We start from the raw sequence: 144179 nt of genomic DNA, 5'->3' as shown, positions 1-144179 counted from the left end.
TTTTTTTGTTTCAGATCTCTGGAATGTCATTTAAGTCAACTGACCTGCACAAACCTAATCCTACCCAGCAATGGAACACTTTAGAGCACCTCTTGCATTGCCATTGACTTTGGGTCTAGTTTGCATTAAATTCTTGTCTTTGCACAGTGTTTTTTCTTTTCTCTGTCTTCACTGCTGTTTAATTTATATTCTATGTAGTATTTGTACACATGAGTCTCCGATGCTGCTGCAAACAAGATTTTCACTGAAAAATGATCTAGTGCTTTTCCGGCATATATGACTAATAAACTCTTCTTGGGCGTCCAACTGAATACAGGTATCAATTTTAATTGATGTTTCAAAGACAAAGTCTATGATCTTCATCAGTGTTGATGCCTGGGCATGTCTAGTTCTGTGGTATTTATACCCCTGCCGTCTGTCCCTCCTGACTGGTTAGTCCACATCCAGTCAGGTTTCTGCTGTCGCACCTTGTTTATAATTATACTCCCATACTTACTTAGAGCCAGACCTTCGTCTTTGTTAAAATACTTTTCTTCTAGTTTTGTTTCAATGGCTTCCCTCACCAGGCAGTCCCAAAAGCTGCTGGTGTGGCACAGTAGTTTTTCGTTGTATCTGTATCTCACCATACGTTTGCACATGACAATAAACTCAACTTGACTTGACTCTCCAGCTGAGCAACATGGATATTAAGTTAAAAAAAAAAATGACTGGCACGTGGCTTTAGCAAAACATCACATATAGGTACATGGACAAATACAAATACTTGTTTCATTGAAGGTCTTGCAGTTATTGGGAACATGTCACTAAGGCAACAACAGATGCAGTCAGCCACTGTTTCACCTTTCCTTGCCTCTCAAATAGTGCTTTAGTTCTGAATTGTCAACTAGTTTATGTTCCTTTACAGATACTGCCTGAATTTCCAGATATTTTCAGTATTAGCATTTCCAGTGTCTGGAACTAGAGATATTCAGAGCCTGTGGAAGCAAATGAACAGTTGATGTTTTGGGTTGAGACCCTTCATCAAGACTGGAAAGGAAGAAGGAATATGGCCAGTATAAATATCTTGGGGGAAGCTGGCAGGCGATTGGAGGATCCATACAAAGGGAGTGAGAGACAGATGAAGGAAAGGGAGAGTGAGAATAATGTGTGAAGCTGGGAGGTGAGAGGAGGAAGTGACGAAGGGCTGAGAAGATGGAAAAAAGGGAATGAGGTGTGAAGGAGAACCGTTGGGAGGAATAAGAACATAAGAAGGTAAGAAATAGGAGCAGGAGTTGGCCATCCGGTCCATCGAGCCTGCCCCGCCATTCAATAAGATCATGGCTGATCTGTCCGTAAACTCAGCTCCATCTACCTGCCTTTTCCCCATAACCCTTAATTCCCTTACTATGTAAAAATCTATCTAACTGTATCTTAAATATATTTAGTGAAGAAGCCTAAACTACTTCCCTGGGCAGAGGATTCTACAGATTCACCACTCTTTGGGGAAAAACAGTTTCTCCTCATCTCCATCCTAAATCTTCTCCCCTGAACCTTGAGGCAATGTCCCCTAGTTCTAGTCTCACCTACCAATGGAAACAACTTTTCTACCTCTACCTTATCTATCTCTTTCAAAATTTTGTATGTTTCTATAAGATCCTCTCTCATTCTTCTGAATTCCAGAAAGTATAGTCCCAGGTGACTCAATCTCTCCTCATAGGTTAACCCCTTCATCCCTGGAATCAGCCTGGTGAACCTCCTCTGCACTGCCTTCAAAGCCAATATATCCTTCCTCAAGTATGGAGACCAGAACTGCACACAGTACTCCAGGTGCAGTCTCACCAGTACCCTGTACAGTTGCAGCATAACTTCCCTGCTCTTAAATTCAATCCCTCTAGCAATGAAGGCCAACATTCCGTTTTCTTTCTTAGTAACCTGTTGTACCTGCAAGGCAACATTTTGCAATTCATGCACAAGCACTCCCAAGTCCCTTTGCACAACAGCATGCTGCAATCTTTCACCTTTTAAATAATAATCTACTCTTCTATTATTCCTTCCAAAGTGGATGATCTCGCATTTACCAACATTGTATTCCATCCGCCAGACCTTGGCCCACTCACTTAACCTATCTATATCCCTCTGCAGACTCTCCACATCCTCTGTACAATTTGCTTATCCACTCAGTTTTGTGTCATCAGCAAATTTTCCTACTCTACACTCAGTCCCCTCTTCCAAATCATCAATGTAAATGGTAAACAGCTGCGGGCCCAGCACCGACCCCTGTAGCACCTCACTCACCACCGACTGTCAACTGGAGAAACACCCATTTTTATACCAAATTTCTGCCTTCTATTGGTTAACCAATCCACTGTTCTTGCCAATACACTTCCTCCGACTCCATGCATCCATTTCTTATTTATAAGTCTCTTGTACGACACCTTATTGAACACCTTCTGGAAATCCATATATACGACATCCACCTGTTCCCCTCTATCCACTGCACTCATTATGTTCTCAAAGAACTCCAGTAAGTTTGTCAAACAGGATCTGCACTTTCTGAATCCATGCTGCGTCTGTCTAATGGAACCATTCCTTTCTAAATGTTTCGCTATTTCTTCCTTAATGACAGCTTCAAGCATTTTCCTGACTACAGATGTTAAGCTAATTGGCCTATAGTTGCCCGTCTTTTGCCTACACCATTTTAAAAAAGTGGCGTGACATTTGCTGTCTTCCAATCCACTGGGACCTGCCCAGAGTCTAGAGAGTTTTGGTAAAAAGACTAAGGAGCTGGTGGTAGACCTGAGGAGAGCTAAGGTGCCGGTGACCCCTGTTTCCATCTGGGGGGTCAGTGCGGACATGGTGGAGGATTACAAATACATGGGGTTATGAATTGACAATAAACTGGACTGGTCAAAGAACACTGAGGCTGTCTACAAGAAGGGTCAGAGCCATCTCTATTTCCTGAGGAGATTGAGGTCCTTTAACATCTGCCGGACGATGCTGAGGATGTTCTATGAGTCTGTGGTGGCCAGTGCTATTATGTTTGCTGTTGTGTGCTGGGGCAGCAGGCTGAGGGTGGCAGACACCAACAGAATCAACAAACTCATTCATAAGGCCAGTGATGTTGTGGGGATGGAACTGGACTCTCTGACGGTGGTGTCTGAAAAGAGGATGCTGTCTAAGTTGCATGCCATCTTGGTCAATGTCTCCCATCCACTACATAATGTACTGGTTGGGCACAGGAGTACATTCAGCCAGAGACTCATTCCACCGAGATGCAACACTCAGCGTCATAGGAAGTCATTCCTGCCTGTGGCCATCAAACTTTACAACTCCCCCCTTGGAGGGTCAGACACCCTGAGCCAATAGGCTGGTCCTGGACTTATTTCATAATTTACTGGCATAATTTACATATTACTATTTAACTATTTATGGTTCTATTACTATTTATTATTTATGGAGCAACTGTAACGAAAACCAATTTCCCCCGGGATTAATAAAGTATGACTATGACTATGACTATGACTAAATGATTAACAACACGTCTACTGTAACCTCTACCAATTCTCTCAACGCCCTGGGATGCCTCCCATCAGGACCAGGGGACTTATCTACCTTCAGGCCCTCTAATTTTCTCATCACTATCTCTTTAGCGACAGCGATTTTATCGAGGTCCTCACTTCCCATTTTGTCCATAACATCCTTCTTTGGCATATTAGATGTGTCCTCCACTGTGAAGACTGACACAAAATATTCGTTCAATGCCTCAGCCATTTCCTTATCACCCAATATCACTTTCCCCTTCTCGTCTTCTAGGAGACCTACGTTGACTTTAGCCACCCTCTTCCGCTTTATATATTTATAAAAACTTTTGCTATCTGTTTTTATATTTTCTGCTAATTTACTTCCATTATCTTCCCTTTCCTTATTTCTTGTTTAGCTGTTCTTTGTTGCTTTTTAAAGTTTTTCCAATCCTCCAGTCTCCCACTACTCTTTATGACCTTGTACACATGAGCTTTTAATTTGATACTATCTTTTATTTCCTTAATGGATGATGAGCATATCGAGAGGGCAGTAAGGGTAAAGATTGGGCTATGGGGGCTGTTGTGAGGACAGAAGGGCATGTTTACCAGAAGTTAGAGAAATTGAGATTTTTGTCACGAGAGTGGAGACTTCCCAAGTGGAAGATGAGGTGTTACTCCTCTTATCTGAATAATCTGCATATAGTAATCTTCTAGATCTGGACGTGGATGGAGGAAGTATTGGGAGAATCTACTTTTGCAACACTTCCTCAATGAATTGAGTGAATGAATTTAGTCTTGACCCAAATTGTTGACTGTCTATTTCCCTCCACAGAAGCCTGACACCCTGAATTTCTACAGCAGTCTGTTTGTTGCTCCTGATTCAAGCATCTGCAGTCTCTAAGGTATGCAAATATCCATCTTATAAGCACATCACTTAGATGTGCTCAGTGTTTCAGACAGTTTTGTAACTTGACAAGATGGGCTGTACAATGAAACTCTAGCACAACAGAATGTTGTAACAGTACATCTTCACACATAAAAAAATGTTGATCAGAAATTGCCCCAAACCGAACTCGACATATGTCTGATGTTGAAACTTAGTTGGCTGCCCAGCTGCAACCACACCCCTCCACCCGGGTAATAGATCAGAGACTCTGTATACACAAGTTACACAGAGAAAAGTCAGCCCATTTCATTGACATTTTCTTACATCATCTGGACCAGTGGCCTACCTTTGTTAGGACTGGTGAAAGGAAGCAGTTTGATGGACTAAGTGACATTTAACCTTCCTTTCTGTCACTGAAAAATCTAATTAAAATACATCAGGCTCTACTGGATGTTATTTTCAATTCTGTACTGAAAGTGAAGGCTCAATCATTGGGAGAAGTATTTTTTTATCAATACATAGTAAAGCTCTTTAATTTGGAGGCTGAATTTTGCCAACACAACCACTCTACATAAGGGAATTCTATTTTCAACCAATTCTTGCAAGCTACACATTATAGCAAATCCTTTTATTAGATTAATGAAAAAGATATTGAATTGGAGAAGGATTTTTAAGGATGCTTACTAGTTACAGATTTTGCCTGATAACAAATTTTCACAAATTAAACATTTTTACAATTATTTAGTGAAATAACTGTCACTTTGGCAAGTTGCACAATGGTTATTAATGCTAAAAAAGAGTCAGCAGAGATGATCCAGAAATTGGAACCTAACATCAGGAGTCTGCAGTCAGTTTTAGAATTCCTACTGCATGTCATCTGGAGGCCAGCTAATTTAGCATGTTTCATCTTTTCTCCCGTATTTTCTTCGGATTTAGAAACAAGGCATTCATCTGACTGAGTACATGCTGCCTCTCAGAGCAATCTCATCAATTCCATTCCCCCATTTATTTCCATGTAACCCAATTCTCCCTACCACCTGCCTACTCCAGGGACAATTTACAGCAACCAATTAACCTAACAACCAACATGTCTTGTAGGAGGAAATCAAAGCATCCAGGGGAATCATATGGGGACACAGGGAGAAGGTGGAAATTCTATACATGCAAAAACTCCACAGGATTAAACTTGGGGCACTGGAGCTGTGAGACAACATCAATAGCTGTTCCACCACTCTGCTAGTTTGAGTAACTAATGTGCCCATTGAAACTGTGAAAAGTTTGTCCAAGTTTTACTCAGTGTAATGGGTCCTTTTTGACTGTGTGCCGAATCATTTGTGAGTTATTCGTCGCTCAGAATGCTGGATGGAAGAAAGCTTCGCTGAACATGATTGTAGAATATCGCACTTGGCTTGCCTGAGAGTAGAGTGTGAAGCAATAGGTTGTGTGGGATGTTGATGTGCTACAACAGAGCTCAGGTGTACCTGAAATGAGAAGTCCCCATCTTGCTGACAGATTTATGCAGTGAAACTAGCAAACCAACAGGGAGACCCACCGTGGAGCTCTCCAAAGTGGAATTCTCCCGGTGGAAGCCTACAAAACTGAACCTGTTGAATCGGTCTGCACACTCTGAGGCATCTCATACCTGGTGTATCATCATTCATTTAAATAGAGTTTTAATGGCGATAAGGAAGGAAGAAAACGGTAGGTGCAGGTATAATTACAATGTTTAAAAAATATTTAGACAAGCACATAGGGGGAAAAGGTTTCAAAGGTCAAAAGAAAAAAAGTGGGAGTAGTTTAGGTTGGTATTGCAGTCAACACGTACAAGTCGGCCCTAAAGGCCTGTTTCTGTTCTGTAGAACTCTATGACTCCAAGGTAAGAATTAGGTAAGTTATTTACTTTTTAAGTCAGTTGTGTCTTAAAATTCCTAAAATACATTGATGCCTGTTAATCTCTTGTTTAATGTCTTTTAAACATTTCTGAATTTTTTGGGATATCTAGACCTACAAAATACACGTGACAACTCTGAGAGGCAGGAATGCTTGGGATGTTAAGGTTACCTCAGCTGTTTTGTGGTGGATTTTGCTGAATGGAATATGGATACTCTCCACAAAGTGAATTCATCCTTAAGGATGCACCATCTCATCTCATTTTGCTCTCCGTCAGAAAACTCTGGAATTGCCTACCTAAATCTTGATCTACCACAAGTGTGGCACTGTATCATTGTGGTTAGTGCAATGCTTTACTGCAGCAACTGTACGATCAGGTTTCAATTTCCGCTGCTGTCTGTAAGCACTTTGTACATTCTTCCCATGATCAGGTAGGTTTCCTCTGAAATGCCAAACACGATCCACGACACAAATGGCGGATTTCACTGTATGTTTCAATATACATGTGACAAATAAAGCTAATCTCTTTTTGAGACCTAGTATTTAATTTAAGTTGATAGCTCCTCATATGGTTCGATTTCAGATTTTATTTTTTGGTAAAGTTTAAAATGCTTTATAATAGCAATGCCCTAATTGATTTGTTCCACCTTCCCAGCATAGAGTTCATTCAGCAGCAATTTTGATTTAACCATTGCACTGGCTGCCACTTTAGAGTAGGTTTGTTTAAAAATGGGGATCCAGCTGCTCTGTTTTGCTCAGTACCAGCACTCTGTTCTGCATTGATCATTCAGGGAGACCTTGGTTTTGCCTTTAATACAGGCTATAAATCAATGCATTCCTGCTGTGCAAACCAGTAGGGCTGTGAACTGCACAAAAGAACCATGTGCCCTTTCATTCAGGAGTCAAGAAGTTTGGACTAATTCTGCCGTCTGGACAGAGCCCTGATTGGTACTTTGTGGCAGGGAATAAACCTTTAATGCATGAATTTGTCCTGTGGGAGTCGCAGCAATAACAAAACCATACTGAGGTACTGTATTTAAAGAGGAGATAGATAAGCTTTTGAAAGGTCAGGGAATTGAAATGGAGTTCAGTCCTGGGACAGATCAGCCATGATTATATTCAATGGAAGGATTAGCTTGAGAGGCCCAGGTGGTCTCCTCTTGCTGCTGTTTTCTTCTGTTCTAATATATTCTCCCTTTCTGCCTTAATTCAAAATAATTTTTAAAAAAGGATTTATTTTGTGTTTTCCTTGAGGTTCATGACAAGCATAGTTAAGGTTTGAAAAGCTTCTGCTGCACGACAATCCTGGATCGCTGCTACATTGTGACCCAACATGACAGAGGAACAAACACAAAATTCTGGAGAAACTCACTGGCTGCGTCTTTGGAGATGCTGGGTGGGGGAGGGCGATGAAGTGAGAAGCTGGAAGGTGATAGGCGGAAAAGGTAAAGAGCTGAAGAAGAAGGAACCTGATAGGAGAGGAGAGTGACCATGGGAGAATGGGACAGTGGAGGGGAACCAGACGGAGGTGATGGGAAGGTGAAGGGTAGAGAAGGGGTAAGAAAGGGGTAAGAGGGGAGTCAGAACTGGGGGGGGGGGGTTGAAGGGTTGAAATTACCAGAAGCTAGATAAATTCATGTCCATGCCATCAGGTTGGAGGCTACTCAGACAGAATATGAGGTGTTGCTCCTCCAACCTGAGAACAACCTTATTATGGCAGTAGAGAAGGCAATGGGCTGACATGTCAGAATGGGAATGGAGTTAGAATTAAAGTGGTTGGCCACCAGGAAATCCTGATTTTTGTGGATGGAGTGAAGGTGGTCAACAAAGCAGTCCCCCAATCTGTTAAGGTAGTGGGAAGATTGGGTGAAGACAGATGTTTGGGAGATGGAGGGGATGCGAGTGAGAACAGCATCAATGGTGGAGGAAGGGAACTCCCATTTTTTGAAGAAGGAGGTTATCCCTGGAAAGGAAAACCTTATTCTGGGATCAACTGCAGTGGAGATGAAGGCACTGAAAAAAAGGGAATGGTGTTTTTTCGTATAGGAGGCAGAGTGGGAAGAGGTATAGTCAAATTAACTGTGGAAATTGGTAGTTTTAAAAAAGGTCAGTAGACAATTTGTCTCCAACGATGGAGACAGAAGATCGAGAATGGGCAGAAAAGTGAAAGAAATGGACCAAGTGAATGTAAGGGCACAGTGGAAGTTGGAGGGAAAGCTGATGAAATTGATGAGCTCAGCATGGGCGCATGAAGCAGCACCAATGCAGTTGTCAAAGTGGCACAGAAAGAGTTGTAGATCAGCCTCCGGCAGCTTCAGTTCAATCGGTGTCAAGTAATAATCTGAGAATGCTGGGAAATTTCAGCAGGTCAGACAGCGTCTATGGAAGGAGAAGCAGCCAATATTTCAGATCTGGGATCATAGAATGTAGAATATAGAACAGTACAGCTCTGTATGGGGCCTTCAATAGATGTTGTGCCGACTCTCTAATCCAGCTGCATAATCAACCTAACCTTTCCCTCCTACACAGCCTATAACCCTCTTATGTCCAAATGCCTATCTAAGAGTCTTTTAAATACCCCTATTATATCAGCTTCTATCACCACATCCTTCATCTGATTCTGACATGTTTGCTTTCTGGCATTTTTGATTTTATTTCCAGTGTCTGCAGTTTTTTATGCTTTTCAAGTATTAAATGAGCCTTTGGTATCGCCATCCACTTTCAGAAAATAAAAGAAACCAGTCGTGGTGCAGTTAGGTACACAATGTGCTATCTTTAGACAAAACCTTACTCTACATCAGTCTTACAGCTTATAGTTTGCTTGTCTTCTGTATTATTGGAATCTGCCATATTTGCCTGACCTGTCATACAAGCCAAAATCCTCTGTGGATTTGGGCTCTGATGGTTTTCAGAACTATGTCTGGGCAGTCGAGCATCAAACACTTGACACCAATCAATACTGATTGGATCCCGTCAATGCCGGGGTTTATTTGGCCATCAATCACAGCTTTGCTGGTGGCAGCCTGCTTTCTGCCAGTCAGCTTATTCTCTTGTCTCTTCCCTTTCAACTCCTCCCACCAACACCAGCAACCCCCCCTCCCACCCAGTCTCCTCCAACCAACCATCACCATCACTGCCACCTGTAACGGGATTCATGCTGGATCAATAGGAGTGGTCAGTGCGCAAAGCCAGACAATCTGCACACAGCCACTGACCACAAACAAACAAGTAACGCAGCCAAAGTGGAACCAAATCCTTTGACCGCATCAGGCAGTATGATTAACTGATTTAGCCTACTTTTGCCATTGGGAGCTACATGTATTTTGCGTTGAAAACTTGTTCTCTACAAAAGACATGATTTTTTTAGTACAATGATCAAAAGAATTATAGGATTATGCAGATAATTTATTCTGATTTGTTCAATATTCTTGCAAAATTAATTAAATCACATCTCAGCAGTGACTGAAATTGATGGCTTTTTGATCATCTTGTGATGACTGAATATGCAAGCATTTAATCTGCAACTAAAAACTGAGAGGAAAAACATTGATTTCTGCACTTATTACTTTACATACATTTCCAATCTTCACAACTTTGTTAGGTTCAGGCAATCAAATATTGCTAGGTTGAGATATGGAGGAATTTAAGGTGGGAGCTTATATGGGAGGCAGGGTTTGAGGGTCGGCACAACATTGTGGGCTGAAGGGCCTGTACTGTGCTGTACTATTCTATGTTCTATGTTCTATGAGATTTGTACTTATTTACAACAATAATAGGAAACTTATAGGTAGGAAACTTTGTCACATGGTGTGAGAAGAATTATCTACAGCTTAATGTGAAAAAGACTAAGGAGCTGGTGGTAGACCTGAGGAGAGCTAAGGTACCGGTGACTCCTGTTTCCATCCAGGGGGTCAGTGTGGACATGGTGGAGGATTACAAATACCTGGGGATACGAATTGACAATAATCTGGACTGGTCAAAGAACACTGAGGCTGTCTACAAGAAGGGTCAGAGCCATCTCTATTTCCTGAGGAGACTGAGGTCCTTTAACATCTGCCGGATGATGCTGAGGATATTCTACGAGTCTGTGGTGGCCAGTGCTATCATGTTTGCTGTTGTGTGCTGGGGCAGCAGTCTGAGGGTAGCAGACACCAACAGAATCAACAAACTCATTCGTAAGGCCAGTGATGTTGTGGGGATGGAACTGGACTCTCTGACGGTGGTGTCTGAAAAGAGGATGCTGTCTAAGTTGCATGCCATCTTGGTCAATGTCTCCCATCCACTACATAATGTACTGGTTGGGCACAGGAATACATTCAGCCAGAGACTCATTCCTCTGCGATGCAGCACAGAGCGTCATAGGAAGTCATTCCTGCCTGTGGCCAACGAACTTTACAACTCCTCCCTTGGAGGGTCAGACACCCTGAGCCAATAGGCTGGTCCTGGACTTATTTCATAATTTACTGGCATAATTTACATATTGCTATTTAACTATTTATGGTTCTATTACTATTTATTATTTATGGTGCAACTGTAACGAAAAACAATTTCCCCTGGGATCAATAAAGTATGACTACTACTACTACTACTAAAAAGCACCTGTGAGCCAGAATAACAATCTGAGGTGAGGTTGTTATCTCACCTCATGACTGTGTGGCCAGATGCAGCTCAAATGACATCTATAAATTTGCAGATGATACAACCATTGTTGGCAGAATCTCAGATGGAGGTGAGAGGGTGTACAGGAGTGAGATATACCAGCTAGTTGAGTGGTGTCACAGCAGCAACCTTGCACTCAATGTCAGTAAAACCAAAGAGCTGATTGTGGACTTCATATACGGTAGGACAAGGGAAAAAACACTAGTCCTCATAGAGCGATCAGAAGTGGAGAGTGTGAGCAATTTCAAGTTCCTGGGTGTTAATATCTCTGAGGACCTAACCTAGTCCTCACATATTGACGCAGCTATAAAGAAGGCAAGACAGCAGCTGTATTTCATTAGGAGTCTGAGGAGATTTGGTATGTCACCTAAAACACTGCAAATTTCTACTGATGTACTGTGGAAAGCATTCTGTCTGACTGCATGACCATTTGGTATGGCACGGGGTGGGGAATGGTGGCTACTGCACAGGATCGAAGTCAGCTACAGAGAACTGTAAAATTAGTCAGCTCCATCGTGGACATTAGCCTCCATAGCATCCAAGCCGTCTTCAAGGATCTGTGTCTCAGAAAGGCGGCATCCATCATTAGGGACCTCCACCACCCAGAACATGCCCTCTTCTCATTGTTCCCATCAGGAAGGAGGTACAGAAGCCTGAAGGCAGACAGTCAGTGATTCAGGAACAACTTCTTCCCCCCACCCCCATCCGAGTTCTGAATGGACATTGAAGTAATGGACATTACTTCTTTTTTAAAAATCTGTGTTTTTTCACTACTTATTTAACAATTTTACTTACTGTTATTCAGTTTTCTATATTATCATATATTGCATTGTACTTCTGCCGCGGTGTTAATACATTTCACGAAATACGCTGGTGATATTAAACCTGATTCTGATTCTGAGGTTGCCCAGAGAATGGACAAGGATTTTGGGAGGCTAATCATGTAAGATCGTATTAAACGAGTAGCCTGATTCTAATTGAAAATGGGCGTGGTGAGATAAGGAAGATAATTCCAGAGCCGAAAGCTGAAGGGATAGCTATCTGTGAAGAAGGAAAGTTTCAGGTTGTATATTGTACACATTCTCTGATATTAAATGGAACTATTGAACTATTATACTACTGAATCCACCTACTCCAGCAGTCAGCTGTTCACTGAATTACTGTCAGGGAGATGCTACAAGTCCATCACCACCAGGACTACACGTCATCTCAGAAGCTTCTTTCTTTTAGCTATCCAGCTTCTCAACAAAACTCACTCTGCTGTAATAACTTAACACTCCTTAAACAACATCCATTAAATGGTCTTTCCTGCTCTCCTTCTTCTGTTGATAATCATTGAGTCTGTTCATATGTTCACATTTATTTAAGTTTGATTACACAAGGCAACAGAGATTTTACTTTCTGATTACTTTTGGGTGTACCGTATTGATTTTGGGCTGCTGATCATGAAAATCACCATGGGATTTCTCTATCATGCACCATTTTTTTAAAAAATTGCCTGTATTTGCTATTTCAATTCATAATTGACGTTTGTGCATGCGACCGTTCTAATTGTTGATTGCTCATGGCTGTTTGCACTATTGTCTTGTAAATTGTTGGTTGCTGTTGTGTTGTCTGTTGTGGTATTGACTTGTGTTTTATGCTTGGCACTGAACCACAATCAATTCTGGTCTGTTTCACGTACTGGCAGTAAAGTGATTCTGATTCTGATTCTGATTAATGGGTGATAAGATTCAGACAATCTTTGATTCAGAAGGTTGGATTCATCTGGAGGAAAGATTGTAGCATTGAAGAGGGGTAGAGAGAAAGAGATGGGTAAGATCACATGAATTGACATTGTACGTCTGATGAGGGGGTATCTCACTGAAACCTATAGAATATTGTAAGGCTAAGATAGAGTGAACATTGAGAGGATGTTTCCAACAGTGGGGGAATATAGGACCAGAGGGAACCACCTCACAATACAAAGGATGTTGAGGAGGAATACGAGGAGGAATTTCTTTAGCTAGAAGGTGGTGAATCGGTGGAATTCATTGCCGTAGGCAGCTGTGGAGGCCAAGTCATTGGATATATTTGAAATGGAGTTTGATAAGTTCTTGATTAGTAAGGGCATCAAAGTTTACAGAGAGAAAGCAGGAGAATAAGGCTGAGAGGAATAATAAATCAGTCATGATAGAATGGCAGAGGAGACTTGATAGGCCAAATGGTCTAATTCTGCTCCTGAGTCTTATGGTCTTAGCAAAGAGAGGTAGAAAGAGAAGAGTAATGCCACATGAATTGGAATTGTAGATCTAGGACACAACTTAGCTACTACTAGGACACAGTGATAGAGATCGGATATAGTTAAGGATGACTTGAAGCTTCCACAACTGGAAGGCATTTAGAGATGAAAACTAAGTGATGTTGTTTGCAGAAAAACCACACAAAAACAGGTTAAAGGTGTACTGGAATAAAGTTAGGCCGTAAGACCATAAGACATAGGAGCAGAATTAGGCCATTCAGCCCATTGAGTCTGCTCCACCATTTCATCATGGGTGTTCCCGGATCCCATTTAACCCCTTAGACCTACCCTCTCACCATATCCCTTGATGCCCCAACCAATTAGGAATCTATCAACTTCTGCTTTGAATATATCCATGGACTTGGCCTCCACTGCAGTCTGTGGGAGAGAATTCCACAGATTTACCAATCTTTGGCTAAAAAATTCCTCCTTACTTCTGTTCTAAAAGGTTGCCCCCTCAATATTGAGGCTGTGCCCTTTAGTTCAGGATATCCCCACCAGTAGAAATATCTTCTGCACACCCACCCTATCTAGTCCTTTCAACTTTCAGTAGGTTTCAATGAGATCCCCACACATTCTTCTAAATTCCAGTTCAGGCCCAAAGCTGCCAAACAATCCTTATATATTAACCCCTTCATTCCCAGAATCATCTCCGTGAACCATCTCTGGACTCTCTCCAATGACAATTGACAAGTTTTTAACTGATATTTTGGAAAGTCAGCATCCTGGAGTAATATGAACTCACTATAGATTGGTTGCATTTTTGAACAGAGTGACTTGCAGATACATTTTGTAACTATATTCTGTGTATTATTGTTGCATTGAGGCAAAAAATGAAACCCTGTGAAAATATTGTGAGAAATACGGTAAGTTGATGGAAAGTCTGCACCGAAACACACAGAGTACACTTTTAGATGGACTGTGAGCCAAAAGAAAAATCCCTGAACTGCTTTAAAAGAAAGGTTTGCACCTTTCAGGTTATCTCAAAGCACTTGACAGCCAATGAAGTACATTTGAAGCATAGAAACGATTGCGATGTAGGACCCAGTTATGCAGGGTAACCTTTCTGGACGGATGGGTTGAACATCCTATCCATAAGTATCCACTTTGTGAAAAACTGCACTGCTTTGCAGTCCTAGATCACAAAATTTATATCTTTGTCTTTTGAGAGCACCAGCTATAATAGAGGACATCAGCAAGGTTGCAAAGAGCAGGAGAGAAAATGAGTAAAATCAAATTGTGGTTAGCTGATGTCAAGCTTGGGTTTTCAAAGGCTATAGATTGAGGGATTATGTCAAGTGCCACTACCTTTATTAATACAGCCAGGAGATTAAAAGGACAGGACATCGTCAAAAGTCATTTTTCCCTCTAAAATCAAAAAATATTAATCTCCATAGACTTCTAAATGGTGCTGGATGGTTGTCGGTGAAGAACAAGACAGTAATCAAATCTCATGGATCATCTTACAAATATAAACAAGGGTTTTGTTCTGGAGGTTTCCCTTGTTGTTTGAGCACTCCTCCTCCACTGCTCCCCGTTGGATTACTGCCATATATAGCACTGTCAGCCATCTACTACTCTCCATCCTGCGGAACTCCAAACATGTCATGGAAAAATCAGGCAGTTAATAGGGGAAATTTTCACTGACGAGTCAGCAGCTTTGCTCTGATCTCTTCGTAATTTACTGAGTTCCCTGTAGACAATAGATGATAAATACTGCTTGGACGTGCACCATTCCACGACTGTGGTGGCATGGTGTTTGACAGATGCATCAGAGCAATTAAGGGGAATCATTTCTAGTGTGACACTCACCATTACCGTCTTCCCTAGGAATCCTGCATTTTCCTTCTATCAGTCACCGCTTAAATAACATCTCTTATTGCAGTTTAAAACTAACTATAAGTAATGATACACTTTCATAAATCTCAATATAACAGTAAGGCTGCAACTGTTTCCCATGGGTGAAATTGCGCAGAGCGAGCTCGCTGGGCTGGAAGGGTCGATTACAGTACCGTATTTTCCAATAAATAAAATAATAAAAAAATTGTAAGAGTGAATGTTCTCAAGAAATCATAGCTCATGTTATGAACTTTATATACACACAGTGGCTACTTTATTAGGCATCTAATAAAGTAGCCGCTGAGTATATGTTTGTGGTCTTCCGCTGCCGTAGAGCATCCATTACCAGGTTCGACATGTTGTGCGTTCAGAAATGCTTCTCTGTACTGTTGTAACGTGCGGTTATTTGAGTTACTGTCATATTCCTGTCAGTTTGAGCCAGTCTGGCTATTCTCCTCTGATCTCTCTCATCAACAAGGCTTTTTCACCCACAGAACTGCTGCTCACTGGATTTTATTTTTGTTTTTCACTCCATTCTTTGTAAACTCTAGAGACTGTCGTGTGTGAAAATCCCAGTTTCTACGGTACTCAAACCACCACATCTGGAACCAATGATCATCTCACATGCAAAGTCACTTAGATTACATTTCTTGTGCATTCTGATGTTTGGTCTGAACAACAACTGAACCTCTTGACCATGTGCTGCCGCTTGATTGGCTGATTAAATACTTGCATTAATGAACAAGTGACCACTGAACGTATGTTTGCTAAATTAGGGTTACTTCAGTTGTAGAAACTGCTTTCTTTCAATTAAAGGGTTCAATGTAGCAAATAAATCCAGGATTGTTATGAAGCAAGATTTGGCCTTGTGTCAATCCTGATACAACCTGAAGTGTTGACAATTCCTCCCACCCCACCGCTCCCCCACAGTTGCGTGCTTGACTGCTGAGTCCCTCCAGCAGGTTGTTGCTCCAGGCTCCAGTATCCACAGTCTCTCGTGGCTCTGCCTGTTTTAGTAGTGCCAGTTGAAGCATCATTTTTGACCTGGAAGAATTCTCTTACTCCTCTTTGAAATTCTGTTCTCAAGCCTTTAGAGCAGCACTTGATTTAGAGGGAAGAGTGCCACAGCTAACTCTTAGCTCAGGCAGAGCAAAAACACACCCGCACATTGTTCTGACCCAGCTGCAAGTTATTTTACCAGTTTTAACAGGCCGGGTCTATTAGCTCTCTGTGAACTGAGAAGATCCCAACTTATTAACTGAATTTCTGTGATGACTTCTTGTCTATGTACAAACTCTGTAACTTGCCCTAGAATTAGGCTGGAGAATCTATTCACTAAAGCTATGCCAAAGTAACCATGTTGCAGGAACAGTCAGTCTGGCTATTAGAGTAGATGGGAACAGCTGCAAGGCAGAACAATAAGAGTAAGGAAACCTATATTTGTTTTAATTAAAAGATGTTGTAATGCTTTTAATCATGTTAAATATCAATCATTTCTGAGAGTTTTAGCCATTTAATAGATTCTTAGTAGTTTGTGAATGTCTGGGACATTTGCTGTGTGTTGTATAAGCTTTTTGGCCCACATACTGCGTGGACCATTTAAACTACTCTCAGATCAAGCTAAGGGACCCCTCTACTTAGCCCTCCATTTTTCTATAATCCATATGCCTCTTTAAGAGTTTCTTAAATGCTAGGACTGATGGTGGATCTACTGCCACCTCCAGCAGGGGTTTCCATGCCCCGCCACTCTCTGTGTAAAAAAAAAATACCCCTGACATCGTCCCCTATATTTTCCTCCAATCACCTTAAATTTATGCCACCTCAAATTTTCCTTCCTGGGAAAACTCTCTGGCTATCCAGTAGATCTATGCCTCTACCATCTTTTATACTCCTATTAAGTCACCCCTTATCTTCCTTCGCTCCAAAGAGAAAAGCCCTAACTCATAAAACGTGCTCTCTAGTCCAGGCAGCATGCTGATAAATCTCCTCAGCAATATTTCTGAAGCTTCTTGTAAGTAAAGCACCCTATTCCTGGCAACATCCTGTTAATTCTTTTCTACAGTCTTTCTAATGCAATTATGTCCCTCCTGTAATACAGTGACCAGAATTATTCATAATACTTTAAGCTTGATTAATAATTTTACAGCTGTATTATGCTGTCTTAACTTGATGATGCTTTATTTTATGAAGGGAAGAGGCCAAGTGCCTTTTGTACTACATAATCAAGCTGTGTCACCAATTTCAGGGAACAATGAACTAGGTCCTTAAGTACGTCAATACAGCAAAGGTCCCTGTTATTTATTATGTATATCCTTTAAGTATTTGTCATCATAAAATGCATTACCTCCAGATTTCAACATTTGCACTCTCATGTGTTTTTATTTTACCTCACTTTCCAGCTGATCAGTGTCTCTCTGTATCCTTTTCCAACCTTCTTTGCTGTTCTCTGCTCCACCAATTTCTAAGTTGTCAACAGTAGACCACCTAAATTCAATCCAAGCCATTTATATATAGTTTATCTGACAAACAACAATCGTCCCACCATTAAATACAGGCTGCCAGTCAGATAAACAATCCTTAGTCATTACCCTCTACTTTGTATCATCAAGTCACTTTTGGATCCATCTTGCCAAGACATCTTGAATCCCATGTACCTTAACCTTCTGGACCTGCCTACTTTGTCAAATGCCTTGCAACCATATCCACTGCCCTGACTTCAGCAATTTTCTTAGTTACCTCCTCAAGAAACTAACTCAGATTTTTGACACCAAAAAACATGTTGACTCCTCCCAGTCAGTCCCTGACTTTACAAGAGAACATAAGAATGTTGATGGCACACATAATCCCAAGGGGCACACCATTTCACAAACTATTCTGCAAATCATGAACTGAAGAGATTCTGCAGATGTTGGCAATCTTGAGAAACGCATACAAAATGCTGGAGGAACTCAGTCAGTCAGGCAGCATCTACGGAGGGGAATTAACGGTCAACATTTCAGTCCGAGATCCCGATGAAGGGTCTCAACCTGAAATGTTGATTGTTCCTTCAGCATTTTGTGTGTGTTGCTCAACTATTCAGCTAATGTGACTCTCGGCTTCTCTTCTCCCATCTGGATGACAGGTTGTCCTTCTGCATAATGACCTCATCATTGCCTCAGAAACAACAAGGCAGGAGTGGCAGTAAGACAAACTCAGTCTCAATGTTCTTCATAAGAAGAAACAATACAGGCTTGTATTCAATTGTCCTAAAACTTCCCTTTTTCCAGTTTCTCCTTTAGTGTATGCTCTGCAAATGTTCAACTGATTATCACTCTGCACTAATATTTTCTGGATTCTATTGATATTCATTAAATGTATGACATGTTGAGAGGATGTTTAAAACAGATTTTTCATGTCTTCACAAATCAATAAAGTGCTAGAACTATGCCCTCATGCTTGATATTTATGAATATATTAAACAGTGATTCCTTTGAACCCTCACAGGATTTGATCCACCTTCTGGGAGCAGAGAGTGGCACTTGAAAATCACCACGACCAGTATAAATGTAGCGGGTTATATTGAACTGGTACAAAACACTAATCAGGCCTCAGCTGGATCATTGCACCCAGTTCCGCCCGCCACAGCTTAAGCAGGCTAGGAATACCCAATTCAGAGGGCTAAACAGGTTTACTAGAATGGTGTCTATGAAGAGGATTTCAGTCCCATTAGACTGAAGAATTCAGTGGGGTGACAGCTAACTGCAACTGTCACAGTATAGCAACTGTGGCATTGAAGCACAGCAGCTAGCGAAATGCTCTACCACAACAGTGACCGAGGTTCAATTCTGTTTGTAAGGAGCGTATACATTCTCCATATGACCTCCGGGTGCTCCGGTTTCCCCTCACATCCCAAAGACATGTAGATTATTAAGGGTGAGTAAGCTGCAGGCATGCAATGTTGGCACTGGAAGCATGCAATGTTGGCACTGCGGGCATGCAATGTTGGCACTGGAAGCATGGCGACACTTGCAGGTTCCCTCCAGCGTTTCCTAACAATGGTCCCACTATTAGTTACAGGCTTCCAGTCAGATAAACATTCCTCAACTGTTACCCTCTGCCAAGTCACTTGATACAAATGACGCACTTCACTGTATGTTTCAATGCTTTAGTGTATTTGTGACAAATAAAACTAATCTTTAAATGGTAGGCAGTTAATTCCACAAATTAAAACCCAGGCTGTGAGCATGAAAACAGAAAATTCAGGAGGAATGATGAAAACTCATCACCCTGAAGTCTTTCCTGTTTAGATGTTGCTTGATCTGGTGAGGATCTCAAGTATTTCCTGTTTTTATTTCAGAATTCTGTCTGCAGTTTTTTCTTGTGGAAAGGCTGATTCTGTGCTGTCTGATTCCTTCTTGTCTACATCTACCCTCATACTACAGATTTCAGCCATGCAGGTGATTAGGAGACCCCAAATCATTTCAGCCTGTATCTCGATTAAAGGAAACTTTAAAGAACATCCACAATTTTAAATGAGTTCTGATGTCATTTAGACATCAAGTCTAAACACACTGTTGAACACTCAGACTTCTCACACTGACATTTGTCAGTACCTTTGGCTTAATAATATGCCAAATAACAAAATAGAATTAACTATTATTCTAATATTTTCAATATTCATCACTGCTTTCAAGATTCAAGATTGTTTAATGTCATTTCAAGTACACAAGTGTAAAGGGGAACAAAATAATTGTCACTCTGGCTCTGATACAGCACAAAAAAGCACAATAATAAAAAACAGAATAAATATAAATACATAAAATAAAGTATCATATTTACATATACATATTGATTTAATAAACATAAGTGACATTAAGCACAGGAGTTTCTGTACATAAGGTGACTGACAGGAAATTATTAAGTCGTGGTGTTGGGGGTTGTGGAGGGGTTGGTTAGTGGGGAAGGAGTTGATCGGCCTTACTGCTTGGAGAAAATAACTGTTTTTGAGTCTGGTGGCCCTGGTGTGGATGCTATGTAGCCTCCTTCCAGATGGGTGTAGAACAAACTGTCCATGAGCAGGGTGGTTGGGATCTTTCATGATGTTACTGGCACTTTTCTGTATATCTGACCTTGACGGTGGAGGTGAATTGCTGGGCCGTTTTGACAACCCGTTGTAGAGCATTCCTGTTCGCCACAGTGTAGTTTCCATACCATGCAGTGTTGCAGCACATTACGATGCTCTCTTCTGTGCATCTGTAGAAGGAAGTGAGTATTGATGTGCATAGACCAGCTCTCTTCAGCCTTCTCAGAAAGTATAGGCATTGTGAGCTTTCCTGGCTGTGTAGAATATGTTCTGGGAATGTGAGAGGTAGTGCGAGGTGTGCAATCACAGGTGTTTGCATCTGCTCGCAGTTTCCACTGCTGTGCCACTGATATAAAGAGAGATGTGACTACTGTGAGTTCTCATGAAGTCAACCATCTCCTTTGGCTTGTTGATACTGAAGGGGAGGTTATTTACCTGGCACCAGACCTCGAGCTCTTCCACCTCCTCCCTGAACGCCACCTAATCATTGTTTGTGATGAGCCCCACCGCCGTTGTGCCATCAGCGAACTTGACAATGTGATGACTCGGATGTTTGGACATGCAGTCGTGTGTGAGCAGAGAGCACAGCAATGGGAGCAGCACACAACCCTGGGGGCTCCTGTGTTGAGGATGATGAGGACGGAGGAGGAGTTGTGCATCCTGACTGTCTGTGATGAGTTTGTTAGGAAATCCAACACCCAGTTGCACAGTGGCGTATTTAGACCGAGGAGTAGGAGTTTGTTCACCAAGGTCTGGGGAAGCAATAGTGTTGATGCCAACTGAAATCCAGAAACACCATTCTGATTTTTGTGTCCTTGTTTTCAGGGCCAAGTGCATGACAGATGCTATTGCATCTGTCGTAGAGTAATCCTTGAAACTTTTGAATGTTTCCATTTATCTGACCTTGGCAACATTGAATGGACCCAAATACTACTCTCCACAGATTAAAATGGGATTATGGATCTGTATTCCCAGGTCCCTCTATTCTACCACACTTTGCAATGCCTACTGCTTACCATGCAAGTCCTACCCTGGTTTGTCCCCACAAAGTGCAGCACCCTTTACATTACATTTCATTAACTGTATTAAGTGATCTGTGATTAGAGAGCAGAGTCTTTTGCATGATTTTCTTATAAGAAGTTAATTGGATTCATTGTCAATTTGAGACAAATTAACTGCAAAGTAAATAGATCCTGATATTCAAAGATCAGGGGTTTGTTTCCTTTCTGTTTGTTGTGCTGTTCTGCTTAAACAATTGTGAGAAGCTGCAGATATGGCCCCAGTATCTGTGCGTGTGAGCGTGAAAAGCATCATCACAGGAAAACATGCACCTGAAAGACACTCAGTACCACAGCTGCCACAGCAAGACAAGGGAAACATCAAGCTGATAACAGATGTTATCAGAGTAAAGTTGCTGAACTTGGCTCCGAGAAAGCTTCCTCAGGAAAATGAACAATTCGACACCTACTTCTGAATGATTTCTCCCTTCATTTTCAAAGGGACTCCAGGGCTGCACTGGGTTAGACGTGGAGCAAGTCTTGTTTGATAAACCTCAGGCCACAATGAAATCCTATCTCTCGCTATATTGAATGCTGGAATCAACTAAAATGCATTGCAATAGATTAAAATAACTGCATCCCAATTCTGAAATATAAATCAATACCACTGTCTTAGGCTGAAGAACATACATCCTGACAACATTCTGGCCATGCAGATGATTTTCAGTTCTTATGATCAGCTATTTAGTCAACTACAGGTACCATGAAAGCAAGGAAGTGTGGTTCATGTGGATTGGGTTTATCTGCTGGAATTGGAATGAATGGAGCTTTCCAAAGGAGGTGGGACATTGAATTGTTTGGCAGAAGGTTGTGACAGCGAGGGAAGTTTTGAGAAGTTGGAGAATTTATTTTCCATTGCTTTATTCATGGCATTTGAGAATCACTGGCAAAATCATCATTTCATACCCATCTCAAACTGCCATTAAAATGAGAGCTCATATTGTTGTATTTATTGCTGTCTTTATTACAACCAAGTATACAGTTAACTCTGTTACCTTCAGACCCAGTTTCAGCTTCAGTTTCATTTATTTATCACATTACACAGTGAAACGCCACGCTTGCACAAACAACCAACACAACCTAAGCCCACAAGTGTCACCACGCATTCCATCGCCAGTGTAGCATGCCCATGACGTTCAGCGGAATGACACAGAACACAACAGCAAAACAAGCTCGTTTCCTCCCTCCCTCCCACTCACACACAGATATACCTAATTATGAGGGGTATAGACAGGGTAATTGCAGGCAGGCTTTTTCCACTGAGGTTGGGTAATTCTATATTTAGAGGTCATAGATTAATGGTGAAAGGTGAAATATTTAAGGGGAACCTGAGTGGGGAGCTTCTTCACTCAGAGACTGGTGAGAGTAGAATGAGCTGCCAGCAGAAGTAGTGGATAGTCATAGTCATACTTTATTGATCCCAGGGGAAATTGGTTTTCATTACAGTTGCACCATAAATAATTAAATAGTAATATGTAAATTATGCCAGGAAATAAGTCCAGGTCCAGCCTATTGGCTCAGGGTGTCTGACCCTCCAAGGGAGGAGTTGTAAAGTTTGATGGCCATAGGCAGGAATGACTTCCTATGACGCTCTGTGTTGCATCGCAGAGGAATGAGTCTCTAGCTGAATGTACTCCTGAGCCCAACCAGTACATTATGTAGTGGATGGGAGACATTGTCCAAGATGGCATGCAACTTGGACAGCATTCTCTTTTCAGACACCACCGTCAGAGAGTCCAGTTCCATCCCCACAACATCACTGGCCTTACGAATGAGTTTGTTGATTCTGTTGGTGTCTGCTACCCTCAGCCTGCTGTCCCAGCACACAACAGCAAACATAATCGCACTGGCCACCACAGACTCGTAGAACATCCTCAGCATCGTCCAGCAGATGTTAAAGGACCTCAGTCTCCTCAGGAAATAGAGATGGCTCAGACCCTTCTTGTAGACAGCCTCAGTGTTCTTTGACCAGTCCAGTTTATTGTCAATTCGTATCCCCAGGTATTTGTAATCCTCCACCATGTCCACACTGACCCCCTGGATGGAAACTGGGGTCACTGGTACCTTAGCTCTCCTCAGGTCTACCACTAGCCCCTCAGTCTTTTTCACATTAAGCTGCAGATCATTCTGCTCACACCATGTGACAAAGTTTCCTACCGTAGCCCTGTACTCAGCCTCATCTCCCTTAGATAAGGGTCTCATTGTGACATTTAAGAGAAATTTGGGTCGGTACATGGATGAGATGGGTGGTGAGAGGAGATAAATCTCTGCCAAAGGAGGTGTTAGGTGCTCCTTCCCTCTGTAGCCTGTAGCTCACCCTTGGGCAAGGTGTAGCACCTGCTTGGCCCCCTGATCAAGGTCATGTGAAGCCATGGGAGCAGGTGGTGGATGGTCGTATGAGTAGCTGGTGCATATCACAAGTCCTGGTTATGCAACCACTGACGCTAGGCAGACAATCTCTGAAGGATCTACCTGGTATCACCTATTTGTAGAAGTAATGCCCAGGAGAAGCAATGGCAAACCACTTTTGTAGAAAAAAATTGCCAAGAACAATCATGGTTATGAAAAGACCATGATCACCCACATCATACGACACGGAACATAACGAACGGACAGATATGGATGGGAGGGATATGGGTCAGGTGCAAGTCAATGGGACTAGGCAGATTAATAGTTCAGCATGAAATGTTATTACACCTCTGCTGTACATGACAAGAAAATAAGTTAACCTATTCATATCAGAGCAAACTGCTTTACTGGAGTCACACAAGAAGCAGAGCAGGTGAAGGGACAAGGAAGATTGGTTAACTTTATCAATACTAGCTTTTCATTCAAGATTATATAATTAACTGAATTTAATTTTCCTCACCTGCTTTGACCAGGTAATCTTTCCATTATTCTACCAAACTGAATGAATGATAGAAGTTGGTACTGTATGATGCCTTACAGCTTGTCAATACCACTACATCTAAATTGTAGCTAATGAAATTTGCTAATGGCACCAACCATAGGCTGTAGAATCAAGAAATCTGGTGCGAAGTTATGTAAGAACTTGGAATTCTGGCTCTGGAATGTGTGCTGATACTTGTGGGCTTCCCCATCACATCAGCACACACAACATGCTGGAGGAACTCAGCAGATCAGGCAGCATCTATGGAAATGGATTGACGTTTTTGGCTGAGATCAGGACTGAGAAGGAGGGAGGAAGATGCCAGAATCAAAAAGATGGGGGAGAGGGGGAGGAGGATAGCTGGAAAGTGCTAGGTGAAGCCAGGTGAGTAGGAAAGATAAAGGGCTAGAGAAGAAGGATTTGGATAGGCAAGGAGAGTGCACCATTGGAGAAAAGGAAGGAGGAGAGGACACAGGGGGGAGTGATAGGTAGGTAAGAAGCGGTAAGAGGCCAGAATGGGGAATAGAAGAGGGGAGGTGGAAGGATGTTTTTACAGGAAGGAGAAATTGATGTTCATGCCATGAGGTTGGAGGCTACCCAGATGGAATATAAGGTAACACACATAAAAGTTGCTGGTGAACACAGCAGGCCAGGCAGCATCTATAGGAAGAGGTACAGTTGACGTTTCAGGCCGAGACCCTTCGTCAGGTCTAACTGAAAGAAAAGATAGTAAGAGATTTGAAAGTGGGGGGGAGGGGGAGATCCAAAATGATAGGAGAAGACAGGAGGGGGAAGGATGGAGCCAAGAGCTGGACAGTTGATTGGCAAAAGGGATATGAGAGGATCATGGGACAGGAGGCCTAGGGAGAAAGAAAGGGGGAGGGGGGAGGCCCAGAGGATGGGCAATACGGATGGGGTACGAGGGGGAGGTGGGGCACTAACGGAAGTTAGAGAAGTCAATGATCATGCCATCAGGTTGGAGGCTACCCAGACGGAATATAAGGTGTTGTTCCTCCAACCTGAGTGTGGCTTCATCTTGACAGTAGAGGAGGCCGTGGCTAGACATATCAGAATGGGAATGGGACGTGGAATTAAAATGTGTGGCCACTGAGAGATCCTGCTTTCTCTGGCGGACAGAGCGCAGGTGTTCAGCGAAAAAATTCCCAGTCTGCGTCCGGTCTCGCCAATATATAGAAGGCCGCATCGGGAGCACCGGACGCAGTATATCACCCTAGCCGACTCACAGGTGAAGTGTCGCCTCACCTGGAAGGACTGTCTGGGGCCCTGAATGGTAGTGAGGGAGGAAGTGTAAGGGCATTTGTAGCACTTGTTCCGCTTAGAAGGATAAGTGCCAGGAGGGAGATTGGTGGCGAGGGTTGGGGGGGTCGAATTGACAAGGGAGTCGTGTAGGGAGCGATCCCTGCGGAGAGCAGAGAGCGGGGGAGAGGGTGTTGTTCCTCCACCCTGAGGATGGCCTCATCATGGCACAAGAATAGGCCATAGACTAACATGTCAGAACAGGACTGGGAATCAGAATTAAAATGTTTGACCGCTGGGATGTTCGCTTTTGGCAGATGGAGCGGAGGTGCTCGATGAAGCGGTCTCCCAATCGTTAGGTCGTGTTGGCTTTTGAAGCAAATGACGCATTTGAATGTATGTTTCAATGTGTGTATGTGAGATAAATAAATGAATCTGAATCAGAAAAACAAACATCCGCAGGCAAAGCAAGTGTTAACGTCGGCAGATGTAGAGTGTTGTGTGTAGGAAGAAAACAATGAAGGGCACACGTACAGAGTTGACTGTACTAAAACAGCTAAGGCTGAAGTCAGATTCAACGGCAAGCTTGTGTAACCAGTGCAGGCAGTGTTCAATAACATTATTGGGATAATGAGCTCCATAGCCAGTGCTGTAGAATGTCAATGGGGAGGCATTGATTTAACTATGTTGTGCTCTGTGATAATGCACCTGGAATCTCATGTCATTTCCAAGTAACAAGAGAGGTACTGGAAGCCGTGCAACAGCCAACTGTGAGATTGATCTCCATGCTGGAGACTAATTAACGAGGCAAGTCAGGAGGAATGTGAACTCTTCAATTTTGAAAGAGGAGGCCTATAAAACAACCTCCCAAAACAGCTAAAGATATGGGAACGATGAAGACAAAACATTCTGCAGATGCTGGAAATACAGATTAACACACACAAAATACGGAAGGAACTAGGCAGGTTACGCAGCATATATGGAGATGAATAAGAAGTTGATGTTTTGGGCCGAGACCCTCATGAAGGGTCTCGATGGAAACAATGAGCCTAGACTATTCCATGATAGTTTAACAGTGGGAGCAGAAGCAACCATTGGTTCAGACTCATAAATTGTTAACCGGTATCATAAAATAAAAATCTTTTGTCACATATGTGATTAGTTAATGGAATACAATCTGTGGAAAAAATGTCTCTGCAGTAATTTAAGGAGTGATTGGTGATGGTCATTGAAGAAAGAGCAGGCATCACTTGAGGTTTCAGATACCATACAAATTGAAGCATTACAAGATCAATTAGTATTCAGTACCAGGCCTTCCATACTGTAGATGTGAGTTTCAGAATACAATGTTAAGTCAATATTGAGTAACAGATAATTATTGTCAGATTTATTATTAATTAAAATCCCTGTCTATATATGGTGAACCAATTCACTTGATGGCCTGAATGAGTAGAAGCAGATGCCAAAGTAATCTCAACAGTGCAGCCCAGAACATAGATCACCACACCAGCTCATTCTGAATTAGTTGGTCACAGCAGAACTCTGCAGGTTTAAATTTTGCTTAAATTTCCTCACCTTAGTGTTGCTCTTGTTGCAGGACTCTGCGGAAAAAGCTGAGAAATTAATTAATTGAAGAGAGTCACTTCAAGAGGACTAGAATATCAAAGCAAGGATGTATTGTTAAGGCTTTATAAGGCACTGGTGAGGCCTCACTTTGAAGTAATGTGGGCAGTTTTGGCCCCCTATCTAAGAAAGGATGAAAAGCTTATTATAGGAGGAACGTGTGATAGCTCTGGGCCTGTACTCACTGGAATTCAGAAGATCGAGGTGTAACCTCACTAAAACCTATCAGATGTTGAAAGGCCTCGATAGAGCTGATGTGGAGAGGATATTTCCAATGTGGGGGGGGGGTTTCAGAGGATACAGTTTCAGAATAGAGGCATGTCAATTTAGAAGGGTCTTGATGGAAACAATGAGCCTAGACTATTCCATGACTATTCCAAGAGAGGTATTGGAAGCCTTGCAATAGCCAGCTGTGAGGTTGATCTCCATGCTGGAGACCAATGAATGAGGAAAGTCAGGAAGAATGTGAACTCTTCAATTTTGAAAGAGGAGGCCTATAAAACAACCTCCCAAAACAGCTAAAGATATGGGAACGATGAAGACAAAACATTCTGCAGATGGTGGAAAAACTCTCTTTATTTAGAATTTATTTAGCCAGAGAGTGGTGAACTGTGGAATTCATTGCCACAGGTAGCTGTGGAAGTCATGTCATTAGGTATATTTAAGGCAGAGGCTGATAGATTCCTGATTAGTCATGGTGTGAAGGGATACTGGGAGAAGGCAGTAGAGGGAAATGGATCAGTCATTGTGAAATGACAGAGCAGAATTGATGGGCCAAATGGCCTACTTCTGCTCCTATATCCTTCTGCTCTTATCACCATTGCCGTCACCTTAGTCTCTATGGTCAACTCTGTGTTGGATATTCCATTGTTACAAACTAAACTGTGTTTGCCTGTGATTTTGTTCACTGTCCACAGCTCAGGAACTGATAGTGCAGAATCCAAATGGATTCATATCTTCTTGTACATTTGGTGCAGGTCATCTTTTTTATCAGTAGGTTATTCCAGGTTTTAAGTTTTGTTGCCATTTTATTCCTGATGTTTCCTTGTAAGGATATTTAACCACCCAGCAACCTCCAATTTAACTACAGCCTCCTCCAATTTAACCCTAGCCTAATCATGGGACAACTGACAATGACCAATTAAACTACCAACCAGTGCACACAAAATGCTGGAGGAACTCAGCAGGCCAGGCAGCATCTATGGAAAAGAATAAACAATTGTGACCCTTCGGCAGGACTGGCTCCCCCCACCTTCTTTCTCTGACTTCTTATCTTTTCTTCCAGTCCTGATGAAGGGTCTCAGTCTGAAACATCGACTGTTCACTCTTTTCCATAGATGCTGCCTGGCCTGCTGAGTCCCTTCAGCATTTTGTGTGTGTTGCTTAGATTTCCAGCATCTGCAGATTTTCTTATGTTTGTGAACCACCACTGTGGGAGAAAACTGGAGCACCCGGAGGAAACACACACGGCAATGGGGAGAATGTACAAACTCCTTACAGGCAGCATAGGGAACTGAACCCAGTCACTGGTACTTAAAGCGTTGTGCTGACCACTGTTGTACTAGTGAGTTTGAAAAATATATATTGTTTAATTACCCATAAGGATACAAGTCATATCAAAAGTACGGATAGGTGAGCAGAGGGCGTGGGGAGGCTTTGGTGGTTAAAAGTGAAATCAAATTCTTAGAAAGAAGAAAATTTTTAAAATTGTGAGGGGATAGATAGAGTTGACATGGATAGGCTTTTTCCATTGAGAGTAGGGTAAATTCAAACAAGAGGACATGAGTTGAGAGTTAAAGGGCAAAAGTTTAGGGGTAACATGAGGGGGAACTTCTTTACTCAGAGAGTGGTAGCTGTGTGGAATGAGCTTCCAGCAGAAGTGGTTGAGGCAGGTTCGATGTTGTCGTTTAAAGTTAAATTGGGCAACTATATGGACAGGAAAGGAATGGAGGGTTATGGGCTGAGTGCAGGTCGGTGGGACTAGATGAGAGTAAGAGTTCGGCACGGACTAGAAGGGCCGAGATGGCCTGTTTCTGTGCTGTAATTGTTATATGGTTATAAGTACATAGGATCATAGAAACATAGAAAATAGGTGCAGGAGTAGGCCATTCGGCCCTTCGAGCCTGCACCGCCATTTATTATGATCATGGCTGATCATCCAACTCAGAACCTCGCCCCAGCCTTCCCTCCATACCCCCTGACCCCCGTAGCCACAAGGGCCATATCTAACTCCCGCTTAAATATAGCCAATGAACTGGCCTCAACAGTTTCCTGTGGCAGAGAATTCCACAGATTCACCACTCTCTGTGTGAAGAAGTTTTTCCTAATCTCGGTCCTAAAAGGCTTCCCCTCTATCCTCAGACTGTGGCCCCTCGTTCTGGACTTCCCCAACATCGGGAACAATCTTCCTGCATCTAGCCTGTCCAATCCCTTTAGGATCTTATACGTTTCAATCAGATCCCCCCTCAATCATCTAAATTCCAATGAGTACAAGCCCAGTTCATCCAGTCTTTCTTCATACGAAAGTCCTGCCATCCCAGGAATCAATCTGGTGAACCTTCTTTGTACTCCCTCTATGGCAAGGATGTCTTTCCTCAGATTAGGGGACCAAAACTGCACACAATACTCCAGGTGTTGTCTCACCAAGGCCTTGTACAACTGCAGTAGTACCTCCCTGCTCCTGTACTCGAATCCTCTCGCTATAAATGCCAGCATACCATTCACCTTTTTCACCGCCTGCTGTACCTGCATGCCCACTTTCAATGACTGGTGTATAATGACACCCAGGTCTCATTGCACCTCCCCTTTTCCTAATCGGCCACCATTCAGATAATAATCTGTTTTCCTATTTTTGCCACCAAAGTGGATAACTTCACATTTATCCACATTAAATTGCATCTGCCATGAATTTGCCCACTCACCCAACCTATCCAAGTCACCCTGCATCCTCTTAGCATCCTCCTCACAGCTAACACTGCCACCCAGCTTCGTGTCATCCGCAAACTTGGAGATGCTGCATTTAATTCCCTCATCCAAGTCATTAATATATATCAGAAGATGTATAATCCTGGTGGGTAGAGTTAAAATATTGCAAGGGTAAAAAGACATCCAAAACTTACAGTTTTTACAGTGTCGAAGGATGGTGCCATGAATATACAACTAACCAGAAAGTTAAGTGACAAAATAGACCTGTTTTGAACTGTTCAGGGACACTTCTTCTAATGGCAGGAACATTCATCTATTGTTTTACCCTATGTAGGTTCAATAGGACAAAGTCCCACACCCAGTGATTGGTTTCACTGGCCATGGAAGTATCAGTTGCATGTCAACTGTGTACAGGTTTTACTTCCTGAAAACTGGTTCTCATTTTAGTTAATCCATAATTATTCTGTCCATAACGTCATTACTCCAGAATGATCCCTAACACAGTCAAAGTGCATTCTTCCTATAAAAGTATATACAGTAATCTGATATCTTTCTGCATTATATTCCATCTGTCACTTTCTTGCCCAACAATTTAAGCTGTCCATAGCCCTTTACAAGCTTCTTGCATCCCTCTCACAACTCTTTTATCTGTGCTACACTCTGTCATTTCACCTAACTCATTGAAATCAATTATGAACCACTCAGAGTCCATTACTGATCCTGGTCTCCACATCCTGATATTCAACAAGTGTCTTGTATTTGCTCTTATCCAGCTACACCTCAGCTCTTCTACACCCCACGTTTAATCTCCTTATAAAAACCAACCCCCCCCCCAACATGTTTAAGGGATGTTTAAGAAACTCGGTTGAATACTTATTCATGAACACATCTTCGACATTCAGCTCAATCTGTTCTCCCTCCCCTCTCTGTTTTAGCACAGTAACTTGTGTGATGTTGGTAGAACCCAAACATTGGCTAAGTCAGCAATGGTAAAGCATCCCACTTCGGTGTTGAATTACTCTTATGGAGACATTAGGAAGATGATATATAATGTATCTGGCACTATATTATTCCTGTGGGGACATTAAGATATAGAGGAAATACTTGCTGCCAGGAATACAGCAAAATGTACCCAAGGGTGAATCCTTTTGACCAAAGTGGTTGTGACTGCAGAAATGACTTTGGATATTGCTGATTGACTCATGGAAATGGTTAGGTTAGCTGAGCCTCATACGGTGCTGGGAACATGGAAGTGAGTGCTACAGTCACTTTCAATGATGCTAGATGAAAGCTTGAATTTCCAAGCTTTCTTTCAGCTTATCATATTGCTTTCATTTCTGTTAACTCCAAAAGCCATCGTGGTTCAGGCACATCAATAAAGCTAAAGCAAAACTTAAAACTCCTGAAGCATTCATCACTTTCAGAACAATAATATTGTACTTATAAACATGGCATTTACATATAAAGCACTTTTCATAGCCCCAGGATGTCCCAGACCACTTGATGTTATATGAACAGTAGAAATAGGAATGGGATAGATAAGATAGACAATCATCCCAGTGTCATCATTCAATATGATCACGCCTGTATGACCTTAATTCTACTTTCCTGCCTGTTTACTTAATCCCCGGGCCTGTGCTAGTGCAAGTATCTAGCAACCTTAGTTAGGAATGCATGCTATAATTCAGCTTCCACTTCCCTTTTAAAAAAATGAATTCCAAAGATTCATGACCCCACTGAGAGTAGAAATTCCTCTTCACCTTAACTGGATAATTCCTTATTTTGAAATCATTTTCCTTGCTTCTAGATTCCCCACAGGGAAAACATTCTCTCCATATCTACTTTGTTAAACCCCATTGAAATCTTATCTGTCACAGCCAATAAAATACTTTGAAAGTAGTCATCACTTTAGGAAATGGAAAATCAGTGGCTTTTTATATTCTGCACTTAAACACTCAATGGTAGCTGTGTTGTACAGGTTGTACAGATGAATGAGAACATTGAGCCCTCCAAATGCATCTTTTCACAGAAACATAGACAGTAATAAAATACATTTAAATTGACAATGGGCCAGGTGTCCTGTGGATGCTGCTCTCCAGTACTTGCTCCATGGAAGACAGGTTGATTGCCTCCGTCTGCGACTGACCCAGCATAAGATGAGGAACTGTTGTATGCTTGTTCTTGCAGAAACATGGTTCCAGGACAACATCCCTCAATTTTCAGGCCAAACCACTCAGAGATGTGCTAGTATTAGTTTGTGACTGTATGTGTTATCGTAACTATATCTGTTGTGCACTGTGTGTGACTGTATGTACAGTGTTTTTCACCTTGGCCCCAGAGGAACGATGTTTCATTTAGCTGTATACATGTGTACGGTTGAATAGCAATTAAACTTGAACTTGAAATGCCACCAACTGGAGGTGTAAGCAGAAACAAATAGCAATATGTTTCACAAGGACGTGGACAATAATAAAATGCCTTTAAATTGCACAAATAGATGTGTAATCAGAAGGAAGTAGTGGAATGATGTCAAGGAAGGGTTGGACTAGAAGGTAACTGAAAGATTGAGCCTGTTGGAGAAAGAGAAGGGTTGAAAGGAGAAAATCTATGGAGACATTTAACTACAAAAATAAGTTTTAAATTTGTGGCATTAAATGACTGGAAAAATATATATCATCATGGAAAGGTGGTTTGTGTGGAATTAGGTGCAAAGACAGAAGAGTTTGAAAGAGCTGTTGACTGGCGGGAGACAACTGGTGTTTTCATTGAGTCTGGAAGTAAAATAATATCTAAGGTGGGAGCATATGCAGGTCATGTTATTGAATTTACTTTATTTCTTACATCCTTCACATACATGAGGAGTAAAAATCTTTATGTTACGTCTCCATCTAATTGTGCAATATGCAATTTATAGTAATTTATAATAAATAGTATGTACAACGGGACAGTCAGTATAGCATAGAAATACAATTGTTTCAGCATGAATTAATCAGTCTGATGGCCTGGTGGAAGAGGCTGTCCCAGAGCCTGTTGGTCCTGGCTCTAATACTGTGGTACCTTTTCTCATATGGTAACAGCTGGAACAGTTTGTGGTCAGGCTGATTCCCCAATGATCCTTCAGATCCTTTTTACACACCTGTCTCTTAAATGTCCTGAATAGTGGTAAGTTCTACAGATCTACATCAACAGATGTGCTGGGCTGTCCGTACCACTCTCTGCAGAGTCCTGCAGTTGAGGGAAGTACATTTTCCATACCAAGCAGTGATGCAGCCAGTCAGGATGCTCTCAGTTGTGCCCCTGTAGAAAGTCCTCAGGGTTTAGGGACTTATGCCAAATTTCTTCAACCGTCTGAGGTGAAAGAGGCGCTGTTGTGCTTTTTTCATCACACAGCCGGTATGTACAGACCACATGAGATCCTTGGTGTGCCGAGGAACTTAAAGCTGTTCACCCTCTCAACCCCAGATCCATTGATGTCAATAGGGCTCAGCTTGTCTCCATTCCTCCTGTCGTCCACAACCAGCTCCTTTGTTTTTGCGACATTGAGGGAGAGGTTGTTCTCTTGACACCACTGTGTTACGGTAGTGACTTCCTCTTTGCGGGCTGCCTAGATATTATTTGAGATTAGGCCAATCAATGTAGTATCATCAGCAAATTTAATTAGCAGATTAGAGCTGTGGGTAGCAACACAGTCATGGGTATACAGGGAGTAAAGGAAGGGGCCTAGGATGCCGCCCTGATGGGCTCCTGTGTTAAGGATCAGAGGGACAGAGGTGAGGAAGCCCACTTTGCCACCCTTACCTTCTTGCTACATTGGGTAGGAAATCAAAAACTGTGCTAAGGATGGAACAGACTGCTTTTGTGAATATCCTGCTTCAGCCTGAGGCTGTGCTTGGAATGGAGTTGACTTATTTTAAGAGGCATTTCATTTCACCTTCCAACACTTTGAACTATATCTAATGCCTGCTTAACTATTCTGGAAGCTTACCATTATTTTCATTTGATAGTTCACAATTCTTATTTATTTGTCAATCTTTAGTGTCTCAGCAAATACCAAATGATGTCCCCAGTTAAGTGTACACACTACATCCACCATGATGAAGTGCTTTGCGAGGCTGGTTATGAAACATATCAACTCCTTCCTGAGAAGTTATTTAAATCCACTCCAGTTTGCCTACTGTCACAACAGGTTAGCAGTAGATATGAGTTCTTTAGCTCTTCAATCAACCTGGAACATCTGGAAAGTGAAGATCCATACATTAGGATGCTCTTCATGGACTGCAGCTCATTGAATTGATGGAATGCTTACCTGAAAATGAACTTGAGGGTTGTATATGTACTTTGATAATAAATTTACTTTGATTTATGATTGAAGCAGCCCAATAACGACCTAGTCCACAAAACCTGCTTCATAGTATCAGCTGGGGCTTGGTTGGTGACATTCTCACCTCTCGTAGCAGACAGTTGTGGACTCAGGTGGATACAGCACGGTTAGATTCAAAATTAAAGATTTGCTTTATTTGTAACATGTATCAAAATATACAGTGAAATGCAGAGTTTGTGTCAATGACCCAACACAGTCTGTGATGTGCTGGGGACAGCTCCCAAGTGTCAACATGCTTCCAGCACCAATATGGCATGCCGGCAACTTACTAACTCTAAACTATTTTTTTGGAGTGTGGGAGGAAATCTAGCACCCAGAGGAAGCCCACGGGGTCACTGGGAGAATGTACTAACTCCTTCTGCATAGTGGTGGGAATTGAACCGTGATCTTACAGCAGGCACTTGTAAAGTGTTATGCTGACCGCTATGCTGCTGTGCTGCCCATTCAGATAACATGTTAAAATGAAATCTAATTTGCTCCCTCAAGTAGAGGAGAAATATTCCTGGGATTATTTTGAAGAGTATGTAAGTCAACTATGGCGTCCTGACCAATATTTACCTCACAAAAGTATTGTTTTTTAATCACTTTATTGTCTCTGCACAAATTGGGTGCTGTTTCTTATCTCACAATGGTAGCTACACTTCAAAAGTCATTGTAAGATACTCTTGGACTAGGGATGTGTACAGCATGATATAAATGCAGGCCTTTTTAAAATTAATGCTTATCCTTCGCTTTTTGCACTCTAACCATATCACTACACACATGGCCCCAATGCCTTTAAATCTGTATGTCTATATCATTGCCCCAAGTCTCTTTGAATGCTTTTTGAAAATCAATATAAACCATATTCAATGCAATTTTTAAAATCTATTCTCTTTGTTACTTCTCCAAAACCTTTACAAGATTAGCCAAGTATGAGCTGCTTTTTCAGAAATCTGCACTGACTTGCCCTATTAAACAATTTTTACTCCAAATACCAAGTAATTTAATTCCATGTCCCAGACTCCAGAGGGTTGAAATTCCTAAGGAGGTTATTTTTGCCTGCCCCTGAATCCATCACTGCTGCCAACACAAAACTCAGGATCTTGTTCATTTTCATGCTATGTGAGTCCCCTTGTTATTCCCGCGACCGCCTCAGGTGGAAATGGAGGTTTCTGTTGTGATGCTGAAACCCACTGTAAATGGACCATATGAGGATGATTTAAAAAATGAAATATATTGAAGATTTCAATTTCACAGATAAAGGCAAAGGCAGACATATTTATACAACACTCTTCATGGGCTCAGACATCCCAAAGGACTTTACACCCAAGGAAGTTTTTTTTTATTTGAAGTGCATTCTCTGCTGGAACATGGAAATTACAGCAGTTGGTTTGTGCACAACAAAGTCCTGATCATCACAAGGTAAAATATTTGGTACTGGTGTCTGGCATATGGAAAGGATACTGAAAAAATGTTGCTGGTTCTATCTAGATCAGGTGTTCCCAACCTGAGGTCCACAGATCACTTAGTTAATGGTAGGGGTCCATGACATAAAAAAGGATGGGAACCCCTGAAGATAAGACCTCCAATATAATAGCCTCAGTAAATTACTCTTTTTTTTGATGGTTACAGTGCTCCCTCGTTACTGGACCATAAAAAATAGACTAGATTTTATGTTATATTCTCCAGAATGGGAGTTGAACCCTAGACTGTTTGACTCAGCATAGGGCATGACCGCACAAGGTCATGGAAGCCAGAGGACACCAGGATTATATTAATGTATGTTGCTTATGAAGTTTCACCCATTGTTTTCTTGGAAACCCAACTGTTAATTGTGGCGCTTTTCTTTTTCACAGTTTCTTCTGTTCTGTTGAAAACCAGCTATGATAAATAGGTGAAGCTGATAAAGTAATTAGAAATCTGAGGAAGGTATCTGTAAACAGGAGATTCTCCTATCTAACCAAATGGCATGCAGATCCAACAGTTACCAACTTTGCATTGCATCATTAAGTGTTGTTTCATTGTCTCAAAGGCTGCATGTGTTGGAGATCTTACATGCATCATGGTATCCACTGTGACTTAGCTGTAGTGCCTTTCTGTCTGTGTCACAACATCATTGGCATGGGCTTCTGCAATCTGAGAGTACTTAGGCTCACTCCCCAGTGTACCATCAGAACTGCCATCCTTTAGACCTATTATTAAACTCCAAGGGTGCAAAGGTGTGTTTGATATCACTTTGAAAATGTGCTGAGTTCTGGTCAATATTTCTTTCTTAACCAATATCATTAAAGCAGATTATCTGGTCCCTGCCACATTGCTGTTTTGTCCTTAAGACAGCTTTGTGGATCAGTCATGGTAGTTTTGGCTGAGAAGACTTCAGAAAGCTGAAGAACATCATTTGCATGGACGAGCATTGCTGGTTTTCCAGGTTTAAAAGTTGCATTTGGCATTTTCTGTTGACAAGTTGCAAGTTCTGACAGTTGTTAGCACATAGAACTGAATACGCAATGTACATAGCCAGCTCCTAAAGGAGTGAAAACCGTAGCCTACCAGCCAGAGGAGGCTGTTATTACTGAACAAATGGATACAGCGTTGAAGCAATAAGTGAGCTGGTACAGTGGCCACAGTTGGACAGCGGTGAAGAGCAGTTCTTCCAGAATGTATGTTTTGTTTACTCTGGACACAGGAACCCTATGGTCAAAGTCAAAGTAAAATTTATTATCAAAATACCTATATGTTACCAGATCCTACCTTGAGGTTCATTTTCTTGCAAACATTTACAGAAAAATAGAGAAATACAATAGAATTCACAAAAACCTATGCCTAAATAAAAAGTGGAAAACACAAATATGCAAAAGAAGACAAATTGTGCAAATAAAGAAAGTAATACTGAGAACACGAGTTGTAGAGTCCCACATAAGTCTTCCTGGAAAGAAATCAGTTTACAAACACATACACTTTGGGAAATCATGCATACCAAAAAGAAAAATTGTGGATGCCCACTCACTTTGTTCACTCTTGTGGGCTGAAGGAAAAGTAAACAAAATTTTCTTACATTGACTATGAAGATTTGGTGATCTATCAAAGAACTAGTAACCAACAACAAAGTTGTTGCAGAGGTCAACAGCGGCAGCTTGGAAAGATTTTAAGGTAAAAGAGATGAGAGTGACTGTGAGCATGACCTTCACAGCAAAGGAGTTAAGTTCCAGTTGATACCATAGCACGTTTTCATTAGATTTCAACTTCAAGAAATTGTACATAAAATTATTTTAATCCTTTGGGAATTGGCTTGGTCATTCCAGGTTTCATTTACTTTAACACTACTGAAGATGAGCAAGAGAACATCTGCAGTCTTAACTGAAGAGCAAATTATGTTACTGATCGTACAACATACATTTACACCAGTAAATTAGAGCTTTTTGGTGTGACTGAGGACCTTTGTTGATGAGTCACTACACCATAATACCAGAAGTCACGTTCTGACAGGTGCACCTATGTTCTTTAAAAAAAATTATTTATTACAAACAAACAAAAAAAAACAAAAAAATATACAGCACATCCACAAAAACCACAACCATAACAAAATCAAATTAAACATTGAGCAGCAAAAGGGAGAAAAATATAAAGGCAGAAGTAAACATACACAGCAGAGGTGCACCACACCAAGAAACCTCAGTCCTCACCCCATGAGAAAGGCCAATACAGGGCCCCATAACCTTTCAAAGATATCCCCTCTGTCCTCATTACATAGTCTCAGTCTCTCCAAACGTAAAGTACTTGCCAGTTCTCTCAGCCACAGATCATACGTAGGCACAGAGTCCATTTTCCACATCTGCAGGATTAACTTCTTAGCAATCACCATTCCAAACAATACAGCCATTTTTTCATATATATTGGCTGAAGCTAGGGATGGCTATCACCTATGTTAATTATCAGTGAGGAGAGATTTTATTTCTGATCTGCGATGATGCTGGTCTCCCAATGAGAAAATCAATAATCCAGTTGCAGATGAAGTTACAGAGGAACACGTTTTAAAGCTTGTTGGTTAGTACTGAGGGTATAATGGTGTTCAACGCTGAGCTGTAAACAGCAGCTTGCTTTTATCCAGCTGTTCCAAGGCTGAGTGGAGAGCTAGAGAGATTGTATCTGCTTTAGACCTGTTGCGGCGGTAGGCAAATTGTAGCAGGTCCAGCTTCTTCCTTAGGCAGGAGTTAATTCTAGCTATAACCAACCTTTCAAAGCACTTCATCACAGTGGATGTGAGTGCTACTGTATTGTGCTAATACATAGCACAAATACACCCAGAAGTTGTACTGTTTTGCTCTCTGCTGAATTTCATCTGCAGGGGGATTTGCTGTCAGAATAACATGTGTATCTCAAGCCTATCCTTGGTTAACTTTTCTCATCTCCCTTCTTGTAACTTTTTCACATTCTTTGTATGTAATCTCATTTTTCTTTAATTATCTGCCCTGTAAGTTCCAAATCCTGATATTTATTTTCAGATTTGATCTAATCTCCCATTCCACTCATGAAATGCCAGCCAAGATTTAACACAAGATGACTTGGTGATTTTCCAGTGAAACTTTTTCTACCCTAACAAACTACTTTCACACGGAAATAGCTGGTTTTGACTTTCAAGTGCAGAACCAACACTTTTCCTTTCTTCTTCAGATTTTCATACATCTGCTCTCTGATAACAGGAGTTAAGGGCATTTTTCAATTTATAACCCATAATGTTATGTCTTTTGAAGGTCTGATTATTGAAACATATTTTCAAGTTCATTGAACCTATTAGTAATTTCCACCACTTTGCAAGAATGGTTGTGGAATCACCTTTGAATGACAATAGGCTCAATGGCAAAATCATATTGCAATGCTTCAAAATTAAAACCAGGCTTTAAGTGCTTTGCACTCCACGTGGCAGCCATCTGTTTTGTTCCGAACGCTGCACATTCAAAGTAAAAGGGCATCTTTAAGTCAGTGGGAGTGGAGATCATTCAATAAGTCAAGCACATCATGCCCCACTCCACTTAGAGGTCAGCTGAAGAATCGGTGGATACCGGTTAGATGATATGCCAGAGATCTGGAAATAGATCAGTGTTGGTAACTTCACTCAACCCAATGCTGAACTGATTATACAAGCTATGGGCTCACTTTCAAGCACTCTACATCTCGCGTTGTCAATATTTATTACTTATTTATTATTAATATTTTTGTTTCTTTCTATTTGCACAATTTGTTGTCTTTTTCACGTTGGTTGTTTATTCATCGTTGTCTGTTTTTTCATTGATTTTGTTGTGTTTCTTTGTATTTACTGTGAATGCCCACAAGGATATGAATCTTAAGCTCATATATTGTGATGTATATGTACTTTGATGGTAAGTTTACCTTGAACTTTGAACTTTGCAATTTCAGTAAAACATGTTTATCAGCTAGAAAGGAACATTGTTGTTTTATAGGTTCTTCAAGGTTGGCAAATCTCCATGGACCAGGGTTGAACTGAGTTGAATGAACATCTGTTTTGGCTGCACACCACTTTCAAAAAAAATCTACAAACACACTGACAAGAGTTTGAAACAGGAAAGCATTTTTGCAGATTATTATATATTCTCCAAACAGAACAAGAATGTCATTAATATCTGCCAGGAAAACTTTGTTTTCATCAATGATAAAATATCCTAATTTTTTTTTTGTATTAAGTTCTTCATTACGAGAATTCATTCAAGGACACCTTCACTTACTGGATCTCCTGGCTGTGATGTGAGCACATGTTGTGTGGTGGATGAAAAATTCATATGGTCTTATGGTCTTGGGTGGTCGGTAGGTTTTGATTCAGTGCTTCAACCCTGTTGGATTAAGGATAACTGGAATGTGTGGCTGGTCATATCTATGATCCAAATAAGTTGACACACTCATATCTTCTATGTTTGGTTCAAGCATTTGAGTGATACTCCTGCTCTCAACAAATCACCCCCAAGCATCACTTCTAGGTCATGTCATGAATAGCCCTAATATATACATCTTTCTGACACAGAACGGGAGATGAGAAAGCCAGACAGTGAAGACAAATATCAGAAGTATGTTCCGTGGATGTGGCAGGATAAATGCCCAGAGATTAGAGTTCCCTTTTTTTAGAGCACTGAATGTGTGCTCCAAAAAATTGTAAAAATGAACTTGGAAATTCTAGCTGTCTCATCCAAATTGCAAACACAAAATAATGAAGGGGAAACATAACGCTCACTATTCACCATGGTAACATGGCGGTTAACATGACGCTGTTACAGCTTGGGGCGTCGGAGTTCAGAGTTCAATTCCGGTGTCATCTGTAAGGAGTCTGTACATCCTCCCTGTGGAACACATAGGTTTTCCACACGTGCTCCAGTTTCCTCCCACAGTCCAAAGATATTCCGGTGAGTAGGTTAATCGGTCATTGTAAATATCCCATGATTAGGCTAGTGCTAAATCGGGGATTGCCGGGTGGCGACGCTCAAAGGGCCAGAAGGACTTGTTCTGTGTTGTATCTCAATAATTAAAAACAAAATAAAATTCTTGAAAGCACATTGATGACGTGAGTATCGATGTATATGTTCAAAGTATACATGTACATCGAAACATAAAATGAAATGGAACCAACATAATCCAATGATGTGCCGGGGGAAGCCCACAAGTGTCGCCACACATTGTAGCACCAAAATAGCATGCCCACAATGTTCAGCAGAACAGCACAAGCAACAACAACAGCAACAAAACAAGATGTAGGACTGAACCACTGGCCTCTTGAGCATTCTGTGCTCACCAAGAGGATCATGGTTCAATTAGTAATCCTTGTCCACTTTCTTGGTCTTTCCCCATATCTCTAGATACCCTCACTGATTAAAAATCTTTCTACCTTAGCCAAGGACTTCAGCCCACAGCTCTGTGGCAAAGAATTGCAACTGTCAGGGCACATTTTGTCCTGACCACAGTATTAACATGCAACTTGCATTGTTCTTGGTGGCATCTAGCTGTACAGTTTGCATCTCCTGTGTTTCCAGGGTGTTTGAGCAGCCATGGAGTTGTCCCACTGCACAGCAGCTAAAAGTGCAGCTGGGGAGATGGGGGAAACTTGAAAGAGGAATGAGTGCCTTCAGTATTTGTGGACACTGTAATCCAGCTCTCTGTCCCACCACCATGATTATCCTCACAGCTAGAGTCCAATGTTCATTTTTCCAGCATGATATCTGTATGGTTTATGACATAGAAAGTCTGCAGTAGGCATGGTACAACCCAGCAATGATCTAACAATTCAAAGTACATTTATTATCAAGGTATATATGCAGCATACAACACTGGGATTAATTTTCCTCAAAGACAGCCACAAAACAAAGAAGAATGATGAATCACATACAAAGAAAAAAAAAATCAACCTCCTCCTCCCCAGACAAAAAAAAACCAAATTGCACAAAAGGCAACAAACAATAAAGAAGTGAGAAACACAGAATATAAAATGCAAATTCAACAGGCATATTTCAGTTCAGCTCAGTGTTCCTTGTCTACTGGCCACCACAAATCAGAATCGCCTAAACTAGCAACAGAAAAAGGAGTGACCAGAAAAACTAGAAACGCATCATGTGTGAATTAGAGCCCCAAATTGCGTCAATGAAACCTTGCTCTGGCATCATCCCCTGACAGCATTGGGGGGGGTGCGGGGGGGGGGCGGGGGGGAGAGAGAGAGAGAGAGAGAGAGAGATAGAGAGATCATTTGAATGAAAGGACCTTCCCTTGGGACCAGTGAGCGATGGGAGCGAGAGACCAGTGTGAAATGGAGTCAATCAAACCCTGTCTCCAAGCTTCCTGGCATCCATGCCACACGCTTTGCATGCTACCTCATGGAACTCTCTTGGGGACAGCAAGGGATTCTACAAACGCTGGAAGTCACGAGCAAGACATCCAAAAATGCTAGAGCGACTCAGCAAGTCAAGCAGCGTCTATCGAGGAGAATAGACAGTCAACCTTTGGCTGAGACCCTCCATCAAGAATACTTAAACATAACAGATTCTGCAGATACTGGAAAACTTGAGCAACACACATGAAATAATGAAGGGACTCCACCAGTCAAGCAGCATCTATTGAAGGGAAAAAAAACAGACTACATTTCATGCTGAAAACCCTCATCAGGACTGAACTAACAACTTCAAGGCTTAGTGCACTAAGGTAACAGACTCAGCCCCCCTTCTTCAGAGGGAGTCTTTAATTCTTATCACTTTTGTGACTTTCCATGATGTTTGTCCTCTATTTTGATTTGTTGCAGATTGCAAATTATTGCTCCAAGTTCTGCTGGTGAGGCCGAGATTTACATTCCACATGTCGATGACGCTGTCGCACATGTAAATAATGCCTGGAAAATTGTTAGCTGTATTAAGCTGAAATGAGTCCAAACATGGTGGATCTAAGTTCCCGGTCTGTTTCATGTTAAAACAAGTGCAAAATAGCTTTTATGTGATGCCTGTGTATTATGAACAGGTGCCACATGTCGGGATTTGTAGGCATAGAATATTCCTAAGTGAGTACAGAAAGAAAACAACCAAATGATTATTTAGATTAAAAAACACATGAAAACCTGTGAAATCAAAAGAATTGATGAAAGCAGAACTTCATATAGAAACTGCAAGGCAAGGCCTATTGCACTACAGTAAGCTATAGATCTAAGAATCTTAGCCATAACAAGTTTACAAGAAGCTCCAGTAAAGGGTTTTGAAACTGTCAGGCTTTTAAAACAGATCTTATGTAGGAAAAACTGGATGGGGGCCTCTGGGGAATTAATGATAAAGGCACAGAGAAACGCTGAACAGTTTATACTTCATTATGTGTATTCCCTTAGCTTTCATCTGTACATCATTAACATACATTGCAGCCTTGCTAAATTCTTTCATAAAACATTGTTCTGGAAGTGAAGCATTAAGCATTAAATAATGAACAACAAAGTTTCATATGTTTTCTAATTCAATGTTGCTTTAGGACTTTTCTCTTTGGAGCAAAGGAGAATGAGAGGTGACCTGATAGAGGTGTACAAGATGATAGGAGTGGATAGCCAGAGACTTTTTCCTAGGGTGGAAATGGCCAGTACAAAGAGGGCATAATTAGGTGATTGGAGGAAAGTATAGATGGATGTCAGAGGTAAGTTTTTACGCAGAGTGTGGTGTGTGTGTGTGGAACACCCTGCCAAGGATGGTGGTAGAGGCAGATACATTAGGGCTATTTAAGAAATACTTAGATAGACACATGAATGATAGAAAAATGCAAGAATATGTGGCAGGGAAGGGTATTAAAGTGGATCATAAGGTTGGCACTAGATTTTGGACCAAAGGGACTGTACTGTGATGTAATGATCTATGTTTTATGTAACACTTGTGCACGTTAACTTCAAGAGCTTGAGTGTTTTAATTCTTGTGAAAGTAAAATTCTGTAAGTGCTGAAAAACTGAATGAAAATTGGAGATACTAATGCTGGAAATACTCAGCACATTAGACAGTGTCTGTGGTTGGAGAAATAGAATTAAAATATCTGATTGGTAAGTTTATGTTCTGATGAGAGATCCTAAACCCAAATCCTTAATCCTATTTTATTCTCACCACAGATGCTATTTCCATCATTTTCTTTGAATGCATTCTTGCATTCTCCCTATTCTAGATATAGAAGTTTCCATATGTTAAATTATTCCCAGAAGGCTGAATTCCAATCCACCTTAACCCTCATACTTCGGTGAGCTTTCAGTAATGCGTCTAGAACAATGCACAAAAATACTTGTGGCTAACCACAGGTGAGCTGGAAGTGTCGAGCGCCTCCGCAAGATCCTTTTTCCAACGACCAAAGAGCCTCGCAGTAAACTGTGATCTTAGCACCTCAGCTGGAAGGTGCCATCTCCTGCCACCTGAACTGCAATCCTGGATCAGAATAGGTCCATATTCAGCAATGGAAATGACGGAACATAAATCAGTATGAGCTCAATAAAGGGCAACTGATCTAGTTTGTCAGAGTTCAGGTGGCAAGGTTAACAACCCGCCCTCTGCTGTCTATTTTAACAAGATTACTTTTGAAACGCAGTCACTACTGTTCCATAGGCTAATGCAGTGGTCAATTCTCTAACACTTCTCTGCAAAAGACTGAATGATCTCTTTAGGAGGTTTTGATTAAAGGATTTGTTTTAGCCAGCAGCACATGTCTCATACTCTGCTTCAGATTGTGTTGTGGGATCTTATTCATCCTGGCTTCTAAAAGGCAGCATCTATCGACTCTCTGACAAAAACTACAATCAGAATCAGGTTTAATATCACTGTCATATGACATGATTTTTTTTTGCAGCAGTACACTGCAATACATAATAATTACAATAGGAAATATATATATATAATAAATAAGTCGTACGAGAAGAGAAGAAAAATATACTGAGGTGGTGTTCACGGATTTATTGTCAATGCAGAAGTCTGATAGTGGAGGGGAAGAAGCTGTTCCTGAAATGTTGAGTGTGTGTCTTCAGGCTCTTTCCTGTACGTCCTCCTTAAGTTTGGCAATGAGAAGAGGCCACGTCCTGGGTGATGAGGGTCCTTAATGATGGATGCTGCCCTTCTGAATCACTCCTTTTGAAGATGTCCTGGATGCTGGGGAGGTTATTGCTGGCTGAGCTCACAACTCTCTGCAGCTTTTTCCAATCCTTTGCAGTGGCCCCTCCATACCAGATGGTGATGCAGCCAGTCAGAATTCTCTCCGTGGTACCTCTGTAGAAACTTGCAAGTGTCCTTGGTGACATACTAATTCCCAAGCTCCCAAGGAAATATAGCTGATGCTGTGACTTCTTTGTAATTGTAGCAATATGTTGAACCCAGGGTAGATCTTCAGAGATGTTGACACCCGGGAACTTGAAACTGCTCACCCTTTCCACTTCTGATCCTTCGATGGTGACTGGTGTCTGTTCCGTCGACTTCCATTTCCTGAAGTACACAATCAATTCTTTGGTCTTACTGATGTTGAGTACAAGTTTGAGTGCAAGGTGCAAGGGAATGAATTTCCTTCACAGGAATAAATCTGTAATTGCCTACACGGTGGTGAGGTTGTCACTTCTGAGTCACTATAACACAGAATTAACCAGGACAGATTAAGATTGATGTTGTCATTTTGTTAGCCTATCCAAACTGGACTGGCTTCCATCACATTGCTGTTTGCAGAATTTTTCTGTGTGCAAACTGGCTGTAGTGCATGTTTGTATTACAATCATTGCTACATTAGTTGCCAGCTGAACACTTTTAGACACTTGGATGACATGAAGCCATCACTTGGCATTCCAGCGGTGCTCGATGGCTGCGTGTAGTGGTGGGACAGCAGTTAATTTAATGCACGTTTAATTCAAAGATCTTTGACGAAGAATTCAGAGGTTCAAGTAAGTGGGGCAGCTAAAGAAGTGAAATTGTTAGTAAGTAAACTACTGGATGGCTGTGCATAGATCGAGTGGGAAGCCAGAGACATTCCCAGCGCAGAAATCGGGCTTAATTTTGCGGTGATTGGAGGAAAGTATAAGGGGATGCCAGAGATAGGTTTTTTAAAGAGAGATTTTTAGGTGTTGAATGTGCTGCCAGGGGTGGTGGTAGAGGCAGATAAATTAGAGACATTTAAAAGGCTCTCAGACAGACACTGGATGGTAGAAAGAGGGAAGGATAAGTGGGATGGAAGATTTAATGCCCAGTCCTTTTATTTTCCTTCTGTTTAGAATAGTGGGGTTTTTTAAAATAAAAATTTCTAATAGTCCTTCCTTTCTCCTTAAATTGATAAGAGGAGAATGAATTACGTTCTTTTTTTCTGTATTATACATTCTATATCAAATTTATACTTTGTGGATCAACACTATTTGTGATTCTGATATTGTTTATTTTACCTTCTGTATGTACCGTTATTGGCATATATACCAGAGATATCCTTCTCCTATTTGTATACACACTTCCTTTAAAAAATCAATAAGATTGGCAAAAGAAAGAAAGAAGATTTAGATTGTTCTTAGAGTCGGTTAAAAGATTAGCACAATATAATGAGCTGAAGGGTCTTTGCTGTGCTGGAATCCTCTATTGGGTGGACTAATGTCCATCTTTGAGAGTATCTGCCACGACTATTCTGAGGAAAGGTCTGTGCCCGAAAACCCTCAGATTATCTCTCCTGCCGAGTGTACGGGTTATACAGGTTCTGTGCTTTCCCTGATTACTAACAGAATGCAGCATTGGATCCTTCTCTGTTCAAAGTTTGAATGAACAATTCTCGACTAATTTGAGTAGTTTGAGAATGCCTCAAATGTTAATAACTTTCAGAGTTTCCACATAATCATATTTTTCAAAGGGCCCACGGTTTCCAAATCTTTCTGTACAGGTCTCTGTTTTGTGTCATGTCTGGCTGTGTTGTGGCTTTGATGGACTTTGATTGTTATGATATAGGCAATAGATCTGCTATTTCATCATGCAGGATAGGTGGGAAGGCAGAATATTTTGGATGGTTCACCACACAAGCTCAAGAATATGTCTCCAGGAGAATAAAATGGATGAAACAGGTTTCAGGGTGTGGAAGGAATGAAAAAGTATGTTCAAATTAACATTGCTTATGTTCCATTCACACCTCTATCCATTTTTGGCTAATTGCCGTACATTAAGCCATAATGTATAGTTTGTAATTCAAATTTCAAACCAAAATATATGTTAATGGTGTCTGAAATGAAGAAAAAATTCTGTAAGTACTAAGTATGTCAGGCAGTATCTGCAAGGATGAATGAATTACACCTCTTCTGAGATGACTTCTGCATCTCTTCTGAATCACATCTCTTCTTTCATTCCTTCAACAGCCTGTCACCTGTTTCATCCATTTTATTCTCCTGGAGACTCATACTTGAGCTTGTATTGGTAAAGAACGGTCCTGATGAATGGTCTCAGCCTAAAATGTCGACTGTTTACTTTTTTCCATAGATGCTGAGTTCCTCCAGCATTTTGTGTGTGTTGCTTTGGATTTCCAGCATCTGCAGATTTTCTTTTGTTTGTGATTGTGGTGCAAGTGCTTTTGGATAAATCAATGAACAAAACCACCCAGATCATAATCAGTGTGAACTGCCATGGGAGAAGGATTTGGAATAGCGTTCCACTTTCTTACATCACAAGGCCCAATCCCAAAGGCATAATCTATGGAGAGCAGCAACTGGTCATGGTTAGATGAGATGAGGGAGAATTAGGGGCTTAGTGTTTGTCAGTAATAGCCTTAATTTAATTTTAGTATTTTAATGATAAAAAGATCCAGAAGAAAATCAGTAAGATAAAATGCAATAAAAATTTGGGGAAAGATGATTTTTTTTCTCTACTATCTGGGCAGTAAGAGAATAAACAAGCTCTCAGACATATACAGATGGGAAGAAATAAAATAATTTGTAGAAGTGTTAAGGTGGAAAAGTAGTGTCTGATGTGAGAACAGGGGGCAGATTGGGATAAAGATATTTATGAAACAGCAAACATGTGAGGTTCATAGACCATGGGGAATAGGCAAGACAAAAATAGAAGCAAGGAAAACTGGTAAAACCACAAAGCAAAAAGCCATGAGAGAAGAAAAAAACAACCTATTTACTGTCAAAATATCACCTTTATCATGTAACCATTCCCTGTTTCCAATTAAAAAAAGTTAGTAGCTATTATTTTATTTCCTGGGTATGTTTTTGTGTGCTTGTGCCAGTGTGTATGAATGAGTAGGTATGAGTGTGTTATGTATGTGCCTTGTGTGCTGTGCATATGAGAGTGTGCATGCCAACTTGTGTGATTGCATGGATGTGAATCTGTGTGTGTGAATGTGTACCTATGTGTGAAAGTGTGTATGTGTGTTTGTGAATGTGTTAGGGTACGTGTGCGCATTCATGTATGCATTATCATACCATTCACTCTTGTTTCCTTGAGTTCTGGTGCATGATTAACACTTCACATATGTAGCTTACCCCATCACCCCAGCTGGGGCATAGGCCACCGAGAGTAGTTTGCCAGAGTCCTCTGTCCTGGACCAGGTCAGTCTTTCAAGATGTCCCCAGGTGAGGTCCATCTTTGAAGATCCCTCCTCTCCCAGGAACAAGGTCCTTGGAGCCTCTGTTGGTGTTTCTGAAGGTTTGGATTTTGACATGATGGGGTTGCTAGTCCCATGCCCAATCCTCCAACCAGGCTTGGGAGCATCCATGGCATGGTTCTAAATGTGCTCTTTTCAAATTTATTTTTTGATTTCTGGCAGTTGCTTTATTTTTATTAGTCAGGAATCAAATCAAATGAAGTTAAACCATGTTTAATTATCTTTCAGACCACACATGGATACAGTCGAATAACAGAATGTTCCTCTGGGACCCAGATGCATAACATACATTCAAAATAGCAAGAGAGGGAGAGAAACAAACACACACACACACACACACACACACACACACACACACACACACACACACACACACACCGCACACACCGTTACACAAGAAAACACAAGTATAGTCCGAGTCCTGAGTGACATGCAAATTCGTGGTACAACTCCCAGCAATCAATCCTGTCCTTCCGCCTGTCAAACACTGGAGGGCAGCACTGATGGGAGAGACCAGCTCCCAACCAAGCACAGACTCCATGCTACACCGCCTCCAATATCACCTCACCTGGACTGCAACAGCAGGCAAGCCCAAATGAGGCTTTGTCCTTGCTACACGCTGCTGCCTCATTGCCTGTCTCGCCACCAAACGGAAACAGGTATTTCACATTATCAATGTCCAACAGGGCCTTGTGTCACGAACCCCGTGACGGGTTGAAAAGGACCAGCAGAAATGGAACGCACTTGGAGTCTGGTTTACTATAAATTAAGACTATATTTATTACCACTACGAATTAATATCATTAAACCGAATAATACAATACAGGTTATAAACTATTTTATATATATCCGTAAATGTGTGTGTGTGGATACAAAAATAGTAGTCCAGGAGGTAGATATCAGTCTTACAGTGTCAGGTAAGTTTAAACAGTTCAGTTCACTTTGTGTTGCGTTGAGTTGAATTGATGGAGAGAGAGAGAGTTAATTGAGTTGATGTTCAAGTTGGCAGCTTTAGTTGTTCTTGCTTCCGAAGTCTTCAGAGTCACTTCGTGTGACCCCCACACAGACACAGATGGACAGAGCCCCTTCTAGGGAACGGTCTACTAACCCACGGCACGGGTTCACCACCAGCAGACCCCCACAGGCAAGCTCTTACCCGCACTGGTAATCGCAGGTCGAAATTAATCAGTCCGTGGCCTCCACCCTCATGGTGGTCTTAAACTCCACCAGTGGTTTCTCCGGTAGCTTCAGCAGTTCTCTCGTGTCATGTCTCCTCTGCTGTTCTCAGACTGAAGGATCAATTTTTATAATCCATCCAAAATTCCAGCGTCCATTAGCTCAACCGCTCTGAGCTGTTAACATGGTGACTCCCAGCTCGTGTCTCAGCTCACGCCGTATTCTCTTTCTCTTTTAATTGCCTCTTTGTTCATTAGACTGCTGAACCTTCTAGCAGTTCCTCACCTGCATAACACTTGTCATTTTAGATTTGGCCTACAATGATGATGTCATCTACAAATTTGGAAATGAAGTTAGGGCAGAATCTACTTACAGTTTAAAGAATAAGCTGTCTGGGGGATAAATTATTTATTTTTCATTTAGAGATACAGGATGGATTTGTTCCTTCCGGCCCAGCGAACCACACTGCCCCAGCAGACACTGATTTAACATGAATTGCAGGGCAATTTACAATGACCAATTAACTTTCTAACCAATATATCTTTGGACTGTAGGAGGAAACCCGAGCACCCGTAGAAAACCCACTTGGTTACTGGGAACTTATAGACATTGAACTATGAACTCTGGAAGCCTCCACACTATAATAAAGTTGTGCTATCTGCTATGATACCATAGCACCGAATTCTTGAGTGTAGGAAAATGACAGGTGAACTCATTATAAAGCCAAATTCCTGTAGAGCCTGACTGGTAGATTTAAGGATGACGTTTCATGTGGCATCAGAAGCCAGTCTCAAAGTAAATGGGTTGTCCATTCAAGACTAAAGATGAGGAGACATTTCTATATCCATAAGGTAGTGACTCTCGAGCACTTTCCATATAAATGAGTTGTGGAGGCTCAGTTATTGGGTACATTCAGCACCTAGATTAATACATTTTTAGATATTGGAATCAAAGTTCAAAGTAAATTTATTATCAATGTGCATGTATGTTACCATATACAATCCTAAGATTTATATTCTTGAGGGCTTACTCAATAAATCCATAGACTAATAATCGTAATAGAAATCAATGAAAGACCGCACCAACCTGGGAGTTCAACCAGTGAGAAAAAGACAACAAGCTGTGCAAATATAAAAAGAGGGAAATAATAATACTAAATAAGTAAGCGTTAAATATCAAGACAATGAGATGAAGAGTCCTTGAAAGTGAGTCCAGTGGTTGAGGTAACATTTCAAAATAGTGGTGGGAGGCTTTTTGCCCACCAGTGGTGATGGAGCCACACATGACAAACCCACTAACAATATTCTCTTCTGTTGTAAGAATGATCAAGCATTCATAAACAGTATAAACATGAAGCTGCTGACGTTAAAATTGTCGACCTTTCTGCAAATTTAGGAATAGAGTTTATACAACACATTGCGGACAAGTCTGACAGAAAACCTCCTTTATTGAAAGTCTTAGTGCCAAGCCATAGCTGCTAGCCACAATTATCTAGAACATATAAACAGTCTTCAGTGGTTTTCTGTCTGTACGCTGTACTTCAAAATAAATAGAAATGGGATCGTTTCAAATCCATCAGTAACCTTTAGAGACAGTTGCTAGATATCATATCTACCATGCTTTTGATCAGAGGTAAACCCCTATCATCTCCAACTCCCAGCCTTTTGTTCTGAGGCTTTCTTATGTGCAGTCTCCAAAGTGATAGCAGATTATCTCTGGAAAAAGAGACTCACCCTGTTAAACCCCTTTGTCCTGTGTTTGCACCCAACAGCTATGAAAAGATCCCGAACTGAAAATCACTCTGATTTTGCACAGACAAACAGCTTAGCCTCATGTGGTCAGGTCTGTTGAAAAGTCTCAGATTCAGATTCATATTCATTAATTTTACTTGTATATTGAGGTGTACAGTGAAATAAGTCATTTGCATGAACAACCAACACACTTAAGGATGTGTCAGGCAGGGCCAGCCCAAAAGTGTCACCACACATTCCGGTGACAATAATGCTTGCCCGCAGTGTTCCTCAGAGCAACAAGACAACAGCAAAGCAAACCCTTTTCCTGACACCCAGCCACCCTTCCACCCACTCACACACACTTCTATGTTTTCAGTAATGTTAAAACTGGGAAAAATATGGTTCTAAAATTAATCAGCGTATCAGAGTAATTTTGCATTGCTAAAAACAGAAAGGCTTGGAAATTCCATGACACTATGGCATAATGGTAGGCAAACAAAGGACAATCTGATAGATTGTGTTCTTAAAACACAGAGATTCTGTGGATATCATCAGGTTTGTGATACTGATGAAGTCAAATTTCAAAAACTGAGCACAATACACAGAGACAAATGATCAAGCATTAACTTCAAGACACAAGTTGTGAACACTCAAGGTCAAGAATGCCCAGGCTTCGGCCCTTGTGGATCACTGGCACCTCAGAAGCCAATATAAGATTGGCAGAACATTTGTGTTAATTTGAATGCATGCCAGATTGTTGATGTGAGAAGTTATTTGCATTTAGATTTACGATTTGTTCATGGGAGACTTATTAAAAATAAAGCCAATTCCATATCTCTAGGGCTGTATAATAAAAAAAAAGTCAGGTTTACACCTGTCCAAGTGTGAATGGGACCAAGTGGCTATTGCAGAGAGGCAAATGATTGTCTAGATGCAACATTGTCCAATCCAGACATAGTCAATTTTAAACTCAAATAATCCATCGCCAAGACCCGGTAAAACAGCTACTGCAAGATGGAATTGTACTGTGCACACACCTTATCCATTGTTATTAATTTGAGAACTATGTTTCATCTTGCTTTCAATTAAGTCCATTATTGCATGGTTGGATAAATATGCAGTCAGTCAACAATTTAATGCAATTAAATTCTTCCAGTACTGAATATCCTTGACATATATTTTCAGAAGTCCATAATTTCTATTGTATAACATCCTCAGAAGTTTTGTCTTCCATGCATTCCTAATCCTGGGTAGCTTTGGAGATGCTTGCATATGAAATAACATTTCTAGTGTTTGTAAAATAAAACCAAATAATTGTTATAATTATCTGTCACTCTGAAAAAATTGTTCTAATACGAAGAATAAATTAGAGCAGCCATTCTCAACGGGGGCCCTGGCACATTTGAAGGGGGCCACTGACTGAAAACTGTGAGAAGGGGAGCCCAAGTGTTTATGGGGGCCCTGGTAACTGAACCAATGAAATACCCAAGCAGCAACCTTCATTGGAGTCAATAGTTTCCCTCCTATTTATAATATCTTTCCAACTCACCGTTTGAATTTGGCGCACCTGGTAAATTCATCGCTTAAGCTCCTCCCACACAGCCTCACTTCAGAGTCGGTCGCGAATCAGACTGCAACAGGTCAACGTATTCAATCAAGGGTTCTTGCATCCATTATCACCATACTTCATTCTCCAAAGATCAGCGTGTCTTGCTAGGCCCTTTTTTTAGCCCAGTAACTTTAAAGTATATGTGTTTGAATATATTATATGTTAAGGTAGGTTGTGAAAAGTGTTTATTACTGCATATGAAGTCACCAGAAAAACAGATCCCTGGCTCCGGGTGACAAGGTAGTTTCCTTGACAAAATCCAGGAACAGAATTGATATCGCAACAAGAGGTGACCTCCGACTGTCATTGTCTAATTTGGAGCCGGATATCATGAAACTTGCAGAGAAGCACCAAGCTCAAGGATCGCATTAGGCCTGATAGATGCTTAATTTCATACAGTCTTTTTTTAGATTTTGTCCAGTATGTCGGAATGTTCAAGTTTTCTTGTTGTTCAATAATAGATGATTTTCTGTCTATCTGTTCGTGGTTGTATCCCTGTCTGAAAGAGGGGCCCTGGAACCTGAGAAGGGCTCCTAAGGGGGCCGTGGCCAAAAAACGGTTGAGAACCACTGAATTAGAGGATACTTTATACTTTGTCGCCAAACAATTGGTACTAGAACGTACAATCATCACAGCCATATTTGATTCTGCGCTTCACACTCCCTGGATTACAAATAATAAATATTTAAAAATATTTAAAATAGTTTAAATTAGTAAATACTAAAAATTTAAATTATAAATCATAAATAGAAAATAGAAAAATGGGAAGTAAGGTAGTGCAAAAAAATCGAGAGGCAGGTCCGGATATTTGGAGGGTACGGCCCAGATCCGGTTCAGGATCAGTTCAGTAGTCTTATCACAGTTGGAAAGAAGCTGTTCCCAAATCTGGCCGTATGAGTCTTCAAGCTCCTGAACCTTCTCCCAGAGGGAAGAGGGACGAAAAGTGTGTTGGCTGGGTGGGTCGTGTCCTTGATTATCCTGGCAGCACTGCTCCAACAGCGTGCGGTGTAAATTGAGTCCACGGACGGGAGATTGGTTTGTGTGATGTGCTGCGGATCTTTGTCTATGTATAAACTCTCGTCACATAACTTCAATGAATAAACACAAGAGGTTCTGCAGATGCTTCCAGCATAATCCACACAAAGCACTGGAGGAATTCAGCAGGTCAGGCAACATCTACGGAGAGGAATAAAAAGTCAATGTTTTGGACTGAAACACTGAGCACAGGTCGCAAGACCCTGCAGTGGATAGTGAGGTCAGCTGAGAAGATCACCTGGGTCTCTCTTCCTGCTATCACAGACATTTACACCATACTCTGCATCTGCAAAGCAAACAGCATTATGAAGAACCCCACGCACCCCTCATATAAACCCTTCTCCCTCCTGCCATCTGGAAAAAGGCACCGAAGCATTCGGGCTCTCACGACCAGACTATGTAAAAATTTCTTCCCCCAAGCCATCAGACACCTCAATACCCAGAGCCTCGCTTGACACCAACCTACTGCCCTCTACTGTGCCTATTGTCTTGTTTATTATTTATTATTATTTATTGTCGTGCCTGCACTGTTTTGTGCACTTTATGCAGTCCTGGATAGGTCTGTAGTCTAGTGTAGTTTTTGTGTTTTTTCTTACGTAGTTCAGTGTAGTTTTTGTATTGTTTCATGTAGCACCATGGTCCTGGAAAACATTGTCTCATTTTTATTATGTTCTGTACCAGCAGTTATGGTTGAAATGACAATAAAAAGTGACTTGACTTGACTTTATGACTTATAATCATAAAGTCATCACTTATAAAATGTAATCTGTTATAAAATGTCAAGTAAGTTTTTTTATGAAAACCTGAAGGCTGTCATTTACAGTGTGTACTGTGTATATCAAAGGGAAAAGTAGTTTTTTTTTCAGAATGATTGCAGATAGAACTATAATGTTCACCAGAGGCCATTTGATCTGCAAATTGTCAAATTTTGCAACATATTCCAGAATAGGTTCCTACAGTTTTTAGGTTCTGGAGGTGGAGGAGAAGTGGAGTGACATAGTAGTCCAGAAATTATATGATGATCTATTAATGCATTAAAGCTGTGCTGTGCATCTCCCAACTACTGGTTGCAAAAGCCCCAAAAAGAGCATTAACTTCACTTTCAAGCTTCAAAAATCAATGTCATCAGGACTTCCTATGTTACAGCATTGCCAATGATGTGTTTCAGGTTCTCACAGTTGTAAGCATTTAGCCCAGCAGGTGTGATCTCTGCAGTCAGCTCTGAAAGTGACATGTCACAGTAGGAACAGCACTCTTCCAGCTACAAGGGAGTGTTGCTGCTGAATAACCCAATAATATAAGGGAAGTGTCAGGGTGCTCTAAAGAGATCAGAGGGATCTGAACATGCTGGTGAAGGATTCTACCAGCATGAAGAAATTTCTTTGTATGAGGCAGTTATGGAAATCTTCCAAGGCTGATGCAGGTACTGTTGCAGAAGGGTTTTATAAGCGCGTAACTGCTGTCTGCAAGAGCTTACTTTCTGTAGGCAAACACATTTGTTGGCTCTGTCTGCTGTTCTGGCTGAAAGGAAATTAGGTGAAGTTTCTCCCCTTAAGTATGGAATTTGGATGGTTTTATTCATGTGAAAGGAGGTAGTGGGGTATGTGGCAGAGAGCAACAGCACAAACCTGGAATGTTCCCAAGGCTATGGAGCCGAGAATGCATGTGACCCTGACGTGCCAAGTCAGTCCAGGAATACACATGAGCCTACTTTTGCTGTTGTAAGAGGCCACAGTTCTCAAAGAGGACAATGAATGCAATTTGAGTGTTTGACCTTTAAATAGCATGGGCTTCAGAATAAATGGGATGGCCCAAAAATCATTAAAACACAGGCGTTCATTGAGCAAAAAAGAACAATATATCTTTTTAAATCAGTGAATTTGAATATCCCTCTGCATACACACATTATATGTTGCATTATTGTGCCTACATTTGGCTAGCTTTATGACAGCAGTAAAGCGTCAGAAAGTCATGGGTTGGATTTTTCAGTGGGTACATACAGACTCAAGAATGGGAACAAAATTGCATTACTCCAGGTAAGCTGATCTCCCATCGCCCAGCACTTTTAATTTGGAAGCTGTGTGAATGAATTTCTGAGACTTTTCCCTTACAAATAGTTGCATCTTTTGCTGGATCTGGATAAGTAATGGCTGAAGCATGAATTAAGGCTGGTGTTCTAGATTGGCACTTGGGCATTTGGATTGGGCTGTATTGAAATGGGTAGGACTTCTATCTCAGTTCTTGGGCAGGCTGCTAGATGGAGCTTTTGAGCTTATTCCAAAGCAGAAAGGAAAATTTGGTACTGGTTCTCCAACATGGAACATAGAGCAGTACACCACAGGAAGAGGCCCTTTGGCCTACAATATCTGTGCCAACCTTGATGCCTAATTTAGCGGAACCTATCTGCCCGTACATGATCCATATCCCTCCATTCCCTGTATGCCATGTGCTTATCAACATGCCTCTTAAATGCCACTCTCATGTCTAGTCCCACCATCTCACCCTAGCTGCATGCTCTAGTCACCTCTGCGCAAAAACTTACCTCTGCATGTCTTCTTCAAACTTTCCACTCTCACTGAAAGGCTGCTTCCTCTAGTATATGAGATTACTACCTTGAGAAAAAGACTTTTGTGTTTCTATACTGCCTCTAGTCATTTTATAAACTGTCATGAGAAGTCTGTCATGAAATTTGTTTTGTTCCAGTCATACAGTGCAAAACATAAAATCAGATTAAAATGAAACACACTAAACATATGTATTTCCTCATTAAAATACATAATTTCACACAGAATCAGGAGAATCCTCCAATGATTGTAAACAAGTCAATGATGCCTCAGAGGCATAGAGCACAGATAGAGGCCCTTTGACCACCAAGTCCCCACTAACTATCGAGCACCCACTTTTACACTAATCCTACACCAGTACCAGTTTTTTAATAAGAAGCATCCATCATTAAGGAATCTCACCAGCCAGGACATGTCCTCTCCTCATTAGTACCATCAGGGAGGAGGTACCGTAGCCTGAGGACTCCCACTGAGCATTGCAGGAACAGCTTCTTCCCCTCCGCCATCAGATTTCTGGACAGACCATGAACCCATGGACACCACCTCACTACTTTCTCTCCTTTTGTACTATTTATTTATTTTTTATATATTTCTTATTGTAACCTGTTGCCATTTTTAATGTATTGCACTGTACTGCTGCCACAAAACCAATTTCACGACGTATGATAATCAATGACAGTGATAATCAATCCCATTCCGATTCAGATTTTTATTTTTGTACTCTTCACGTTCTCATTAACCAACCCCATCTTTCCCAAATTCTGCTGCTCACTTGCACATTAGGTACAGTTTGACAAAGGCATCTGTTAGTCTTGTGAGACCATGGATCTGCATCTGGAAAGTCTTCACTCTCCAGGGCGCAGGCCTGGGCAAGGTTGTATGGAAGACCAGCAGCTGCCCATGCTGCAAGTCTCCCCTCTCCACGACACCAATGTTGTCCAAGGGAAGGGCGTTAGGACCCATACAGCTTGGCACCAGTGTCGTCGCAGAGCAATGTGTGATTAAGTGCCTTGCTCAAGGACACAACACGTTCCCTCGGCTGGGCCTCGAACTCACGACCTTCAGGTCACTAGTCCAATGCCTTAACCACTTGGCCACGTGCCCACACTAGGTGCAATTTACCAACTCATACAGTCTTTGAATATCGGAGAGAATGGAAACACCCAGAAGAAACTGATGCAGACCTGGGGAGAATGTGCAAATTCTAACCAGGTAGAGCCAGAGGTCAGGTTGCTGTAGCTGTGAAGCAGCAGGTGCATCACTCTTCCATCCCACGAAAGCTGCTAAGATGCCTCCAAAATGGCCAAGATAAGCTGAAGCATAGTTGAGGACATGTTTACCATAGAGGACATATTTACTGTCGATAATGTGTTTACTGGCAAGTGCCATCATTGTAAATGCATTGAAGCTCTGACTTGAAACAGCTCCTCATGGATTACAAAATTCTACAAAAGACTACCAGTGGGCTTTTGGGGACGAATGGGTGGGAATCTTTGTTAAAACCCCATGAACAGTATGAACTCTTGAAACGAAGGGGATAACTTCACTCAACTTCACTTGCCCCATCATTGAAATACTCCCACAACCTATGGACTCACTTTCAAAAACTCTTCTTCTCATTTCTCAATATTTATTGCTTACTTATTTATTATTATTTCTTTTTCTTATATTTGCACTACTTGTTGTCTTTTGCACACTGGTAGAATGCTCAAGTTAGCATGGTCTTTCTTGATTTTATTATGGTTATTATCCTATCATGGATTCACTGAGTATGCCCACAAGAAAATGAATATCATGGTTCTATATGGTGACATATATGTATTTTGATAATACGTTTACTTTGAACATTGAGCTTTGAAATTAATGTTGTGTTAACATTTAATTTTTCCCAGTTGCATTGTGGTTGGCATAACTTTATTACAGCACCTGTGACACAGGTTCAATTCTGCTGCTGTCTTTTGGGAGTTTGTACATCCTGCGGGTGCTCCGGTTTCTTTCCACACTCCAAAGACATAAGAGTTAGTAGGCTAATCAGTCACATGGGTGTAATTGGGCAAAGCAGACTCATTTGGGCCAGAAGGACCTGTTAATATGTTGTATCTAGAACTTAGGACTTCAAACAATACAGCACAGGAACAGGTCCTTAGGCCCACAATGTTGTGCTGAACCAGTTCAACTAGCAACCAGATCATTAACTAAACTAATCTCCTCTGCCTACACAAAGTTCATATCCTTCCATTTCCTCACATTATGTGCCTACCTAAACTGCTCCTAGAAGTCTCTAATGTTTCTGCCTCTATCATCATACCAGAGAATGCATTCCAGCCACCCACAACTCTCTGTGTAAAAAACTTGCCCCTCACATCTCCTTTAAAATTGAACCCTCTCACCTTAAATGCATGCCCTCTGGTATTAGGCATTTCAACCCTGGATAAAAGACGACTAAGCCCCTCATAATCTTATAAACCGCTATCAGATCTCTCCTCAGCATCCATCACTCCAGAGAAAACAACCCACATTTATTCAACCTCTCATTATAGCACATACCCTCTAATCCAGGCAACACCCTGGTAAATCTCTTCTGTACCCTCTCCAAAGTCTTGACATAATTCCTATAATAACCTATCCAGAACTGTATGGAATAATCCAGATGTGGCCTAACTAGTTTTATAAAGCTGCAATGTAACTTCCTGACTTTTGAATTCAATGCCTTGACTAATAAAGACAAGTATGTGATATGCCTTCTTAACCACCTGATCAACCTGTGTAGCCACTTTCAAGGAGCTACGAACATGGACCCCAAGAATCCCCTCATCAACACTGTTAATAGTCTTGCTGGGTTAAACTCCATCTGCCATTTCTCTGGCCATATCTGCAATTGATGTATATCCCATATTCTTTGCCAGTCTTCTTTGCTATCCAGAACACCACCAATCTTTATAACATCTGCTAACTTACTAATCCACCCATCTACAGTTTCATTCAGATCATTTATATACATCACAAACAGCAGAGGTCTCAGTACAGATCTTTGCGGATCACCAATAATCACAGACCTCTAGCTCGAATAAATGCCTTTGACCATAACATTCTGTCTGCCTAAGGAAGATTGTTCTACAGATGACACAAAGGTTCGGCGTGTTGTGGATAGTTTTTTATGCAGAGAGTGGCAAGTGTGTGGAATGGTCTGCCGGTGATGGTGGTGGAGGTGGATATGATAGGGTCTTTTAAGGGATTCCTGGATAGGTACATGGAGCTCAGAAAATTAGAGGGCTTTGAATAACCCTAGGTAATTTCTAAAGTAAGTACATGTCCGACACAGCATTGTGGGCCGAAGGGCCTGTATTGTGCCATAGGTTTTCTATGTTTCTATGTTTCTAAGACAGTTCTAAATCCAAACAGCAAATTCACCATGGATCCCATGCATCTTAATCTTCTGGATAAGCCTCCCTCGAGGGACTGTCTCAAATGCCTTGCTAAATTTCATGTAGACGATAACCACAGCTCTACCTTCCTCAATCATCCTTTCATCCTTGTCCCCTCGTCAAAAAAGCTCATTCAAGTTAGTAAGACATGGCTTGCCCCACACAAAGCCATGCTGGCTCTCCCTAAATAGGCCATGGCTTTCCAAATGCTCATAAATCCTATTCCTAAGAATTCTCTCTAGTGACTTTGTTACCACTGATGTGAGATTCACTGGTCTATAGTTTCCACGATTATCCCTGGTTCCCTTTTTGAATAATGGAACAACGTTAGCTGTTCACCAGTTCCCCAGGACCTCACCTATGGCTGGGGAGGACACAAAAATATTGGACAAGGCCCCAGCAATATCTTCACTTCTTCTGTCAATAACATGTGGCATATCCCATCAGGCCCTGGGGACCTATCCACTTTAAAGCTCTTTAAGAAACACAACACTATCCGCTCCTTTACTTTAAAATGTCCTAGAGCATATTAATACTCTCAGCACTGATCTCTCTGTCCTCCACATTCTTCTTGTTAGTTAATACCGATGTAAAGTTATCATTAAGGATCTCACCCACATCCTTCACGTCCAAACAAATGTTCTCCTCTGTATCCTTGAGTAGTCCTACCCTCATTATCCTCTTGCTCCCGATGTATGTATTGAATCCCTTGGGATTCTCTTAAATCCCTCTCACCAGGGACTTTTCATGGCCCTCCTGGCTTTCTTAATTCCCTTCTTGAGTTCTTTTTTGGTTTCTTTGTGATCCTCCAAGGCTCTTTTTGATTCTAACTTCCTAAGCTTTACACACTTCACTTTTTCTTCTCGACTAAATTCATCACTTCTCTCAACATCCAGGATTCTCTTACCTTGCCATCCTTGTCCTTCCTTCTTACTGGAACATGCCTCCCGTCTACTCTGTGTAGTTGTTCTTGAAATACCCTCCACATGTGAGATGTGGACTTGCCTAAAAATAACTGTTCCCAATAAATTCACCCTAGATCCTGCCTGATGCACTTGTAATTTGCCTTGGTCCAATTTCTTACTCTCTGGCAAGATCTATACTAATCCTTATCTATTGCTATCCTGGAACTTAAGGAGTTGTGGTTGCTGTTCCCTAACTGCTCATCGCATTACTATGCAAACAAAAAATGAAAAAGAGGTCAGTGAAACAGCATGATTTGGGATTAAAGTGTTGACATAAATATTCTGCATTAAGTACATTTTATTTTTTATCAATAAAATGCATTTTTGACATAAAAAAGTGGTTTTTAAGGAGGCTCACAAAATTATGATGGGTAGCCCTTGACCTGATATCCTCTCCTAAGAGCAACCAGCTGACTGGAATTAAATATGTCACTGAAGAGAATTTCAAGTGTTACTTAAACATATCATTTTTATGTTCATATGTTACTGGAGCTTTGAAGAGCAGTTTTAAAGCACTGCAGAGAGACTTTCTGGGGATTTTGTCAAAGTTTTGTAACAGTAGGTATCCCCTGAGGATTGAAACTGAAAGATGTGTACTACATTTTCTTGATGGATATTTGACAGAACTTTCAAAGAGAAAGAGGGTGCTTGGTCATGACCATCTTGCAGAGGATCATGCCACATCAACAGGAGGAAATGGGGCACATAATGAGACTGTAGAGAGCAGCTACAGCTGCTGCAGGAGACACTGTGGACAACTCCACACTCTATGTACAGGATAGGTCAATGGACCATGCCAGTACATTATCACCAGCACTTTGCTTTTTATTCCTTTGGTTTGTAGTCATCTTACATAATACTCCAAAAATAAAATGAACTATTGCACCCAGCCACGTTTTTATCACTAGAAGCCACCAACCAGACCACATGTTCTGGGGACAATGTCTTCCTGTATCACCTCTAGCCAGAATCAGACTTCACTTTAATCCGATAGCTTAATCCAGTTTTATATGGTATGACCCATACCAATAGAGGTTCAGATAATTAGGACTCGTTCTTGGCTCAGCATTTCTCTCAAAAACACAGGTGGACAGCAAATAATTTAAACCAACAAGAAAATACTACCTTATGTTGATTAATGGAATATTTCTTACAGTGGCTTTGTTTGCAAGGATCAACAGCTTCTTGAAGCTTTTATAGAAGCAGGTAGGCTTTCTATCAGAAATGTATCATAAAGATAAGGAATAGATGATTGCTTCAGATTTTAAAGAATGCTAGCCGATATTACACTACCTACATTTCTAATAATTGGGAGATAAAGTATTATTCTTTCTCAGCTTACAAATATTTGATATACTAATTTTTGCTGCAATGCCACTGGGTCATTGCTTTGCAAACCTACTTTTTATTTTAATGAATAGTGTGCTACTCTCAGTGCTCAGGAAAACAACGTGTCAAAATTCCTGGAATGCAGTTCATCCAGTATTTTTATGAATCTGATAAGGTATTGCTTTTGTAAAATGGTTGGGAATATCGAGTTTAGGAGCTAAAATACAGAATCGCAGAAACACGGACAGGCATGTAACACATACGAAATGCTGGAAGAACTCAGCAGGTCAGCCAGCATCTATGGAGAGTAATAAACAGTCGCCGTTTATGTTAAGTGGTTATTCGTTTCCATAGATGCAGCCTGACCTGCTGAGTTCCTCCAGAATTTTGTACATATTATTCTGGATTTCCAGCATCTGCAGGATCTCTTGTATGTGCAGGTATGTGCATGGTTAAACTAACATTTCTTCAATATGGATAAGAATACTGGGCAACGCTTGTACATTTATTTATAGATGTAGGTGCGTGGTTGAGCAGAAAGCTTAACAAAATGAATACTGTTAAGATCATTGCTCTTGGTAGTCAAAAGATACAGTCAGGAACCATTACTCATTGATATAAAGATAAAAACTAACATCTTTAACCCAGTAGAATCCATATTTTGGGAACAACAAATGTTCTTAAAGGACAAAAAGTTTATCTGCGATAGGCAGACATTGACAGCTTGTGGAGTTGCATAGTTACGTGCCAGTAAGCTGACCAGCACTCCTTTTGTAACCCTTGCTGTGTATGCATCAAGCATCAAGAAAGGCTCCCAACCACTATCACTTCTTGCTACTGACTTGTTTGTTGATGTCCTGCTCTTGAAACTGAATTCCTGCAGAGCTTTGTGATAGCTGGAATCAGTATGAGTTGCTGAAGTATGCAGGGAGTGGTGTGGAAGCTGTTGACTTCCATGCTGACTTTGGAGTTCTGCTGGAACCAGGTGGTTCCAAGCCAAGTGTGCATTAGTCCTTGGAATATTCAGTGACTGGGAGAATGAGCAGAAGATATGCAGACCGACTGCGAAAAGTGGGAATAAGAAAAGTGAGAGTTGATGTAATGATCTCACAAAAGGAGGCCAATATCCTACAGTATATCCAGGGAGAGATCCTTCTCCAAGATCCAATTAGACTTAAGAAAATGAAAGGACCACAAGAGATTCTGCTTATGCTGGAAATCCTGATGAAGGGTCTCAGCCAAAAACACTGAATGTTTATTCCTCTCCTTTGATGCAGCCTGACCTGCTGAATTCCTCCAGCATTTTGTGGATGTTACTCAGGAAGTGAAAAGATATAGAGATAGGGTAGGAAAGTGATGATGAGGCCAAAACATCAACCATAATCTTGTTCATTGGCCAGGTCAGCATGAGGGACTGGATAGCCTAGTTCTACTTCCATTTTTGTTCGTATATTCTTAATTCATAGCATCATTACTACTGACTGGATTTCTACAAATGAATAGATGACCCAAAATTGGCATGTTGCACACATTCCATTGTATAAGGGGTGGGTTAATATTACATCATAATCTCATGGTCTGTTTACAGAGGTTATTGAATTTGGTCACTTTTACCTAATAATACTGTGATGCTCAGAAGTTCTATTAGCAGATGCCATGGTGTCTGTTCTCGCAGGGGTAATAACATGCACATAAAGACTAGATCTAGATGGCAGTAACAGATTGTTTAATGATCTCTGAACTTGTAGATCACTTAAAAGTATGTTGTGGTTTCAAGAGAAATTTATTTAGTCTAGAAAAGTTTGGCACTATGCCAGATTGCTCTATCTTGCCTTTGCTGATAAAAGTATTTTTATATCAAATTGTTCTATTTACCCCTTTGTGTACACAAATCAGGATAAATATGGGGCATATTAACTTCCTCCTGTTTGCTTCACTGCTGTGGAACACACAACATCAGAAGTATTATAGAATTGATTTAGTTGATTTGATTTGATTTGATTTGATCTGAGTTGATTTAGGCTGCAGCATTTCCACCACCTTTCCTAAAAGGGACGGAACTTGCTCCAGGCTTATGTAGCACACGTTGTCTATTGGACAGCTCCGCTAGCCGAACAGTACCAGAGTAAAGCAAGTAGAAACTTTGTCGATGTTACCTTGCATACTAAACTTGCTTATTATTTAGAATTAGGTTTATTATCAATAACATATGTCATGAAATTTGTTGTTTTGCAGCAGCAGTACAATGAAATATATTATACGTTACCATAAATTATAATTAACAAAACAAGTTGCCAGAGGAAGTGGTCGAGGTGGGTACAAATGCAACATTTAAGAGGCATTTGGATATGTCATTACAGGGTTATGAGCTGAACACAGGCAACAGAGACTAGCAGGGAGGACGCTGTGTTGAGAATCTGAATCATGAGCCATTAGGACGGAAGGGCCTGTCTCTGTACTATATTAATCTATGATTTGGCTCCTTCTCATAATCTCCTGTTATTAAATCACATAATATATCTGCATTAAATACTTTGCATACTATACATGAGGGTTAATTGGAGTCACTTTTAGTCTGCACTTGCAAATACCTTTCATTATGCACAGATATTAAATGCAGGCGTCTACTGACATTGGGAAATGGAAGTGTGGTTGTTGTATTTCTTAACTAATAATCTGGTGCCATGGATTAATGATGCAATGACACAGATTCAAAGCCTGTTGTAGCACTTGGGGGATCAAATGCAGTTAATTAAATAATCTGGCATTAAAATTGAATTACTCTTTGGTTGTAAAAAAATCGCCTCTGACCTCAGAAAATCTTCTGTCTTTACTTTCTGTGTGTCTTCTGTCCTGTTGTGATGGGATTAACTCTTCCAGCTCTTGGAAATAGTTCAATCTGAACTAAAGTAGTTGAAGGAGGAAACTCACAACCGGGTTGTCAGGGGCCATTAAATATTGGCCTTGTCATTGATGCTCTCATTGAAAAAGAGAATTAAAACAAAATTGCAGTACAGAACAAAAATGGTAGACATTCATTTAGGCCATAAAGCCATAAGATATAGGAGCAGAATTAGGCCATCTGACCCATCGATTCTGCTCCGCCATTTCATCATGGCAGATCCATTTTTCCTCTCAACCTCAATCTTCTACTTCCTCCTTGTATCCCTTCACACCCTGACTATTTGGCTTAAATATGCCAAATGACTTGGCCGCTACAGACCCATGGAAACGAATTCCACAGATTCACCACTCTCTGGCTAAAGAAATTCCTCCTCGTCTCTGATCTAAAAGGACACCCCTCTATTCTAGACTCTAGACTCCGGTCCTAGACTTCCCCACCATAGGAACCATCCTCTCCACGTCCACTCTATCGGGACCCTTCAACATTTGATAGGTTTCAATAATGTCACCCCTCATTCTTCTGAATTCCAGTTAATACAGGCCCAGAGCCATTAAACTCTCTTCATATGGCAAGCCTTTCAATCCTGGAATCATTTTTGTGAACCTCCTTTAAATACTCTCCAATGTCAGCACATCCTTTCTTAGATAAAGGACCCAAAACTGCTCACAGTACTCCAGGTGAGGCCTCACCAGTGCTTTATAAAGCCTCAGCATTGCAAGCTTGCCTTTATATTCTAGTCTTCTTGAAATGAATGCTAACATTGCATTTGTCTTCCTTACCACCTACTCAAGCTGCAAATTAACCTTTGGGGAATCCTGCACAAGGACTGCCAATTCCCTTTGCATCTCAGATTTTTCAATTTTCTTTCCATTTAGAAAATAGTCTATGCTTCTATTTCTTCTATCATAGTGCATAACCATACACTTTCCAACACTGTATTCCATCTGCCATTTCTTTGCCCATTCTCCTAATCTGTTTTAGTCCTTCTGCAACCTCTCTACTTCCTCCAACATACCTGCCCCTCCAGCTATCTTCATATTGTCTGCAATCTTTACAACAAAGCCATCAATTCCATCATCCAAATCATTGACATATAACGTAAAAACAATCGGTCCCGGCAGAGACTCTTATGGAACCGGCAGCCAACCAGAAAAGGCTCCCTTTATTCCCATTCTTTGTATCCTGCCAATCAGCCACTGCTTTATCCATGCTAGAATCTTTCTTGTAATACCATGGGCTCATCGCTTGTTAAGTAGCCTCATGTGTGGCATCTTGTCAAAGGCCTTCTGAAAACCCAAGTATACAGCATCCACCAATTCTCCTTTGTCTATCTTACTTGCTATTTCTTCAAAGAATTCCAGCAGATTTGTCAGGCAAGATTTTCCCTTGAGGAAACCATGGCCAATTTTAGTAAGTGCAATTTACCACAATCCTAAGGAGCCAAGAGTCATGGCCAGTAATTAGGATCAGCAATTGACTGAGATCCTGCTACAATTACCATCATTAAGTCCCCCGGATTTATTTTAAGATTATGAAATGCAAACCTTCCTTATAAACAAAGGCAAACCTTTTGAAAAGAAAAAATTTAAGGTATTCTATTTGGGTGTTATGAGCTGCATGTGTAGGAGGTGCTGATTAACAAATATAAGAAAATGATATTGAAACATGCCATCCTGCCACACAAGCATACTTTACTGCTGTTGTGGAAATGGATGTGAGTGAAGTAACTCAGACCATGCCTGGAAGGAGTTTTCGTTAAGTTTCAACATGTAGAAGGACTAATTAGATCACTTAGTGAGGCAGTTCATCAGTGTGAAATCGCAAATACCAAGTTTTTGGCATGTGTAGCTACTATTGAAGGGAGGGGTGGCATTGGGGTTGGAGAAGCTGGGATGGGACCTCTCCACAGAAGTTTCCAGCTTCTTTTCAGTTCCTCGTGCTATATGAGCTGGTTTGTCTTTCCTCTTCTGCGAAGATAGCATTCAGACCTGGATATAATTACATGGCTAAATCTCCTGCTGTGCAATATGGAATTTTGGTATGCAGCAGAAACAGATTATAGAACATTGAACAGCACTGCATCGTACAGGCCATTCAGTCCACAATGTTGTGCCAACCTTTTAGTCGACTCTGAATCACTCTAATCCTTCCATCTCACATACATAGCTCTCCATTTTTCTTTTGTCCATGTGCCTATCTAAGGGCGACTTAAGTTCTCCTACTGTATCTGCCTCTACCATCAGCCCTGGCAGGGTGCTTTATGCACTCATCACTCTCTGTGTAAAAAAACTTACCTCTGAAACCACCCCCCACCCCTCCCATTCTTCCCTCCAAACACCTTAAAATTATGCTTCATAAACACGAGAAAATCTGCAGATGCTGGAAATATAAAGCAACACAGAAAAATGCTGGAGGAACTCAGCAGGCCAGGGAGCAACTATGGAAAAGAGTACAGTTGATGTTTCAGGCCAAGACCCTTCATCAGGACTATGGAAAAGAGTAAACAGTCGTCATTTTGGGCATCACTGAGTTGTGGCTGGAAGGCAATCATAGTTGGGAGCTTAACATCCAAAGATACACATTGTATTGAAAGGACGGGCATGTAGGCAGAAGGGTGTGTTGATTCTGTTGGTAAAAATCCTTGAGGGTAAACACAACTCCTCAACAACATTCAATTCCCTGGGCCTGCCTACTTCATTTTCACCCTGGAGGTCCAGTCCCTATACACTTCTATTCCCCACTAAGAAGGCCATAAAGCCCTCTTCTTCTTTCTCAATAAAAGACCTGACCAGTTCCGCTCCACTACCACCCTCCTCCATCTGGTGGAACTGGTTCTCGCCCTCAATGATTTCTCCTTTGGTTCCTCCCACTCTCTCTAAATTCAAGGGGTAGGCACGGTCCCTAGCTATACCTGCCTTTTCGCTGGCTACGTGGATCCTTGGTAATGCTCCACAACTGTGTTTGTGCATTGGTGCTGCTTCATGCACCCATGCTGAACTCGTCAATTTCATCAACTTTGTCTCCAACTTCTACCCTGCCCTTAAATTCACTTTGTCCATTTCTGACACACAACTTCTCTTTCTCAATCTCTCTGTCTTCATCTCCGTAGAGAAACTGTTTAATGATATATTTTATTAACCTACTGATTCCCATAGCTCTATTAACTATGCCTTTTCCCACCCTGTCTCCTGTATAAATGCTATTCCCTTTTCTCAGTTCCTTTGTCTCCACCGCTCGTTCCTAGGACGAGGTTTTCCTTTCCAGAACATCAGAGGTGTATTTCTTCTTCAAAGAATGGGGTTTGCCTTCCTCCAACATTGATGCTGCCCTCACCCATATCCCCGCCATTTCCCGGACACATGCGCTCACCACATCTTCCTGCTGTCTTAACAAGGATAGAGTTCCTTTTGAACTCACCTACCGCCCCATGAGCCTCCGCATTCAACACATCATTCCCCGCAGCCTCCGCTATCCCCAACATTCCTACCACCAAACATATCCTTACTTTCCCCTCTCCAATCTCCACTTTCCACAGGAATCACTCCCTCCATGATTCCCTTGTTCATTCATCTCATCCCACCCCACTAATATCCTTCGTGCAAGCAAAAGGAATGCTACAACTGTCCATTCATCTTATCGCTTACCCCCATTCAAGGCCCCAAACAGTCCTTCCAGGTGAGGCACCACTTCACCTGTAAATCTGTTGGGGTCATCTACTGTATCCAGTGCTCCCCATGAGGCCTCCTCTCCATTGGTGAGACCCAACGCAAACTGGGGGACTGCTTTTTTGAACACCTCTGCTCTATTTTTGGCCAACCATTTTAATTCCTATCCCCATTCCTATTCTGACATGTTGGTCCACTTCTTTTCATGTTATATGTCAATAATTTTGATGATGAATTGTACAGCTTTGTGGCCAAGTTTGTGGATGATATGAAGGTAGTTGGAGAGGCAGGTAGCGTTGAGGAAACAGGGAGTCTGGAGAAAGACATGGCCAGTTTGGGACAATGGGCAAAGAAATTGCTGAAGGAATATAGTGTAGGAAATTGTTTTGTCATGTACTTTGATAGAAAGAATAAAGGCATAGACTATTTTCTAAACAGGGAGGAGATTAAAAAATCAGAGGTGCAAAGGGACTTGAGCGTTTTCATGCAGGATTCCCTATATATTAAGTTGTAGGTTAAGTCAGTGGTGAGGAAAGCAAATGCAATGTTAGCATCATTTTGAGAGGAATAGAATATAAGAGTAAGGTTATGTTGAGGTTTTATAAGGCATTGGTCAGACCACTTTTGGAGAATTGTAGCAGGTTTGGACCGCTTATCTAAAAAAAGATGTCCTGGCATTGGAGAGGTTCTAGTGGAGGATCTGGAGAATGATTCTGGGAATGAAAGGTTTAACTTACGAGTGCTTGCTGGCTCTGGGCCTGTACTCACTGGAGTTTAACAAAATGAGGAGGAACCTCATTGAAACCTACTGAATATTGAAAGGCCTAGATAGAGTAGATGTGGAGAGGATGTTTTCTGTAGTGGGTGAGTCTAGGACAAGTGACACACCCTCATAATAGAGGAATGTTCATTTGAGGACAGAGATAAAGATGAATTTAATTAGCTGGAGGGTAGTCAATCTGTGGAATTCATTGCTATGGACGGCTGTGGAGGCCGAGTCATTGAGTGTACTGAAAGAGGAGGTTGATATGTTCTTGATGAGCAGGGCATTAAAACATTACCGGGAGAAGGCAGGAGAATAGGGTTGAAAAGGATAATAAGTCAGCCAGGAATAAATTGCGGAGCAGACTCGATGGGTTGAATGACCTAATTCTGCTCCTATGTCTTATGGTATATGGTCTTATGATTACTAGTCAAGTTGTTCTGTTCTTGCATCTGAAGTAGTCCCTGAGGACTGAGTATGACTTATTTCCACTTTGGTTTTCTGGGTTCTGACACAGCTATTAAGGCTAAAGTGTGAACCATAGAGTCTTGCACAGATGTAACAGAGAGGTGTCTGCCCAGATGGGTGTGTGAATAATTTGTGAGATACAGCTCTCCTCTGGGTTCTTGTACACACACTTTCTGCTGCTCCTCAAGGTTCCCCATGCCTCCCAAATGCTCCTTCACCACTTTGACCTGTCATGGGCCAGAGGTTTCCATGAGTCAACTAGAGGTATTGCACTTGTTTGAAGATCCTTTAAGCATATCATTGATCATTTCTTTCTGTTCATCTTGTCCCAGGACACAAATTAGGATAAGGTTTTATCTCTGGAATCTGGTGTCAGGCACGTGTAGGACGTGGCATGGCCAGTGGAGGAAACAGGAAAACAGGGGACCTCAGTGCAGCAGATGTTAGTGAGGGAACGAATGACAATATTGTTTTACTAATCATTCTGGTAATTTTGAGTTAACTAGAACGTGGAACAATTTTGGGCCCTGGTGATCAGTGTTCAATTCTGACCCTTGCTGTTGTCCATGAGGTGTTTACCTTTATTTCCTGTGGCCACGTGGGTATACCCGAGTGTTTCAGCTTACTCCCCTATTGAAAAGACAGTCAGTTAATGGGAGCTTAATTAGTTATTGAAAGTTAGCTCTAAACTAGGTGTCAGGAGTGTCAGGAGTATCAGGAGTTAGCTTATGGGTGTGTGGTCAGCAAACATATCATGGTGTTGGGAAGGAGAGGGTGCGACCAAGGGACATGCTCTGACAACCAGCATAAACACAACAGGCCAGATACACACACATGCTGTGTTGTCGTATTCAAGCTTGATAGCAATTTTTCGAGCATCAGTAACATGGCTGAACCTCACCAAGTGTCCAGTCCATTGTGACCGGGCAAGAACTTATAACCAACTTTGTTCAATACCAGAAATAAATGGAGGAATATTCAGTAGGTTCAGATGACTATGAGGTATTGCATTTAGGAAAGTCAAATCAAAATTGGACTTTTACCATGAACGGGAGGGCCCTGAAGAACACTGTAGCACATGGTTTGCTGAAAATCACAGGGAGATATTGTGGTGAAGAAGGCTTTAGGTTCGCTGGCCTTCATCGGTAAGGGTATTGAGTCTAAAGGTTAGCAAGTCATAGTGCAGTTGTACAAGATACCAGTGAGGCCACACATTGAATATTGTGTTTGGTTATGCTCACCCTGCTGCAGGAAAGATGCTACTTAACTGGAAAGAGTGCAATAAAGATCTACAAGGATGTTGCTAGGACTTGAGGGACTGTGTCATAAGGAGATGTTGGAAAGGCCGGAACCTTCTTCCTTGTAAACTGGGAAGTCATCTTATGGAGGAGTATTTAAGTCATGAGGGGCATAGATAGGGTTAAAATGCTCAGTCTTTTTCCCACAGGTTTGGGGGAATCCAGAAGTATAAAGTTTAAGACAAGAAGAGAAAGATTTAATATGAACTTGAGGAGCGCTTTTTTTCCACAAAGAGTGGTATGTCTGTGGAATCAGTTGCCAGGGGAAGCAGATTCAATAATAACTTTTAAAAGACAGTTGGGCAGGTACACGGATAGGAAAGGTTCAGAAAGTTATAAAACCAAACCTGGCAAACGGAACTAGCTTTGATTGTCATTTCAGTTGGCAAGGACCATTTGAGTCAAAGGACTTACCTCCATGCTGTAAGATTCAAGGGCTCTATTAGACTGTATTTGTTGGGAGAGGAACACAGAGTTAATCATTCTCTTTCATGGCCCTTCAGAATACTTGAAGAACACGAGTACTAAGGCATATGTTAGCCCCCTCCCTTTGCCTTATCCAATATAGAAGAGAAAACCGGAAGGTCTTGAAATGAATCACTGCCTCACCTGTATGAAAGAGGAAGGGGGAGAGACAAAAAGTACAAATGTCTGTGATTGGGTGGAGACCGAAACAGACTGAATGACACAATATGTGGTGGTGCCAGCTGAGACAGGGTGGTGTTAATTGCAGCAGATCTGTCAGAAAAGGATTTTAATGAGAGCAGGAAAGGAGGGAGAAAGAGGTGAAAGAAAAATGCTGCGACTGTGAGATGCAAAATGCTGGAGGAACAGAAGTCTTGAAATGCTGGAAACCTAAATTAAAAAACGAGAATGCTGGAAATGCCTAACAGGTCAGGCAGCATCTGGGAAGAGGTAAAGTATTTCATGTGGTTGACCTTTCATCAGAACTGGCCATTGTTATATACTAAAAGGAAAAAAAATGGATTAAGGTATTCTATAAGGTATTTTTTGAAGCAGTAAAAGGTGTTGAGGACAGGAAGGCAGGAATGGGAACACCAATGTCCAGGAATGGAAAAATCTATAGAAAGTAGTGGATACCACCCAGTCAATCACAGGCGAAACCCTCCACTGCACTGAGCACATTTATAATGATTACTGCCACTAGAAAGCAGCATCATCATCAAGGACCACCACCATCCAGGCCAGGCCCTCTTCTCACTTCTACTATTGGGCAGGAGATACACGTGTCTTAGGTCCCACATCACCAGTTTCAGGAGCACCTATATCCTCCAACCATTACGCTCCTGAACCAGCTCAACTCTGAAATGATTCTATAACCTACAGACTCACTTTCAATGACACTACAATTCAATGGACAATAGACAATAGGTGCAGGAGTAGGCCATTCGGCCCTTCGAGCCAGCACCGCCATTCACTGTGATCATGGCTGATCATCCACTATCAGTATCCAGTTCCTGCCTCATCCCCATAACCTTTGATTCTGCTATCTTTAAGAGCTCTAGCCATCTCTTTTTGAAAACATTCAGAGACTTGGCCTCCACAGCCTTCTGGGGCAGAGCATTCCATATATCCACCACTCTCCGGGTGAAAAAGTATTTCCTCAACTCCGTTCTAAATGGCCTACCCCTAATTCTTAAACTGTGGCCTCTAGTTCTGGACTCACCCATCAGCGGGAACATGCTTCCAGCCTCCAGCATGTCCAATCCCTTAATAATCTTATATGTTTCAATAAGATCCCCTCTCAGCCTTCTAAATTCCAGAGTATACAAGCCAGGTCGCACCAATCTAATTCATGTTATCAGTATTATTTATTTATTTATATTTCTACAATTTGCCTTCTTTTACGCAATATTTGTACAGTTTTCCCATAAATTTTATCTTATTTCTCTATTTTCATGTAGATACTTTCAAGAAAGTGAATTTCAAAGTAGTATATGGTGACATATTTAATAATAACATTATTTGACTTTGACCACCAAGGTGACAGACAGCTTCTGTACTGAACAGATGCATTCTCCAAAGCAGTCAAGGCCCCTGGCTTTGGTTTCTCCAATGTAGAAAAGATAACGAGAAGAGTTAGAAATGAATTGCTGCCTCACCTGGATGGAATACTTGGATATCTGGAAAAGCAAGAGGTGAAAGGAGTGGTATTGCTTCTCATGCAGCTGCATGGGAAGGTGTAGTAAGAAATGGAGTAGAAGTTGTTAAAGATAGTTCAAAGGTTCAAAGGTTCATTTTGGTAACAAAGCGTGTATGCAGAATTCACCTCTGAGATTTGTCTTCTTCAGATAGCCAAAAATTACAGAAAACCATAGAAGTAGTTGAAAGAAAAACACCATTCCTCCCTCAACCTCAATTTGTAATCCCCCCGCATGAAAAAAAAGAAACAAAAACTTACACACCTCAAACACCTCCCCAACCCCTCCCTCAGACAAAAACTAACAGATCACCCACATGGAGAAACAACAACAAGAACATCAAACCCAAACACCCAGCCCGCCAGTCAGCAACAAGAAGGAGGAAAAAAAAAACACGGAACTGTAAGAGAGTAATATAAACTACAGTCCAAGTGATGAATCTTAGAATTTCGATAACATCTCTGAGAGTATCCAGACCCAATAGCTCCTCTGAGGGCAGTGACACAAACCAGCAACCCCTCCAGGGGCAGCGATTCAAATCCAGTGGCCTCTCTGAGAACCACTTGTTCTCCTCCGCATTTGCCTCGATGTTTCAATCTTCTTTGACGCTTTAATCAGCGAGAAATGTAATCGGTCATGGCCCCTCGTCTCGTCTCTGAACTTCTCCTTGTGGTAGCTTGTGCTAGCATCTCTCTTCTGAAGTTTTCCCGGGAGCAGCAGAGCGTTAGCTCACTCGATCAAACTACAGACTGTAAGTTGCAGGCTCTAACAGTTTCAAGAAGAAAATTAAGATAGAAAGAATAATAAGATTGAAAACCAAAACAGCGAGTCACGGAGGGGATTGTCCCCTTATAACACTGAATGATAGAGATGACAGAGTTTGATCCACTGAGTACAGAGTCTGGTAGGTAGATGCAAGAAAACCCTTGTCCGTGTTCTGGCTGTGAAGAGAGTGGCTGAGGACAGAAATGCAGGAAATAATACATGATCCGTAGAAGACAGCAAGCTTCAAACAGTAACTGGCCCAGGACTGATCAATCTGGGATATCCAACCAGGTGTTAAAATGAATAGAAGTAGAAACTGCAAATTGTCCAAACAATTTTCTGGCACTTAGAGTAGTGTAAAATATATTATTCTGATAAGAAAGTGCTCTCTGTAGTGTCTGTGTATATGTTAGTGATACCTGCCAAATCTCTGATACTGTTTATGCATGCTGTGCACATAATGACTAGATAATTTATTACTGCTAGTTTTATGTCCCAGTTATTGATCTTTCATATCTAATTTGCATTTAAAAACACATTCACAAAGGAAAACTTCCTTTTTAATGAACAAATTCCTCAGTAAGCAAATTAGAATTCACAAGATAGGTGTCCAAGAACCAAATCTCTAGGTCAGACAGTTAATCAGAAGGAAAGATTTGCTTTTCCACTGAGCTGTCAGTCTAGTCTGGACTACTTTAATAGCTTCTTGAACTGACTTTATATGCCATCACATATCCACCCAACCATGTGCAGAACTGGTTTATTAAATGAAAGGTAAAGAAAAAAATCCCCATTATTGTAGATATTATTGTCCATGCACAATGAGCTTGACGGTGGACTTGATATTAAAAACATGTTCAGATGTGGTACAAGAGGGAAGGTCTGTATGATAGCAGTTAGTGCAAACTGGATAGACAGTTCCCTTGTACTGGGACAGTCTAAAATTTGTATTAACAGACATGAAGCAATCCAAACTTTGGTGACGGTGCTCAAGGTTATTTGTGGCATAATATATCTTTAATTTGTATTCTCTTCTTCCACAATATCTCATGAGTATTTACTTATGGGTTATTTTACCTCTAATCAGCAACTGAAAAGTAAATTCCTATGACACATCTTCCTAAGAGACAGGGGGTCAAGTCAACACATTGTCTGGACTCAAATTAAAGTGCAATTACAACCCCCAAAAGTCATAAAATAATCAACCATATTACACAGATTTGGTGAAAGCATTTGGAAGTGCAATGAGGAACACAATTAGAACGTAACTTTCTTTGCATGATTTTAAGTATGGAATCCCATGTTTGATTAATTAAGTTTATTTTATTGCACCATAGGGATATGTATTTTGCCCCCTGCTCTACTCACTTTACACCTATGACTGTGTGGCTAAGTACAGCTCCAACACCTGATACAAGTTTGCAGATGACACCACTGTTGTGGGCCATCTCAAAGTAGGAGATGAGTCAGCATACAGGAGGGAGATTGAATATTCAGCTGAATGGTGTCATAACCATTGCCTCTCGCTCAATATCAGCAAGACCAAGGAACTGATTGTAGACTTCAGAAGAGGGAAACCAGAAGTTCATGAACCAGTACTCATCAGAGGATCAGAAGCAAAGAGGGTCAGTAACCTTAATTCCTGGATATCACTGTTTCAGTGGACCTGCCCTGTACTCATCATATAAATGTACTTGCAAAGAAAGCACTACAGCACCTCTTCTTCCTTGGGAGTCTGCAGAAACTCAGCATAACATCAAAAACCTTGACAAACTTCTATAGATGTGTAGTGGAAAGTGTGCTTACTGGCTGCACTATAGACTTGTAGGGAATACCAAAGCCTTTGAGCAGAAAATCCTTCAAAATGTAGTGGATTTGGCCCAGTTCATCACAGGTAAAGCCCTCCCAGCCATTGAGTACATGTACATGAAACACTGTTGCTGTAAAAAAGCAGCATCCATCATCAAAGTTCCTCACCATCCAGGCCATGCTCTTTTCTCGCTGCTGCCATCATGTAGAAGGTATATGAACCTCAGGACTTGCATCACCAGGTTTGAGAACAGTTACTACCCCTCAACCATCAGTCTCTCGAACAAAAGAGGATAACTAAGTTCTATTTCTGGTGTTTTCACAACCAATGATCTCACTTTAAAGGCTCTTCATCTTGTTATTTCATGCTCTTGTTATTTATTTATATTCACATTTGCACAGTTTGATGTTCATTGATCCTGTTTACAGCTACTGCTCTATAGATTTGCTAACTATGCCTGCAAGAAAAAAGAATTTCAAGGTTGCATGTGGTGACATGTATGCAATCTGATAACAAATTTTACTTTGAACTTTGAACTTTTATTGCAATGTTATAATGACTTAAGTTGGAATCAGAATCACAATCAGGTTTATTGACTCTGACATATGTCATGAAATTTGTTGTTTTGCAGCAGAAGTATAGTGCAATACATAACAAGTCACTATAAGGTACAGTAAGAATTAGATAAAAATATTTAAGTAGCATTAAAAAAAGAGAGCATGAAGTGGTGTTGTGGTCTGTTCATAAACCTGATGACAGAGGGCTGAAGCTGTTCCAAAAATGTTGAGTGTGGCTTCTTGATAAAAAGGAAGAGATCAAGTCAAATCAAATCAAATCATTTAATCTGATTTGATTTTGATTTGATTTGAGGAGAGCTAGTATAAAGCAACTGGCAAATTCAAAAGGCGATTGAGTGAGAACGAAGGATGTTGATACATCTTCAGGTTGACGTTGGACAATCCACTTCAGAGCTGTGTAAAAAGAGCTACCTTTTAAACAGGAGGCCAGATGAGATTTCAAAGGCAGAGTTTTTCAGCAGTTGAGGAGGGACCAACAGCGAGAGGAATTTATTAGAAAGGAACAGTAAGAATGATTCAGGTGTGAGTGGAGTAGCTATCCTTGTGAGCGTGTCAGTGATTAGAGTGCTTTTGACTCATCAGGCTCAGGCCTTGTAAGCTACTCTCTCTCTCTCTCTGTCCTTATTTGTTCACTCCTTATCTGTTAGGGCATAGTAGATTAGTAAGAATGGCTCCAGGGGCAGTGTTTTGGACTCTGGGTGGGATGTGGGAAGTCTGGGAAACCTTCAGTCTCCCAGATAGACATATCTGCTCCAGGCACACTGAGCTGCAGCTCCTAAGAGGACCGGAGTTCCATAATGATGACTTCCAACTCCTACAGGAGAATGAGGAGGTGATAGACCAGAGCTACAGGGAGGTAATCATCCTTAGGTTGCAGGAGACAGGTAACTGGGGGACTGCCAGGAGAAGGAGGGGAATACGCAGCCAGTGCAGAGTGCACCTGTAGCCATTCCCCTCAAAAATAAGCATACAACTTTAGATACTATTGAGGGTGACAACTTACCAGGAAGGAGCCACAATGACGGGGTCTCTGGCACTGAGCCTGTTGCTGTGGCTCAGAAGAGCAGAGAGGTGAAGAGGATTGCAATGTTGATAGGAGATTCCTTAGTCAGAGGAACAGAGACGAAGTTCTGTAGGCATGACAGAGATACCTGGATGGAATGTTGCCTCCTCTGTTCTAGGGTCAGGGATGTCTCGATGGTGCCCATGGCATTCTCAAAGGTGAGGGAGAGCAACCGGATGTCTTGGTCCATATTGGCACCAATTTCATAGGTAGACAAGCTGAGGAGGTCCTGAAGAGAGATTTAAGGGAGCTAGGCAGAAAGCTGAGAAACAGGACCCCAGGGTAGTAATCTCTGGATTGCTGACTATGCCACGTGCTGTTGAGGGTAGGAATAGGATGATTTGGCAGGTGAATGTGTGGCTGAGGAACTGGTGCAGGGGGCAGGTGCTTAGATTTATGGATCACTGGTCTCTCTTCCGGGGAAGGTATGAAGTGTACAAAAGGGACGGGCACACCTGAATCCAAGGAATCCAATATCCTTGCAGGCAGGTTGGCTAGAGATGTTAGGGTGGATTTAAACTAATTTGACAGGGAGATGGGAACTGAAGTGATCGTGCTGCAGATGAGGTAGTTGGTTTACAAACAGAGGTAATGTGTAGTGAGACTCCTAGCAAGGAGAAGCTGATAATAGGGCAAAATTGCAGTCAACAGGATGAGTTGCAATGTAAAAGGTGGACAAAATCGGAAAGGACGCATACAGGATGAAGGTGTTATATTTGAATATGTGCAGTATACAAATAAGATAGATGAACTTGTACCACAGTTACAGATTGGCGTGTATGATCTTGTAGGCATCACTGAATCACGGCTGAAAGAAGAATACAGCTGCGAGCTTAACATCCATGGATACACACTATATCGAAAGGACAGGCAGGAAGGCGGAAAGGTGGGGGGGTGGTGGCGCATTCTGTTGGTAAAAAATGAAATCAAATCATTAGAAAGAGGTGACATAGGGTCAGAAGGTGCTGAATCATTATGGTTAGAGCTAAGGATCTGCAAGGGTAAAAAGACCCTGATGGGAGTTGTATACAGACACCCAAACAGTAGTAAGGATGTGGTCTTCGAATTACAATGGGAGATAGAAAATGCATGCCAAAAAGGCAGTGTTACAATAGTCATGGGGGATTTCAACTGGGAAAATCAGGTTGGTGCTGGATCTGAAGAGATGGTATTTCTACAATGCCTACAAGATGGCTTTTTAGAGCAGCTCGTGGCTGAGTCCATGAGGAGATCAGCTATCCTGGTGTTGTGCAATGAATTGGACGATTAAGGAGCTTAAGGTAAAAGAACCCTTAGGGGAAATGATCATAATATGATTGAATTCACCCTGAAATTTGAGAAGGAGAAGCTAAAGTCGGATGCATAAGTATTACAGTGGAGTAAAGGGAATTACAGAAGCATGAGAGAGGTGCTGGCTGGAACTGATGGAAAAGAACACTGGCAGGGATAATGACAGAGCAGCAATGGCTGGAATTTCTGGAAGCAATTTGGAAGGCACAGGATATATACATCCCAAAGAGGAAGAAGTATTCTAAAGGCAAGATGACACAACTGTGGCTAACAAGAGATGTCAAAGCCGACATAAAAAACAAAAAGAGGGCATATAAAAAAGCAAAAATTCGTGGAATGTTAGAAGATTAGCTTTGAAATACCAACAGAAGCAACTAAAAAAGTCATAAAGAAGGTTCGAAAGTAATCTAGCCAATAACATTAAAAAGGATACCAAAAGTTTCTACAGATACATGAAGTATAAAATTCCAGCGAGAGTGAATATTGGACCACTGGAAAATAATCTGGAGAGGTAGTAATGGGGGACAAGGAAATGGCAGATGAACTGAATAAGTATTTTGCATCAATCTTCACTGTGGAAGACACTAGCAGTTTGGTGGATGTTCCAGGTGTTAAGGGTCATAAAGTGTATGAAGTTACCATTACTAGGGAGAAGGTTCTTGGGAATCTGAAAGGCCAGGAGGTAGATAGGTCACGTGGACCAGATGGTGTACACCTCGGAGTTGTGAAAGAGGTAGCTAAGGAGTTTGTGGATACATTAGTAATGATCTTTCAAGTATCACTAGATTCTGGAATGGTTCTGGAAAACTGGAAAATTGTAAGTGTCACTTCACTCTTCAAGAAGGGAGAGAGGCGGAAGAAAGGAAACTATAGACCAGCTAAGCTGACCTCAGTGGTTGGGAAGATGTTAGAATTGATTATTAAGGATGAGGTCTCAAGCTACTTGGAAGCACATGATGAAAGAGGCTGTAATCAGCATGGTTTCCTCAAGGGAAAATCTTGCCTGACAAATCTGTTGGAACTCTTTGAAGAAATAACAAGCAGGATAGACAAAGGAGAATCAGTTGCTCTTGTGTGCTTGGTTTTTCAGAAGGCCTTTGACAAGTTGTCACACATGCAGCTGCTTAACACACTACAAGCCCATGGTATTACAGGAAATATTCTAGCATGGTTAAAGCAGTGGCTGATTGGCAGGAAGCAAAGAGTGGGAATAAAGGGACACGAGGAATTCTGCAGATGTTGGAAATTCAAGCAACGCACATCAAAGTTGCTGGTGACCGCAGCAGGCCAGGCAGCATCTCTAGGAAGAGGCACAGTCAACGTTTCTGGCTGAGACCCTTCGTCAGGGATAAAGGGAGCCTTTTCTGGTTGGCTGCTGGTGACTCGTGGTGTTCCACAAGGGTTTGTGTTGGGACCAATTCTTTTTACGTTATATATCAATGATTAGGATGATGGAATTGATGGCTTTGTTGCAAAGATTGCAGACAATATGAAGATAGCTGGAGGGGTAGGTAGTTTTGAGGAAGTAGAGAGGCTACAAAAGGGCTTAGACAGATTAGGAAAATGGGCAAAGAAGTGGCAGATGGAATACAGTGTCGTGAAGTGTATAGTCATGTACTTTGGTAGAAAAAATAAAAGGGTTGACTACTAATCAGAGAGAAAATACAAAAAAACTGAAGTTCAGACTTGGGAGTCCTTGTGCAGGATTCCTAAAGGTTAATTTGCAGGTTGAGTCTGTGGTGAGGAAGGCAAATGTGATGTTAGCATTCATTTCAAGAGGACTGAAATATAAAAGCAAGGATGTAAAGTTCAGACTTTATGAAGCACTGGTGAGGCCTTACTTGAGTATTGTAAACACTTTTGGGCCCTTTATCTTAGAAAGAATGTACTGAAACTGGAGAGGGTTCAAAGGACGTTCACAAAAATGATTTCAGGTTTGAATGACTTGTCATGTGAAGAGCGTTTGATGGCTTTGGGCCTGTATTCTTTGGAATTCAGAAGAGTGAGGGGTGACCTCATTGAAGCCTATTGAATGATGAAAGGCCTTGATAGAGACTATCTGGAGAGGATGTTTCTTATGGTGAGGAAGTCTAAGAGCAGAGGATACAGCCTCAGAATAGAGGGGTGGCCTTTTAGAATGGAGATGAGGAGGAACTCCCTCAGCCAGCGAGTGGTGAATGCGTGGAATTCATTCACAGGCAGCCGAGAAGGCCAAGTCTTTATGTATATTTAAGACAGAGGTTGATAGATTCTTAATTGGTCAGGGCATGAAGGGATACAGGCAGGAGATTGGAGTTGAGAGGAAAAATGAATCAGCCATGGTGAAATGGCAGAGCAGACTCGACGGGCCAAATGGCCTAATTCTGCTCCTATGTCTGATGATGATGATGATGATGATGATGAAGATGGTATTAAATCCTAGAAGGTTACAGACAGGTTTAGAAAGCAGTTTATAAAACATATGGAATTCTATACAATAAATGGAAGCACAAGATTCAAGATTGGAGAAAGCAAGCAGTGCGGTCATTTTTTTTTGGCACATTGATGATCCTTTCAGTTATGTGCTCTCCACTGCAAACTTCTGTAATGTTCAAGGACTTCCTGTCCAGGGAAGGAGGGTGGACAGAGAGATAAATGGCAGTCAGAGGTCCAGTGAGGTGGAGCTGAAGTGCAACAGATCTCTTAAGTCAGGGTGAAGGGGTACTTGCTTTGTGCAGATATTTGTTTTCTTTATTTATGTTGCCCAGATTAATGAATCAACTTTCTGGCTGATGTATAGACATCAGGTTCGGACAACCAGGTTCAGACATTCTTGGCTTAATTTCCTTTTATCGAGATCATAACCCAAGCACAAAGACTGAAAGATTGAAGTAGGTTTTATTCCAAGGGTGATATAACTGTTTACCCTGGCCGCAACCACTCAATTCAGGCTGGACTGTAACCAGATTGGCCTCTCGCTCAGTACTGCGCTCCTCTCTAACCACTCTTTAAGCTCTGTAGTCAAGATTTTGGGATCGGAGCTATCAGGAATTTGCAAGTTCCAATCCTGCTCCAGTGAATTGAACATGTAATCTCACCTATGGTTCTTCAGTATTGTGGGAACGCTGTGTTATCAGAGATAATGGCCCGAACATTCTAATTCCTGTTGCTGGAACAAAGTGATTATGAGAATCAGTCGTTCCAAAGCAGAGCGTCATTTCAAAATGAGTTACTGGGCTCTTTCCACTTCTGCCTATTTGTACTGAGGACACAGCTGCTGCACATCAAAGAACACTGAGTTTAAAACTGAACAACACAGGGGCAGGCCTTTCCTCTCACAATGTCTGTGTCAAATGTGATGCTGAACTAAATTAATTCTCTTCTGCCTAAACCTGATCCTCATCACTGCAATCCCTGAATATTCGCCAGTCTATCTAAAAGCCTCCTAAACATCTCTATTGTATCTGCTTCCAGTTACAGACTCCACCTGGCACCCTGTCCCAACAGCCACTAGTCTCTACATTAAAAAAAAGACTTGGCACATGGAACATATAACTTAAGAGTAGTACAACACATTACTGGTCCTTCAGCCCATGATGTTGTGCTGACTCTTCCACCTATTCCAAGATCAATCTAACCAATCTTTCCCACACAGCCCTTCATTTCTCTTTCATCCATATGCCTAACTAAGAGTCACTTCGATGTTAGTTAATGACTATGTGGCAATGTGTTACATGCATTTACCACTCTGTGTAAAAAAAAACCTACCTCTGACAACCTTCTTATACCTTCCTCCAATCATGTTAAAACTATGCCCTCTCGTGTTATGCCGTTCTGGGAAAAAAATTGCTGGCTGTCCACTTTATCTATGCCACTTGTCATTTTATACACCTCTATCAAGTCACCTCTCATCCTCCTTCATTCTAAAGAGGAAAGCCCTACCTTACTCAGCCTTTCCTTGTGAGACATATTCTTCCTTAGGTTGTACCTGGATCTTGTATTGCTCTGGATCTCCAGTCTTGAATGCCACAGAGCCAGCCCTCAGCAGACTACGATTCTCCTGGTTCATCCACAATAGCAATACCTTCATCAGGCTGCTGCTTATTGATTGCAGCTCAGTGTTCAACACCATCATCCCACCAATACTAAGCAACAAGCTCCAAAATCTGTGCCTCTGTACCTCCCTCGGCAAATGGATCCTCGATTTCCTCATCAGGAGACCACAGTCAGCGCCAACAATCAGCAAAGGCGCACCTCAAGTTTGTGTAATAAGCTCACTGCTCTACTCTCTCTACAGCCATGAATGTGTGGCTAGGCACAGTCTGAACGCCATCTATAAATTTGCCGATAACGCAACTATTGTTGGCAGAATTTCAGGTAGTGATGAGGAGGTGTGAGGTTGGTCAACTGGCGGAGTGGTGTTACAGCAACAACCTTGCACCTAACGTTAGTAAGACCTCACTGAGGGATCAGAGGTGGAAAGAGTGAGCAGTTTCAAGTTCCTGGGTATCATTATCTCTGAAGATCTATGGATGCAATTACAAAGAAGTCTGATGGAAGCTATATTTCATTAGGAGTTTGAGACTTGGTACGTCACTAAAACCTCGAGCGAATTTCTGCAGGTGGAAGGTGGAGAGCATTCTGACAGGTTGCATCATGGTTTGGTATAGAGTAGCCACTGTGCAGGATCAGAAAAGACTGCAGAGGACTGCAGACTCACCTGGCTCCACTGTGGGCATTGGCCTTGCCGCATCGAGAAAATCTTCAGGGGGTGATGCCTCAACAAAAGCTGCATCCATCAGTTGGGACCCCCATAACACAGGACACGCCCTCCTCTCATTGCTACTATCAAGGAGGAGGTACGTGGCCTGAAGACGCACACTCAATATTTTAGGAGCAGTATCTTCCCCTCTGCCATCAGATTTCCGAATGGGCAATGAACCCACGTACTCTACCTCACTATTTTTTTAACGCAAACACGAGAAAATCTGCAGATGCTGGAAATTCAAGCAACACACACAAGATGCTGGTGGAACGCAGCAGGCCAGGCAGCATCTATAGGAAGAAGTACAGTCGACATTTCGGGTCGAGACTGTCAGACAGAGGAAGCTGGATCTCTCAGTGGCCACACATTTTAATTCCATGTCCCATTTCCATTCCAATATGTCAATCCATGGCCTCCTCCACTGTCAAGATGAAGCCACACTCAGGTTGGAAGAACAACACCTTATATTCCGTCTGGGTAGCCTCCAACCTGTTGGCATGAACTTTGATTTCTCTAACTTCCGTTAATACCCCTCCTCCCCTTCTTATCCCTTCCCTTATTTATTTATCTATCTATCTATCTATCTATCTATCTATCTATCTATCTATTTATTTATTTATTTATTTATTTATTTATTTATTTATTTATTTATTCGTTCATTCATTCATTCATTCATTCATTCTTTTTCTCTCTTTCACTCTCACAATAACTCCTTGCCTGTTCTCCATCTTCCTCTGGTGCTCCCCTCCCCCTTTCTTTCTTCCAAGGCCTTCCGTCCCATGATACTCCTCTTCTCCAGCCTTGTATCCCTTCTGCCAATCAACTTCCCAGCTCTTGGCTTCATCCCTCCCCATCCTGTCTTCTCCTAACATTTCAGGTCTCCCCCTCCCCCTCTCACTTTCAAAACTCTTACTATCTCTTTTTTCCGTTAGTCCTGACGAAGGGTCTTGGCCCCAAACGTCGACTGTACCTCTTCCTATAGATGCTGCCTGGCCTGCTGCGTTCACTAGCATTTTGTGTGTGTTGCTCACTACTTTTTTTTTCTTTTTTAGGCACTCTTTTTGCACTAATTATTTAATATATATACAGCGCCTATAAAAAGTATTTACCCCCCTTTAGAAGTTTTCATGTCTTACTGTTTTTCAACTTTGAACCACAGTGAATTTAATTTGGCTTTTTTGACACTGATCAACAGAAAAAGACACTTTCGTGTCAATGTGAAAACAGTTCTCTACAAAGTGATCCAAATTAAATTACAAATATAAAACAAAAATTACAATCTTTGTCATTTATAGTATATTTATGCATTGCATTGTACTACTGCTGCAAAGCAACACATTTCATGACATACTTCAGTGATATTAAACCTGATTCTAATTCTGATTTTCTAATCCAAGCAACATACTGTTAAATCCTCTCTGTACCCATTCTAAAGCTTCCACATACTTCCTAGAAGGAGGCAAATTGAACTTGCCCACAAATCTCCCTTAAATGCTCCCCCTCTCACTTTGAATGGTTACTAATAGGTAACCGTTCTCTGAAATCCAAGCTGCTCTCTTTGACCCCTGCCTGAGCCTCTGACCAAACCCCTTTCGGCATCAAGTCAAGTGTTGCAGAATTTTGTGATATTAGGCTCTTGTCCAAACTGTCATTGGTGCTCCATGCAAATATCTCTTGGCACACCAGTGCTGGTCCCAATGAATCTCTCAGCTACCACTGTATTCAGATTAGCATTTAAACCAAGGCCCCATCTCTCCTCAGCCCAAGCGGTGCAAAGTTGTTTTCCTTGTGATCACAGCCAGGAGGCTAAGGCAATCCATGGGCCGTCAGAAACAGCAAACCGTATCCTGCATAGTGTTAAAGGCCAAACTGAGATTATTATTGTCCTGAATTTAGCTTTGGCATTTTTTCTGTGCTAAGATTTTGAATACTTACAATTATTGGCATCCCATGCTGCTGCAGCAGACTTTTCATAAACAGGACCTGTTAGGCTATCAGAAAAGCATGCTGGAAAGAAATGTTATTTTATACCTTTGTCTGGAAAATCCGTCACTTAAAAGAACTGCTAAGTGGAGGAATAAACATGAAAAAAATGTCTAGTGCAGATTTCCTGTCTTGTCCAGACACAGTTAGACATCCACAATTGTGCCAGCAGTTTTTGATCATTATATGATAAGTGTTCCAGACTGCACAACAACAACAAGTTAACAGCCTGTGGCTGTGGAACAGACGCTTACGAATTTCATGTCAGTTCAAAAGAGCTGGCCAACCAATTCATGTTCTTTCGACAGCAGTCAGTGCAGAGGGATACGGCTATCTGTACCAAACTGTGGGCAGAAGCCATCAGAGACTGTAGTACCAGCAGGAGAGCACCAATCTACATGGCAGTATCAGCTCTCCAATCTCTGGTGAAAGCTGGCCGCAGGCAGCTATGATTCAGTGCCTGCCTAGGATTGTGTGAGGCATTAGTCAGCCAATAGACCTGCCCCACCCACCCCCTTCAGTCTCCTGTGTACAGTGAAAGACCTCACCTTTTCTTTGGGTTCAGTTCCATTTCTTTGGCTGGATTTGTTCCCCATTAACTTCTCACCCCTAAATTCCTCCACCATATGCTGGTTGCATACACCCTGCCCAGTAGGCTCAAGGCAAGATAATCCAAGACTTTTGGAAATGGTAAGATACTATGGCAGTACACTTGGACCTAGCAACTGCATGATCCTAAACATGAAATAGTCTTCAGATGCTCGAAACCCAAAACCTCACGTACAAAATGCTGGAGAAACTCAGCAGGCCAGGCAGCATCTATGGATGTTTCAGGCCGAGACCCTTCTTCAGGACTGACAAGGAAGGGCAAAGCTGCCAGCATAAAAAAGGAAGGGAAGGAAGCTATCTGGAACATGATAGGTGAAGCCAGGTGGGTGGAAAATGTCAAAGGCTGGAGAAGAATGAATCTGATAGGAGGGAAGAGTGAATCATAGAAGAAAATGAGACCCAGACAGAATATAAGATATTGTTCCTCCACCCTGAGGGTGGCCTCATTTTGACACAAGAGGAGGCCATGGACTGAAATGTCGGAATGGGAATGGGAATGGGAGTTGAAATGTTAGGCGACCAGGACCGGGGAAGTCTTGTTTGTGGTGGAAGGAGCGGAGGTGCTCAATGAAGTGGTCCCCCAATTTAAACTGGTCTCACTAATGAAGAGGAGGCCACACTGGGAGCACCAGACACAATAGACAACCCCTGCAGATTCACAGGTGAAGTGTGGCCTCACCTGGAAGGACTGCCTGGTGCTCTGAATGGAGGTGAGTGAGTAGTTGCATGGGGAGGTGTAGCACTTATGTCCCTTGTAGGGGTAAGTGTTGGGAGAGAGATCAGTGGGGAGGGATGAACTTACAAGAGAATTGCGGAGGGAGCAATCCCTGCGGAAAGTGGTGGCAGGAGGTATAAAAATATAATTTGTGGTAGGATCCCTTTGGAATGTCGGAAGTTGTGGAGGATAATGTGTTGGATATGGAGGCTGATGGAGTGGTAGGTAAGGACAAAAGGAATTCTATCATTGTTAAGGTGGTGGGAAGATGGGGTGAGATGTGATGTTTGGGAAATGGAGAAGATGCAAGTGAAAACAATATCAATAATGGAGACATCGAAATGCCACTCTTTAAAGAAGGAGGACATCTCTAATGTCCTGGAATGGAAAGCTGAAGACTGAGAACAGACGTGGCAGAGGTGGAGAGAAAAAGGAATAGCTCTCTTTACAGGAGATAGGGTGGGAAGAAGAATAATCAAGATAACCATGGGCATCAGCAAGTTTATGAAAGATAATGTGAGACAGTTCATCACCAGAGATAGAGAGAGAGAATGAGGAAGAGGAGGGAGGTGTCAGAGATGGACCAAGTGAATTTAAGGACAGGGTGAAAGTTAGAGACATATTTGATAAAATTGACGAGCAGGGCAAGAGTTGGGGAGTGTTACTGGGGAAGGATTTGAACATGGACTGTTCAACGAAAAGGCATAATCCAATTTTTCAGGTGGCTGTTGAATAATATCAGTTAAATACCAAGGGAATTTCCATGTTTTTCTTTGAATACTGGAACCATTCACTTTTACCTACTTCTGGATCTTGAATAGTTCAACATTGAGAGAGTGCTGCACCAATGTACATGCCGAGTTTGAACTGAGATCTCAGTTGAGGCCTATCTGGCCTCTTTGGGAGGTGTGTGAGATTCTGTTATTCAAAAAAAAAGGGAAATTCCCTCAGTGATTCCCTATAATATTACTCAATGAACAACTCAAAAATCAGAGTACACAGTTGCTACCTCATTACTGGCTGTGGAGATTTGTTGCCCGAAAATTGGTTGACTGGTTTTCCTACAGTACAACAGCAAACATACTGTACCTGATTGGCTGTTCAGGAATGTTTAACATTGTTTGAAGTTGTGATAATGCAAGGCTGTCCCTTAATAGGTAAATTGTATAAAGTTAGATGACAGTTGACATTTTATTAGGTTTATATCTTTTTTACCAATGAATACTTACAGGTATGTCATCCAAAGGAAAACGAAGTGACCCTCTCCTTCATCAATAAAAACCAAATGCGTTGAAATAAAACATCTCTTTGAAACCTAGGTATATTGGCCTCTGTTGTCATAACATGATGTGTTTGTTCATTCACTATTACGTGTTGAATGTACACCCAGTGGCCACTTTATTCAGTACAGGACTGGAACCCGGTGAGGTCTTTTGCTTCTGTAGTCCATTCACTTCAAGATTCAACGTGCTGTCTGTTTACAGATGGCCAAGGTCACTTAAATCACATTTCTTCCCCATTCTGATGTTTGGTCAACAACTGGACCTCTTGACCATGTCTGCATACTTTTATGCATTGAGTTGCTGCCATGTGTCTGGCTGATTAGATATTTGTGTATAGGTCTGCCTAGCAAAGTGGCCACTCAGTGTATATCGAATTATATTTGATTATATTATGCAGCCCAATGTGAAGTGACTACTTGAAGAGTATATTTTACTTGGTTTATGGAGCGTTTACAATTTCATGAATTTGCAACATCAGAACTGGAATTTCTCAAGATGACAATATGAACAAAAATACTGATTTATATAATGTAATAAGAAATCCTGGTGATATTATTTCCCAAGATTCCCAGTATCATACAAAAGTATTTCACCTTCAAATCTGTTGGGATACTTTCCTGGATCCTGTACCTCCTCTATACTGGTGAGACCCAACGTAAATTAGCGAATGGCTTTGCTGAGCACCTCCACTCCATCTGCAAAAAGCAGAATTTCCCAGCGGCCAACCATTTTAACTTCTATCCACATTTCCATTCCGACATGTCAGCCCATGACCTCCTCTACTGCCATGAGGGGGCCACTCTCAGGTAGGAGGAGAAACAACTTTATTCCATCTAGGTAGTCTCCAACTTATGGCATAAACATCGATTTCTCCAACTTCCTTCGCTTTTTGTCAGTTTCACACTCTGGCCTCTTATCTCATCTCCTCACCTGTCCATCACCTCCCCTGGTGCCCCTCCTCTTTTTCATTCTCCCATTGTACACTCTCCTCTCCTATCTGATTCCTTCTTCTCCAGCCCTTTGCCTTTTCCAACTATCACCTCCCAACATTTTACTTCAACCCCTCTCCCCCATCCACCTGGCTTTGCCCATCATCTTCCAGCGTGTCCTTATTCTCCCCTCTTCTTATTTGAACATCCTCCTCCATCCTTTCCAGTCTTGAAGAAAGGTCTCAGCACAAACATCAACTGTTTACTTCCATAGATTCTGCCTGGCCTGCTGAGTTCCACCAGCATTTTGTGTGTGTTGCTCTGGATTTCCAGCACCTACAGAATCTGATTGTGTTAATCATGTGTCGGTGGCCAAGTGGTTAAGGCGTTGGTCTAGTCATCTGAAGGTCGCTAGTTCAAGCCTCAGCTGAGGCAGAGTGTTGTGTCCTTGAGCAAGGCACTTAACCACACATGGCTCTGTAACAACACCGGTGCCAAGCTGTATCGGCCCTGGCCCTTCCCTTGGACAACATCGGTGGCGTGGAGAGGGGAGACTTGCAGCATGGGCAACTGCCAGACTTCCATACAACCTTGCCCAGGCCTGCGCCCTGGAAACCTTCCAAGGCGCAAATCCATGGTCTCACGAGACTAACGGATGCCTATAATTACTTTACAAAAGGAAATTGCTTTAATCTTTATATTCAGAGATGTGCAATCTACAGCTGATTTATTTCGATTCTCAAGGATGAAAATGCAGATGAATTAAGACTTCAGAATTCAGAATTTAACTAAGCATGGTCAGTATAAAAGAAGAGAAAACTAAAGTGGCTGTCTGGATTTTCAGATATGTTCCAGCTCTGGACACACAGAAAGCAAATTGAGTATTGAACTTCCAGAAAAACTTAAACCAATTCAAATAGCTCTATTTCTCAGAACGCAATGCATACCCACAATAAATTCATCTGGGATAAATACGGATGCAAAGCTACTCTATGCCATGGAAGTCAGACATAAACTAGCAAAGTGTCAGTAGAAAGTAAACATAAGGGTTAGATTTTATCCAGTTAGCCAATAGGTTGGAAAATCAAAGCCTTTGTGGAAAATAATGGCACGGAAAAGACCACAGAAATCAATATCATAGCAACAACCAAATACCAAATTGTGAATCTCGCTTTCTCCGTCAGCTAGGTTATGATGGTAAAAATTATCCAAAACATTGCTGTATGGTTCTCAGAAGTTTTATTTATCAGGGATGCTCATTAGTAGAATTGTGGCAAAGTGGAGTCCTTGATTACGCTCTGCGACAAGCTACCAAAGATCATGACAAGCTTGGTTTTACCATAAAACCAGGGCGAACCAAAAGGGTCAGACCAGTTACACTCACAGATCTCGATTTTGCAGATGACATAGTCCTGCTCTCTGACCAGATGGAGGAAGTACAGCAGCTACTGACAAAAGTGGAAATAGAATGCAATAAAGTTGGACTTCACCTAGACGCTAAAAAGACAGAGTACATGGCGTTTAACTACGACGAAGGTACTCTCAAGACCGTAGAGAATGATACCATTCAGAATGTCTTTGACTACATGTACCTCGGGTCAAGAATGATGAGTTTGGAGAAGGACATAAAGATACGGAAGGTGCTGGCGTGGAGGGCTATGAACGACATGAAGGAAATCTGGAAGTTGAACCTGACCAGAGGGCTTAAAAAGAGGAATTTCATAGCAGTCATAGAGTCCATTCTCACATATGGATGTGAGACGCGGACACTCACCAAGATTATACGAAAGTCTCTAGATGGTTGCTATACACGAATGCTCCGGATGGCCCTTGATGTGAGTTGGCAACGGCACATGACGAACGTTGAGCTCTATAACAACCTACCGATGCTCTCCACTAAAATCGAGGTGAGTAGACTGCAACTAACGGGGCACTATCTACGCCACCCTGAGCTACCTGCCAGCCTAGTCATCATATAGGAGCCCAAGCATGGGAGGATGAACCCTGGGCGCCGCCCCAAGACTATGGTCAACACGCCCCTAGAAGACAGCGGCGTGGCTAATGTAGATGAACTGAACACACTGATGAGGGAGAGGGAGAAGTGGAGAGTCCGTCATCGTGCCCAACGCTGGCCCCCTAGGCCTGAGTCGACGTAGTAGTAGAAGTAGTGGTAGTAGTAAAGTGGACTGGTGTGAAAAAAACATCTGATCCATGCAATTTTCTTTCCATATGACTCTTTCCAAACATCTCAGTATTTTCTTTTTGCTCATTCCACTCCTTTTTGAAGGCACCTTTGAAACTGTTATCCCTAAGTATGCAATGGAATTGAGTGCTCATCAATTATTTCTCCATTTCTCCATTTCCACAGTCATGTAATATTATCCATATCCTGTTGTATTAACTGGAAATGCCATTTTAAATTCTTGTAGAAGCCCAATTGAATACTGACCATTACATATTATGGCAAGCAAACTGTTACACTATATCAGCAATCAAATTAAGGGAAGTGGTTATTCCATTGCAATTCATCCAACATAGCAAATATGTATTTCCAAAATACTTGTGCATTATGTATTAGACAGATGGTTTGTTTCTGTCTTTCTCAATGCCGTAGTGTCAATCTGTCGGCTAACCCTAGTTCCATTGATGGTATTAATCCAGAAATGGTTATATGTGCTGCTCTGTCCAAGAATTTTTTCAGTAGGCAGTACTTGCCTCCAATTCCATTATTCACCATCTGCAGAGTCTTTGCTTTATGAATAATCTTCATCGTAACATTGAATTACTAAAATACACAGTCTTACTGATGGGCATGGGTGAAGTTGAAGTATTGATTGGTTGTTGAGATAATGGTGTTGATTTGAGCAAGTTTTGCACCAGGCTTCATGTTGCTGGCAATAATTAATTTAATAGTTGTCCTGCTTTATTGTAAACTTTCCAACTGCCTGTTCAGCACTGGAAACTCATCAATTAGGACATGTGGGCAACCTAGAGGCTCCATTACAGAGATGAGACTTCAGGATTATTTTAAGAAGAGAAAGAAGGAGGCAGGGGACCAGGAGCAGCTGGAATTTATTCTTTGTAAATTGATAAATCATTTGTGTTATTGCTTCCTTCAAAATAATAAATGATCTTTTCTTTAAGCACCAGTGGTTAGTTAGCTCTTTGCTACTTCTACCGTACTGAGCACCTGCGTCTTAATGAACAAAGTCCACTTTTATATCAGATTCACTAATTATGCCACAAGGCACCAGATTAAATACATTGGTGAGGTGTCCACTGAATTTTGGGAAACTGACTCTGAAAATCAAACTGGAAAGGTGGAAGATGGGTACTTTGTGACAGATTTTGATCTCACCATCGGAAAGTTCTCACCTAAAAATTCTGTAATCAGATAAAAAAAATTGATCTCCAAGTGTAAATGTTACGTAAGGTCAATGTAATGCAAGATTCATGCTCACATTGCGTGACTAGTGCATACCAAACTCTACATAAGGTCATATGCCTTTGTTCATAACCCCCACATCACAAGGCAAATTTCCCAATGTGGAAGCTATTGGTCACACTCTTGCTAAGGCTGCAAGCTTAAATACACATCTGTTGTGTGGACTTTGCCAAAGGATTGATTGATACAATATATGCACGTTTTACCTTTTGATACCAAAGGCAATATTTCATGGAAAACTGTTCTATTTGAATGCAGCAGTGTCCAAAGCTTAAAATGTCCCTGATATCTTTGAAACTCAGTACCAAATTATTCTACTACAAAGAAATATTGTTGCATTTGAATTTTAATGCTCATTTGGACTAACATAATGATTTTCGGATTCTTCCAGATGATTCTTAATACAAGTCTGCCAATACAACATAAGGAATTACACTAAATTGCAATGCTAAAATTGCTGCAATGCAACTTCTGTGTCCCACTATAATATGTCCTGATAGCCCATGATCAACACTTTATTTGTTCCCTCATTTGAGTTTGAGAGTTTTATTGGACATGCTTGAGCTAGTTAGATCTCAACTGCAGTATAGTGTATAGATCTCAGAATCAGAATCAGGTTTTTTATCACCGGCATGTGACGGGATATTTGTTAATTTAGTAGCAGCAGTTTAACGCAACACATAATTAATAAAAATATAATAATAAATAAGTAAATCTTATTCAGTATACTTTATACAGTATATGTATATTGGATAGATTCAAAATTGTACAAAAATCAAAAATATTATATATTAAAAAAGTGAGGTAGTGTCGAAGGGTTCAATGTCCATTTAGGAATCAGATGACAAAGGGAAAGAAGCTGTTCCTGAATCACTGAGTGTGTGTCTTTAGGCTTCTGTATCTCCTACCTGGTGTTAACAGTGAGAAAAAGACATGCCCTGGGTGCTGGAGGTCCTTAGTAATGGACGCTGCTTTTCGTTGCTCCTTGAATATGTCCTGGGTACTTTCTAACATCACCTTATAGAAAATATGTGTTAACGCCAAATAAGGAGATAAAAATATTTATGAAGATGCTTCCTGGATTGCAAAAAAAAATTATAGCTATCATGATAAACTGGTTAAGTTGAGTTGTTTAGTAAAGAGATTTAATTTAAGACATGCAAGACTGAAACACTTAGACAAGGGAAACAGAAAGATACCACCTAATTCTTTTAGAGGGCTTAGAAACTAGTTGGTACACTGTAGATTAACATCATTCCACCACTAAGATCCCACCACTAAGCACATCTTTCCCTCACCCCTCTCTCTGCTTTCCGCAGGGATCGCTCCCTACGCGACTCCCTTGTCCATTCGTCCCCCCCATCCTGCCCCACTGATCTCCCCCCTGGCACTTATCCTTGTAAGCAGAACAAGTGCTACACATGCCCTTACACTTGCTCCCTTACCACCATTCAGGGCCCCAGACAGTCCTTCCAGGTGAGGCGACACTTCACCTGCGAGTCGGCTGGGGTGATACACTGTGTCTGGTGCTCCCGATGTGGCCTTCTATATATTGGCGAGACCCGATGCAGACTGGGAGACTGCTTTGCTGAACACCTATGCTCTGTCCGCTAGAGAAAGCAGGATCTCCCAGTGGCCACACATTTTAGTTCCACATCCCATTCCCATTCTGATATGTCTATCCACAGCCTCCTCTACTGTAAAGATGAAGCCACACTCAGGTTGGAGGAACAACACCTTATATTCCGTCTGGGTAGCCTCCAACCTGATGGCATGAACATTGACTTCTCTAACTTCCGCTAATGCCCCACCTCCTCCTCGTACCCCATCCGTTATTTATTTATATACACACATTCTTTCTCTCTCTCTCTCTCCTTTTTCTCCCTCTGTCCCTCTGACTGTACCCCTTGCCCATTCTCTGGGTTTTTCCCCCGCCTCCCCCTTTTCCTTCTCCCTGGACCTCCTGTCCCATGATCCTCTCATATCCCTTTTGCCAATCACCTGTCCAGCTCTTGGCTTCATCCCTCCCCCTCCTGTCTTCTCCTATCATTTTGGATCTCCCCCTCCCCCTCCCACTTTCAAATCTCTTACTAGCTTTTCCTTCAGTTAGTCCTGACAAAGGATCTCGGCCCGAAACATCGACTGTACCTCTTCCTAGAGATTCTGCCTGGCCTGCTGCGTTCACCAGCAAATTCGATGTGTGTTGCGTAGATTAACATCATTAATGTCATTGCGTAACACAGCACAGAATCAGATTTGAGGATATTTGAGAAAAATATATTTCACCCAAATGGCGGGTAGTGCAGACATTAAAAACATTGCCTGAGCATTTGAAGACTCGTGACCTGAAGTGAAGCCCTCATTGGTTGGGGTCGACCATGGATGCTCTGTCCTGGATGTCTAGATATGCAGGGCTAGGCAGTATGATATGGAGAGCAAGCTGTTGCCCATGTCGCAAGCTCCTCCTCTCTGCGCATCTGATGAACCCAAAGGAACAGCAGAGACCAATACAGTTGGTACTGGCAGCATCAGACAAGTTCAGTCAGAATTGAGCTCAACGTAGGGCTGCCTTATGGACTCCAGCTCCATACTTTTCCCTCGGGATTTACTCCTGAAACCTTCTCCACGAGTGGGTACAGTCACAAGGCAACATAGGTTTAAGATCAGAGTTTTTCTTCTCCCAGATGACTTGCTGATCATGGCTAATGAGCGCTATCTGCTTGAATGTGACTTGAAGGGCTATTGTAAAAGGGCTAGGAATTGGGATTAACCCAGAATCTATTGTTATCTGGTTTGTTACTATATATTACTTGGAGTTTCATGAAAGCAGGTGTAGGAGAAAGTCCATCTTATAGTGTCATGCTCGACAGCAATGATGAAAGAATTTCCTCAATTAGCTTACCAGGTAGAGATAATAGACAGCATAACTCTCAAGTTAAGTGTTTCAATTCTGGTACTGAGTTAGTTGACCTGAACCAAGTCAGCAAATGTGGTGCTGAGGCAAATCCTAATGATGAGGATCTCTCAGCCTGAGGAAGGGTCTTGGCTGAAAACTTTGGCTGTTCATCCCTCTCCATAGTAGCTGTATGACCCGCTGAGTTCCTCCAGTATTTTATATATGTTGTTCAGGGTCTCCCTGCCACTTTGAGAGGAGCTGGGCAATTGAAAAACAAACCTGATATCGAACAAATTGCACAATCTGTTCGATCATTATTGTACTGTAGACATATTAAGAGGGACTTAAGGAGGAAACCCATGTGGTCACAGGGAGTATGTACAAACTCCTTAGAGACAGTGACAGAATTGAACGCGGGTCGCTGACGCTGTAATAACATTACGTTGTACATGAAGAGTGAAGAACAGTGTGAATTTTGTGCTTCCTTCACAGTATGATTCAAGCAACATCATGTTTCCATGCAGTACAGATTCACAGTGGTCCAATTATGTAGTATTTGCTTGTTCTAGGATTGAAATAACCCCAGATTTGATGAAGTTGCACTACACAGTCATTGTTTATTTTCTCTGATCATACTTCAGAATTAAAAACTTCCACATCTTGACTGTTCCCTTGGCTTGAACTGGGAATTAGCAGTTGCATTAATTAGCTTGCCTTCTCAAGGGAAAAGGAAACATGGCCTGGGCATGTAGCTTAACCTAATACTGCCCACTAGAAATGCTGTGCAGCTGACTTAACAAAACACTACTTGTGTAGGCTCCCAGCTCCAGGAGTGAAATTAGAATTATGTTCAGGATTCCCCGTTCTGATCTTAAACAGTCCAGGGTTAGATTCAAATAAGACAGGGTGGAATATATGCAATATTTTCCCTGAATGCCTCCACTTTGGCTTAAAACAATAACATTCTCCTGAAGTTACCTCAGATCTATGCTCCATGAATATTCTGCAGTGTTGTTCTGATGAACCTCCTGTCAAATTCTGGAATTATTTTCCATAAAAGTGCTCGAGATATTTAGTCTGAATGCTGCTGACGCTTCTGTTTATTTCATTGACTAGGCTGTCCACTTTAGACAGCTTTGAGCCTTTCAGTGGTTCTGAATAGGGGAATATTACTCATCCTAAGAGGACTTGCTGGGTTAAATGATCGTTAAAAACTTGGCATCCTCTTTTCATTCATTACTGGGTTTAACGAAACGAGATGGCTGGAAATAAAATATCTGAACATTAAACTACCAGAGCATTATTTTAAGAAACTGCAGATTTTTCAACAAATTAGCTCATGCATACATGGAGCTATCTAACTAGATTTTTAGAAGTTTGATGCCAGGTTTAGAGCTATTTTACTGTGATGTTCCTTCATGGATTTCTAGGGAAAGAAACAGATATAAGTATTTTGTGTAAAACAATTATGCACAAATAATATGCAAGGGCACATTCATATCATTTGCATACATGTATAAAATGCCATTTTCACAGTTCCTTGGATTGTTATATGCAGTATGAGCTTGCTATCTAAATTAGGGTTTTCTATCTTCTGTCAAAGGGAGGGGTGCATAGAGAGACTGTCTTATTATACATATATGTATTCTACATATTGGTGTGTATGGGGTGTCCAGGGAGGGGTAGCACCTGGAATGAAAGGGCTTGTCATGTCCATTCTCGGGCAGCTCACTCACCTTTAGTCCCTACTGGACACTCAGCTCTCACCTGTGACTCCAAGTAGCCGTTCGCTTGAGACAGTGGCCACACCCCGGTACACCACTTTGACAGGTGGGCTAAACCAGGTGAGGGCAGCCGGCGATCTCATACCCTGGTGGGACAGGGACATGCCTGACCTAACACGCTAAGTCAGCTCAGGTAGACTGGACAAACGAGATCTACAGTGAGATCCAACCGTCAGGAAGATGATACTGCAATGCTCTGTGGAGGGTCAAGGGCATGACAAGGCACAGAAGATGTCATGGACATCCACTGCAGCCAAGGAAGAGCCCAGTTTGTGATATTTGTTCATACCACTAGACCAGGATTTCTGAGGGCGAGAGTGTGGAACTGCCCCAGTGCAATGGCTTTTCCACGTTAAAAACTCTCCCGTACAGGTTTCCTGTCATCATTGGACATGATGGACAACCACCATTCTATATATTAAAACCATTGAGCCATACAGCATGGAAACAGAGCCTTCAGTCAGTTAAGTCTGCACTAAGTCACCGATCACTCTCACTGGAGGCTGGAACTACGCAGAGGTCTAGAAAGAGGAGAAGAGAAGCTGAGGCTTGCTGCTGAAGAAAAGCGCACTCGTCGGAAAAACAGCACCAAGACAACACTGGGGGACAGTGCCTTCAAGTGCAGTCACTGCAGCTGAGATTGTCACTCCCATGTGGGCCTCTACAGCCACAACAGATGCTGCCCTAACGCAGTATAAAGCAAGACTTTCCAGGCGCAGATCCATGGTCTTGTGAGACTAACGGTTGCCACCATAGTTAAGTCACCCATTCACATTAATCTCACAAAGTGGAACTACAACATTATACTTTTTTCTGTTTCTTCCTCCACAAATGCTGCCCAACATGCTGAGCATCCCCAGCATTTCCTCTTTCCACTTCAGATACTCAAAGTCCACTTTTTTTTTGTTTTTTTTTATCAGTTGCTTGAGTTGTTTAATGTGCAGTACGTAACTTTCTGTCCCACATATTTACATTTTACAGGGTTGAGAAGAATCAAAACAGAGTGATTACTGACTGGAACATGTACTTTAGCCACATAGTCAATGCAGTTACTGTAGTCCAGCATGATTCACTTGGAATACTCTTCTATTTAAATTCTTGCTATCATTTCTTTGGGTCAGTATCATGTTTTGTGATTTTATTTTGACAACCACATTCCTTTCAGTGTGGTGTCTTGTGATTTTATTTTGATAACCACATATCTTAATGTGTATAAAAGTCTATTGTTGTCTTACAATTACAGCAACCATTTCTGGTCTTGAATCAGATAGATCCCCACAGCTTCCTATCAGTGTCATGTAAATCGTTCAGAAAGAACTCACAAATTGATTGATGTATTCTTGAGACTCACATCTCATTCTATATTTAGAGTCCCTTCTTGCTCATCAAAAAACTTTTCCTGTAATGGAATTTGCCAGCATGTGAAGAGATTCTCTTGTCAATTGTGAGCTTCTCATTTATCTTTCATTAATTTTCCCACTTAAATGTAGATGCTCTAACCTATCTTGGCATATTTTCTAGTTCAGCGGCCTATTGGCTTCTCAAGAAGTCTTAGAGAATTATTTTTGCTTCTGCACCTTGATAGACCTCCAGCTTTCATGACCACAGTCACACTTTTAACTAGTCTACATTTCAAAGCAATTGGGTTCTACCAACTGAAGAAGCATCAGGAACAAAGGTGATGAACTGAGAGCTTGGATACATACATGGAATTATGATGTAGTGGCCATTACAGAGACTTGGTTGGCACCAGGGCAGGCATGGATTCTCAATATTCCTCGATTTCAGTGCTTTAAAAGGGATAGAGGGGGTGGAAAAAAGGGGAGGAGAGTGACCTTACTGGTCAGGGATACTATTACAGCTACAGAAAGGGTGGGTAATGTAGCAGGATCCTCTTTTGAGTCAGTATGGGTGGAAGTCAAGAACAGGAAGGGAGCAGTTACTCTATTGGGAGTATTCTATAGGCCGCCTGGCAGCAGCAGAGATACCGAGGAGCAGATTGGGAGGCAGATTTTGGAAAGGTGCAAAAATAACAGGGTTATTATCATGGGTGACTTTAACTTCCCTAATATTGATTGGCACCTGATTAGTTCCAAGGGTTTGGATGGGGCAGAGTTTGTTAAGTGTGTCCAGGACGGATTCCTGTCACAGTATGTGGACAGGCTGACTAGGGGGAATGCCATACTAGATCTAGTACTAGGTAATGAACTGGGTCAGGTCACAGATCTCTCAGTGGGTGAGCATCTGGGGGACAGTGACCACTGCTCCCTGGCCTTTAGCAATATCATGGAAAAGGATAGAATCAGAGAGGACAGGAAAATTTTTAATTGGGGAAGGGCAATTACGACGCTATAAGGCTAGAACTTGCGGGTGTGAATTGGGATGATGTTTTTGCAGGGAGATGTACTACGGACATGTGGTCGAAGTTTAGAGATCTCTTGCAGGATGTTAGCGATAAATTTGTCCCGGTGAGGAAGACAAAGAATGGTAGGGTGAAGGAACCATGGGTGACAAGTGAGGTGGAAAATCTAGTCAGGTGGAAGAAGGCAGCATACATGAGGTTTAGGAAGCAAGGATCAGATGGGTCTATTGAGGAATATAGGGAAGCAAGAAAGGAGCTTAAGAAGGGGCTGAGAAGAGCAAGAAGGGGGCATGAGAAGGCCTTGGCGAGTAGGGTAAAGGAAAACCCCAAGGCATTCTTCAATTATGTGAAGAAGAAAAGGATGACAGGAGTGAAGGTAGGACCGATTAGAGATAAAGGTGGGAAGATGTGCCTGGAGGCTGTGGAAGTGAGCGAGTTCCTCAATGAATACTTCTCTTCGGTATTCACCAATGAGAGGGAACTTGATGATGGTGAGGGCAATATGAGTGAGGTTGATACTCTGGAGCATGTTGATATTAAGGGAGAGGAGGTGTTGGAGTTGTTAACATACATTAGGATGTATAAGTCCCCGGGGCCTGACGGAATATTCCCCAGGCTGCTCCATGAGGCGAGGTAGGAGGTTGCTGAGCCTCTGGCTAGGATCTTTATGTCCTCGTTATCCACTGGAATGGTACTGGAGGATTGGAATGAGGCGAATGTTGTCCCCTTGTTCAAGAAAGGTAGTAGGAATAGTCCGGGTAATTATAGACCAGTGAACCTTACGTCTGTGGTGGGAAAGCTGTTGGAAAAGATTTTTAGAGATAGGATCTATGGGCATTTAGAGAATCATGGTCTGATCAGGGACAGTCAGCATGGCTTTGTGAAGGGCAGATCGTGTCTAACAAGCCTGATAGAGTTCTTTGAGGAGGTGACCAGGCATATAGATGAGGGTAATGCAGTGGATGTGATCTATATGGATTTTAGTAAGGCATTTGACAAGGTTCCACATGGTGGGCTTATTCAGAAAGTCAGAAGGCATGGGATCCAGGGAAGTCTGACCAGGTGGATTCAGAATTGGCTTGCCTGCAGAAGGCAGAGGGTCGTGGTGGAGGGAGTACATTCAGATTGGAGGGTTGTGACTAGTGGTGTCCCTCAAGGATCTGTTCTGGGACCTCTACTTTTTTGTGCTTTTTATTAACGACCTGGATGTGGGGGTAGAAGGGTGGGTTGACAAGTTTGCAGACGACACAAAGGTTGGTGGTGTTGTAGATAGTGTAGAGGATTGTTAAAGGTTGCAGAGAGACATTGATAGGATGCAGAAGTGGGCTGAGAAGTGACAGATGGAGTTCAACCCGGAGAAGTGTGAGGTGGTACACTTTGGAAGGACAAACTCCAAGGCAGAGTACAAAGTACATGGCAGGATACTGGGTAGTGTGGAGGAGCAGAGGGATCTGGGGGTACATGTCCACAGATACCTGAAAGTTGCCTCATCGGTGGATAGGGTAGTTAAGAAAGCTTATGGGGTGTTAGCTTTCATAAGTCGAGGGATAGAGTTTAAGAGTCACGATGTAATGATGCAGCTCTATAAAACTCTGGTTAGGCCACACTTGGAGTACTGTGTCCAGTTCTGGTCGCCTCACTATAGGAAGGATGTGGAAGCATTGGAAAGGGTACAGAGGAGATTTACCAGGATGCTGCCTGGTTTAGAGAGTATGCATTATGATCAGAGATTAAGGGAGCTAGGGCTTTACTCTTTGGAGAGAAGGAGGATGAGAGGAGACATTTTTTTTAACATGCATGTGCTTATCTAGGATCTGCCTCTACCACTGTCCCTAGCAGAGTGTTCCACACACTCACCACTCTCTGCATAAAATGCCTACCTCTGTCATCCCGCGATACTTTCTTCCAGTCATCTTATTGCACTATTAGAAAGATTGCTTGTAAAAGTTTTCCAATTTCCTTCCATCCAAGGTATGGTGGAGGCCTTGTGGAAAATTATTTGTACTACGAAGGTTCATTTGTGCTTCCCCACATCTGGATCAGATAACCTGCAGGCTGAGTCATGGAAAGATAAAAGAAGGAAAAGATCATGGCTTATCTTCTCACCAATCTAAAGACGGAGATAAAAGAAGAAAAAAGAATAACCAATTCAGGGAAGCCATTGCAGTTTTTACACTTTTGTCGTGGCTTAAACACAAAATAAGTATGGCAAATACTTAAACACTTGAGTTTTTCTCAGGCCAAACTGGAAACTCATTCATTGAAATTTCAGGAGGCTGTTCAGACCGTTAACCTTTTCATCAACAGTAACAGTGAGCAAAAAAAAATCATCTGCGGGGAAGCAAGGCCTTGAAATCACAGTATTCTTTGAAAGTGTAGGTCCACTCATCTTGACTCTCTGAGGAAGAAAAGCTGATGTCGAGCTTGTATTCCTTTTGACATGGTCCTCATTGGAAGCAATTAGCAATACTGTGGTGTGTAGATGCATAGCACCTCCATCTAAAATCTCTCTAATGCTTTAGAAGAAGCTTTCATCTATCATAATAGACCAATATCTCTGCCAAAATTCCAAGAAGAATTGCAGAAGAGTTATCTCAACAGTTGTCGACTCTTGTCTCATGATGAAATGGCAAGATGGGGAAATTTTGGAAAATTTCTGTGTGATTAATAATTAGTCATCACCAGTGATCTATCAATGTAGTGCACTTTGTATTGGTGGTAATAATCACTGGGTTAACTTGCTCTAGCATTGTTTAGAGATCAAGTAAATAGATGGAGACTGGTTGCAACACTCCTCCAGTGAGGTCGTAGACATAACAATCTTCATACCTTCTTGAAGGTGCAAAATATATTAACCAGGTTCTATGTGATTCTGTGTGATAATTAGATATATCTAAGACAAGAAAATGAACTACTAAGTAACTATTTGAAAATTAAGCTGCAACAATATGGGAAAGGCTTGAGTCTAAAAGTTTTGAGGGGAGGTGAAGGGGATTAATGTAGAAACCTCTTGCTGATATACTGTTATGCTGCACTGGAAATAGATGTTAAAGAGTTTCAAATTCCATTCACAGTACATGCAATGGATTTAAGTCAGTAGAACAGAACCATGCTAACTGCTCCAGCTGATCTATTTCTGACATCTGTGCCTACATGAGCCACTCCCATCCTTTTTTAAATCAGATTAAAACATACTATTACTCTATATTTAACGAGTTTTACATCTGACACATCAATGCTCTTTTCATTCCCGGTAGAGATGTGTTCCACATTTTTATTACCCTTTGGAAAGACAAAACTCTCTCAAAATTGGTTTTAGTTTCATTTTTTACCCATTACATGTTTAATACTTCTGATTTGCCCCTGTAGAAATGTCTTTAGCAGGTCGAGCCAATCAAACTCATTTATTTTCTTTTTGCACTCAGTAAAGTTACTTCTCACCTTCTCTTTTTGAGAGGAAATCCCTCCTTTTCATGCTTGTTCCACGAGACTGTGAAAGGCCCCTCCAATTATTTTACATAACATGGAAGAACGTGCATTCATTATCATTGATTTCCCACAATGCTTCAAGGCCAAAGAAGGTGTTAAGCAAAGCCTTTTCGGTTCAAAGTTCAAAATTCAATGTAAACTTATTATCAAAGTACACATACAGTACATCACCATATACAAGCCTGAGATTCATTTTCTTGCAGGCATACTCAGTAAATCCAAGAAATGTAATAGAATCAATGAAAGACTGAACTGATAGAACAGACAAACAACCAACTTACAACTACAAAAGAAAAGAAAATAATAAATAAATAAATAAATAAATAAGCAATAAATATCAAGAACATGAGATGAAGAGTCCTTGAAAGTTAGTCCATAGGTTGTGGAAACGGTTCAACGATGTGGCGATTGAAGTTGACTGAAGTTATTTCCACTGGTTCAAGAGCATGCTGGTTGAGGGGTAATAACTGTTCCTGAACCTGGTGGTGTGGGTCCTGAGGCTCCTGTATCTACTTCCTGATGGTAGCAGCGAGACGAAGCATGGGTTGGTTAGCGAGGTCCCTGATGATGGATGCTGCCTTCCTGTGACAACGCTCCATGTCATTGTGCTCAACGGTGGGGAGGGCTTTACCCATGAGACTTGGCCATATCCACTACTTTTTGTACGATTTTCCACTCAACGGCCTTGTTGTTTCCACACCAAGCCGTGATGCAACTAGTCAATATACTCTCCACCGTCCATCTATAGAATTTTGTTAAAGTTTTAGATAACATGCTGAATCCATGCAAACTCTGAAGGAACTCCAGAGGCACTGCTGTGCTTTCTTTGTAATTGGACATACATGTTGGGCCCAGGGCAGATCGTGATAACACTGAGGAATTTTAAGTTGCTGACCCTCCCCGGCTCTGATCATCTGATAAGCACTGGCTCATGGCCCTTCGGCTACCTAACTCTGAAGTCAATAATCAGCCCCTAGTTCTTGCTGACATTGAGTGAGCGTTTGTTGTTGTGGCACCACTCTGCTAGATTTTCAGTCTCTCTCCTATGTGCTGATTCATCACCACCTTTGATTCAGCCAACAGCAGCGGTGTCATCAGCAAACTTAAATATGACATACAGTCTGACGCAAGTAGAGCAGGGGGCTAAGCACACCGCCATGCTGATGCAGATTGTGGAGGAGATGTTGTTGATGTAGGGTCTGCAAGTGAGGAAATCCAGGATCCATTTTCTCACAGAAGTATTGAGGCCGAGGCTTTGAAGCTCATTGATTAGCTTTGAAGGGATGATAGTATGGAATTCCAGACTGAAGTTGATAAAAATCATCCTGATGTATACATTTTTGCTGTCCAGATGTTCTAACGTTGAGTGAAGAGCCAACGAAATAGCTTCTGCTGTTGACCTGATGTGACGAATGCCAATTCGGAGTGGATCCAAGTTGTTTCTCAGGTAGGAGTTGACACGTTTCATCACCAACCTCTCAAAGCACTTCATCGCAATGAATGTAATATTCATAGTCATACTTTATTGATCCCGGGGAAATTGGTTTTCGTTACAGTTGCACCATAAATAATAAATAGTAATAGAACCATAAATAGTTAAATAGTAATATGTAAATTATGCCAGTAAATTATGAAATAAGTCCAGGACCAGCCTATTGGCTCAGGGTGTCTGACCCTCCAAGGGAGGAGTTGTAAAGTTTGATGGCCACAGGCAGGAATGACTTCCTATGACACTCTGTGTTGCATCTCGGAAGAATGAGTCTCTGGCTGAATGTACTCCTGTGCCCACCAAGTACATTATGTAGTGAATGGGAGACATTGACCAAGATGGCATGCAACTTGGACAGCATCCTCTTTTCAGACACCACCGTCAGAGAGTCCAGTTCCATCCCCACAACATCACTGGCCTTACGAATGAGTTTGTTGATTCTGTTGGTGTCTGTTACTCTCAGCCTACTGCCCCAGCACACAACAGCAAACATGATAGCACTGGCCACCACAAACTCGTAGAACATCCTCAGCATCATCCGACAGATGTTAAGGGACCTCAGTCTCCTCAGGAAATAGAGACGGCTCTGACCCTTCTTGTAGACAGCCTCAGTGTTCTTTGACCAGTACAGTTTATTGTCAATTCGTATCCCCAGGTATTTGTAATCCTCCACCATGTCCACACTGACCCCCTGGATGGAAACTGGGGTCACCGGTGCCTTAGCTCTCCTCAGGTCTACCACCAGCTCCTTAGTCTTTTTCACATTGAGCTGCAGATAATTCTGCTCACACCATGTGACAAAGTTTCCTACTGTAGCCCTGTACTCAGCCTCGTCTCCCTTGCTGATGCGATAGTGATTGCATAAGCCACAGTGGATGATGGTCATTGAGACACATTATCATTTTCTTCCCTGTGTGGATCGGAAATGCATCTCCACCTCGCTGACAATCAACACTGGCGCACCTCAGTGCTCCACTCTCGCTATGCTTATGACTGTGTGGCTAGGCACAGCACAACTGCCATCTATAAATTTGCTGACAACATAACATTTGTTCGCAGAGTTTCAGATGCAGATGAGAAGGTGTACAGGAGAGAAATATATCAGCTGGTTGAGTGGAGTCACAGTAACAACATCGCGCTCAGTGTGGATTTCAGAAAGGGTAGGATGAGGGATCAGAAGTGGAAAGGGTGAGCAATTTCAAGTTCCTACGTGTCAACCTCTCTGAGGTTCTATTCTGGGCCCTACATATCAATGCAGTTACAAAGAAGGCACAACGGCAGCTATATTTCATTAGGAGTTTGAGGAGATTTGGTATGTCACCAAAGACACTCACAAATTTTGACAGATCTACTGTTGGCTGCATCTAGACATGGGGGGAGGGGGGGAAATCACTGTACGGGATTGAAATTAGCTGCAGGAAGTTGTAAATTCAGTCAGCTCCATTATGAGCACTAGCCTCTGCAGTTTCCAGGACATCCTCAAGAAACAAAGCCTCAAAAAGGCAGCATCTGTCTTCTAGGACCCCATCACCCAAGACATACCATCAGGAAGGAGGTACAGGAGTCTGAAGGCTCAATGATTCAGTAACAGCTTCTTCCCCTCTACCATCTGATTTATGAATGGACATTAAACCCATGAACACTACCTCACTACCTTTTTTTTCCTCTTGTTGCACTACTTATTTAACATTTTTTACATTCATATACTTCTTATTGTAATTTACGGTTTTTATTAATATTATATATTGCATTGTTCTGTTGCCGCATATTGGCAAATTTCATGACATATGCTAGTGAAATTAAACCTGATTCTGAAAGATGTTCTCACGTTGGCCTCAGAGTCTGAAATCAAAGGATTCATCGGGGGCCATGGGAATTTGTGAATGTTCCTCTAGGTTTTGACGGTCAAAGTGAGAATAGAAGGCAGTTGTTTTTCTTCTGTGCTCAATCATGGCTAGAGAACATACCACCAAGGTCAAACTTTATCACCATTTTAACACGCTTTCATTGCAAACATCAATTCATGCATATTAACCATTTTGTCTGATTTAGCAGTATTGGCGGTATTGGTTTATTATTGTCATATTTACTGGTACACAGTGAAAAGCTTGTCTTCCATATTATTCACACAGATTAAATAGCGCATTGAAGTAGAACAACTCAAAGCAATTATAATGCAGAATAAAGTGTAACTGTAACGGAGAAAGTGCTGTGTAGGTAAGCAATGAAGTGCAAGATCATAATGAGGTAGATTGGGAGGTAAGAGTCTAACTGGTTGTACCAGGGAACCTTTTAATAGTCTGATAACAGCAGGATGGAAATTGTCCTTGAGCCTGGTGGCAAGAGCCTGATGGGAGAGGGGAGAAATAAGAAAGTAATGAATGCTCCCAGTTGGTAAGAATCAGCCGGCAGTGTAGTGACATCAGCACTGGACTTCAAGGTGAGTGGCCCTGAGTTCGAATCCAGTTGGCTCCTTGCATGCTTTCCATTTGTGCTGGGTTGAGTGCGGAACTGCAACTCAGCCTCGTAAAAATACGGTCAACTGCCATGGAAACAGCAAAAATGCCACCTGATTCCCCACAAGGTGCAAAAAGGAATGACAATTGATAAGTAGCAGGCCAGGCAGCATCTCTAGGAAGAGGTACAGTCGACGTTTCAGGCCGAGACCCTTCATCAGTCCTGACGAAGGGTCTCGGCCTGAAACGTCGACTGTACCTCTTCCTAGAGATGCTGCCTGGCCTGCTGCGTTCACCAGCAACTTTGATGTGTGTTGCCTGAATTTCCAGCATCTGCAGAATTCCTGTTGTTTGACAATTGATAAGACTGTTTTGTTTTATTTTGTTGCATGACAGGCTGGGCATCTCTGTAACCTAAATGTGCTTACAGCTGTGATCCATTTTGTGAAATATGAAATCAAGGCCATTCCTATTCCATATTACCTTTAGAACAATTTCAAGTTAGTGCATACAGTACATTTTTCAAACTTTGAGTGCTTATTGGTAATTCACTTTAAATTATGTCTCAATATGCCACGTACATGGTGGAAAGTGTAGCAAACATCTTGCACTCAGTGAGTCCTCACTAATCGGAATCAGATGAGTGACCATATTATTGGTGGTGTAATGTGTTTTTCCTCAGATTCCCATGGGACTTTTATCATTTACTAGCAGACAGGACCTGGGTTTAACAACCCATCTAATAATGAGAAACATATTGCTCTGCTGGCATTAGTCCGGGTTACTTAACTTGTTCTTGAGTGAGACCTGAGCCTTTGACCTTCTAATGTGAGACATGCCGCTAAATAAGTTAATTTAACACATGGGATGGTGGGGAGGGGGAAAGTTTAATCCGAGGTGTCTCCTTGTATTCTGATGGGTATGCAGTTAAAAGACTTAGATTTTCCTCTGGGTATGCATTAGTCCTGATTTTAAGCCTCTCTGCAATGGTATCACTGAGTTCCTTTGCACAGATGACATCACATGGGTGTTCCAACATCCAAGTGGTGGAACTTCACTTTGTTCCAACTTGTGAACCATCCAGAGGGAGCTCTAAATCAGTACCATTCTCTAACAAGTTTGTCATAATATTCAAACTGTTTCAAATCCCGAGCAAAACACACAAAATGTCAAAGGAGTTCAGCAGGTTAGACAGCATCTATGGAATTGAATAAGCAGCTGACGGTTTGGTCCGATACCCTTCTTCAGGACTCAGCTACTCATTTGTAAATCTATAAGAATACAAGAATGACTTCTCGTTGGGATATGTGTGCTCCAAGAATGGAAGTGTAAGGAGAGCAAAGAATGTTAATGGTTATCCGATGAATATGTGCAGACAGAGGTATATGGCATGAGAGTGGTAGCTGTGTGGAACGAGCTTCCAGCAGAAGTGGTTGAGGCAGGTTCGATGTTGTTGCTTCAAGTTAAATTGGATAGATATATGGACAGGAAGGGAATGGAGGGTTATGGGCTGAGTGCATAAGACTAGAAGGGCCGAGATGGCCTGTTTCTGTGCTGTAATTGTTATATGGTTATATGGTTATATAAAACAGACCCTTCAACCCATCGAGTCCACATCAGCCACCAAATTTATACTAATCCTGCATCAACCCCATTTATTTTTTCTTCTACTTCCTCAGGAGTCCGCAGAGATTTGGCATGCCATCAGAAACCCTGGCAAACCTCCAGAGGTGAGTGGTGGAAAGTGTGTTGACTGGCTGCACTACGGCCCTGGTGTGGGAACACAAATGGCTTTGGGCAGAAAATCCGACAAAAGGTAGTGGATTCAGCCTAGTACATTACGGGTAAAACCCTCTCAACCACCGAGCACGTTTACATGAAACGTTGCTGTAGAAAAGCAGCATCAATCATCAAGGATCCTATCCACTCAGGCCACATTCTTTTCTCACGGGCTGCCATCAGGTAGACGGTACGGGTTCTTCAGGACTTGCACCACCAGGTTCAAGAATAGTTACTACTCCTCAACCATCAGGCTCTTGAACAAAAGGGGATAACCACACTCATTCTATTTCTGGTGTTCCCACAACTGATGGTCTCATTTCAAGGACTCTTTATCTTGTTATTTCATGCTCATTATTTATTGCTATTTATTTATATCTGTATTTGCACAGTTTGTTGTACATTGATCCTGTTTATAGTCACAGCTCTATAGATTTGCTAAGCATACCCTCAGAAAAAGAACCTTAGGGTTGTATGTGGTAACACGTATGTATTCTGATAATAAATTCAGAATCAGAATCAGATTTATTATCACCAGCATGTAACGTGAAATTTATTAACTTAGCAGCAGCGGTTCAATGCAATACATAATCTAGCAGAGAGAAAAAAATAATAAATAAATAAACAAGTAAATCAATTACGTGTATTGAATAAATTAAAAATCGTGCAAAAACAGAAATACTGTATATAGAAAAAAAATTGAGTTAGTGTCCAAAGATTCAATGTCCATTTAGGAATTGGATAGCGGAGGGGTAGAAGCTGTTCCTGAATCACTGAGTGTGTGTCTTCAGGCTTCTGTACCTCCTACCTGATGGTAACAGTGAGAAAAGGGCTTGCCCTGGGTGCTGGAGGTCCTTAATAATGGACGCTGCCTTTCTGAGACTTTGAACTTTGAACATTTTCTTCAATTAGGTCACCTGTGAGTTAGGCCCAATTTACAATGAACCTGTTAACCCACACACCTTTGTGATACAGGAGGAAATCAGAGCACCTGGAGAAAAAAAAACACACATACATTCACCGGGAGAATATGCAAACTCCACACAGAGAGCACGGCGAACCAGAATTGAACCTGGTCTCTGATGCTGTCATTCGGCAGCTCCTCTGGCTGGGACACTGTGCCAGCCTTAGAGATGGAGGTGGTAACCTGGATTTCCTGAGCTCAATGATTGTTGGCACTCATGGTTGCTTGGGACTTGTAACGGAATTTGACTTGTTTTTCTGAGTTTGCTACACTCTGGCAGTTCAGAGAAATCTACCCTCGTGTCACCTGTGCAAAGGAACTCACTGATGCCATGACAGAACCTGCCTTAATTAGTTGATAGTGCTAATAGAGGGATAAGCGTGAAAGCATTTGGACATCATATTGAATGTACTGTTTGTAATATACCTTGTTCTCATTTCTCCAAAACGGACCACACCGCAGTAATTTTAAGCAATGTTTCAAGTTTGTTGCTTAAATTCGGGGGGTGCAATGGAAGATATGGCAAGAAAATGTGCTTCATGTACAGAAAGCCATCACAATTTTGTTTCACTGTACTGTGTGACCTGAAGAATGGGTGTAGCTCAGAATCACCAAACCACACTTTTGCTGCAGAAGGGCGATCAAGCTGATTGTACGATGGTTGCTCACCTCTCTGCAGACTGTTGTTTTGCGGAGAGGGTGTAGAGATGGCCAGTGTCATGGCTCATCCCAGGCAGCTGTGTAACAGAGGACTCTCTGGTCTATGGGCTCCTCCCAGGGACACACATGAAGATGGACATCAGCCGCTGCTGACAGATCACCAACTCGGTGAAAGACGCCTTTTGGTCCACCCAAAACTTATTGGTCTGCCAGCACATCAAGATGTCCATGGAGGAATGCTGCCGACTGGCATATTCTAGGCTGCAGGAGTTCATGCTGAGACAGAGATTGAAGTTTGGCGCAGTCACCGCCAGGGCTCAGTGAGGAAGGATCACAATATAGGGTTCTTCCACTACTGGAGAGGGAGGAGCTGAGGAAGCCCCTCAATGATTGTAGGAGTGTTCCACTCCAGTGGCCCAAATGAGTAGCAACAGTCCTATTGGTTTTAAGGAATGCAATGGAACATAATGCATTGATAGTGAATGTAAGAATGCTAAGGTGTTGTACGCTTTATTCTTGTGATTTTTTTTTCTATTTTGAATAAAGTTTTCTTTGAGATATATACATATAAACAAGCTGATTCCCTGCAGCTAACAAGTCATCCAGAGAGGCTAAGCAGGCTCTGTGCACCAGGAGCACTTGTGATGGTTTCTTCCTAATGCTTTGTTTTCCTGCCACATCACAAGGATGTGCAGGTCGACAGGCCAATTGGTCGCTGTAATCTGTCCCAAGTGTTGCTGAAGGATCTGCTTCTGTTCTGTACAAATCTATGTTCACTAGGATTTTGAACATGTTTTAATGGTTTCTGATAGTCTAATTGAAAACATACTGAATCATCAGCAAACCACCAAGAACAGTTCCACATAGTGGAAGCAGCACACACAAAATGCTGGAGGAACTCAGCAGGCCAGGCAGCATCTATGGAAAAGCGTACCTGCACAGTCGACGCTTCAGGCCAAGACCCTTCGGCTGGTAAAACAAGTATTTTTCCACAGAGTTGATGAGCCCATTTAGATGAATGGAGTTTTTGTTGACACATCAGCACTCCCGCATACAAAGCTAAGAGTCAGATGTGAAGTAACTCTGTACCTTTCCCCAATACGCTCAAGGATTAGTAATTAGTTCAGTGAGGGAGTGGAGTAAAAACCACCAGCATCTCATCTTCAGTGTGTTTTGACTTCCACCTTTAGCCATGCTGCAGAATTAATGGCATTTTAAGGTATAGGTGGCTGATGGACAGCACTTCCCTTCAGACCTGACAGGTCGGTCAGCAAAATTCTGCCAATTGTTAACAGCTCCGGACATTAGAACATCACTACATCAGATCAAGAGAAGTAGCTTCTAGTTTCCTTGTCTAAAACCCTTGCTAAAAAAAAACATCCTTCATTCTCCATTACTGATGAACTCACATATTTTGCACAGCATCATAGCCACAGGCTGTTCTGTCTTTTTCACTGTTTCATTATATTTATTTCTCGGCAGCTTAATGATTCAAAATGAGCATTGATGATTGATATTGTGGCTGATTCCATTCATCTCCTGATTATATAAAGTGTGATTGCTGCATCTTTTTCCATAAATCTACTCAGATTGTCTGTCAGTTGCCTTATTTATTGTAAGTAATATGTCCATCTCTTGTTCTTCTTCAATTTATTGAGAAAGTGCTCTTTTAAAAGCTGTTTAGTTTTTTCAGGATTTGATTTAACTGCAATTTGCCTTTGGTGGTGCATGTAGCATAACTTTAAAGAGCTGATGGGATTGTCCCATTGGAAACCAGCATTGATTCAATGGGCCAAATGGTCTCCTTCTGTAATGTGTGAAAATTTGTTAATTCATTTCAGTAAGTTTAAACTTGCAGGATTTAGAGGAGCAAATTTGTAGAGAGATTGCAGACTGTTGCAAGAAGCAGAAGGTTGTGATATTAGGTTAATTTAATTTTCCACAGCTGTCGCCAAGAACCAAGCTTGGCAACACCTGTGTAGGGACGGGGTTCGTATTCTGGAGATGGAAAGAACAACCAGAAGACAGCAGAAGAGAGCCAGGAGAAATGCAGCCATGGTTGCCACCACTATCACTACTACATTTACATGTCCCACCTGCAATAGAGCTTGTGGGTCCAGGATAGGACTGTATAGTCATCAAATATCTCACCATTAAAGGAGTGGACGTTATCACTGGATTTCGGTGGACGACCGAAGAAGAAGAACTTTCCACATATTGTCTGGGATTTCCAAACTGTAGAAAGGCTGAGATTGGAAAGAGCTTGTCAAATGGGTTCACAAAAATTTCTTTAATTAGTTCATACAAGTCCCAACTAGAGAGAGGGTGTGATACTAGATATCCTATTAGGGAATGAGACAAGGCAGGTGATTTAAATTTGTGAAGGGGAACACTTTGCATCTAATGATCACAATGCTATTAGTTTCAGGGTAATTATGGAAAAGAATAGGTCTTAGTCCTTGGGTTAACATTTTAAGTTGGAGAAAGGCAAATTTTGGTGGTATCAGAAAGGATCTGGCAAATATAAATTGGGACAGGTTGTGTTCTGGCAAATTTATACTTGGTAATTGGGAGGCCTTCAAAAGGGAAATTTTGAGAGTAGAGTTTGAATGTTCTTGTCAGAATAAAAGGCAAGGATAACGGGTTTAGGAAACCTTGGTTTTTGAGAGATATTGAGGCCCTGGTTAAGAAAATGAAGGAGATGCCTAACAGGTCCAGGTACCGGCAGATAGGAACAAATGAGGTACTTGAGCAGTATAAGAAATGCAAGAGAACACTTTAGAAGGAAATCAGCGGTGGTTAAAAGAAGACATGAGGTTGCACTAGCAAATAAGGTAAAATAGAAAATTAAAGGCTTCTACAGGCACTTTAAGAGCAAAAGTATAGCAAAGGACAAAAATAGTCCTCTGGAAGATCAGCGTGGTACTCTAGTCGTGGAGCCAAAAGAGCTGGAGGAGATTTTAAATTGGTTATTTGTGTCTGTATTTACTTGGGAGACAGACATAGAGTCTATAGATGTGGGGCAATGCAGTAGTGAGGGCATGCACCCTATACAGATTACAGAGGAGAAGGTGTTTGCTGTCTTGAGGCAAATTAGGGTGGATAAATCCCCAAGGCCTGATAAGGTGTTCCCTTGGACTCTGTGGGAGACTAGCTTAGAACCTACAGGGGTCGTAACAGAGATATATAAAACATCCATAGTCCCGGGTCAGGTGAGAGAGGATTGGAGAATCGCTGCTGTTCCGTGTTTTAAGAAATGCTCTAAGAATAAGCCAGGAAATTATAGGCTGGTGAGCCTGCATCAGTAGTAAGAAAGTTATTGGAATGTATTGTAAGGAGCTGGATGTATAAGTATTCGGATAGACATGGACTGATTAGGGATAGTCAATATGGCTTTGTGCGTGGTAAGTTGTGTCCAACCAATTTTATAGAGTATTTTGAGGAAGTTACTAGAAAAGTTCATGATGGCAAGGCAGTGATGTTAGCTACAAGGATCTCAGCAAGACCTTTGACAAGGTCCAATATTGGAGTGTGGTCAAGAATGGTCTGTTGCTTGGCATTCAAAATGAGGTAGTTAGGCTCCAAGGGAGAAGCCAAAGAGTGATAAGCAGATGGTTGCCTGGAGGCCTGTAACTAGTGGTGTGCTGCAGGGATTGGTGCTGGGTCCATTGTTGTTTGTCACCTATACTGAAGATTTGGATGATAATATTTTAAACTGGTTCAGCAAATGTTAGGGTGGTAGCAAGATTGGGGTTGCAGTGGACAGTGAGGAAGACTAACAAAGTTTGGAAAAATAGTCTGATGGAATTTAATGCAGATAAGTGCGAGGGGTGTTGCACTTTGGAAGGACCGACCAGGGTTGGTCTTACACGGTAAGCAGTAGGGCACTGGGGAATGTGGTAGAACAGAGGGATCTGGGAATACAAGTCCAAAACTCCATGAAAGTGGTGTCACAGGTAGATAGGGTTGTAAAAAAAGGTTTTGGGACATTTGACTTCCTTCATAAATGCATTGAGTACAGGAGTTGGATTATTATGTTGAAATTGTTTAGACGTTGGTGAGATCTAATCTGCAGTATTGTGTACAGTCTTGATCACCTACCTACAGGAAAGATGTAAATAAGATTGAAAGGGTGCGGAGAAAATTTGCAAGGGTGTTTCCAGGACTTAAGGACCTGCATTATAGGGAAAGGATGAACAGAGAAGAACTTTATTCCCTAGAACGTGGAGGATTGAGGGGGTGTTTGATATAAGTATACAAAATTATGAGGGGTATAGATAGGGTAAATGAAGCAGGCTTTTCCTCTTTGGTTGGATGAGACTAGAACTAGAGGTCAATGGGTTAAGGGTGAAAGGTAAAATGTTTAAGGGGAACATGAGGGGGAACTTCTTCACTCAGATGGTGGTGAGAGTGTGGAGTGCCAGTACATGTGGTATATGCGGTTTAGATTTAACATTTAAGAGAAATTTGGATGGGCACATGGATTAGAGGGGTATGCAGGGCTATGGTCCAAATGTAGGTCAATGGGATGAGGCAGATTAATAGCTCAGCTTGGACTAGAGAGGGTGAACAGTCTGTTTATGTGTTGTAACATTCTAAGGCTCTAAGGTGTGGAATCAGTTACTTGTTCACATCAAAAAATGTAAGAATTAATTTTTATAGCTAACATTGGAGTTACCTTCATCAGTAATTTAAAATAGTGTTTCCACAAGCAAAAAAAGGCTTCTTCCATCTTCCAAAGGAAAATCATTTACCCTGAACAGTTAAATTATACAACAAGCTCTAGAGCACCAGGAGAACTCAGTGGCATCTGCGAAAGCAAAAGTTCATTGTCAAAAGGTAAAAAGTCATTGCTGTTTTGGCTGGCGATCTAGATCACAGCAAATATAAAAACATATAGACAACACAATGAATCTAATATACCCAGTGATACTCAGAATTTTATATACCTTACTGTCCCTCTGATCTTGATGTAGGGTTTAGACCTGAATCAATGACTTAAACTTTTGCCTTTATAGATGCTGTTTGACCAATCAGACAGCACCTATGGATAGGAATAAACAGTCAACATCTTGGGCTGATGCCCTTCACAGGACTGATGAAGGATTTCAACCAGAAATGTCAACTGTTTATTTATGACACATGTCAGCGATAATAAGCCTGATTCTGCTGCTGATTGCAAAATAGGAATAGCATTCTGTATCTATGTAATAATTTAACTACCCAGCTTCTCGAGATAGCTTTGCAAGTACTTTCCTTGTAGATATTTATTCAACTTTCTTTAGACACTGCAAGTAATCCACCCCACTGAGTGTTCCAAACATTTTCTATCTTTAATTCAGGTTTCCAGTATTTGCATTTTTTTGATTGTTCTTTCTAAGAGCTCTTGATACCACACAACAACCTTTCTTCTTTCATCCTGAAAGCAGAGAACCAGATACAAGGAATGAATCATAAATTATCCAGGCCAGTGACGCATCAGCATGCATCGCCCGCTACCCGTGGATACGCCCCGGCCTCACGATGTCTAAATAGAATCGAATACTCTTTATGGGCATCTGAGCATCAGCAGGAATACATAGAGGAATCCAATCCAATTATAAAAGCAAGGGACTCTCTCCAGCTGTGGCACATCTGGGAAAATTCCAGAGGTGAGATGCAAATGAAGGGTCTTGGCATGAAGGCAAAATTTGAATAAATGTGATATGAAAGTGTTCTGGTAAAACTGGGCAATGTGGCTTATATCATTAGGAAAATTAGGAATAAGCTAACATACATATGTTTAGAATGACTTCAAGGGGCCGAATGGTTTGATCCTGCCCCACAGTCACCACTGTGTTATTTTGAATGGAGCACTTACTACACTTTAGAATATTACTTTAGAATAGTAAATCAAAGTTGGAAAAAAAGAGGAAAGTTGAGTTTGAAGAGATTGGCAGCTGAACTGCTAAGTAACTTGTGGTAAATAATTAATACAAAGTACCTATAGAGCTTGTCCAAACAAAACTAGATTGTGATAAAAAAACAATAAAGAAAGAAATGTTGACATATCAAAACACGAAGGAGCAGAAATCTGCTTGTTGAATCAGGGTGGAAGAGTTAGGGAATCTCTTGGCAACTGATTGGTCGAGGATCAAGGCTAATACTAATGGATTTGCCTCTTTATAGCAGAGTATATTTATTTTTATTACATTTGTGGTTAGCAATAAGAGAGAATGATCAATGCGATTTCATTTCAATTCAGTGAACTGGACTTAGTCAATTACATCAGGCCAAATTTAGTTTTTATATCACACCTCATTTAAAAGTTAAAAGTACGCCTGACTGAACCGCAATAGGATCATGAAAACTGAATCAGGTACAGGTAATAAGCCCATAGTTAATATCATCTTGCCAAGGGCTCTGGGCATGTTTGGACACATCAATGTTCTTCATTGAATGTTTCAGCAAATGGAATTTGTTGTCTAAATGCAATGCATCGCTGTGCAGACGTACGTACATTCTGAGAACGCTTAATTACATCTCTCATATGCATCTTAAAGCACTTCATACCCAATATATTACTTGACTATAAGTATACACATTTGGAGAGACAGATCTGAAATGTCCAACTGGTCCATCAAATTTGTTTTAGACATGCAGGAGAAAAAGGTAGGAACTTCCTTTCCAACTGGCAATGAACCAGGAATGCAAACTTCCATCTCCTAGTGAACAAATATATTAGCCTCTATGTAGCCTGTGATAAGCCTGACTGCCCCTTTCTCTTCCAATGCCCCTGTTCTACTGACCAGATGAGTGGTACAGCCTCATTTGGTTCTGATTTTATTCATTTCGTTCTGACTAGGAAATTTCCTGAAACTTTATTTCCTGAGCCTGTGTCTTTGAAACCAAATAAAAAGGCAATCATCCTATTTCAGGGCACTGTGTGGTGTCATTTTCCACAGGTCTGTAGGGGGATAATCGGCTCCAGCTCACTGGTATCTCTCTCTACCTTTTTACTTGTTCCATGTTGTCAGACCACTTAGTAATGGAGTCATAGAGTATTACAGCACAGTAACAGGCCTTTTGGTCCATCTGGTCCATGCCAACCTTTTATTCTGTCTAGTCCCATCAACTTGTACCTGGACTATAGCCCTTGCTATCCCTCCCATCCAGGTAGTTATCCAAATGTTAAAAACATACCTGCATCCACCACTTTTGCTGGCAGCTTGTTCCAAACCCTCACCACTCTCTGAGTGAAAATGTTCCCCTCATGTTCTCCTTAAACATTTCACCTTTCACACTTAACCCATGACTTCCAGTTTCACCCAACCTCAATGGAAAAAGCCTGCTTGCATTTACCACTCATAATTTTGTATATCTCTATCAAATCTCCTGTGCACCAGGGAGTAACCTATTCAACCTTTCACTATAACTCAGGTCCTCAAGTCAAGGCAATGTCCTTGTAAATCTTTTCTATACCTACTGTCCACTATGTCCCCTGTCTTGGTATCATCCACAAACTTGCTGATCCAGTTTATCACATAATCATCCAGATTGTTGATATAAATTATTACCCAGATATTAACTTGGGAAGTTAAAAATTATTCCAATTAAACAATGGGAAAACCAAAGCCCATCTCCCCACTGTCTGTAAACACCAAAGCTGTACCTCTCCTTCTGTCTGCTTATTGGCTCTTATTTCTGGCTGAACTTTTATGAATGTGATCTGAGCTATTCACATGTAAACAAATATACCATGAAAACATTCAGATAAAATGTTGTCTGGAATATTGTTGATTGGTAAGAGGCACCTGAGAACATGGTAATTGCCGGATGTTTAGAGATTCGCACCTAGATGAGTTTATTTCAAAGTGAGATATTAAAGTTGTTTCTTTGGATGTTCAAGTTATTTATGTCCCTTTGCTGAGTAAATTAAGAGAAAGTACTACTGGGAATGCTATCAGTGAGAAGTCAGAATACTTAAGGTTAACATAGAACTCCCAAATGACTTCAGAAAATAATTGAAGAGGATTTCACTTCAAGTGTGAGGACCACTTGGATGGAACTCCTTTCAAGGCCAAGATGCATTTTTGATTATTTTTAATTCATCGGACTCCCACAATTAGATTTTAGTAGGCATTGGGCACAGAACCTATAGATTTAGAACTTATATATATGACTTTATGAACGATAGTTCTGGGGTGATGGAGCAGGTAGGATGGTTGGGGACAATGAAAAACCTGATGTTAAATGAAGGTGGAAGTTACAATTACACAAAACTCAAAAGTAAGACTCCATAGCCATGTGGACACCATGGTCTTGAAGAGTTGACTGGTCTTTGTGAGCAGTGGTCAACACATTGAAGCAAGGGCTGTGATTGAGGTGTGTGGCTTGGCCAGCCACAATATGCCCCGCCCCATCATATGTGTCAGCAGATTGTTGTGATCAGCTCGTGGCTTAGAGGGCTGTGAGAAAAGGAATGGTATTGTAATATAACAACTGTCATATAGGTCACTGCTGGCTCTTAATGTCAAGTAAAAATTTGAAGGAGGCTCATTTATGAAATCTCTAAATCAGGCTTTTACACAATGGTAGCTGTTCCCATACCAACCCTTTGTAAATACGAAGTGGGTAGGGGAGGACAAGATCCCAGTTTTAACCCAGATACATCTTACAGGTGTTCTGAAATCCGATAGCTGCGATGTCTAAACTGCACTCATTACACCATGGAAAGGGTCTTACCTTCTCTATGAAATCCTCACATAATTTTGCACAGAGTAAATGTGAAAGAGGCAGAAAGTGGAAGAATAGCACAAAGGAAAGGGAAACAGACAAAAACATAATTAGTCATATTTTTGATATTAGCAGATTAGCATCATAATTGACTGTAAAGAATGAGCATCAATGTCAGTAGACTTGTTCAACATTATAAATTAATTAATGAAAATAAATCTTTTGAGACTTCATTGTGGCGAAGATCCGAATCAGAACCAGCTTTAATATCACTGGCATAAGTTGTGAAATTTACTGTTTTGCAGCAGCCATATATTGCAATACAAAATAATAAAAAACTATAAATTACAGTAAATATATATATATAATTAAGTAGTGTAAAAATAGATCATAAAAAATACTGAGGTGGTGTTCATAGGTTTATTGTCCATTCAGAAATCTGATAGCAGAGAGGATGAATCTGTTGCTGAAAAGTTGAGCGTGTCTTCAGTTACATGTACTTCCTCCTTGATGGTAGCAATGAGAAGAGGGCACGTCCTGGGTGATAGGGGTCCTTAATGATGGATGTTGCTTTCTTGAGACATCACTTTTCGAATGTGTTCTCGGTGCTGGGGAGGCTAGTGCCCATAATGGAACTGGCTGAGTCTGCAACATTCTGCAGCTTTTTTCCGATCCTCTTCAGTGGCCCCTCCATACCAGACAGTGATGCAACCAGTTAGAGTGCCCCCCATCCCTTCCCATCGATCTCTCTCCTGGCACTTATCCTTGTAAGCTGAACAAGTGCTCACATGCCCTTACACTTCCCCCCTCACCACCATTCAGGGCCCCAGACAGTCCTTCCAGGTGAGGCAACACTTCACCTGTGAGTCGACTGGGGTGATATACTGTGTCCGGTGCTCCCGGTGCGGCCTTCTATATATTGGCGAGACCCAATGCAGGCTGGGAGACCATTTTGCTGAACATCTATGCTCTGTCCGCCAGAGAAAGCAAGATCTCCTAGTGGCCACACATTTTAGTTCCACGTTCCATTCCCATTCTGACATGTCTATCCACGGCCTCCTCTACTGTAAAGATGAAGCCATACTCAGGTTGGAGGAACAACACCTTATATTCCTTCTGGGCAGTCTCCAACCTGATGGCATGAACATTGACTTCTCTAACTTCCGTTAATGCCCCACCTCCCCTTCGTACCCCATCCCTTATTTCTTTTTCCCTCTCCCTCTCCCTCTCCCTCTCCCTCTCCCTCTCCCTCTCCCTCTCCCTCTCCCTCTCCCTCTCCCTCTCCCTCTCCCTCTCCCTCTCCCTCTCCCTCTCCCTCTCCCTCTCCCTCTCCCTCTCCCCCCCCCCCCCCGCCGTCCCTCTCACTGTAACTCCTTGCCCATCCTCTGGGCTTCCCTCCCCCTTTCTTTCTCCCTAGGTCTCCCGTCCCATGATCCTCTCCCTTCTCCAGCCTCATATCCCTTTTTCCAAACAACTTTCCAACTCTTAGCTCCATCCCGATCCCTGCTGTCTTCTCCTATCATTTCGGATCTCCCCCTCCCCCTCCCACTTCCAAATCTCTTATTATTTCTTAAAGGGTCTCGGCCCGAAATGTCGACTGTACCTCTTCCTATAGATGCTGTCTGGCCTGCTGCGTTCATCAGCATTTTTTCCTTGTATAGAAATTTGTGGGTGTCTTTGGTGACATACCAGATCTCCTCAAACTCCTAATGAAACATAGCCATTGCTCTATCTTCTTTGTAATTGCATCAATATGTTGAGCCCAGGATAGATCTTCAGGGATGTTGTCAACCAGGAACTGGAAACTGCTCACCCTTTCCACTTCTGATCTCTCAGTGAGGATTGCTGTGCGTTCCCGCATCTTCCCCTTCCTAATCAGTTCTTTTGTCTTACCGACATTGCAAGGTTGTTGCTGTGACACCTCTCAACCAGATGATCCACCTCACTCCTGCACACCTCCTCATCATCATCAGAAATTTGGCCAACAATAATTGTGTCTTGGGGAATTTATAGGTGGCTATACCTAGCCACACAATTGTGACTGTAGAGAGTGTAGGGCAATGAGCTGTGCATACATCTTTGAAGTGTTGACTTTCAGTGAAGAGGCGGTGTTATTTCTGATCCACGTGGACTGGTGTCCTCTAGTGTGGAAGTCAAGGATCTAGTTGCAGAGGGGGTTTACAGAGGCCCAGGTTTTGGACCTTGTTGACTAGAACTGAGGGTATGATTGTGTTGAATGCTGAGCTGCAGTCAATAAACAGCAGCCTGACGTAGGTATTAGTATGGTTCAGGTGATCAAAGGCTGGGTGGAGAGTCTGTGACATTGCATCTGCTGTAGATATATTGCAGTAGGTGTGAGTGCCACTGGGTGATAGTTGTTGAGACAGCTCACCCTGCTCTTCTTGGGCACTGCTATGACTGTTGCCCTCTTGAAGCAGGTGGAAACATCCAACTGCAGCATTCAGAGATTGAAGATGTCTTTAAGCACTCCCACCAGTTGATTGGCACAGGTTTTTTGAACTCTATCAGGTCCTCCATCGAGGCCTGACACCCTGTGAGAGTTCACCCTCTTGATAGTTGTTCTGACATCATCCTCCGAGACAGAGGTCACGGGGTCACCAGATGCTGCAGGGATTCGCTCAGGTGTAGTTTCATTCTCCCTTTCAAAGTGTGCATAAAAGGCATTGAACTCATCTGGGAGTTGAGCATCACAGCCATTCAGGACGTTAAGTCTTGCTTTGCAAGAATTATTGGAGTACAAACCCTACCAGAGCTGATGCGCATCCGATTCCAACTCTAACCTCAACTGGAGTTATGTTTTTGCACTTAAAATAGACTTCCATAGGTTGTACCTGGGCTTCTTGTATAGTTCTCGATCACTTGTCCTGAATGCTACAAATCTAGTCCTCATCTGACTATGAGTTTCCTGGTTCATCCATGACTTTTGATCCAGTATAATCTTGAAGGCACACACTCATCTACACAAGTCGTAATGAAACAATATTTGAAATCCCGTATCACGGTGGCATAGGGCTGCTTGCAAAAGTACACGGGCACATTGCCGGAAGGAATATACTAGCATCAAAGCTCACAATATGCTACGCTAGCTTATCACTATCACCTCCCAATTTTTCACTTCATTCCACCTCCCCCACCTTCCTAACTTCCTCCTCACCTGTCACTTGCCAGCTTGTGCTCCTGTTGCCTCATCCACCCCCAACCTTATTTTGGCTTCTTCCTACTTTCTTTCTTTCTTCCTTTCCAGTCCTGATGAGGGGTCTTGGCCCAAAACATCAACTGTTCATTTCCCTCTATAGATGCTGCCAGACCTGCTGAGTTCCTCATTTTGTGTTTGTTCCATTGAAATAAATAAGCCTTTAATTATAATTATGACATAAGAGAGACTGCAAATGCCTGAAATCTCAATGAACACTCACATTTTTAAGAATATATTATCTGAACGATATATTTAGTTGTTACACTGAATACCAATCAAGCTTGAATTTATTGTTTGTCTGGAGTAGGTATGGATACTGAAAAAATTGTTTTCTTCCCAAATGTTCTTTCATTTAATAAAGGACCTTGTTAATTTAAGTTACTGGTTATCCTCCACATCTTGGAAAATGATGCTGGTTTTAGATATGTTTGTTACTGAGGCTTGAAATTAAGGTTCTTTGTCTGAAAATTAAAATGACACCATGAGTGAGCTGAGTTATTTAAGAGGATAAAACACTTCGGAAAACAAATAAAGATTTCCAAGTTTAAAGATAGCTTGTCTAAAGAATGGAAACACTGTAGAGAAAACATCATACCATATATTGAGCTGGTCATGCAAGATAAACTAGAACAGCTGAAAATAAAGATGATTTTATAAATTATTGATCACAAGGGCAGAGAAATCTACATTATCATAAACCCTCAAATGAGACCCTGGAGAATACATTGCAGTGTGACAAGGTTAGAAATGAAAGAGTTGATTTTTCCACAATCAAAAGCTGGAAGGATCCTTTGCTTCTTTGTTAATGGAGGAAAATCTGCCAGCAGACAATTACTGTTTTATAGCTTTGCAAGGCTAGCTCATCCGAGACTTGATGGTTTGTCGTCTGTGTGAGTCCAACTTTGAGAAAAAAGATACCATGTGAGGTGGAATTACCTCCCTATCAATTTCTACTTATATTGACTAGCTGCATCACAGTCCTGTATGGAAACCCAATGCCCCTGAATGGAAATTCCTACCAAAAGTAGTGGACACGGCCCAGTAAAACCTTTCCCATCATTTTTTTAAAATATAATTTTTATTAAGTTTCAAAAAGAATACATAGAAAGATAATATCCAATCTCCCCCCTCCCCTTAACCTTCCCCCCTCCCATATATACTCCTACCTAAAAAAGAAAAGAAAGAAGAAAAAAAGAGCCGCCTGGATATTGGAAGGTTTCCACATGCTCCATGGGATTGAAAATAAATTTAGTATACTTATTCATTACTTTCCCCAAGAGACCAAGATCTTTATCGGAGCAACTAAATATGCCATCCAATCTTTTGTAAATAAGGGTGCCAAATATTCAAAAATGTTTCATATTTATCTCTTAAATTATAAGTAATTTTTTCGAGTGGAACAGAACTAGCCATTTCATTGTTCCAACGATTCATACTTAAATACGAATCAGATTTCCAAGTAACTGCTATAACCTTCTTAGCTACTCCCAGTGCAATTTTTATAAATTCTTTCTGATATTTATTCAATTTAAGTTTCGGCCTTTGCTTTTAGGTAGTTGCACGGTGGGTTTTTTTTTGGGGGTTTTTTTTTTTCTTTTTTTTTTCCATTGATATATATAAAATCTAGTATACTATTATGTTATCTTGGTTTCTTATGCTTAAATTACATTGTTTGTAGTATTTTCTTTTTGGTATTGTTATCTTTTGGAATTTTATTGTACTTTAACATTGTATTAATGTTTATATGGCTTACCTTTTTTGTATACTTACTCAATAAAAAGATTTAAAAAGAAAGAAAAGAATTTAAGTTTCGGCTTTATCCCTTCAATATCACCTAATAGAAATAATACAGGGTTATGTGGAAGTTGAGTTCCAGTAATTTGTTCCAATAAGACTCTTAAATTTATCCAAAAGGGTTGAATTTTAAAACAAGACCAAGTAGAATGTAAGGAAGTACCAATTTCTTGATTACACCGAAAGCATTTATCGGATAGATTTGAATTTAATCTATTTATTTTTTGTGGTGTAATATATAATTGGTGTAAAAAATTATATTGTACTAATCTAAGTCGAACATTTATTGTATTTGTCATACTGTCAAGACTATTTGTCATAATGTCAAGACAACCTTTCCCATCATTGAGCAGAACTACATAGAGCATTGTCACAGGGAAGCAGCATCCGGCATCAAGGACTCCCACACCCAGGTCATGCTCTCTTCTCACTGTTGCTGTTAGAAAGTGGGTATAGAGGCTTCAGGACTCACAGCGGCAGGTTTAGGAATAGTTATTACCCCTCAGCCATCAGGCTCTTGAACCAAAGAGGATAACTGAAATAGAACACAGAACATAGAATAGTACAGCACATTACAGGCCCTTCGGCCCACAATGTTGTGCTGACCCTCAAACCCTGCCTCCCATATAAGCCCCCACCTTAGATTCCTCCATATACCTGTCTAGTAGTCTCTTAAACTTCACTAGTGTATCTGCCTCCACCACTGACTCAGGTAGTGCATTCCACACACCAACCACTCTCTGAGTAAAAAACCTTCCTCTGATATCCCCCTTGAACTTCCCACCCCTTACCTTAAAGCCATGTCCTCTTGTATTGAGCAGTGGTGCCCTGGGGAAGAGGCGCTGGCTATCCACTCTATCTATTCCTCTTATTACCTTGTACACCTCTATCATGTCTCCTCTCATCCTCCTTCTCTCCAAAGAGTAAAACCCTAGCTCCCTTAATCTCTGATCATAATGCATACTCTCTAAACCAGGCAGCATCCTGGTAAATCTCCTCTGTACCCTTTCCAATGCTTCCACATCCTTCCTATAGTGAGGTGACCAGAACTGGACACAGTACTCCAAGTGTGGCCTAACCAGAGTTTTATAGAGCTGCATCATTACATCGCGAGTCTTAAACTCTATCCCTCGACTTATGAAAGCTAACACCCCATAAGCTTTCTTAACTACCCTATCCACCTGTGAGGCAACTTTCAGGGATCTGTGTTCCCATGACCTATGGATTCACTTTTAAGGACCCTTCATCTCATGTTCTCAATATTTATTGCTTACTAATCTATTGTTATTATTTTTTTCTTTTGTATTTGCACAGTTTGTCTTTTGCACATGGGTTAAACACTCGGGTTGGTACGGTCTTTCATTGATTCTATTGTGGATCTATTGAGTATGCCCAGAAGAAAATGAATCTCAGGGGGGTAAATGGTGACATATATGTATTTTGATAATAAACTTACTTTGAATTTTCAAAATTATCTAGCTTATAACCATTTTGTGTTCTTCAAAGCTGGGCTTGAGTATCAATATAGACAGTGGGGTGGAGGTGGTGGTGTTCTGATGAAGGGCATTCAACCTTAAACTTTAACTGTTTCTCTCGCCACGTACATTGTCTGATCTGCCGAGCTTTTACCCCATCGTTTCTGTTTTTATTTCAAGTCGCATTGGGGTGGAATTAGATGTTACTATTGTGAATGGTGAGATGAGTGGCTGAGAAATAATTACCTTGCAGACTGAAAAAATGTGCACAATCATGGTTTGGAAAAATTGTCCCTACATACAGTGCACAATTAAGAGGATATTGAATGACCTGCCCCACTGAGTTCCTCCAGTATTTTGTGTGTGGTACTATTGAAATTGATGAGATTGAAAGGAGATAAATGATCTTTATCTCAGAATTTCAGAAGAGACAGTTGTAGAGACGTTGTCTATTACCTTCCACCATTCTATAAATTGTTCCTGTAGATTGGAGGGTAGCAAACGTAATTCCACTATTTAAAATCAAATCAGATCAAATGTAGTTATCACTCAAACAGTACATAGATACAGCTGAACAAAACAGTGTTCCTCTGGGGCCAAGGTGCAAAACATTCAAAATAGCAAGCAAACATTAAAAAAAAAATAACATAATTCAGAATATTGAGCAAAAAGCATATTCACTCAAAAAAAAACATTTATAGTCCAAGACCCTAAGCAACAGTGTCCAGTAATCGATGGTACAGTCTCCAGGCAGTGTACAGACATAAACAATTCAGCCTGTCATTCCACCATTTGAACATGGGAGGGCAGCACTGATGGGGGAGACTCAGCCCCAGCTGAGCTCACCACGCTGTAATGCTTTTGTGTCGCTCATCGAGTCTGCAGGAGCAAACAAGCCTTAGGCTTGAGGCCCATTTCTTGTTACAACTGAGGCTATGCAGATCGCATGTCGACTCTCCCTCCACCAGACAAAGGCAACAGGCCTTCAGCAACTTACACTATCACAGTCGAACAGAATCTTGCGATCACATGAAATATCCGAGACCATTTCTCACGGATATGCTTCTAAGTAGCAGGCAGCAACACAGTCTTCAGCCAGATCAGCTCCTCTGAACCCAAACCTGCTCCTCCAACATCCCAGTGGGCTCCTTCGATAACCCGACCATCTCCTTTCCTGATATCCCAGCTGGCCCCTTCGACTCCTCGGCTCGTTCCGTCGCCAATACTCCGATCGGCGAGCAGATCACTGAAGGAGTAGCCCTGCAGTATCCGAACTTCTTGTAGTGGAGTTGTCCTGCAATCATAAAAAACTAATTTACAAAGAGATAAGCACCTTTGGTTGGCCCTCAAGAAGTTGCTGCATTCAGGCGTGTCGCCATCTTACCGGAAGCACTGCCACTAAGAAAGGTATTCGAGAGAACTACTGGCCCAGGAACCTTCTGTCAGGAGTAGAGAACTGCAAGTTAAAAGGAGAAAATAGCAATGCACTAAGAAGCAAATAGGATTAGGCTGTGTCAGCACTGATTTACGAAAGAGAAATCATTGTTGGTTTCCTTTGAAGGTGTAACAAGTGGAATAGATAAAGGGAACCAGTAAATGTGGTGCATTTACACTTTCAGAAAGCTTTCAAGATCTCCTACAAAAGAGGTAGATACAGAATAAAAGCAAAAGGAACTGGAGTAATATGCTGACATGGATTGAGAATTGTTTAATGGACAAGATAGCAAATTCTTTATTAAGTTGGCCGGCTGTGACCAGTTGGGCACCGCAGAGCTGCCGCAACTAACAGTCACAATCTATATCAATGCTTTCATTGAGTGGACTTTCGGGAGACAAGTAAGATATTTAACATACACAAGATGCTGGGGGATCTCAGCAGATCAGGCAGTATCCATGAAAATCAACAAACGGTTGACCTTTTTGGGCCGAGACCCTTTTTCATATATTGGCCTTCATTTTGAGACTTGAGTACAGGAATAAACATATCTCACAACAATTATGCAGGGCTTGATCTCCTTGCCTGAGAAAGGATATATTTGCCAAAGATTGCATTCAATGCGGATTCAATAAGTTGATTCATGGGATTACAGATTTGTTAAATGATGAGCAATTGAGTAGCCTGAATTCCCATAGTTTTAAAGAATAAGAAGTGATCTCATATGCAACGTTCTTCCAGGCATACAAGAATGAAAATCTCTCTTGCTTCTTTTAAATTCTTTAGTTTTATAAAATGTATTGGTATTTTAAGATGTTGGCTGTCGTCCAGTAACATTGGAAGTGTAGAACTAGAGATTCCCCTGTCCTATTTATTTGTGACGGGTTATACAGTAATATGATTTCCATTGTCACCTGGGATTTTTAGTAAATGGCAACAAACCAGAATTCCTCATTCTTTAGAAAAATGTTTATATTTGAAGTTGGTCAACCACAACAACCAAAACTTACCATCTGATCCTGGAATTCCCTTCCTGTCCCTCTTCCCCACTCCTTGTCAAAACCTCAATCCTGTCCTGTGATGAATATGATCGACAATCTCTCAGGTACCCCATGAGAAATGACTTCCCATTTCACTTTTGTAGCGGGAGATCCTGTCTTTGTGGCCACTGCCAAATTCTATTAGGGTGTGGCTAGTTTCTTTCTCTTTGTTTGCAAACTCTGTCTGACTGCAGTAACTTTGTGTCTGCCGGAAACAGAAGACACTGCAATTTTCCCTTTGTCTCTTTAGGCACCCTGTCCTCCACCCGTAGTAAAGAATACATTTCCATTCTACTTGCTTCACATCCTGGTGTGGAAAAGGCAATGGCCAAGAGTAGAAAAGCCTACAAAAAGTAATGTGTACAGCCCTCCACACCTTTGAGCACAACTGGAAGGATCACTGCCACAAGAAAGCAGCATCCATCATGAAGGACCCCCCACCTTCTAGGCCATGCTGTCTTCTTGCTGCTGCCATTGGGAATGAGGTACAGGAGAATTAGGTCCCACACCAGCAGGTTCAGGAACAGCTATTACCCTTCAACCATCAGGCTCCTGAACCAGTGTGGATAACTTCACTCACCTCAATGCTGAATTGATTTCATTATCTATGGACTCACTTTTAAGGACTCTACAGCTCATATTCTCAGTATTTATTTATTTATTTATTTATTTACTTGTTTGTTTGTTTATATATCTATTTATTTATTATTCTTTGATTTTTTTGTATTTGCAGTTTGTCTTCTCTTGGCACACTGGTTGTCAGTTTTCATTTGTATGTAGTTTTCCATTAATTCTACCCAATTTCATTGTTCTACTGTGAATGCCTGCAAGAAAATGAATCCCAGTGTAGTATATGGTGACAAATGCATACCCTGATAATAGATTTACTTGGAACTTTTTTCTTTGAATAATACATTCAGCTTTCTTTTCCTCTTTCCTGTCTCAGCTGTAATTATAAATTTAACATTATAACACCACAATTTAAAATTTCATGAAAATGCTGAAGTATTATTCCAGTTGATAAAATGGATTTTCTCACATCAACATTTTTGGTGTGAATGAATGGTTCCAGGGTTGTATATTCACAAAGAGAGCATATTTTAAGTGATGAAGCAACTTCGAAATTCTAGCCACTTTTGCTGGGACAAACTGGGTCACATTTATATTCTAAATGTTCTAAAACTCAGGAATTCTGTTTTGCAATTGAATTGTGAAAGAAAGCTGACTGGATACACAAATACAACAGGTGGCTAGGCTTGTGATCTCACCTCATCACAGAATTCTGAACTTTCTAGTGGCTTGGTTCCCTCAAGTATGATGGGAAGATGAAACACAGCTTTCCAGTCAATTTCTGGAATATGCCTCAAACTGTTTCTTGGCAGCCAGCCTTCTAGCCCCATAATGTCAGAACTCGAATTGTTGGGTGAACGATTAGTTTTTGTTGCAACCCAGACCATGGTCTTGATTGGAGTGTTGCTGTTGCATGCTTGGTGGGTGAAGGGTGCTGATGCTTTTTTTGTGGAAGTGGGTGGGGTTGGGGAGGGTCGTTGCTTTGCTGCTGCTTGCGTGTGGGAGCGGGGAATAGGAGGGGCTGTGGAGTTCCAACATTTTAACTGTCACTCATTCTTTGGGGCACTCTTCTGTTTTCCTGGATGTCTGCGCAGAACGAGAATTTCAGAATGTATATTGCATACATTCTGTGATATTAAATGGAACTATTGACGATTGAAATGGACAGGGAGGAGCCAGGTTGGGTGAGGAAGTCCTTCAATTATTGTATTACCACAGGGGATCACATTAGTGGAAACAACCCTATTGTTTTCTTAAAGGAATGTAATAGAAGTCTACATAACAGGTGGACTATGAAGCAAGAGTGAAAGGCATTGCATGGTTTAGTTTTGTATTTTTCTTATTTTGAATAAAGTTTATTTTGATAGAAAAATAATGTAGGGACATTCAGCAACCTTTTGTACAGTGATACTTATATAACTATAGATTTGAATGTGCATGTATCATTACTTTAAACTTTATGAAGACTTAAAAATTTGTCCCCCAATGCCCCCCAAAAACTTACAAGCAAACCAAAAGATATAAATAGAATGGTTTTCCTATAGACAAAGTGTCTCCAGAAGAAATGTACTTAATAATACAATGACAGACATACAGGTGACAATAAAACTCTTACTTTATGGTTGAAAGTATCATTAGACAGAGTATTGGACTGACTTACTGACATCTAGTGCCTCCTCATATCGAATGTAATTGGTATAGTGAAGCCCAATTTAATGAAATTTTCTGCCTTTATTCTACAGATTACCCAATAATGGCGTACTGTCTGCAAATAACTTTTGTCATGGATACAAAAGTTATTTGCAGACAGTACGCCATTATGCATTGTTGTTTTACAAACACTTTGTGATTTGGAGAAGCTATTAAATAAGCTCAGTTTTTTGTAAATCAATCCTTCTGCAAGCCTTAAAGCACTTTTTAGTTTGACGGCTGAGTCATGCATTTGTTGAGATGCATCAGGGATGAGAATGGCTAAATTTGTTGCATAAACTGCTGATGTTCTGGAGGTGTCAACTGCAAAGATTCTGCAGGCAGCAGAAATGGCTGAAGAAAACTGCCTGTAAAACTCAAGTTGTTCATCCATCATTGACGTCGATGAGGACCTCGACACCATTATGATGGTGTCGAGACTAGCGTGTGATTTGGATTTAAGTGAGGGAGAGTTTGGCAGCGTCAGCCTCACTCTCTCTTCCCAATTCCCATCTGGATCCAGTGGCAAGACAGAGTCTAGATGGCTGGAGATGGGACTAGGCGCAGTGGATGACCAGGACGTCTTCTGTGTCTTGTCCTGCTCTACACGTTCCACGACGCTTGCAGAGACCTCTGCCTTGACCGTTGGACCTTCAATTGGTCTCGTCCACTCAATCCGCCGGAGTCTGTCTTCACATGCTGGGATAGACAACTCCCTATCTCACCGAGGGTTTGAGACCCGTCGGCTACCCTCACCTGGTTTAGCCGGCTTGTCGAAGCCGCTGCCCGGGGTGTGGCCGCTGTCACATGCAAACAGCTACGGGGACCCACAGGTGAGAGCTGAGTGCCAGGTGGGGACCAAAGGTGGACTAACCGCCCTGAAAAGGACGTGACATGTTCCCCCACCAGAGGTGCTACCCCTCCCTGACACCCCATACACCCCAAAACTCAAGTAATCTCTGTGTAGAGGCTGTCCATTGTCTGATGTTTGAAGATGTTAGGATTCTGGGTATCTGGCAACAGAGATGTGATCAAAACTGGTCTTGGCCTGAAACATCGGCTCTTTATTCCTCTCTATATATGTAGCCAGACCTGCTTGGTTCCTCCAGCATGCTGTATGTGTTAGACAAAGCAAGGAAATAGACGCGTTTTAAGTAGCAGAAAAGGACAAGAGTGAGGGAAGCAGGGGGAATACTTCCTTTGCTTATATTTAATTGTAATGTGAAGAAGTTTTACTGTGAAGCTTCCTGGATGTAACATGCAGTATTAACTAACTGTAGAAACAATCGTTACCTTGACCAATACTCAAACATAAACAAGCAGCCTATCAGTTGAGTGATGTGACTCTAGACTCCGAAACTTCCATCAAAGTACCGGATAAAATCCAAGAAATGTGACTTGTTTGTTTGTTCCTAATTCAACAGCTCTTCAGTCCAATTTTCCAGTTCCTTCCTGACTGTCCTGTAATTTATTCCTGCTATTTCCATTTTGAAAACTCCAATTAATTCTACTTTTACAGTCTCCATGAATTCCAGAAGTCAACTGTTATCAGTGTAAAAATAATTTTCCCCACACCCTCTTTTAATCTTTCCCTGAATATTTAAATCTGTGCCCTCCAGGCTTTGACCATTTACTAACTGGAACAGTTTCTTTTATCTACCCCACCTGAGCCAGTTATGCTCCGATTTTCTCTCATCATCCTAATAATTTATTCTGCACCTTCTCCTGGACCTTCACTTCTTTTCTAAGGAGTAGCAACCAGACTGTCTTATTGTTTGGAAGTAAAATGAATCTTCTTGCTTGAAGGATAAAATACTTTTTGTGTAATCCATTCTGCATTATCAGACTTCCCGATTCGCCAATGACGCATAAGCAAGACTTATCCATTCATTGTTCAGAAGTCTACCCTTCTGCATGTCGGTAGCACATAGAAAGAATTTTATCCCTGTCCTGTAAATGCTGTCAGCTCTCAATGTGCTCTTTATTTCCACACTTTATTACAGCTGTGCATACTGACTAAATCTATGCAGATCTTTGGAAAGAATTCTTCCCCACTTCATTTCAAAAGAGTGAGATAGTCTCTTATCATTAGCCATAATCACACTGTTTCTTCGGGTTCAGACTAAAGTTATCAGTTACTTCTCTGTCAGTGACCAGTTCTGGTCCAAAATGTCACAGTGTCATAAAAATTACTTTAATGTGGGTGAAATCCTTAAGAAATTATGAACTATTTACTCAGCTGTGGGCTGGATAACATTTCATGATGGCTCTAAACTAACTTAGATGAAATGATTTTTTTTTTCAATCAAGTACTCAGTGGTTTTGATTAAAAGGGGAGACTGGAATAATCACTCTGGTCTGATATTCCCTGCAGCCATCCAAATGTAGTTACTTGGACTTGGCTGATTTAACTGTGGCATGTTCCTTCATGGAGTAGTTCCAACAAAGCACAAGCTGACTGAGTTGTGCAAAGGCTGATGGCAAGAAAATGGGATAGCATTCCATCGTTCCTAGATGTGGGTATCACCACATGTAAAAGAATAGAAATCTTAAATAGTAAATAAAACGCATCTGGTTCACTAATGTTCTATGGAGAAAAAAATCCTTCTTGCCAACTTTATAAGACCATAAGACGTAGGATCAGAATTAGCCCATTCAACCCTTTGAGTCTGCTCCATCAAGGCAGATCTATACCCCTCTCAGCCCTATTCTCCTGCTTTCTCCCCCTAAACTTTCACACCCATTGTAGTTCAGGGGTAATTAGTGATGTACCACTACATAATGTATTGGTTGGGCACAGGAGTACATTCAGCCAGAGACTCATCCCACTGAGATGCAACACAGAGCGTCATAGGAAGTCATTCCTGCCTGTGGCCATCAAACTTTACAACTCCTCCCTTGGAGGGTCAGACACCCTGAGCCAATAGGCTGGTCCTGGACTTATTTCAGAATTTATTGGCATAATTTACATATTACTATTTAACTATTTATGGTTCTATTACTATTTATTATTTATGCTGCAACTGTAACGAAAACCAATTTCCCCCGGGACCAATAAAGAATGACTATGACTATAATAAATGTCAGCATTGCCTGTAATGCCTGCAATGTGTAAATAGAATAAAGAATTTGTGCTTTCTTTTATTCATATTTCAGTCGAAATTCACTGCCACTGTGGTAAAATTCATATTTATGTTTACTGACATTAACTTATACAAGACACTATCCCAGCATTAGTGTTTGTTTTGGATATAATTTGCCAACAGCAACTTAAAGAAAAATTGTTTAATTAGAGGAAGTTTAAGAACCTCTAAATATTTGATTTTTTTTTGATGACCATTGTGATGTGAATTTTTTGAGAAATTCTTTTTAAGAGGTATGAACAATGAACTAGAAGCTCCCATTTTCAGGACTAAGTATTAGAGGGAAGGTTACATAGTCCAGAGCAGTGATGAAAAGGTGAAGGTGACTATGTAAAAGTAAAGGTCACAAGTAATAATGTTGGTTGAATATCACGCCTACAATCTGGAAATAATACAATGTGCCATTGAACAGATGATGAATCAATTTGTGTCAGAACTCTTTGCCTGATATTTCAATAGAGAGGTGAAGTTGTAGGAAGCATCCATTCATTCATTGTGTGGTATAGATGCTGCAAGGCATCGGACCACGAAATCTTACAGATGTTTGTAAAAACCACAAAGGCATTCACAGGGGTCTCCTCGCCCCATTTGTGACATTTACCAGGAGTATTGCAGATGAAAGGCCTGAAGCATTTTTGAGGATCCCTTCCACCCATCCCACAATTTGTTTGACCCACTACAACCAGGAAGGAGGAGCAGCCTCATCAGGATTAGGACCACCAGACTGGATAACAGCTTCTTCCCTCAGACTGTGAGACTAATGAATACCCTGCCACTACCAAGGTATCATCACTGGGATGGTGAGCTGCTTACCATTTACCTGGACCATGCACTATATGCATTTTAAATTACATTTTATGGTATTACTTTGGCTTATGTACTGTATGTGATATATGTTTTGTGAGTGCGCCGTGGTTCAGTGAAATGTTTGGTTGTGTATATGTACAGTCAGATGACAACAAACCTGAACTTGACCCTCTGAATCTCAGATGTTAATGGTGTCAGTAATGAACTGTACAATGGAGGCTTTATAATTTTGTGATGGTATTAGGTTTGCTGACCACAAAGTTCTAAACTCAAACAAAGACCTTAAACCCTGTCGGATATAAATAGCCACAAGTACTCTCACTAAAAGGAGATTATATTATAACTACCCGATCTTCAAAGAATAGTTTATTTCCCTGTTTATTCTCCATGGTGAGTTTAGCTGCCAATACCCATTATTTGAGCAGAGGCTCACCCGTCCCACCCCATGATGAAGATACTTGCAGCTAATAAAGTAGTTTAAAACGCAGCTCATTTGGTTTCAGTGATACACATTTAAATCCAACAACACTCTTAAAACACATTTAAAACACACAGAGGATCTCTTTCTTATAAAACATTTCTAAATTGCAAACCATTTCTAAAACATAAAGGATTTCAAAACCACAGGTACAATTCCTATAATTTGAAAGGACATACCAGCGGGCAGAATCAGAATCAGGTTTGACATCACCGGCATATGATACAGATGAAGGAATTGTCTGTCACAGAAATCAAAGCCTGGGGAATGGATTCTAGTTCACCCCGTGTTTCTTTCATAGCTTCCTGATGTTCCTTACCCCATTCCTAACAAGCGGGAACTGCTCTCACCATTTATACAGTTTCCTTGCCTCTTGAGTGACTTCACATGTATATGATATTTTCTCAGACACCTTTTTACACAAACGGTCTAAAAGCTTTTTAGAAACACAGTTCCCAGCTACCCACAATTAAAGCTAACTTCTCTGAGTACATAAACCTCCCAGCTTATTAATAGATCAGTTATTGACGTGCTAAGTGTTGGTCTGCATCTGGTCTGTAAGCTTCCTTGAACTACTCAATTTAGCTAGTGTTGTCTATTTTGAAACAAGCCAAATTAAATAACCCATTTTCTTACAGTGTACCTTTTAAGCAGCAATAAACCAGGTGCAGTAACCAACATCCTGCTTTCTGCAGACAATGCATCTGCAGTATACAGAGCTTGTTTGCAAAGCTGTGCTTTCAAACTTCAAACTGATTACTGTTTGCCATTTACATTTTAAGTATTGAAGACCGGCTGCCATTTACAACCAGAGGCTAAATAAAGGATATAGTTGGAGTTTAATCTACACTGTTTGATCTTACAAGTGGCAGTTGCTATGTTTAGAAAGTTGAGCTAAGAAAAAAATGCAAGAGGCGCATTGGTCCAGGAAGCAAATGTCCATCACAGTTTGGCCCACAGTTTATGCTTAGCATTGTGGCCTTTGAATGCCCATTGCTGCGTCAGGAAATCACGGACTGATATTGGCGCAAAAGATCCATTTCCTTACATGTCCTACCAATTTCGGGCAGATGGAGCTCATCAGGTGTGGTTGGCAGCTCAGCTAGAAGAAGGAAAACTCTGATCTCAAACCTCCACTGCCTTGCCTCTATATCCACTCATGGGAAAGGCTTCAGGAGTAAATCCCGAGGGAAAAATCTAGAAGTGAAGTCCCTAAGGCAGTCCTATGTTGAGTTTAATGCTGACTGGCAACTCCTGCAATACTGCTGATACCAAACTCTATCGGTCTCTGTCATTCCTTTGGATTTATCAGATATGGGAGAGGGCAAAGACTTGCTCCCCATATTGTACTGCCCAGGCTTGCATATTTAGGCAGCTAGGATGCAATATTCATGGTCAATTCTGATCAATGGAGGCCCTCACTCACTACCCATATACAATCAACCTCAACTCCAGAGAGGGTTATGCAACAAATGGAAAAAGTATATAGAATTGCCAAACTGAGTTGAAAAATGTTCAAAGTTCAATGTACATCTATTATCAAAGTATATATACATTATACAACCCTGAGATTCATCTCCTAATGGGCAGCCAGGAAACAAAGAAACCCAAAAGAACCCATAAAAAAAATGATCAGATACCCCAACATACAGAGAAAATAAAAATAAATCATGCAAGCAATAACCGCAAGCAAACAGTATTCTGAGCTGAAGTCTATAAAGAGAGACCAAGAACCATAGTTCACTGCAGAGCCGAGTAAATGTCGTGGAACAGCAAGTTGAAATGGTCCATCTCTCACCTCGGGCCCTGACACCTTGATCCTTTCAATCTCGCCTGGCACCCAAATTATTGTCCAAACATCGGGTTCAATCGCTTCAGAAAATTCTGGGGTCTGGACCCCGCTACCTCAGTTCTGCCCGTACCCACCTTTCGGATTCGACTCAGCACTTAAGCCGTCATCTAAACATCAGGATCAGTGGCATCAATCTGGTCTGGGGTCTGGGGCCTGGACCATGCTGCCTCAATTCCGCCCATCCCAGACCTTTACAATTCGGTCCAGCGCTTAAATCGATCAAACCTCGGGTCTTCCTCACTTGCAGCGATGGGACCACTGCCTCAGCTCGCCTCGGTTTGCCACTTCGAATTGCCTCCAAATCCAAAGGAAAGTTACATGCTATTGCTTGAGATAATCATTTGCCAGAAAAAGAGTGGTTAACAAAGCATTTAGTTGTTTTTAAAAACGCAGACACGAGGAAATCTGCAGATGCTGGAAATTCAAGCAAGACACACAAAAAATGCTGGTGGAACGCAGCAGGCCAGGCAGCATCAGGGTCAAGACTTCGTCCTGACAAAGGGTCCCGGCCCGAAACGTCAACTGTACGTCTTCCTATAGATGCCATTTAGTTGTTTTTCTTGTTTCATCAGCCATGAGCCAGATGTCACTGAAATTCAGCAGTGCCATCACAAACTGGACTGGGCCTTTGGAGAAAAGCCCATTGTATGAGTGAAGTCCTTCCTGAGATGTAATGGCTATAAATAAAGCCACCAGATGGAGGGTGAGGTAAGCTCTGTGTTTTGGTTTTTTAGTGGATTCAGCCTCGGTTCCCCAATGACTCTCTGTATTGACTTTAGCCAACTTCTCAAAATTGAGCAGTTGTTGGCGAAGCTTCCTCAATGACATATTCAAAACAAATTCTAATATCAGTCTATCTAGAATAAAAGTACTCAAAATTGCTAATTCTATATTCAATCTAATTTGCATGAGAGCTTTGTCAGCCTATACAAAAGAATGTAGAAACAGGAGCAGATCATTTAAGGCTTGAGTTTGCCTACTGAGTATCTTCCAGGTTTAGGGTAGGATACAAGACCATAACAGCATAAGACATGGGAGCAGAGTTAGGCCACTTGGTCCATTGACTTTACACTGCCATTCCATCATGGCTCATTCATTATCCCTATCAACCCATTCTCCTCCCTACTCTCAGTAACCTTCGATGCCCTAACCAACCAAGAACTCTGTTTTAAACAGACTCAATGACTTAGCCTCCCCAGCCATCTGTGCAATTAATTCCACAGATTCACCTCCCTCTGGCTAAACAAATTCCTTCTCATCTCTGTTCTAAATGGACATCACTCTATTCTGAGGAAGTGACCTCTGTTCCTAGACTCACCCACTATAGGAAACATACTCTTCGCATCCATTCTGTCAGGCATTTCAATATTCAATAGGTTTCAAGAAGAACCATCCTCATTCGTCTAATCTCCAGCGAGTATAGGCCCAGAGCTATAAAACTCTTCATACCATAACCATTACCAGATCACTCTCCTGTACCTCCTCTGACTCTCTTCAATCCCAACACATCTTTTCTTAGATAAGGCGCCCAGAACTGCTAAAATAATCCAAATACAGTCTAAACAATGCCTTTCAAAGCCTCAGCATTACATCTATGCTCTTATATTCTAGTGCTCTTAGAATAAAAGCTAACATTGCACTTGCTATTGACTCAACCAGCAAGCTTAATGAATCCTGCATTAGATCTCCAAAGTCCCTTTGCACCTCAGATTTTTGAATTTTACTCTCCATTTGGAAAATAGTCTATGTCTTTACTCTTTCTACCAAAGTGCTGGACCATACACTTCCCTACACTGTACTCCATCTACCATTTCTTTGCCCATCCTCCTAATCTGTCCAAGTCCTCCTGCAGACTCCCTGCTTCCTCAACACTACTTGCCCTCAACCTGCCTTCATATGGTCTGCAAACTTGGTCACAAAACCACCAATTCCATCATCCAAATCGTTGACATATAATGTGAAAAGAAGCAGTCTCAATATCGACCCCTGTGGAAAACCACTTGTCACCGACAGCCAACCAGAATATTTCTCCTTTATTCTGACTCTTTGCCTTCTACCAATTAGCCAATCATTTATTCTTGTGAGCATCTTTCCTGTAATATCATGGGCTTTTATTTGTTATGCAGCCTCATGTGCGGCACCTTCTCAAAGGACTTCTGAAAATCTGAGTAAACAACACTCACTGACTCTTCTTCGTCTAAGCTGCCTGTTACTTCCTTAAAGAGTTCCGACAGATTTGTCAGACAATATTTCGCCTTTAGGAAGCCATACTGACTTCGGCCTACTTTATCATGCACCTCCAAGTACCCTGAAACCACATCTTTGTTAACGGACCCCAACATCTTCCCAACCACTGAAGTCAGGCTAAATGTCCTATAATTTCCTTTATTCTGCCTCCCTCCCTTCTTAAAGAATGGAAGACATTTGCAATTTTTTAGGGCTCTGGAACCATTGCAGAATCTAGTGATTATTGAAAGATCATTATCAATGACTCAACAATCACTTCAGCCACCTCTTCCAGAACCCTAGGGTATAGTCCAGGTGACTTCAGACTTTTCAGCTTCCCAAGCACCTTCTGCTTAGTTATAGCAACTATACTCACTTCTGCCCGCTGACACTCTCAAATTTCTGGCATAATGCTAGTACCTTCCACAGTGAAGACTGACACAAAATACTTATTAAGTTTGTCCCCCATTTCCTTCCCCCCTATTACTACCCCTCCAACATAATTTTCCAGTGGTCCACTATCCACTCTCACCTCTCTTTTATTCATTAAATATCTGAAAAAGCTTTTGGTATCCTGTTTGAGATTATTGGCTAGCTTACCTTCATATTTCATCTTTTCTCTCCTTATAATTTTTTAAGTTGTCTTCTGGTTATTTTTAAAAGCTTCCCAATTCTCTAACTTCCCACTAATTTTTGCTATGTCATATGCCCTCTCTTTTGCTTTAAAGCTGTATTTAAATTCCCTTGACAGCCACGATTGCCTCATCCTCTCTTTTGAACATTTCTTCATCTTTGAATCCACAGAAAGCTGGTACTAACCTCATTGCTTCATCGGTCAGAACAAAAACTTATAGCCATTCAATATGTTCGCCATGAATGAACAGACTCTGTTGGGCAATTGTATTTCCATTTATATAGAAATCAAACAAATACGTATAGGCTTTTTGGCCCAGCAAGTCTCTGTAACTATCAAATCTGTGGTAACCATCAACACCCCACTTACACCAAATTCTAAATTAATTTGATTTGATTCTCCTCACCCTCTCATCAACTCTCAGCAGGTTCTGCCACTTGCTCACCTATGCACTAGGGGGTAATTTACAGGGGAAGTTCTCATTCATCGCATCTTTAGAAAACAGAAGGAAACTAGAGCTTCTAGAAAAAACTCCATACCATCACGGGAAGAATGTGCATACAGTACTCCCCACAGGTAGCACCAGAGGCCAGGATTGGTCTTGGGCCACTGGAGCTGTGTGACAGTAGTTCTCTTAGCTGAGCCACTTTGGTACCTTGAAAGCAGAAAGGAAAAGACTGGATGATTTGCTATAGAAATGATGGCTGGAACGTCATAGCTGAACTTCGTCCTCCCCAGAGCAGTCAGTCATATAGTATCAGCAATACGGAAAGTACAATTAATACTGAATTATAAGGGGCAGCCAAGAAATGGATGTCTTAGCTACCCCTGCTGTTCAATACATTAAAAAATAACAGCAGCTGGATTAAGCAATTCTGAGTAATGAGGCTTTAATTTACTTTAAGGTGACATCATAAGCCATGAGAGAAATGTATGACTGGTTTATAGAGGTCTTCTGAACTTAAGGATTGAATTACCGCCATATATTCACTCTCATTGTTCTGTCACTTTTGAGCCAGGTAGTGTAATTGTTATAATATATGCCATGGTCTCAATAAAATCAGAAGGAAGCTGACAACAGTGTAAGTGTTGCTCATGTTACGGTTATTGAAGACTGAAGCACTATTGTGTTATCACCAGTGTGGCCTGATACTGTTACAGGCAGATAGATTTGGCAGTTCTGAACAAATTCTCATAGGATTCACTCTTCGGACTTCTGTAGATCCAGTTTACATTAATGGATGGATATTTAAACCAATAATAAGCTTGTCAGATTCGCTGACAGTGTTGAATAGTACAACCATTGGGATAAATGGCTGAATAAAAAAGCAAAAGTCTGAATTAGATACAGTATTCCATGCACTTCGATAGAGGTGAAGAAAATATATACTATCCTACTGAATGCAAAGTATGCATGGTGTTTGAAAGCATTTTCAACATAAGTATAAATGAATGGACTTGAGTTGGCAGTGGGAAACTTGAACAAAGGATCTGAGGTGGATGGTTGAATTATTTTGTTGAATGTCTGAGCATCGTGACAAAGCAATTGGAAAACAAATAGGAATGCTGGGATATGTAGCTCAAACAGGCCAAGTCTCCAGAGACTTGCTGGCATTCTACAACACACTGGTCAGATCGTATTTGAAATATTAACCCAGAAATTTAATTGATTAGTTTCTAATTTTTTTATATGCAGATAGAGCATGAGAGCAAGTTAGTCAAAATTAGATGTGTGCAATAATTTCTGGCTGAAATGGAGCCCATGGGAAACTGGGCAAGGCACTTCTGTGAGCTATTCACATTAGCATGTCTGATGTTTGCTCAGTGCACCTAATGGCTTTATAATTCTCACACTGACCATTCCTGCCCTCGCCAGTACAAATCGGGCTAATGGATGTAAACCACAACCATTACTGAACGTTACATTACAATTTCTTTTCTGTGTTGCTCTTTCCATTATTTAAAGGCATACTGCCTACTTTGCAAGATTTGACTGGGTAGCTTAGGAACTCACTTAAGGTTGGTTAAGCACCTTCCAAAGTACCTTGTGAACCATGAGTGTTCTCTCTGCCATTTAGGTACAGTCATACTCCTCGGTTCCCTCAGTGGGAACGATGCTGCCTCCAATTTCTCAATAGACAGACATCAACACGAGAGATTCTCCAGATGTTGGAAGTCTAGAGCAACACACACAAAATGCTGGTGGAACTCAGCAAGTCTGGTAGCATCTACAGAGGGGGACAAACAGTCGATGCTTTGGGCTGAGAATCTGGACTGGAAAAAGAAGAGGGCATAAACAAGAATAAGAAAGTTTGGGGAGGAGAAGTAATAAAGCTAGCAGGCGATGGGTGAGACCAGGTGAGAGGGAAGGTGAAAATAAAGTCCCTTCCTTTCCAATCCTGATGAAGGGTCTCAGCCTGAAACTTTGAATGTTTATTCCTCCCCATAAATGCTGCTTGACCTGCTGCATGCCTCCAACATTTTGTGTGTGTTCCTGTATCATTAGAGGCATTGTTATGACAATATCTGGGCCCCTTAGGATGGGTCCAGAGTTAAGACAAACAAAGCAAAGACAAACCCATCTGTGAAGAATCTACTTCTAGAAATTCTGAAAAAAAAACCACATCATCCCTGGGTTTTCCAATGAACAATGTGAATGAATGAATGAATTGACTTTATTTCTTACATCCTTCGCAAACATGAGGAGTAAAAATCTTTATGTTCCGTCCCAGTCTAAATGTGCAATGTGCAATCATAGTAATTTATAATAAATAGAACAGTCAAAGTAACATAGAAATATACTCAAATTAGTGTGAGTTAATCAGTCATCAGTCTGATGGCCTGGTGGAAGAAGCTGTCCCGGAGCCTGTTGGTCCTGGCTTTTATGCTGTGGTACCGTTTCCTGGATGGTAGCAGCTGGAAAAGATTGTGGTTGGGGTGACTTGAGTCCCCAATGATCCCTCGGGCCCTTTTTTCACACCTCTCTCTGTAAATGTCCTCAATAGTGGGAAGTTCACATCTACAGATGCGCTGGGCTGTCTGCACCACTCTCTGCAGAATCCTGCAATTAAGGGAGGTACAGTTCCCATACCAGGCAGGATGCTCTCAGTTGTGCTCCTATAGAAAGTTCTTGGGATTTAGGGGCCCATACCAAACTTCCTCAACCGTCTGAGGTGAAAGAGGCATTGTTGTGCCTTTTTCACCACAGCGCTGGTATGTACAGACCATGTGAGGTCCTTGGTGATGTGGATGCCGAGGAACTTAAAGCTGTTTATCCTCTCAACTCCAGATCCATTGATGTCAATAGGGGTTAGCCCGTATCCATTCCTCCTGTAATCCACAACCAGCTCCTTTGTTTTTGTGAAATTGAGGGAGAGGTTGTTTTCTTGACACCATTTGTCAGAGAGATGACTTCTTCCCTGTGGCCACCTCGTTATTGTTGAGATTAGGCCAATCAATGTAGAGTCATCTGCAAATTTAATTAGCAGATTAGAGCTGTCGGTGGCAACACAGTCATGGGCATACAGGGAGTAAAGGAGGGGACTTAGTACACAGCCTTGAGGGGCTCCTGTGTTGAGAGTCAGAGGGGTGGAGGTGAGGGAGCCCACTCCTAACACCTGCTGGCAATCTGACAGGAAGTCCAGGATCCAGCTGGATAAGGCGGGGTAAAGGCCAAGGTCTTTGAGCTTCCTGTCGAGCCTGGATGGAACTATGGTGTTGAATGCTGAACTGTAGTCCAAGAACAGCATTCTCACATGAGCATCCTTCTTCTCCAGATGTGTAAGGACAGTATATAGAGCAGTGGCTATTGTGTTGTCTGTCCACAGTTGTGTTGGTAAATGAATTGTAGGGGGTCCAGTGTGGGTGGTAGTATACTACAGATGTAGTCCTTGACCAGCCTCTCAAAGCATTTGCTTATTATTGAGGTGAGTGTGACAGGACGCCAGTCGTTCAGGTGTGTATCTGAAAACCCAGGTTTTCCAAGGCACGTGAATGTATAGCTACACTCTCTTGTCTGGATGGCTTGTTCCATAGAGAGCAAAGTCATATTGATTCTCAACTTCCTTGTTGCAGGATAGTCTCCAGTGGCCATGAATAAGTTCTGCTACGACTCACAGTATGCTGCTCACCAATACCTCAGAGAGGTCCCCCATTGAGTTGAAAAATAAAAGATTTCCCTTACTTTGATTTGAGTGGGCTATAGGTAGTACCTTAGATACTGGGATTTGCCAGCAATCCCATTCAGGGAGCCAGCAATATCTTATGTGTTCCCATTAGGAACCCCGATTTGTTCACCAACATGCAGATGGTCATTGGTCAACAGACAAATTTCCCCTTGGTGAATATCATGTTTCTGGGAATCAAACTTGACCCTTCATCCTTAAGGAGAAAAAACTACCAGACATCTACTGGGACACGCACAAAATGCTGGACATTTCAGCATTTTAAACTGCTGACATTTCAGGCTGATACCCTCCTTCAGGTCCTGATGAAGGGTCTCGGCCTGAGATGTTGACTGCTTAACTCTTTCCCATAGATCCTGCCTGCCCTGCTGAGTTCCTCCAGCAATTTGTGTGT

At 41.5% G+C, this 144179-nt stretch overlaps 1 long non-coding RNA gene across 1 annotated transcript; it reads left to right on the top strand.

The window, feature by feature from the left end:
- The first annotated feature begins 48887 nt into the window (after positions 1–48887).
- LOC134347479 (uncharacterized) lies at positions 48888–116068 on the top strand. Its single transcript, XR_010018170.1, has 4 exons — positions 48888–48995; positions 104530–104625; positions 108803–108853; positions 115956–116068. It is a non-coding gene; the product is annotated as an uncharacterized LOC134347479 (long non-coding RNA).
- Positions 116069–144179: the final 28111 nt, after the last annotated feature.

Source organism: Mobula hypostoma, chromosome 6 (assembly GCF_963921235.1).
Source record: "Mobula hypostoma chromosome 6, sMobHyp1.1, whole genome shotgun sequence".
Taxonomy (NCBI): domain Eukaryota; kingdom Metazoa; phylum Chordata; class Chondrichthyes; order Myliobatiformes; family Myliobatidae; genus Mobula; species Mobula hypostoma.
The sequence above is the reverse complement of the archived record's forward strand: the minus strand, read 5'-3'. Positions and strand labels throughout refer to the sequence as shown.